The following is a 144,179-nucleotide window of genomic DNA, read 5'->3' on the forward strand; positions in this document are numbered from 1 at the left end:
GCTTAAATAGGGACCTCCACGGCTGCACCATTTGTGCCTTTTGAGTCCCATAGTAATGAGTCACTGCCATCCAAAGCTATGAAAGCCTTTTAGGTCAAAATTTTTTATTTAAATACTGCTACATATTTCCCCTTTTTAAGTTCCCTTAATGGGTTCCCACGTAAGGATCGGTAATTCATAGAATGTTTGGTTAGTAAGAGGAGGGGAAAAAAAACCTATGCTCACAATATATCTATGTGACAAGTGTTCTATATCCTATTTTATTTCACCTGTAAACAGATGTGATGCTTTGGGCTGAAAAGTGAGAACACGGGAATGGTCTTATGTCTGCTGCTAGTCCCTCTTGGAATGGCAGGCGCCGTGGAGTTAGGTGGAGTTAAACCTCTCCATATAACCTCTGACCTTCCCGCCATACTCTGCTTCCTCAGGCCAGCAGGTCTAATGCTGTGGCATTATCCAAGCTACTGGCTCTTTCTACCATGTTTAATTCTGGGGTGGAGGTGGGGGTGGGGCTTGGGGATCAGTATTTAAAAAGAACTCCAGAATGGATTTCAGTTCCAGCATCCTGAATCTTTCAGGGGCTAGACAGATATACTGGCTATCTATTTTGTCTCATTTAATTATAGTTTGCTTTATTTTTGTTGGCACTAGAGGACTTCAAATTCTGGGCACTGAAAAAAAAACCCCTCTAAGAATACTTATAAGTCATGTGACTAGCAGGACTGCCCCATTCACACATATACTACAGTCCCAGTTTTCAGGGACTCATTCATGTGTCTGGGTGTTTAGAACTCTCCATCCCGGGAGCCCTCAGTCATCTGTGTTCAGTGGAGAAGGAATGTGCGGTCTTTCCTCCTTTCCTCTTTCTGTCAGATCTGTATTGGGATTTTTAGGAGTTCCTGATAATTATTCCATAGGGAGAAAAGGACTAAGTCCCGACCCTGCTCTTCCTATCTCTGAGGAATAAAGAATCAGCAGGACACCATCCTACCACCTTTATGCTCCTCGTCGTAGCTACACACTGCTCCACTTTATCTTACGAAAGGCACTTCTATAAGCAGAACGTGGGGGATACTTCTGGCAGTTTTAGAATAAGGTTCTTTTGTTGCTGTTGCTGGAAGTAGGTTTTTAATGACAAAACACAACCGGTAATACAGGCAAAGGACAACGAAATGGAAACTGGCATAAGACAACTGAATATGTAGATTCTTTAAAGGGTTTCTATGTTATCCAGCACAGCCTGGAACTACTTGGCTTGAATGATCCTGCTGAGCCTCCTTTGTGCTAGAACTGTAGGCTTGTATCTTCTTGCCCAGGAAAGACAATTTAAAAAAAAAAAAAAAGACTGTCAGTGTTTGAAATTTTTTCTGTGTAGTTAACATTTACCTCCTTTTGAAATCAGAAGCCAAGATTCAGTGTTCAAGTTATATAGACATGTTGTCTCAAATTATATCAGAATCAAACACTTTGCTAGTTGTGCATGGTGATGATCTATAATCTATAACTTGAAGATTTAGGAAGTGCAGGCAGGAAGATTGTGTGTTCATGACCATCCTCACCTACATAGTGAGTTCACACAAGCCTGAGCTGCATGACACTCTGCCTTCTAGTCTTTGTCCTTGTCTCATCTCTGTCTCTGTCACTCTGTATCTATCTATCTATCTATCTTTCTTTCTTTCTATCTATCTATCTATCTATCTATCTATATATATATATATATATGAAAAAATAATTATTTTATCTATAAAATCCTTTTTCTCCACATAAAGCCAAGATAGTAATTGAGGCAACTGGTAACCCTTTAGTCTTTCAACTGAATTACAATAAGGACATAGTTAGGTAAATTTATAGGAGAAATTGAATTAATGGTATTTGTTTAAATGAGTCCTAAAATAATTCTGCAGCAAAGAGCAAAGGAAAAGCATAAAACCACAAAATGAAATGAGAAGTAAAACTTCTACATCCTGTAATCACCTTTGTTATTGTTACTATGAATAATTATAGTCTCTGGTTTCCCAACCAAGTGTCAGACACTGTGATCAGTGAAGGACTGTTTCTTGGTAGTCAAGTATTCCTTTTCTCTATTGTTGTGTGCTACTTTGTGCTTCTGAAGCACATTTTAGGAATTAGCCAGGAATCCGTAGCAGTTGATGAGTAACAGTGTATAATTCACATTAAATAATTTAACAGTTCACACGAGGAGGAATAACACAGGCGTATGCTCTCTTGCTGTGGTAACCACCATGGCCATAGCACCAAAGCAGCTTGAAGAGGTGAGAGTTTGTCTTGCTCAGTGACAGAACATCACTAAGGGCAGCCAGGGCAGGAACTCAAGGCAAGAGCCTGGAGAAATTCTGCTTGCAGACTTACTTTCTGCTGTTGGCTCTGTTTCTTAACAATTAGACTTTATTATACAATCCAACTATTCTATACAAGAGGGAAAAAGGGTTAAAGGGAAACAAGAGTAAACCTTCCGGTATCTGTTCCAGGGGATGGATCCCCAGGTGACCCTGGCCTGCAAACTGTTTCAAAAGCCACAGCCTCCTTCTCTGTCCTCCGCCAGCATCTCTCTTGGGTGTGCAATGGCCATCCAGGTCAGAATAATCTCTCCCCATTGATGTTCGATTAGAAACACAATAGCTCGGCCAGAGTCTCCACTCCCCCCCAACCCCCCACCATCCCATCACTTCCTGAATTCCAGGCCCAGGATGGCTCCACCCAGTCTATCTTAAGGTCAATCTCAGTGGTGTATCCCTAGTGTTTCCAAGGGGCAAAGCCCGCCAAGACTGCTTTCACTTGGGACAAAAACCTGCAGTTCTTCCATATTCTTCCTCTTGTAGACTAATGTTAGCTAGCATCCTTATATGACCCACAAATACCTGCCTAGGGATGGTGCTGTGCACTTTAGAAGGCTGAGCCTTCTCAATAGATTATTCATCAAGACAATCCTTTATTGATATGCCCACAGAACAATCTGATAAAGACAATTACTCAATTAAAACTCAGTTTTCAATACTCTGCCCAAAGCTCATGAATCATCTCTGGAAAGGGACAAGAAAGTGGTAGTGATAGACAGCCTAGTGCAAGACCGTATTTACACCACTGCCAGTGGTGAAATGGAGTAGAGAAAATAGGAATGGATTTGATCAAAAGACATCAATCATATACATGCATGAAATTCTCAAAGGATTTTTTAAATGACTCCCTTTTTTAGGTGGTGTTGAGAATTAATGCTAGCTACGGTAGTGTGTGTGAAAGGAATATTTGCTTTTTATGGTGGAAACTGAACGTATATTAAACTCTAAAATTATAGGAATTCCTTGATAATAGAAATCTAATTACCACATGGTGGCTCACAGCCATCTGTAATGTGATCTGATGCCCTCTTCTGGTATGCAGGTGTGCATGCAAGCAGAGCATTGTATACATTTTTTAAAAATCTAATTAAAATGCTATTCTAAGTTAAGTTACTTGAGTGTTTAACATTGTTTTTCATTTTAATTCTCATATTTTAGATACTTAGGAGAAAACTAACTTATTATTTTTGCAAATACTTCTAATATTTTTCGTGTGTGTGTGTGTGTGTGTGTGTGTGTGTGTGTGTGTACATGTTTGTATATGTGCATCTATGTGTGAGATTGTGCATGTATGGGGAGGCCAGAGGTTTACTTGATGTCTTCCTAATTTGGCTTTCCATATTATTATTTGTTCATGTGTAAACATGTATATGTATGTGTACACATGTTTATGTGAATATATGCATATATACACAGAGATGTGTGTTTACATGTGTATGCTAGTGTATGGAGGCCACAGATCAATATTGAAAGTCTTTCTCAGTAATTTTCACCCTTTTCAAAAATTTATGTGTACTGGTGTTTTGTCTGCATGTATGTTTGTGGACCACATATGTGGACCTCCGATGTCAATGATGGCACTGGATCACCTGGAATTAGACTTACAGACATGTGGATGCTGGCAATTGAACACCGTTCCTTTGGCAGAGCAGGAAATGCTTTTACCCATTGGGCCATCTCTCCATCTCCCATTCTCCACCTCATTTTTTCAATGCAGAATTTCTCACTGAGCCTGGAACTTATCAACGGGTTAACCTGGCTGGCCAGTAAGCACCAGAGAGCCACTTGGCTTTATTTCTTTTTCATCACCTGGGCTACAGATGTGTGCAAGCATTCCTGCATTTTGTCTTTGTGGTTACTGTGGATCCAAACTCAGATATTCATGCATCTGGGGACAAGCACTTTAATTGCTGAACCATCTCCTCAGCCTATGTTTTGACATTTCAGGCTGTAATTTATATCTGTGTCAAAAGCTATTAAAGGCAGGAGTGATAGCTTGCCTTACAAACATGAAAACCAACACTCAGTCCTCAGAACTCATGCAAAATAAGCCAGGCCTGGTGGTTTAGGCTTGTAATCTTGGTGGCAAGAAGTGGAGCAGAGATAGTTCACTGACCAGCCAGCTGACCTGTACTGAGACTTCCAAGGCCAGTGTGAGAATCTGTCAAAAAAGAAAAAAAAAAAAAGAAAGAAAGAGATAGATAGGTAATAGATAGATAGATGATAGATAGATAGATAGATAGATAGATAGATAGATGATAGACAGATTAGTTTATTCATTGCTCTCACCAACCCACTTTATCTCCAGAATTAGTACATCCGTCTCCAATGTCTATTTTCCCTGGTGAGTACCATAGACCACCTCATTCTTGTTTTTCTACAACCTGCCAGATCAAGCCCAGGTCCAACATCCCTTGTCCAAGCCTAGTCTGACTACCCAACTATACTGCTGCCAAGTTCTAGCCTTCTACCAACATCTGTTTGCTTGCAACTACCCACAAGCCCCTCTGGGTTGCCTGCACAGTCCTGCTGGTCACTCAGACTTTCTATGTACTTCTCGAGAGTCTAACCTGTCTCTTCCAGACACCCTATAGAGAAATGTCCCAGAGAATGCTGGGAGGTTGCTGCTATACTTGCCGTTGAGTCTGATGAATTGCTGGTTCCTGTTTAGCTTTATTGCTAGAATCTTGAAGACAAAAAGTGGAATCACCCCCAAGGAACGGAGTCCAAAAAGGTATATGTCCACTGTCCTTACTAACCTTCTTTCTCTCTCATCTAGGGTAGGTGCGTTGGAAGGCAGATAGAAGCATTTTAAAAAACAAAGAAATAAAATAGATCTAAAAAAAATCAAAGCCCACTCTCTTCTTCCACAGCTGCTCCTTTAACTCAGAACTAACAAAGAAAGTCCACATGCCCAAATCTCATTGTAGGAATGCCAAGAATATGGAAAATGAAGGTAGTATCTTCTCTTCAAAACCTACTACTTCTGGAGAGATGCTTGTCAATGAGAAGTACCTAGATAAACTCCAGGACATGGAAGTTAAAAGAACATCACAAACTTCACCAAAGAATGTGAGGAGTTTAGAGAAGACGCAAACAGCTCAATGAAACCCAGGAGGTAGATCTTAAGGAGAATAAAATGCCTGAGTGATTCCCAAGAAAACACAAACATAAGACTAATGGGAATGATGAAGAGAATTGAAGACTTGAGAATGAATTCAGTCAAGAGAAAGAAGCATTGAAGAGGACTAAAGATGTAATTGAAGAACCCAATAGCTCAACTAGAAAACTCAAAAGAAAGACTTACAAGTAGGATCAATTCAGCAGAAGGCAGAGTATTCAGTCTCAAAGGTAGGCAAACTAGACTAAATAAACAAGGAATGCAACAATTTTAGATAAACAAATAAAAACAAGAAAGGAACACATAGAAAATGTGGAACAGGCAAAGATGAGGCAGAAGAATCTCGAATAATTGGCATGAACCAGATTTTCAATAAGATCACAGAAGAAACACCCCCAAACTATGGAAAGACACACCCATACAGATACAAGAAGTGCACAGAAGAACACCCCAGAAGACAACGCAAAAGGAGGAAATCCCCATAGCACATCATAGTTAAAATACCAAGTATACAAAACAAAGAAAGTGTGTTGAAAGGTGCAATAGGAAAAACACAAGTCACATATAAAGGAAAATCCATCAGAATAAAAGCTGATTTCTTAATGGAAACTTAGGCACAAAAGCCTGGAGTAATGCATTCCAAGTCTGAAAAGATTATGATGACAAGTGTAGAATAATGTGCCTAGCAAAACTATTTACCATAATGGAAGGAGAAAGAAAATTTTTTTCCTCAATATAAACAGCCTATAAATTTTATACTCAACAAATCAAACCTAAAGAAAAGAAAGCATTATTGCCAGACAAAGAGAAGAATAAAGCCAGTATAGAGATTATGGAAAGAAATACTAAGCCATAATTGTTAAGTCACAAAATATCACTAAGAACATGAACAAGAACACAAAAATCAGCAACACAATGACCACACACATTTTTTACCTATTTTTAAAAAATTTAAATAATTTACTCAGATTACATCCTAATTGTTATCCCTTCACTTGTATCTTCCCGTTACCCCTTCCCTCTCTCTTTCACCCTATTCCCCTCCTCTAGACCTGTGACAGAAGGGGACCTCCTCCCCCACTATATGATCACAGTCTATCAGGTCTCATCCAGATAGCCTGCTTCCCCTTCCTCTGAGTGCCACCAGGCTTCCCACACTATTCACATCTAGCCAATGGGCAGCACATTCTCCACAGCTGTGTGGAGAGCAGGGGCTGACTCTGACATGAACATTTCAGTAATAACTTTAAATATCAATTTGAATGGCCTCAATTATCTAGTCAAAAGACATGGTCTTGAAGTAAAATTCACCTATTTGTTGCCTCCAAGAATCTTATTTTAGTTTTAAAGATAGATACCACCTTAAAATCAAATGATGGGCAAAAATACACCATTGAAATTCACCCAGAAATCAAGCAGGTATTGTTGTCCTCATCTCTGAAGAAATAGACTTAAAATTAAAATCAATCAGTAGAACAAAGGAATAACACTCCATTCTAATGAAGGGAACAGTTGACCAAGAATACATAAGTGCACCAAACATTAGTGGGTCCTATTTCATTTTTTAAAAACTGTACTACTGGAATTAAAGACACAGATTAATATCAACCTATTGATATCCCAGTTTCTCCAATAAACATGGCATCTGAACAAAAAAAAAACATAGAAATATCAGAATGAAATGACATTATACATGAAATGATTTAGCAGATACCTACAGATTATTCTACTGAAACATAAAAGAACATATAATCTACTCAATAGCACAAAGAAGCTTTTTCTAAAGTAGACCACATCCTGCGACAGAAAAACAAATCTTTGCAAATTCAAAAAGGGTTTTCTAATTATTTTTTGCATCCTATCTGACCACAGTTCAATGAAACTTAAAATTGACAGCACAAAAACCATCAGTAAATATGAAAACTCATAGAGATGCAATAATTCATTGCTAAAGAATGAATAAATGGCTCAAAGGAAAAAAAATAAGAAAAAAAAACTCTGTGTAACTAAATTAAAATGAAAACACAGCACAAAACAACCTCTGGGGCACAGTGAAAGAAGTCCTGTAAGGAAAATTTATAGCTCTAAGTTCTACCACTAATGAAGACATCAGGAAAACATAGCCCACAGATGTCTACAGGGACTCACAGAGACTGAAACAGCAACCATCAAGGCTGTGTGGATCTGTGCTACATCTTTTACATATATGTTATGGTGTCATCTTGGTATTTTTGTGGGACTTCTAACAGTGGGAGTGGGTACATGGGCATGCACTAGGGTGGGGGTGGGGTATTTCAGACTCTTTCATTTGCTTTTAGGACTCTTTTCCTCCTGCTTAGTTGTCTTTCCCAACCTTGATATGAGGGTTTGTGAATAGTCTTATTGTATATTATTATGCTGTGTTTGGTGGATATCCTAGGAAGCCTGCTCTTTTCTGAAGGGAAATGGAAAAGAAGTAAATCTGAGAGAGGGGAGAAGTGGAAGGGAGAGGACTGAGAGGAGTGAAGGAAGGCAAAGCTGTGACCAGAATGTATTGAAAACAAAAAATAAATTAATTTTTAAAAGTTAGAAAGATGCCAGTGGTGGCAGTACATGGTTTTAATCCCAGCACTTGCTAGCATTCAGGAGGCAGAGGCTGGTGAATCTGAGTTTGAGGCCAGCTTAGTCTACAGACTGAGTTCCAGGACATCCAGGGTTACACAGAGAAACCCTATCTTAGAGGGGAAATCAGAATGAATATAAATAAATGGTTTAATGATGCCATTCAAAAAGATTTTTAAAAAAACATGAACAATCCAAACCCAAACCCTGTAACCTGGTTTACAGCAAGAAATGATAAAAATCAGAGTAGAAATCAATGAAATAGAAACAAAGAAAACAATACAAAGGATCAGTGAATCTAAGAGCTGATTCTTTAAGAAGAAAAACAAAACTGAAAGATCATTGGCCCAGAGGAGCATCTTAATCCCAGGACTGGCTTGGAAAAATTTGTTTGCAAGATATATACTTGACAGAAGATTACTATCTGGAATATATAAAGATCTTGAAAAACAAGTCAAAAACACATAATTTGGTTTATAAGTACATGTACACAGTTTTAATATACTTTTCTCATCAGGCCTGATGGTGCTCCCTCTAAGAGCCAAAGACCACCCAACAAAATGACAATACCAGGCATAAGAAGCCCTCTTTTGAGTTGTTGGCCAGGGCTGTCTAAGAGACTCCAAATCATACAGTCTATTGCTTTGGCTCTTGGTTATTCCCCAAGGGTAGAAGGTAAGTCTCTATTTCTGAAGACATAATGCACTCCCGGAATGGGGTCCAGAAACCCCTGAGCTGGAACTGGCCTGAATGCCCCCTCCCTGAGGACTAGCTTTCATCATATCAGATGGCACAATGCATGTTTCTAAAAGAGAGAAGTAACCAACCATCCTACCCAACTGCCATCCCTATGTATCACAGCATTGACCAGATGACACAATAACCCAAGAGGTGCAGTAGCATCACCCATACCTTGCTGGTAACCAACAGTTCTTTAATTAGACTTAAGACCCATCCAACAAGAAGGAAACCATGCCTGGTTCTGGAAATCTAGCTTGACACTGAGTTCTAGCAAAGTCATGCTTGGAGGAGAATCTACAACCACTAATTTATGAAATCATCATGATTTTTAATCACAGTCTATAATTATAATCACTAGCACAGATAAGTGTAGTCTTCATTATCAAAGAAACTTTTTCTTTGTAACAGGGGGAGACCACTACAGAAAACCACAATCAATCAAAATGTAGAGTTGTGAAGCCAAGACCCAATGAATACATCTAAGAAACACTTCTGCATCTAACGCTCATGGTATATTTTGAAAGAGGGGGCAAAAAGATTGTAAGAGCCAGAGGCTCAGGGATGACACTCATGCATATATGGGAAGTGTTAGGGACTCAGTAGTTTACAGCAAACAAACAAACAAAAAACCATGAGAAAAAATAGACCAAGGATCTAAGAACCACACAGGTTCTGCAGTTCACTAATTAGACAATAGAAGGCTCTCACCACAAACACACACACACACACACACACACACACACACACACACACACACACACACACACACCCCTTTCCTCCTTGTCCTCCTTCGTCTCCTTCTCCTTTTATATCTGATTATTTCCTTCATTTTTGGGAGAAGTGGCAATGCAAGGTGAACAGTTTGGGATTAGTTAATGTGAATAGCATTGCCAGGATCCAGGCCAGAGAATCTCCCCTAGCATCAGGTACCTGGCCCTGTGGCAGCTTAGGGTTTGAAAATAGTGAATTCACTTAGTACAGTCAAAGAAAGAAGGTGTTTGAGGACTAAAATTTTGTATTTGTTGATATGGGAATAAAGTTGTTTCCTATCTCTAGAAATTAGCTGGCAGTGAGACCGGCAGCCTATGTAGAACCCTAAGTGCTCAAATTATAAAAGCTTAATAAATACAGGAAGGGGTTATTACATAAGAAGACCACTTGAAAAGCATGTGAGCCTGGAGCGAGCCTGGGTTCTGCATATTACTAGCTGTGTGGTCTTTCATAAGTGGCTTTCACAACACAAACTCTCAACCCCTTTGTATTCACACCAGCAATCATGTTCCCTATAGCAGTTCATTGTGACATCAAAACAAATTCGTGTTTATGAGCAAATTTTGTAAAGCTTAAGATCATTTGAAATGGACAACGTGCAACATGGAGTTTTGCAATAAAAATACTCATCTCCAATCTGGCTGATTTTTATTCCCACTAGGCAGCAAAGACTCCCGACGGGCAGCTCTGATTAAGTCTCCAGATTTAGTGATCATAACCCAACTTGCATTAAATTGATAACAAGCTATTTCCTCTGGCGGCCATTTGATTTGAACTCTTTATGCCACTGACAATCTCGTAGCTCAGTGTTCTTTATGAAATGCAGTTGAAAGTTTATATATCAGCTGAAACCCTTCTCAGAATAACAGCAGCATCATGGATATCATGATTTAACGATGTTTCAGAAGTGAACCCTGTGGTCACAGTTCACTCTCTGACTTCAAAAGACAAAGGCTACAAAACCACTAAGCAGGCCAAAGGATACAGGAGGCCACTCAGATTGCTGCCTACACTCAGGTTCCTTTTAATCAGAGGTCTCTTTCACCTAAGAGAAAATACAAGTTAAGATTACAATCTAAACAGAAAGCAACGAAAGAAAAGTTGGGCCTCCGTTTTACTGTTTGACGAAGAAAAACAAAACAACATGTCAGTACTCTAGCTCATTATAGTTTTTCTGGGTGAAGCACTTCAAAAAAAAAATAAATAAAGGTTATTGCCCATTGTCGATGGAGAGATGGGATGCCTCGGCACTGTCTCCTAGGAGCATGTATATCTCTGTTAGCGCTTAAGCCAGTAATCATGGGTACAGGCTCATGGGCTCTAAGAGCAGCAAGAATCTTGTCTGTGGAGATGCTAACTAGTTCAGGCTTTGCAGGACTGAAATCTTCATCAGATACATGTGGGCATGGCATCCTCCACAGTAAACAGAATCACATTACTGTGGTTCTCACATAGGAATGAAGTTCTCTTTCTAATTTGGCCTTAGCTATATTATCATTACAAAATCATGAATAAGTGCACTTAGAGATACTGTTATTGAAAATGAGACAACATTCAGAAATTTAGATGCGCCAAGATAGGAAAGATGTCCTCTTCAAGGCTGTCAAATACAAGTAGCCAAAACACTAAGAATGTAACATTTATATAATTCCCGATTGTGTCACAGCTCTTCTTGCCATAGGTAATCTATTGTATATATGTGTAATAATATAAATGTGTATGTACAAAAATGAAACAATTTTAAAAATTAAAAAAAGAAAAACTTTTAAAAAAATGAGACAACCTAGTCTAATGAGTATTCACCAGCAAGCACTATTGCAAGTGTCACTGGGTCATGGTGACTCAAATGGAGAGTTCTGATGTAATGACATCATGAAGCTTTTCATATTTAGTAGAACTGATATTTTGAACTTTGAATCTTGACCTTTTTAATACTTTTCAAAAGATATTTAAAACTGATTATAAAATAGGTTTTGTGCCAGATGATTTTGTTCAACAGAAGTGCAATGCAAATTAGCATTCTCAGACTATGTAAGCTAGTTTAGGCTAAGCTATGACTCTCAGCTATGCTAAAACGCATTTATTTTTTTACTTACAATGTTTTCAACTTACAAGGAAATGCAACTCCATTGTGAGTTCATTAACATCTGTGTGAGATTAGAAATCAAGGACCCTGATTAAGGCCTTAAATGGTCTTTGATCAACAGGGAAATCTAAAGATAGTAAGGTTTCTGGAAAGAATAGGTGTTGAGGAGTAATCAAAAAAACCTTTATTATTTTGCTTGCCTTTTTTCCCCCCATCTTCACAACTTTCTCTTCTTTGAAACTTCAAAGCAAATTCCTTTACCTCATCAGTTTTCTAATAATGACATTATAATTATACCAACATCATCTATGCTTTTCCTTAGAAACTTTGCTAACTAAATAGTAAAATTAGTTGTTGCTTAACTATGCTGAAATAAGTATTCTAACTTCTGTTTATCCATTGCTTCTGTAGGGTTATATACCATAAAATAGTAACACCTCATGACATTCCACCCTAAGCATCCCAGCTTCTGAGGATGGAACTGAAGGGCAACTGACTAGTTAGCTATTTGGGTCTTGGCTTGCTGGCTGGCTTTGGTTGTGACAAAGAGAGTGACATGATGAGTTTACAAGCCTTTAATCCCAGCACTTAGGAGGCAGAGGCAGGCAGATCTCTGTGAGTTTAAGGTTAGGCTGGTCTACAAAGCAAGACCTAAGACAGTCAGGGTTACACACTGACAAACTGTCAGGGTTGTGTGGTGTAAGGGGTGTGTGGGGGTGTGTGGGTTGACAAAGGGGGCAGGGCTGGGCTCTGTTATGTATCTTTTCAGGCTCCTGTAGCTGTATCTTAGCTACAAAAGCAGGATCTCAAGAGGAAAGCACAGCAGGGCAAGTGCCACTCAGCATTACTTGGCTCAGATTCAGCTAACACCTGTAGCCAAATCCAGCTACATGGCCCCAGTTTACTTACTAGTTCTGAGATAAAGACCATGACCAAAAGCAACTTGGTCTGAAAAGGATTTATGTGGCTTATAGGTTACAGTCCATTGCTGAGAGAATACAGGGGAGGAGCTGGAAGCAGAGACCAGAGAGAAATGCTGTTTACTGCCTTGTTCCCCATAGCTTGCTCAGCCTGATATTTTTTATACCACACAGGACTACTTGCCCAAGAGTAGTATCACCCACAATGTACGGTGCCCTTCAACATCAATCATTAATCAATAAAATGTCCATAAGGTGCCTAGAGGCAATCTGATGGAGGTGCTTCTCAATTGAGGTTTCCTCTTCCCAGATAACCTTAGCTTGTGTCACATTGACAAAACCCTAGCCACTGTATATGGTTAGGCCTAAAGTCAAATTGCAGGTCTCTACAGGGGTGAGTGGCAAAGACAATATAGATAGGGATGAAATGGGACAATTGTGAGCAGTCATAAATGATATGATAATGTAAATACTTAAGAAGTGAGTAAAGACTAAGTCATGAAGCATTACACCAGAAGTTGTCATATGTGTAAACTTGGCAAAGATGTAATAACACTATGTCGATTTGCTTTATAGTAATAAATGCCTTTTAATATATGCTGAATTCATCATTTCTCGTCTAAATAAATTTTAATTGTATCTGTATTTGCAATTGTATTCCTTTTTTGGTCTAGGAAGAAATAAAATAGTACTAGGAAATTGAGCACAGCAAAGCAAGGGCTCACCCTGGCCTGTGTTGTACAGCAGTCACGAGGGTTAAGAAAGAGAATCTGACCCTAAAGCATGAAGTTCATGAAATCCGAATCACTGAAAAAGCTGAACAGAACTTGCCAGCCTACTAAGACTTCCTCCTGCCTGATTCCCCTTCTGCAACAGGTTAGAGATGCAGTCTGCAGGGTCAGATGTTTGGGAACATGACCTATGTCCTAGAGCAGATGCTCAGAGTTGAAGCAATGTGTCCATCTCAATTAAAAGCTCGTCCCATTTCTGGCTGACCGGAAAAGTTATTCTCTGCAGAATCTTGCCACGATGCTTGTAGCCTTTGAAACTCTTGATCATATCTGGCATCATCTGACTGCTCACCTCAGGCTAGGCACTGCACTAATTTACATGTATAATTTTAATTGATCTTTAATGCAGGAGGCAGTCATATAGCATTCCGGAAGACTAATTATCATAAGCTGTGCCATAAGAATATTAAGTGCTAGAAGCTGATTTCTGACTCGGGGAGTGCAGCCTCGCCCATGGGCTTATATTTCCTTCTGTGTTTGGAAAAGAAGGAAGTGCTGAAATGTGAGGAGGGTGCCTGGCATCTGAGCGTTTACTGAGGACAGCTTCCTGTGTAAGTGCTAATGTGAAAATGCCCAATTTGTTGGTGAAAATCTGACTGGCTTTTAAGGAATTAACATGTCTACATCCTATGACCATCATCTTGGACATCTCCCCTTCCTGTAGCACTACACATGATCTCATTTGACATAAGGAGCAAGTCTCAAGTACACTAGTGGCTCATTTCCCTTGGACAACTGTTTTGATGAACTGTGTGTGAGCACGTGCACACACAGGGCACATTTTTACTATATATCCCATATGTTCATCTTATAGGGACTACCTGTGGGCCTTGTGGACCACGCCTCCAGGGGAATTGGCATGGAATTAGGAAGAAGGATCCTGTTCAAACCTCAGAAATCTCAAATTTGAGATTTAAAATCTCATCCTGAGGACAGAAGGTGTGGGACAAAGCTCCCTCCCCCCTGTTTCCATGCCTGCCTCAGAAGCACATGACACAATGCCAAGGTGGTACAGGTGGTCCCTCACATGAGCTTGTCACCTGTTACCTTTCCTCATGTAAATAGAGCATCACCAACATCCTAGTCCTAGCCAATGAAACACATTCATCCTCAAAATCCCTTCCCACTGCTCAAGGTTTCTAAGTGCCTGTTCACATGAAATGAAGCACATGTGGGCACCCACTTACTTCACCAAAGATCATCTGAGACTTGTTATTTATTCTGAGCTGTAACACTGAGGAAATAAAGGTCCCACTTCTTCCTGAATAATTCATCAGTGGACGCCTGGACTTGACTGCTGGCCACTGCAGGATCATCGTGGCCACCAGTGAAGCTTATCAGGTCTCTGAGCTTGCCTCAGAGCCCATCTGTAATGGAGAATTGTGAGCTGATCCCCAAATGGCCATTTTATTCACTGAAACCAAGTTGAGCATGCACTGGTGCCTGACTCAGTCTTGGAGCCCGGAGCTCCCTGAACCATGAGCTTCCCCCTAACATTTGGCCTGGTGCTGGCAGCCCAGCTAAAAGGGCTGTGACACTATGCTATTGCAGAGAGGGTCTTTCTTTCCCGGATGCTTATCCGAGAGCTGTAACACCACTTATTGTGGAGAAAATCTTTTCCTGCACCTTTTGCTGGACCAGGAACTCTGTGGCATGGACCTCATTCTGACGCAGAGCCCAGTGATCCTGGGGGAAGCATAACTCAGCATCCTGCGCATCATCCTTTTTTTTCCAGAGACTGATGGCCCTAGGACCTTCTAGTGGAGAAGCTTCCACTTCTAGCTTGGTTCCTCGGGCAACCCTCCCAGAAAACTTGGAATGACAACTACCCACTGTCAAAACAGCTTGCCCCTTGGAACAGTTTCCCATCACTACTGAGAAGTGACCTCTGGACCAGATGAACCTGTGGGTCCTCCCTCAGCCATAGCAGGGTAAGGTACCCCCTGTAACTCCACTACAGATACACTGTGCATGGCTCACACCCACTGAAGCTAACAATTCTTGCTGAGCCGATTTTCAGAAAGGTCTAAATCTGCCATCTCCTTATTTAGTACTTGTGTACACACAAACACAGTTAATGTACTAAATAAGCATAAATGTTGTAAGCGGGCTTCAGAATTATTCAAGAGATGGCTTAGCAGTTTGGATGGCCAAAGTTCAGTTGCCAGCACCATCCTCAGGCAGCTCACAACTGCCTGTAACTCTCATCTCAGGGAATCCAGCATCTTCTTTGAGCCGCCAGGAAGCACCCACCCAAATGTGCATGTGTGTATATATACAGATGCACATACACATAAATAATAAAATAATTTTAAGTATGTGTAATATAACTTCTGTGTTCCCTCATTCACTTAGCAAAATGTTAGAATCGTGGAAAGAAATGATTGTAGTTTTCGTATATTAAGTTAATTGTTAGAAATAATATATACTTTTAATATTGTGCATATCATCTCCTTAGTAGTAGTAAGTTATCGACATATTTGTTTTGCTTCATGTGGTGAGTAACTCCAAACTATGCTGAAGAGACAGCTACATTTGTGAAGAGACTGGCAGGACTGTGATGTGGAACTGTAAGCTGAAATAAAGCATAAGCCATTTCTTTCCCAAGTTGCTTTTGGTCTGGTGTTTTATCTCAGCAATTAGAAACCCTAACTAAGACAGCGGAGAAATATTGATGCCACCAGATACACATGAATGGGAAAATCAGGGCCACCATCACCATAAGCTTGGCCCTGAGGGAGGATTGGCACTGAAGGGGTTAGCAGAGTACTTCTCCCCTCCAGGAGCTCTAAGCAACAGCTTTGCAGATTAGGTCCTCGCCTAATTTAGTTTCTCTAAGTGATTTTCCAAAGCATAAATATCACTCCTTGGTCCCACTCCCATCAGTGGTCTCTATTCACAGATCTCAGTCTTAGTATACCTTTCCATTCTATTACTAGCCCAAAAATAAAAATAAATAAACGTTAAGAAGCCAGTCAATCAAATACAGAAAAGCAGCTGTGTGAAACTGCTTCCTCTAGCCTACCCCATCTTGGTCTGCACGCAAGCTACTACCCACATTTCTCTCTTCTAATCTTCCTTCGAGTCTGGACTCAGATCACATAATCTGCAGAAAGGCTTCATGAAAACAAGCACTTCTCAAGTGACTTTGAGATCTTTTCTCACTACTTTTTATCGTCCATATGAAATTATATGTATCTCTCCCTGTTCCTTGTTCCGGGGAGTTACTCAAGTACCAACCTCAGTGCCCAACACAGAAGGGGAACCAAATACATGTCACTTAGAGCAAGGAGCACCAGATAAAAAAGAGATAGTTAAAGGTTGATATCATCATATTGGGCCATGTGAATACAGCCAGAAGAATCACTGTTATTTGCCATTCTTCATACTTAGTCACCTGTTCTTTAAATGTTGCAGCATAAGGACACAATGTCTCTGATATTTAAAGGTGAAAGAACTGTCCAAAGTCACAGTGAGTCATAGCAAGATACTAATGATTGCCGGAAATGGCATCGCACAGTCCTGTCAAGCCCGCCACCAATTATAATCAACTGTGTCATCTCCAGATATCTCCAGGCTTTTGCTTTTAGTCATTAGCCTAAAACTGAGACTGGGACTCCTTAGTACTGAAACAAATTGTGTGAATGTAATACCTTTTTGGCTGATCTCAAATACAAAACTTAGAATCTCTGTGTGTGTGTGTGTGTGTGTGTGTGTGTGTGTGTGTGTGTGTGTGTGTGTGCATGTGAATGAGTGTTAGAGTGATGTGTTTTCTCATGCAGAGGAAAATGGACAATTATCTTTCCTGATAATGTCAGCAAAAAAGACATTCACCATATTGGATCTAGGGTAGGGTGATACACTGTCATTTTCTACTGCTGTGTAGTAAGCCACGCCCTCCTTGAAAACAAAAATAGGTGTCTCATTAACCTCTTAGACCAAGGAGACATCTATTTGATCCACTGACAGGATGACTTCAAGGCTGGGGCTGAGTCATCTGATGTCCGCTATGCCGCCACCCAAATGGTCTTGCGTAACATCTGCATAACTTGGCTTCCTCATAGAATAGTAGCTAACTTGATGGTGAGTGGAAAAAATAAATGAACCAACCATGTCTTCTTAGGACCGAGACCTCCTCCACCCGAGGGAGTACATGACTGGCACAGCAAACTGGTGTAGGGAGAGTTGTTTTCCTCAGTGGTGTCGCTCCGTATAGTTGTCCACCTCCAGTAAATAACCCTCCATCTGTGCTCATGCGTGCAACACTGATTAAAGTCAGTTCGTCACAAACAAAATAAAGCAAGACAGTGAAGCTCAGGGAGACTTGTGTTAAGAAGTCGTGCAGCAGGAGTGAGATGAGGTGAGAGATGGTAACTGGGTGATTAAAAAAAATTGCAGTACAGACATGTATATAATTTGTCAATGAATAAAAGAATAAAAATAGTAATTTTTAAAACAAACACAGTTTTAGAAGGCTGACATTGTTTCCACTGTGAGAAGTGTCCAGTAGGCTCAGTAGAGAACAACTGGATTTTCATTTTTGTGCTGATTCTCTGTCAGTTGGAATACAGTCCTTTCCTTGACTCACAGGAGGAAAATCCAGCTCTTTCTGAAAATGTATGACTTTTTGATGCTGCATTAAAAGCATGTGGCCAAATGGTAGTTTCTTGGGGGTTATTTTCAAAACAGATCCTGAAACCGTATCAACAATGTCTTGACATCTTTGTTATCCAAATCTACCAAGGTCTCACCATTCTGAACAGATTTTATCCATATACAATTTAAAAAGTCCATGACTTAGTCATGTGGAGAGCACTGATTTAAAAGGGACATGGATCTCCTAAACATTACCACATTTTTCAGATAATACTAACCTCTCATTTGTTAATATTACCACAACTCTTTTAAAATTATTTATCTATTTTACATACTGGTCACAGCTTCCCCTCCCTCTCTTCCCAGTCCCTCCCTGTCACCTCACCTCCCTGCCTTACTGCAGCCCTCTCTCTGTCCTCAGAAAAGGCTTATAAAAAGGGAGGCTATCATGGATATAAAGTTGTAGTGGGCCTAGGTTCATCTTCTTCTATTGTGTCTAGGCAGGGAAGCCTAGCTAGGGGAAAGGGATCCAAAGGTGGGCAACAGTGTCAGATACAGCTCTTGCTCCTGCTGTTAGGAGTCCTACATGAAGATGGATCTGCACCACTGTTGCGTATATGCAAAGGGCCTAGGTCCATCCCGTGGATGCTCTCTGTTTGGTGGTTCAGTCTCTGTGAGCTTCTATGGGCCCAGGTTAGTTGGTTCTGTATCTTTTCTTGTGACATCTTTGACCTCTCTGGCTCAATCCTTCCTCCCGCTCTTCCATAGAATTCCCCAAACTTTGCCTAATGTTTGGCTGTGGGTCTCCGCATCTGTTTCCATAAGTTATTGGGAGAAGTCTCTGAGATGATTGTGCACCTGTCTGGAAGTATAGTAGAATATCATTGCTAGTGTCAGGGGTGGGCTTTCTCTCATGGTATAGCTCTCAAGCTGGGCCAGCCATTGGCTGGTCATTGCCTCAATTTCTGCTCACTCTTTACCCTTAAACATCTTGTTGACAGGAGAAATTTAATATTACCACAACTCTTAATGAAAAGTAGTACAGAACTGGATAGCTGTCAAGCTTTAGCATGTGTGTGTGTGTGTGTGTGTGTGTGTGTGTGTGTGTGTGTGTGTGTTTAGTACAGTATAGAATACTATATTTTGCAGTCTATTTTTTAAACGCTGAAAACATAAAATTGTTTTCTGTGATAAGATGAGCCAACTTCCTTTAGTATCAAAGAAATAAATCTGCCTAATACCTAAGTATAAATAACCATAACTCTTCTGTCATTTCTTTCAAATAAAATTGTTCCATGATACTTGGAGCCACCAGTTAATATTCTGTGTGATGCAACTGAAGGTATATTTAAAGCATGTCTGTAGAATTTCAAATATAATTCTATCTTCATAATGTGTACTGTGACCTATCTTTATCAAATCCATAACCTCTTTCTTCATTAATTGCTGTTATATCCATCTGTGTATATGTACATACATATATATATTTCTAATGTACCCTACTCCTTTATATAGTCAATCGTGTAAACTTCAGAGCTGATCTTTGGTATTGTATAGCCAATTGCTGTGGTCAGTGTTGCTGTTTGATTTGTGCTAATCCCGTGACAGCTTCCCCATCATTGCTGTATCAGAATCAACACAGAGTATCTTGGGAACTGCCAGGGATCCATGTGCAAAACCCAATCATTTATAACGTGAGTTTTCAGATACACTTCTGCTCATTGGCACTGGAGATTTCCTGAGTATAAGCTAATGATAATTTATAAACATTAAGATTTTTCTTTGCTATTGAAGTAATTTACTTTTTGCTTCTGTATAAAATGTTGCCAATGTTCATATTATATATATATATTAAAGTGATAATTACTAGCATACATTTATTATGTTAAGTATATTCACATATTGATTGTTTATTCATCCATTGGAGAACATTTGGTCCAGGTCTAACTTGTTGCTAGTAAAATATCATTCAATATTCATGTGCTATGTTTCATTTGAGCACATGTTCTCAACTTTCCTAGCATAAATACCCAAGGATGGGATTTCTCAGTCATAAGATAATTCAAGGTTTAGAGTTTTTATTGTATTTTATTTATGTATTTGTGTGTGTGTGTGTGTGTGTGTGTGTGTGTGTGTGTGTGTGTGTATGCACATGTGGGTGAAGGGGCATATGTGTGCTATAGCATGTGTGTGGAGGTCAGAAGATAGTTTTGGGGGAGTCAGTTCTCTGCTTCTACCATGTGGGCCATAGGGAACAAACTTCGGTTGTCAGCTTTGGCAGCAAGCACACTCATCCACTGAACCATCTCACAACACTGCCTGTTCAGTGGTTGCTTTGAGTTGATGTGTTAACTCATACATACGTAACATAATTCACCACTTTGGCCCTTTTGGGTATTTGGTTAAATTGCTTCACATGCACTCACATTATTTAGTGCTCATCGTCGCTACCCATCTCCAGAACTTCCATCATGGAAGACGTAGCACCTCCACTCCTACAGCTCCTCTTTCATTTTCCGTCACTGTCAATGTGGTATATTCTAGGGACAGTGTGTCAGAGGAGTCATACAAGCCCAGGAATGGAACTAAGTGGCGCATTTGATTCCCAGTATGAAAGAAAGGCAGGTGGGAATGGCGAATGGGTGGAAGGGAGGTAAACAGGGAGGGTGGGAGGGAGATTGGGAGGGAGGGAAAGAGGGGGAGAGCTGGGAATTCTATAATGTTTGCTCCTTCGCACATGGATCCTTTCATTCAGCATATTTTAAGGTTAATTCACAGCATAAACAGGATTCCATTCTTCCCTAATCTCGGAGAGAAAGACCATCTCTGCAACAGCATGGTGTCACAGCTCTTTTAACTGGGCTGCCAGCATCAGGCCAAATGATACCTGGAAGCTCATGGCTCAGGCATCTCTGGGCTCCCTGCATGCTCTGCTCTGTAGCATGGAGCATATGGATGGTGCACTGTTGCCTGACTCAGTCTTGGAGTCTGCATGCTTGTCTGATGGCTGTAGCACCACTTATTGTGGAGAAAATCTTTTCCTGCACCTTTTGCTGGACCAGATACTCTGTGGCATGAACCTCATTCTGACGCAGAGCCCAGTGATCTTGGGGGAAGCATAACTCAGCATCCTGCACATCATCCTTTTTTGCCCAGAGACTGATGGCTCTCAGACCTTCTAATGGAGAAGCTTACACTTCCTGCTTGGTGCCTGGGCAACCCTCCCAGAAAACTTGGAATGACAACTACCCACTGTCAAAACAACTTGCCCCTTGGAACAGTTTCCCATAACTACTGAGAAGTGACCTCTGGACCAGGTGAACCTGTGGGTCCTCCCTCAGCCATAGCAGGGTAAGGTACCACCTGTAACTCCACTACAGATACGCTGTGCATGGCTCACACCCACTGAAGCCAACAATTCTTGCTGAGCCTATTTTCAGGAAGGTCTAAATCTGCCATCTCCTCATTTAGCACTTGTGAAACACACAAACACTAAATAAGCACACCACATGTGTTTATTTGTTCATTATTGGGCAGTGGGGTTGCTCTTCTCATTTGGTTGTTGTGAATATAATACTACAACTATGGTGTACACAGTCTGTTGGAGCAACTACTTTCATTTCTTTGTGGCATGAACTCAGGAGTAGGATTTGTTTATCACATGATAATCATATAATAGTTCAACAATTTGTTTCTGGAGGAACCATCAGTAAAACAAAACTTGCAGTCCCTCCATGGCCTCTCCAACATTTACTATTTTCTGAAGTATTTTTAAATAGTCACACCAGTGAGTGCAATTCAAACATAATTTTGTTAGACACAGTCAATCTACTTCTCAGAGAGGCTGTGTTGCTCTGTGCATCACCAGAGCTGTGGACCCAATGCATTCTCAGCATCTTCTTCAGCATTCAATGCCATCAATGTTTTTTATTTAACCATTGAGGTACATGTGCAAGGAAGCTATGTGTTTTGATTTTAAATTGCACTGCCCTGATGACTCAGGACATGAAACAGCTTTTCACGTGTATATTTTCCACCTGTCACTCTCCCATCCTCCCTCTTGTTCTAAGATCTCCGGAGTTGTAGTATGTATTTTTTGAATGTTGTACAATTATACATTTAAATTTGATCCCATAATTTCTTTTAAGTTAAATTCTTCAATGCTGTCGGTTCAGCTGGAGAAGTGGTGTTTTGCACCTGGCTCGCCAGCTGTTTCTCTGCCACTGTTGAAAGCTCCTTTTGGCCTTGGATTATTATCTCACATTGGTCAAAATTGGCTGAGCAGTTGTGTGTTTGTTTCTAGATTCTTTCCTCCATAACGCAAGTGGATCTATTTTGATTAGTTGAGGGTCTGACCCTCTCCAAGCACAAAGTGTTTCTCTGGTAGACTAGATTTGGAGTTAGTCTACTAACCAGCTTCTCTCCACCTTCTAGATAATGGCTTTTGTATTTGAGCCACAAATCTCCCCTATGTCTTTAGGTTGTGAGGTACAAGATCCCATGCTGGCCTCACAAAGCCTCCACAGCTCATCCACTTACTTAAAGTAAATCTCTTTGGTAATACATGTCTGGTTCTCTTTTTAGCATAAAAATAAAATTGGTTTGAGTGTTAGTCTTTTGGCACATCATTTAGTATCATTCTAGGTGTGTGTGTGTGTGTGTGTGTGTGTGTGTGTGTGTGTGTGTGTGTGTGATTATTCTGTAGAGAGAAACATTTATTTTTCTCTTTCTGCATTGCATGCTTTTTTGCCATAACCTTACTGCATAGCTAACACAATGCTGTGTTGAATGTGAGGTGTGCTGCTTGTAACCTTAGAAAACTTTCCTTTTTAAGATTTAGTAGTGATGGTTTATAATTTCATCTACTTTTTTCCATTTTATTTCACTCTCTTGTTTTAATGTGTTTCCCTTTGGTGGCACTAAGAGTCTAATGAGGGGCCTTTGCACATATTTGGCAAGGGTTAAGACAATGAGAACAAAATAAAGCTCAGCTCCTCATGAAACTCCACGAGAGGTCATGGCTCAGAGGGAGAGTCAAGCAACCTTCTGGGTCTCCCCAACAGACCTACTTTGGCCCTGTCTCTGACCCTGCAAGAAATATCATCCTGATGAGTAGATGATCAAGGAATGTGGCCTTGAACCATTACTAGAAAGACAAGAAGACGAAGCACAACCATGGTAGATTAACATCACCCACCTGAGAACTACAATCCAGTGTCTTTCCCCAACCAAATGCCTATCTGAAGGCTTCAAGGTTAAGAGTTCCTCCAGTAAAAGGATGGCCACTGTGGTCTGCTTAGTAATAGCACTAAGTCATGAAAACAAAGCTGTAGTTTATATTGGCGTGTTGTATGAGGTAAGGCTATGGCAGTATTATTTTTTTCTTCCAATTAGTTACACTAACTCATAAAATTACTCTTCTTTTGCAGAAAGATACAGGGTGACGCCCCTTTAAAAAGCCAGAAGACAATGTTAGGGCTTTCAGGTTCATGTACGACCTTCCCACTGTGAGGACAACAGCAGACAGAGTCCATCGTAGTTTCTTTTAGTGGCTTGTGAACTGAGCTCCTTCCACACAAGCATATTCTCATTTGCCATTTTTATTAAACCATCATTGTTATCAATTCCAGATTATTGTCTCAAGTATTGTTTCTGTGAAAACGCCCTTTCTATCAGTTGGAAAATCATGTTGTCAGTTCTAATAATGGAACCAATATCAAATATATTTGTGACCTGAAAGAAAACATTTATCTTGTTACGGGAAAGATGCAATTGAGTTCATTTTTTTTTTTCACTTCTGCAGACCAATGAGATGGCTCAACATCAAGGCACTTGCTGAGGAGCCTGAAGTCCTCAGTGTGGTCCCTGAACCCAACATGGTGGAAGGAGAGAGCCGAGTCCCCTCGCTGTTCACATGTGTACTCTTTCCCTATCACAGAAACTAGTAAGTGAAAAGAGAAAACCTTCAACACACATGACTGGGATTTTTCAATTAGGGTGTGAATCCACTCATCACTCTTTAATACTTTAAAGCACTCGTAATTCTCTCTCCTACTATCATGACTTAAAGTCATCGTGACACATAGAAAAGCAAAGGCACTCAGTACCAAAACTGTTCTTATAATTCAGATATAGACATAATTGCACACACCACACAAATAGATTTTAATAAGCATTCTGATACAAACTCTTGCAACAACAATGTTGAGTGATGCTATTAAAGAAGAAGCTGGAGTTCAGAAAGGTTAATTCACAGAAAACAATGACGTTTCTGGCAATTGTTCCAGAGAAGAGAATACAGGAATGTTCACCACAGAGTGAGACTGGTTCCGGGTTTCCAGCCACCCCCAACTCAGCTTGTTGAGACATCATGTTGCAGTGACCAAACCCAAATATTCTTCTTGGAAAGCTCTGCTGTGTGCATCCCTCCCCCTGAGCATCGGCGGCCCCTGTGTACATGGTGTGACACCACCCCTAGGATTACTTTTCATTTGAATGTGCACAAGCTAAATGTCCTATGTCACTGAAGTAAGTGAGAAACTACTGGTTTCTGCAGTGTTGATGGAGAGTGGGTTTTTACCTCTAAGAAGCCCCAGTGCTTCCGAGTGAAGAGACAGGAAACAGACCGTTGTGGCAGAAAGAAAAGAAAACCACCATTTTGAAATATGCAAAACAGCATGCTTTCTAAGAAGTTTGGCTCCCCATAGGAAAAATTCATCACTGGAACCTAATTGTATGCAGGGAGTAGGCCATGGACCAGCTGTTGCCCCTTCACTCCCTCTACCCTTTCCATCTCCCTAAAGAGGGAAGCACATCTCAGCCCCACAGCACAGCATACTGAGAGGCTGACACATAAGCATAAGATCACAGAGCTCACAGCCGTCTCTGTACTTCACTGAACTCACAGCTCAAAGGCTGAAGGCTCTGACTTTTTTTTTTTTTAACAAAAAAAAAAAAAATCTAAGGACATGAAAGGCAGCCAGTGACACCATGAGACTTTCAATATGCTACATCTGCAATCATAGAAGCACCAGGTAGAGGCCAAACTCTGGCTAATTTAACATGAAACAGCTTGTCCAAGACTGCCAGCTTACTTCTTATTCCTTGCTGTATCAAGCTGGTTTTCAGCTAATGCATAGAGGCGTTCTAAAAACTAAGGAGGAACACAGTCTGCAGAGGGAAAGCACCCATCGTAACCAGACTAAGAAATGACACAGGTGCCAGATCGCTGTCTGGTTCTGGGGGAAAGCAGACAGCCTGCAGAGAGAGAGGGTAAGTAAGGAAAGTAGAGAGACAAAAAGAGTGAGAAGATCCGAAGGGCAATCAGCTAGTTTGACAATATGCCTGTCAAAAGTTCTCAAACCAATACTGTGCCCTAAATACCTGGAGGAAACATGAGAAATATATGTAATTAAAATATTATGTCAGAGGCCAGGAGTGGTGGCGCACACCTTTAATCTCAGCACTTGGGAGGCAGAGGGAGGCAGATCTCTGTGAATCTAGGACAGCCAAAACTAAAAGAGAAACCCTGTCTCAAAAACAAAAACAAAAACAAAAACAAAAGCCAACCCCTCCAAAAACAAAACAAAACAAAAACCACCCAGCCAGAAATACAGAAGATAAGAATAAACCCGGCACCATGTAGACATCTCATAATCTCTATGCTGTCGGTCTCTTACTAAACAACTCTCACAGCTGTGTCACCTGTACAATTAGAGTGGGACCTGAAAACCAAGCAGAGGAAAATTAAATTCAAATTGTATTACTTGTAAACCTGTCTCTTTAAGCAAGCCCTTAGGATTCCTTCTCCCCGAGGAAATGGGAGGAGGTAGAAGGGGATGAGAGTAGTGGCTTCTGAAAGAGAAGGGAAAGTGGGGCGATGTCATCCAAGGGTATGAGGGTTCAGTTTCGGATGCTAGAACAGAACGTTGTATTACATGGATTTTGTCGCTCGAAAAGAGAACAGGAGGAAATAGTTCAGAAAACGTGTGAATCGGGGCATTAAGTATATAGCAGAAGGCAGGAATATGCTCGATCTATCAAAAGTTTCAGAGCGCAGAAACCTAACACCTCACAAAATGGCCACCGACTAGGGATGTTTCATGATTTAAGAACATTCCTGTTTGTCTCGGGCCCTTTTCCCTTCTGGTTTATGGCCAAGCATTTTTCTCTTCCTCTTTACTCATGACTCCCGTTCCTCAACATCTCCAACACTCCCCATCCAAAACAGCCAGCTCTTTCCAGTCCCAAACTGTTTTCTTTAACCTGTGTGTTTTATCTGCGTACTTTTCTTTCCTTTTCATAATACAGACTGCAGTTTCAGGTTGAGCATTTATTTTTCTTGAATTCCCAGTGTTGTAACCAAAATAAATGTTATGCGTTACCTTTTAAATCTTCATTAAATGAGGTGTCTATCTTTTTTAAAATTATGCTCCCAGGACAAACGAATTGATGTATTTTAATAGACATTTAAATTAAACATGTAAATTAAGAAAAATTTCCATATTAGCAAAATTTTTTTAAAAATACTTGTTGGATTGGCAAGTGTACTCCATCTATTAATTTTCCACTATTTTAATAAAATGACATTAATATCCTGAACCTATAATGGTCCTCCCAAATTAAACATCTCTAATAATCCAGTCAATAAATGAGCTAATAGTTGTTGAGGGAAAGAATATGTGGAAAAGCATTTGATTTTCTTGGGCATCAGACACTTTCATAGGACAGCCACAACTTTAGATGTTTACTACAAACAGTTTAGGCTTGGCTCTGCACTACTTGGAATTTTTTTAATGTTCAATAATGGAGAAGCTAATAACCACTGACTCACATGTTTTCTGCTATCATGTTTGAAGTAGAAATCATCTTACAGAGATGGCCAACAAGTGCAGTAACCAAAGTCAGTGATTTAGGATTAATTTAATGTTTGGTGTTTAATAAGCCACTGCCATGCAACAGGATAGCAAAGCATAGTCGGGCAGACAGTGCACAACATAGTCCATCCCAAAACACAGAAACCAGCCTCTCTCTCTCTCTCTCTCTCTCTCTCTCTCTCTCTCTCTCTCTCTCTCTCTCTCTCTCTCTCTCTGGTTTGCTAATTTTCCTGTCATATTGGCTTTTCTCCTGCCCCAACACTACACATTATTTCATTTTCTTTTCCATGCATGCTTCTCCAACACACTGACAGTCTGTACTGAGGAACCGGTAGCCTGGGTGGTTTTTATTCCCAGGTCTTAAAGCTTAAACCACAAAGCAACCTAAGTGTTCTTGGCTATTTTTTTTTATCAGCTGAGAAGAATTGAGGTTGGAATCTGAAGGCAGAAGAAACATTTAAACTACGAGGCTATGATTAGGCTTTGAAAATATTAGATGCTGAAGGGGAAAGCACTGTGTTGTGATGATGGCCTCTGAGTCTGTGACATGTGGAAGTTAGAAGACCAAAGAGGTTTGAAGAAAGAAATCTAGATAGATAAGTCTATTGAATATCATCACCCACCTCTTGGAGCAGCCCTGGAACAGGAACGTTTCACAGGGAGAGTTCAGTCATACCCTCCTCGAGATATTACACCATATAAGGAGAGGTCTTTCATTCCACTAGAGTTTAATCTCAAATATTTGTGTATTAAAAACATTTATTGTACATATACTATATTATATTTTGATCCTGTCAGTACATGAGGCCCCTCAAACTATTCTTTATTTCTGTGTGAGGGGAAAGTTGGACAGAGTCAAGACAAGACTCAGAGCAGGAAAAGTGGAGACTGGAGACGTGAGCAGGACAAGGCTTTAGAATGCAAGATTGCTTTAGCCTGTAAAATACTGTTCTGGTTGTGTCTCATTTAGTTTCCATGGTGACCTCATGAAGTAGAGCAGGTATTGACCTCACTTTGCACAGGGACAAACAGAGACTGGAAAAAGAGGTAAGAGCCCTCCCTCCCTGACAGTCACCACAGAAGTGATCACCTAGGCTACAATGAGCTCCAATCCAGGTATTGCTGGGCTGTACCCATGCTGGCTGCATCTCCGTCTTCTCGGACATGCTGACTTTGGTACAGGCTTCCTTTGCAAAAGAATGGGGCATATGTCCACAAATTTTGGGAATTCCTTGTTTTTAATAGCTGAGTAGTATTCCATAGTGTAAATGTACCACAGTTTCTTTATCCATTCTTCTACTGAGGGGCACTTAGGCTGTTTCCATGCTCTGGCTATTATGAATAAGGCTGCTATGAACATGGTTGAGCAAATGTTCTTGCTGTGTACTGTAGCATCTAATGGGGTGCAGAGTGGGTTATGACTTTCACACGAACTCTGGTGCTCCATATTTGACCACGTCCCCTGGATGGGGAGACCTGGTGGCACTCAGAGGAAGGATAGCAGGCTACCAAGAAGAGACTTGATACCCTATGAGCATATACAGGGGGAGGAGGTCCCCTTCAGTCACAGTCATAAGGGAGGGGAGTAAGGGGAAAAGGAGAGGGAGGGAGGAATGGGAGGATACAAGGGATGGGGCAACAATTGAGATGTAATATGAAAAAATTAATAAAATATATTTTAAGAATGGGGCATAACTTCAACAACCATGCTGTGTGATGCTCAACTACTAAATGAATGTTGTAGGAAGAAGATGCATTGTTAACTGTCTCATCCAACTTAGCAATGCATAGAACATCACATCACATTGGCCACACAGATGAAAATTACTAGCCAACGACATTGAATTTTATACAAGATATTTAAAACTACACACTAGAGCAGCTGCTCTTCTAGAAAACCCGGGTTCGATTCCTACGATCCACATAGCAGCTCATAACCATCAATAACTCCAGTTCCAGGGGACTGGGTGCTCCGTGCTGGCCTTTGTGGGTACCCAGACATGCATGTGGTACAGAGGCAAGCATGCAGGTCAACCACCCACACACGTAAAATAAAAACTAATTGAAAGGAAAAAAAACTCCACTTAGTAATCACAAGGGTGGCCCAGTAATTTTTCAAAACTGTAGCTCATATGTATTTTTCAATGGAAAAATGTTTGTCATTATCACTAGTAAGTATGGTTGTTGTAATTGTTTTGGCTTCTTGAGACAAAGTCTCTTGTAGTCCAGGTTGTCCTCAAACTCATTGTGCAGCTGAGGGTGACTTTAAACTCCTGATGCCCCTGCCTCCACCTTTCAAGTGCTCGGCAACATTTTTAATATGAAAGCTCTCTGACTTTTTCGCAAAATAATTTTTCTTTCGCTTACAGTATGCCAACAGGTACTGGTTCTGAAGACACTGTTACAATTAATGTCCACGTCTAAAGCACAGTTCTCGGCAATTTATAGCTAAAGAGGACAAGACGCCACTTGAGATGTCTTCTTCTTCTTCCTCCTCTGCTCTGGCTGTTCACACCACTTGACGTGGATGTTGCTGTCCCCTAACGCTTCTCCTTTGGTCTCTACAGGGTTCTCTCCCCCAGCTACCTTTGCTCTCCTCTGCATCACCGTAGCTCCTGAACCTCTCCGCCTTCGGGCTGGAGAGAGGGTTTCTTTCACTATGCAATAGCAAACCGCAGACACGAAATTTTTTTTGAAGTTTTCGTTCATAAGTGCATAAACAATGGGATTACAGATGGAATTGAAAAATCCAATTATTTGCACTATTGCAAAAACCATCTTGATTGTGACTTCATCATATTCCTTTTCGAAATTACCTGAAATAAAGTAATACTTTAGAATGCTTACTGGTTTTATTTTTTTTTAAACTATAAAATTCTACTGTGTGCATTTAAAAGATTTGCATTTATGCAAATGACTAGTGATATAAAACATTCTTGTGTCTACTTTGAAAAAAGCATCTGGCATCTGAATAAAAGTACTTTTGTAATATGTACTCAATCGCCCATGCATTGCCTGGTGCCTGGTATATACTGTAAGGCTCAAATAATTTCAACTCAAAAATACCAAGCCTCACATCCCCAAAAAGCACAGATACTCTTCAAATATTCTCTTGCATTCCAGAAACAATCCTACTGAGTCCCAGCGAACACATAAAGGGTCACTGCTTCTAGGCATCTGACTGGACTCCTAGGTGCATTTAATTCACAAAGCGCAAGCCTAGAAGGCTCTCAAGGTGTCTCCCCATGCTAGACAGCTTAGGGAGGGGAGGGGCAAGATAGGAGAAACTTGCAGAGCTGGTCTTTATCTTTTGTAATTATCAGTGACTTATCTTAGTCACGCACAGTCTCCTACCACATGATGACTTGGTGTTCTGTAACACACAAAGGCAATGTTCAATATTTGACATTTAGTTATCTAAGTGATCAGCAACCGGTGGGAAATAAATGATTTTCCACGTATTCCAGTGGAAAATGAACTACGAGAGAGAGAGAGGAGAGAGAGAGAGACTCACTGTATTCAATCATCATGTGAACAATGTGGAAAGGTGCCCAGCACACAGCAAAGAGAGCCACCACTGTCACCATCATGATCACGGCTCGCTTCTTCTTCCTAGTCCCACAAAGAAACAGTGCATTGGTTAACTCTGTCCTGGCAAATGTGTTAGGTGGACAGCAGATGCATAACTGGTTAAGCCTACTTAAGCCTTGACAGGAGTTCCTGAGGCTGTCTGTGGGCAGATTGTCAGCTCTCCATCTTTACAACCTTTATACCTCTCACATCCCTGTGATCCACGCTCAGCATGGGTCTGGAACTCTACAAGAATACAGACTTATGGTATGTCTTTCATTTTCCCAATAAGCTAGTGGTCAGAGGCAGAAACTGGGCAAGAGAGAAGTTTAAAACACAGCGGGGGTGGGGTTAATAAATGATGCCCTTTGGATTTAAATCTAGGAGTGTTTTTCAGTGACATGGATTTCATTCACTGGCATGTGCTTAAAGCAGTCCATCTCTCTCTCTTTTTGTTATTTATTTATTTATTTATTTATTTTTAAAATTTTTTATTAATTTATTCTTGTTACATCTCAATGGTTATCCCATCCCTTGTATCCTCCCATTCTTCCCTCCCTCCCATTTTTCCCCTTATTCCCCTATCCTATGACTGTTCTTGAGGGGTATTTCCTCCCCCTGTATATGCTCATAGGGTATCAAGTCTCTTCTTGGTAACCTGCTGTCCTTCCTCTGAGTGCCACCAGGTCTCCCCCTTCAGGGGACATGGTCAAATATGAGGCACCAGAGTATATGTGAAAGTCATACCCCACTCTCCACTCAATTGTGGAGAATGTTCTGCCCATTGGCTAGATCTGGGTAGGGGTTTAAAGTTTACTGCCTGTACTGTCCTTGGCTGGTGCCTTAGTTTGAGCGGGACTCCTGGGCCCAAATCATAATGTTCTACTTGTAGGTTTCTAGGACCCGCTGGATCCTTCTACTTTGCTATTCTCCCATGCTTCTCTCATCTAGAGTCCCAATAGGATGTCCTCCCCTCTGTCCCAGTTTCCTGGTCAGTGAAGGGTTTCGTAAACACCAGTACTTATAAAATCTGGTGAGCCTCAATGGGAGCAGGGGCTGTCTTTGACTCTATTCCCTGACTCTGGATCCCTTCCCCCTAGCTGGGCTGCCTTGCCAGGCCCCAGGGGAAGAGGATGTGCTTAGTTCTGCTGTGACTTGAGGTGCCAGCTTGGGTTGGGTACCCCCTGGGGGACCCCCCCTACTATGAGAAGGAAAGGAGAGAATGTGGGCGTGAGGGTGGGACTGGGAGGAGAGGCGGGAGGGAGCTGGTATCAGGCTGTAAAGAGATTAAATGAAAAAAATATGGTGAGCCTCAAGGATAGAATTAAAACTTTATAATACAGTCAACCACGGATTCAAGCTAATTTTCTTCATTCTTCAAAAACTAGATTTACTTCTGGTCAGATCTACACATTCCCTTGGTGCTTTCAGTTTCAAACACACAGTCTGATAACCCCTTTTTTTCCCCCTGGGGAAGTGGTCTCCTCTGTCCTGGGCCTCCAGTGTATAGTCAGAGGAAAGTTTTCTTTATACAAACTGGGCACTAGAGGTCTCTGCGTACTTGTAGAATTAAGGAAACCCCATCAACTCACCACTAGGCAATGTGCTGCTTGTTTGTCTTAACAGTCACTGGACAAGGATTTGTCACGGGAACTACAAATACACCAGTAAAGTGTGTCTTGAAATTGATGCTAATAAATAATATGAGATGGCACTGCCTTTGAGTTAAAATACAAAGTATCAATTATAGGCATCTAAGATAAGTAGCATTCTGGGGTTTCAAAGGATTTTCATGCCATCTCAGTATTTTGATATTATTCTTAAGTGGTGGGGATGAAGGACAGTTGTCAATGTGAGCCCTTGTACTTGTGGCAAACTCAGGGTCCTCTGAAGCAAAGTTTCCCGCATATTCCTAATGCTAGTGGCAGTGAGGGAGGGGGGACAGGGGCCTTGACTCCACCCCACAGCATCATGGTTTCAAGTGAGGCCAGGATCTCTCGAATAAATTACAAATGATGCTCGGGCCACCGTCCCTTCCAGCACACAACTAAGAAGACATATCTTAAACCCTGGTGAATACCGTCCTAGAAATCTACAAGAAGAACATTATGATAGGCAGATTGGGCCCAGGGGTCCCGCTCAGACTAAGGCACCAGCCAAGGACAGTACAGGCGGTAAACTTTAAACCCCTACCCAGATCTAGCCAATGGGCAGAACATTCTCCACAATTGAGTGGAGAGTGGGGTATGACTTTCACACATACTCTGGTGCCTCATATTTGACCATGTCCCCTGGAGTGGGAGACCTGGTGGCACTCAGAGGAAGGATAGCAGGTTACCAAGAAGAGACTTGATACCCTATGAGCATATACAGGGGGAAGTAATCCCCCTCAGGAACAGTCATAGGGTAGGGGAATAAGGGGAAAATGGGAGGGAGGGAAGAATGGGAGGATACAAGGGATGGGATAACCATTGAGATGTAACAAGAATAAATTAATAAAATTTTTTTAAAGAGAGAGAAAATTAAAAAAAAAAAAAAAAAAAAAAAAAAAAGGAAACAGACCTGGCTATTTTGAACATTTCTTTTCCATGAATAATTCGGAGCACGGAGCCATCCCCAACTCTTTTCTTGATCCAAAGCTCGTAGCCGATTTTCCCATAGAGTACGAGCAGTAGGAAGAGAGGCAGCAGGAAGAGGATGACAAGGATGAAAGTAGTGTAGATCTTCTGATGCACGGGGCTGCTCCACTCCTCCAAGCAGCAGATGTGTTCTTTTTCGTAGAGGAAGTCATACTTAATCTTTACAGTAAGAACAATTCGGTTACAAACCCCAGAAACCAGGACCCACAGGGCAGCGCGCAGCCCAGTGTCATTGTTCCACTGGGACATCTTTAAGAGCTCCCACACAGCTGCTGAGGAATTTCCAAACCTGAATCAGCTTTGATGGTTATCGTTGTTGTAAATTGTAGCTTCTCCCTGGGCCACTGATTTTTACACTTTGTGATTTTAAGTGGAATGTAGGACTGTGTCTGCTGTGTTCACTTTTTACCTTTCTCAACTTTTGTCTCCACTGGACGCACGCTTTCAGTTGGCTGAGAGTACACACAGAAAAAAATAGTGCGCATCGTATGCTAGGCAGTTTAATATGGATTCAGCTGATGCATTTGCTTCCTCACTTTCTGATGAAGTGGACTTGGCAAGCATCAGTCTTCTTCAAAGTAAGAGGAACCTAGCCATATTTCTACCATCATTTCATGTCAGAATCATTAGATTGTAGTGATAATGGGAAGGCAGCTAGTAGCTTTTTGGGTAGGGGAGGGGGCGTTTATAATTTTTACTCATTTATTTCATTGTTATGCGTGCCTCAGCACACATGTAGAGATCAGGGGACAACTTTCAGGAGTTGTTCTCTACCATGTGTTTCTTTTTTCTTTTTTTTTTTGATGATTTTTTTATTAATTTATTCATATTACATCTCAGTTGTTAGCCCATCCCTTGTATCCTCCCATTCCTCCCTCCCTCCCGCTTCCCCCCTACTCCCCTCCCCTATGTCTGTACCATTGATTTCTTAAGAATCAAATTTGGCTTGAGGCCTGGCCCTCCAAGCCATCTCCTAGGGCCAAGGAGATGCCCTCTGAAGTAGACTCTGTGCTGAAGTGAATGAGACACTGCGTTTAAACTATTATAAGGCTACAGATATTTTGATCGTATTTGTTTAATAACTGGCTATTCCAGTGGACTCATGTTCTGAGTTCCAAATTCACTGTTCTCAACAATGATAGGTAGCACCAAATGCTAAGGGGCTCCTTTCAGAGCCAAATCTTATCTCTGGGACAGGAATGAAAACAAGGGACCATACTGAACCTCGGCCACTGTGGAGTTCCAGATGACATACTTCTGCTTAGAGCCCCAGCAAATTCCATCACCAATCTTCCACACCAATTCAAAAGTTAAGATAATTTGAGCTGTGATCAGGTTTTACTGATGAGTACAACTACGATTGATAGCACTTAATGACAAATAAGCTTAATGAAAGCAGATGTGAGAATGGAACTGTCCCTGACTCTGTGTAGGCAGAGCCCACAAGGGTCAGTGACCACCGCGGCCCCGCCTCACTGGCACATTCGAAGGCTCAGTGCTAACCTGAGTCTCCGGATGGGTTCATCTTGTGCCAGAGACAAGCAAAGGCTCCCCAAGCACATCCTATGATGGAGTCGTGGCAACTAGTTTCAGATTCTCGTTGTCATGTTTTTATGGCCATAGGGATCAAACTCCTGGCCTTGCACACATGCAGGACGAGTGCACTACGGATGGATTGTACCCCTAACTTGATTTTGTTATTTCTAAGCAAACATTCCTGTAATCTTCCACTGTTTACAACTGTGGCTGGGGTTGAGCTCCATCTACATTCCCACTTCTCTCACCATCTACTCCACCTCAGCCAGCCATATCCCTCATCCAAGCTAAGCCTTGCTGCTGAGTACAATTCAGATGACTCATGTCACTAAAGCCGCAGTGATCCAGGCATCATAAATCCACTGGGCGGGACCTATGCTTTAACCCTGTCCTGTTCAAGGCAGTCCAGAACTAGGGAAATGTGGTGTTTTGATGAGGACTGGAGTGATGTGAATTCACATTTTTATTCACTGAGGGGAAAAATAAGGACAGTTTTAATTAAATCCTCCCATCTCTATCCCTGAAGATTGTGAGTGAACTTACTCCTGAGAGAGCCCAGATAAAACAGAGAAAGACAGCCATCGTGAGCGGCTGGCTTTGATGCTGCCTGTCATCCGGGAACAGGCTCAGGCTTCCACACTCAATTGCGTTCAGGATGAACACAGTCATGGGGTGCACATTAATATACTTATTTCAAAACTAAACTCTGACTTCTTCCTGACAAGGAACAAATCTAATGTGACTACTGTTTAGCAATGAGCATGGCTTTGCCTATTAGATCAGACAGGCAAATTTTCTACAAATTAAATGATTTATACATGTAGAGTATATGATTAAAGATTTTATTAAAATGATAAATCCATTTTATTTACATGGGCAGGGAATGAGGTCCAGGAGTGAAAACTAGGTTTTTGTCATTTATAAAATACCCTGCTGTCAGGATGGGTAGCACCGACAGAAGGAACCGGCCATGGCAGCTGTTGGAATGAGTAGTGGGCTAGAGACCGGAGGTACATTCAGAATCTCAAAGGTGTTATCAGGAACACCAGGTGGAAAGAATTAGTCCTGGGCCACACCCATGCCACTACCAAAACATCTGCTCAGTCCTCTCTCCTCTCTTTATTGCCCCCTGAGAGAGATGCCAAAGTCTGGGGAGGAAGTAACAAACGCAGGAGCCTATAAACATCTTAAGATAGAGCAAAGCCAAGATTTTAAATTACTCCAATTTTAGTATGTGTGCTGCCAGAGCAAACACCTAGTTTTAAGTGACCGTGGCACTGGCCTGGGCATCTTCTAGAAGAGTGGATGCTGTTCTTTTGAAAGACAGAAGCCACAAGAATTTAATTCTCTATATAACTTGAGGTATTACAGGGCCTGCTCAAAGTTTCATCCATCCATATTTCAGATGACATTCTCATAGGTGGCAACAGAGTAAAGCCACTTTCTGCTCTCACAGAGGCTAGTTCACTAAATATATTAGGGACACACACACACACACACACACACACACACACACACACACACACTATTGGGACACCTTTTATTTTATTTATCCTTGTGTTTTATCTAGCTGGGCTAGCATTCTAACATCAGGATAGCAGCCTCACGCTTAGGCTACTCTCCTAAATGTACTTTCATCTCAGGTATCATTTGGAACCCTAGTTGAAAGATATGGCATGCTCAGGAAAGCTCTATTTAACAAAGTACAAAGGAACACGTTGCTTTATAAATTACAACCCGGGCCTTGTGATGGATGACCTACTGTGTTTGAAGTCCACTGCCTCTATAACACCCACATGCCATGCTATCACACACCTCAGCAGACAGACTAAACTGTCGGGGTCTGCCATCCTAACCTGTCCTTCTGTAGTAAATGCCTACAGGTGTTGGGAGATTCTCACAAAAGCTGTGGGAATTGAAGAAAGAGGGAGAGACTCGAGAGCTGGACATGTTTCTAATTTGTATTTCAGTTTGCCAATGACTATGACAACAGAAATATCAGCCAGCAAGAGGACAGCCTCTTACAATTTTAAGTGACTTAATATAAAAGTCAAAACAGTCACTGAACTCTCAAATGTAACCAGACTGGGATACTCTAGGAAGAAGACATTAAGCTAAGAAAATGGAGAAGGTCACTTTGGAACTTACTTCTTTGTAAATTTAACATTGAAAATTAGCAATGCAATATCCAGTAGACTTAGATAAGAGAAGAAAAATTTTAAACATGAGGTCATATAAATTCACCACAATATTCTCAAAAGAAGGACAAAGGAATATGAGGAAGGATGAGAAAGAATTTCAGGCCTGAGTCTACCTCGAGTCGCTGCACATGCCACATGGGTGATCCTATGACGATGGCCACCAGCCACACCACACCTGCAAAAATGTGACAGTTAGCAAAATGTGACAAAGCTTGGTAACCTATATGCGTGCCTAATTCTCTAACTATCAAGATGTCTGCTCTCCAGTGGCTTTCCTCTTCTCTGCCCGTGAGGGAGAGCAATTATCTGTGGTCATCCTAGAAGTGTGCATGTGAGGGTGGGGGCATGGGCGTGGTAGTAGGTGTGGGAGAGGGTGGAGGCGGGGGTGTATGTGCATGTGCGCCTGTGGATGTGTGTATGCTCCTGTGTATGTGTGTGTGCTCCTGTGTATGTGTGTGTGCGCCTGTGGATGTGTGTGTGCTCCTGTGTATGTGTGTGTGCTCCTGTGTCTGTGTGTATTCTCCTGTGTATGTGTGTGTGCTCCTGTGTATGTGTGTATTCTCCTGTGTATGTGTGTGTGCTCCTGTGTCTGTGTGTATTCTCCTGTGTATGTGTGTGTGCTCCTGTGTCTGTGTGTATTCTCCTGTGTATGTGTGTGTGCTCCTGTGTCTGTGTGTATTCTCCTGTGTATGTGTGTGTGCTCCTGTGTCTGTGTGTATTCTCCTGTGTATGTGTGTGTGCTCCTGTGTCTGTGTGTATTCTCCTGTGTATGTGTGTGTGCACCTGTGTATGTGTGTGTGCTCCTGTGTATGTGTGTATTCTCCTGTGTATGTGTGTGTGCTCCTGTGTATGTGTGTATTCTCCTGTGTATGTGTGTGTGCTCCTGTGTATGTGTGTATTCTCCTGTGTATGTGTGTGTGCTCCTGTGTATGTGTGTATTCTCCTGTGTATGTGTGTGTGCTCCTGTGTATGTGTGTATTCTCCTGTGTATGTGTGTGTGCTCCTGTGTATGTGTGTATTCTCCTGTGTATGTGTGTGTGCTCCTGTGTATGTGCGTGTGCCCTTGTGTATGTGCATGTGCCCCTGTGTATGTGTGTGTGCTCCTGTGTATGTGTGTGTGCTCCTGTGTATGTGTGTGTTCTCCTGTGTCTGTGTGTATTCTCCTGTGTATGTGTGTGTGCTCCTGTGTATGTGCATGTGCACCTGTGTATGTGTGTGTGCCTGTGGATGTGTGTGCTCCTGTGTATGTGCATGTGCACCTGTGTATGTGTGTGTGACCCTAGAGCAGATCACCAGGTCTCCTGATCTAGCACTCTCCATGCTATTATACTGAGATAGCCTCTCACTGAAGCTGGAGCTCACTAGTTTCAGCTACACTGGCCAAGAAACCCCAGCCATGCTCTTGTCTCCCCAGTCCCAGTGCTGTGGGTTACAGACATGTCTGGACATAGCTGTCTTTTTATGTAGGTGTAAGGTATCCAAACTCAGGTCCTCTTAATTGCACAGCAAACACCTTTTCTTACCCACTGAGCCAGCTCCCCAGCTCCCCAGTTCCCCAGCTCCCCAGCTCCCCAGCTCCTCTGCTCCCCAACTCCCCAGCTCCCCTGCTCCCCAGCTCCCCAGCCCCTATGGCTTTTCAGTGTTAAAGACTCTTTTATATGACTGCACTGCCTAGAAGGAAAAAATCCAAATTCTATAGTACAGCTTGACCACATCCTTCCAGCAGAGCATGTCTTCCCACATAGACTCCCACCTACAGGGGAAGGATTATGTGGTTTATTCCCATTCCGGTATCCCAGAAGGCCTTGCCCTGTCCAGTATCCATCTGTGGGATTGTTTCTAGAATAACTCAGAAGTCACCTTCCCTTGAAGGTTGCTATCATTTCCAAATGAACTACTTCTTTAGTGAGTCTGTGCCTACCGCGTCAGGACTCCTATTCATGTCTTCCCAACCTCCCTCAAGTCCTGCAGGGCAACAGTAACCCACTTCCACTTTTTTCTTCAAATGAGAATCTAAGAAAATCCTTAGCCCTTAGTAGGAGCTGATCCATGTTTGTTGGACTAATGTGTATTTGCATTTTGTCTGCATGAATGTCTGCAAACCATGCACATGCCTGAGTCCAAGAGAGGATAGCACATGCCCTTGGACTGGCATTAAAGTCAGGTAAGCCACCATGTGGGTGCTGTGAAGCACAGTCCAATCCTATGAAGAAAAAAAAAATAGCCAGTGCTCTTAACCACTGAAGCATCTCTCCAGTCCTGAAATGAATAACTTTTAAACATATTACAGACCACCTTCTATCATTTCTTCTTCAAGTCTAATATATACATATCATTTTGAAAGATTCGTTTTTATTATTTTCATTTATGTGTACGTGTGTGTGTATCTGTGTGAGTGAATACCTCACGTACCTATTCAGGTCCTTATGGAGGCCAGAAGAGGGTGTCAGATTCCTTGTTGCTAGAGTTACAGGCTGTTGTTATCCATCTGACTTAGAACTAGGAATGGAGACCGGGTCCTCACAAAGAGCACTATGCTCTCTTAATCTATGAGCAATCTCCTCAGCCTCCAAAGCATGTGTCCTTCCATTACTCTTAAAGTTAACATTCAAGAAAATGAGTTTCACTATCGACCTTACATTATTTAGGCCTAGGTGTCATTACACGTTATACTCCCCCCCCCCACAGTATTCAATTCTCACTCCAGCTGTTTTCCTCCTACCCTATTGGAGGGGGTCCCCAGAAATAGGAGGACCCCTTCTGCTTTCATAGGGGATGCTGACCTGGAGTCCTTCAGGTATATAGAATGCAGCTTAATGATGTATCTGGAGCGTGCTTTGCTTTCTTGAGAAAGCTCCAGACTGATTTCCTTAGTGGCTGCACTTTCACATCCCACAACAGTGATGTGCTCCTCATATTTTATCTCATATGTAGAAACAAGAAAACTGTGTGTATGTGAGAAACAGAAACACACACCAAAAAAAAAAAAAAAATGGAAAGAGACAGAAAGAGAGAAAAAGAGTGTGGGGGTGTAGCTATGAAAGGATCTTAACATGATCATTAAATCTTACATGCATTTTCATGCAAATGTCATTACTTAAATTTTTATGACTAGAAAAAAAATGCCACTTGTAACTGTACCATATTTTTTTTATCCTTTCATATGATGATGGGTAGTTGTGCTATTCCTATTTCCTACTTATTGTGAGTGAAAGCAATAATTACGGATGCATGCCTCTGGGGTGTTGACTTAGGACCCTCTGGGTATATAGAATATAGCCAAGTATCACCCATAACTGGTGCCCATGGGAGTTCTATTTACATAGCAGCTAAATTTTTTTTTCTTTTGAGAAAGCTTCACACTGATTTCCCCAGTGGCTGCAGTTTCACACTCCTCAGCAATGATGTGCTCCTTTATCCACAATCTTGTCAGCACTTGTTGCATTTTTTTTCTCTCTTTATGGTGGCCATTCTGAGTGGGGTATAATGGAATCTCATGTCATTTAAATTTTCATTTTCTTCATTGCTAAGGATGGTGAGTGCCTTTTCAAGTATTCATTGGCCATTTGTGTTGCTTCTTTGGGGGAACTATTTATTGAGTTCTTTAGCCCTTTAATTGATTGAATAACTTGTCTAGTGTTTAACATTTGCAGTTCTTTACATGTTTTAGATATCAAAGGTGCTTGCTGTTGATCTGATAACCTGAGTTTGAGCCCCAGAACTCACACAGTAGAAAAAATGGAACTGATTCCTGCAAATGGTCCTCTGACCCCACGTGTTTGTCGTGGCATGCACACACAAGCATGTACATGTATTTGTATGCATGTGTGCATGCGCACATGCACAAGCACACACACACACACAGACACACAAAAATAATGCGATGAAATAAATAAATGTAAGAAAAGTTTAATTAAGTGGCTGTAGCTGTGTAAGTTTTATCTGAGTCTTCCATTGGTCTATCTGCCTGCTTTTCTGCTTGCACTGTGTTGTTTTCCAACCTTGTCTCTGTAATATATTTTGAAGTTAGCTATTGAGCTACCTGTAGCATTGGGGATTTTTGCTCAAGGTTGATTTTACTCTTCCGTGTCTTTTGTGAATGTGAATTCAAAATGTTACTGGGATTTTGATGGAAATTGTGCTGCGGATCGCTTTTGACAATAGAAGCTGCTTTCACAATATTAACTCTGTCAATGAATGAGCATGGGGAGCTGCCCCACGTCTAGTGTCCTCTTCAATTTCTTCCTTCACAGTCCCTAAGTTCTCGTTCTAAAGGCCTTTCACTTCCTTGGTTAAGTTTATTCCAAGATACATTTTTTAAAGCTAGTTTGTGAATGGGGTAGTTCCTTCTGATTTCTTTCTTGCAAAGTTTATTATTTGTGTATAGAGAAGCTACTGGTTTTGTCATCACCTTACTCAGAATCTCAAAATAAAGTTTTCTTGTGCACTAATACATGGCACCATTTACTTACTTAGAAAACAGGTATTAACTAAAACCAGTACAAATAAGCAAAGCATCAGAGCGTTCTTTCCAAATCTCTGGTCCTTTGTGAGTTTGCTGAAATTACTTTAATTATGTGCCATCGGCAATGTAAAAACAGATTAACTACTAAGGGCCATTTCGGTCTATGAATCTCAGCAGTACAAGAGAAGGATACATTTCTGGTTGTTCTTTCTCTTTTTATTTGGTATCATTTAGAAAACAGGGTGTTACTTACAGCCATGACTAGGCCTTACCAGTAGGACAAACACAGATTGACATTACCCACAGAATATCACCATCACTCAATGATCCAAGGCCATTCTAAGGGCTTTTCCATCTTTCTGTGTGTCTTTGGCTCCACACCAATAAACCCACTTGTTCTACTCTGGCTGCATAACACTATCTTATGTCCAATCATTTTTACAATCTAGCAAATTCCAGAGGGATTGAGTCAAACTGGATTAAGCTCATTATCAACCATACTGGGGCCCTGACCTTCCAGATACAGAAACCTTAGGGTAGAATAGCACACATATACACTTCATTACATTACCAGGATGAGGAAGCCTGGATCCTTCTCCCTCGCATAAGCCGGGGATCTAGGCAATTACAGGTAGAAGGTACATGGGCAGTGACTGACAGGATGGTTCATGGTGGAAAAGTGACAGGGAAATGTCAGGAAAGAGTGCAGACCAGCCCACACAAGGAATTTTTAAAAGTTGCTGTTTTCTCTGAATTATTTTAGTTGTAACAGCTTTAACTGCCTGTTACTGTCTTCGCTCTTACAACACTAAGATTCGCCCTGCTTCTCTTCCTTTTTAATAGCATTCCTTCTCCACATATTCCTTACTTTAAACTCTTCCCACACCTATACATTGGTCTGGAATATTAGAAAGTTGTTAATTATTAGAAGCCCAAAGATATTTTAATTATTTTTAGAGAACATATGACATAAGCTTCACAGTAACTAATGAATTCTTCTGCCTAACAATTTGTTCACTCACTTCCAATTGCTTAAAAATGAATTTGGGATTGCAACGACTTCAGGGGTGCTTTCTTGAATTCTCCATTTTGATACCGCGTGCATTTCTGTAACTAAAATAACTCTGCTTATTCCTGTCACATGAACGTTAGTAAAGCTTCTCTCTTTCAGTGTCACATTAGCTGCTCGCTGTACCTCTGGGTATTTAGCTATCACAGATTCAAACAATGATGCACATCGAGTTCTTGTCATCAGTGAACAGCAAATCCCCCCATTCTGCTGGGCTAGGCTTTAGGACACTTCCTTGAATCTGATGTTTATCATGACACACTCCCTGGGGACAGTTATAGTAAGCTAAACATGTAGGATCTTCAAACATTATGAGGATGAAAGAATTTGTCTTTGTCAGACCTCTCTAGGACTCTACTTAGCATCCAAGTACCCAAGGACCTTCTGTGGCAGATACTGAATATCTGACATTTCTCAGGAAAGCAATTTGGTTTTCCAGTTTCTTAAAAACCACATCCCTTGCTCTCTTACAAAATCCACTTGACCTTGTAAGCTTAAAACCCACCTCAGAGGATCAGCCTCCTAGTCTAATGAATGTTACTGTGGCAATGCCCCTGATGTGTTATCATCGACTAGGTGAATGCAATGTTTACAAGCTTAGGGTATAAAGTGAAGAATACTCAAAATGATACATTTTCTAGGTTGAGACAGAAAGGAGCGAACCAGTGAGGTATACTCAAAAGAAAAGACTGGACCTCTCAAGTCACATCCTAATACTTACACATTATGAGAAGTTACTCTTAAAGGAGCATAGATAAGGTTGGTTCTGTAATTCGAAATGGTATTAGCATAGAGTTGGCATACCTGGTGGTCTTACCTAGTGTTACACTTTGAATTTGAAATGTTCATTAAAGATTCTCATGTTAAGGTCTCGGTTGTCAGCTGATAGACTTGAGAAGTGAGGCCTCTAACTCTGAAGGCAGATTAATCCATTGATAAACTTGATTTGAATGGTCTACTAGGAGGCAGGTCTGGATGGAAGGCATAGGTCACTGAGCATATGACTCTGAAAGGCATTCTTGTCCTTAGACCATTGCTTTCTGTTCCTCTGCCTCCTGTCTGTCATGAGGTTAGCCACTCTGCTTTGTCACATGATCTCTATCACATGCTCTGTCTCACCACACAAGGGCCCAGAAACAGCAGAGCCAACAGACCATAGACTGAACCAACCAACAACAGTGAAGCCATTCTTGTTTAAGTTCTTCAACTCAGGTGCTTTGTCACAGTGACACAGAAGGACAAACATACCTAGCATTGTGAACGCCCTTTGGTTGGTGTACTGCCGCTTCATTTTAAAAGGATGGACAAGTCCCTGGTGCCTTTCCACGGCAATGCAGGTCATAGTAAGGATTTCTGTCACAATAGCAGTGCATTGAACAAATGGCACCATCTTGCAAATGAAGGCACCTGTGGCAAGGAAAGAACAAAATATTATAGATAGATAGATAGATAGATAGATAGATAGATAGATAGATAGATAGATAGATACTCTGTCTCTTTTAAATTGGCAGAATTAATCAATTCTGAGCCTCTGCACAAGGCTTCATAATTATAACAGTGTTACAGATACAGAATAATTAAAGAAGTGTGTTTGGGCTTGTGCCTATTTTCTCAGTCTGATTTTGATGTTCAAAATGCCAAACAATTATGCATGCTAAAACAATGTGAGAACAGACCCTTACCTAGCTACTGACAAAAGGCAAGAAGGTGTTCGTGTGAGCAGGTAGAGATGGTGGGACATATCTGCAATTCTAGCACTCAGGAGTTAAACACAGAAGGGAGTTTGAGCCCAGTCTGGGTTACATAATAAAATCTAAGTCAGCCTGGATTACATAGTGAAACCTTGACTCAAAAATAAAATAAAAGACAACAGTTATTCTTGTTCTGGGAAGGGCTAAGTTTGACATGGTCTTATGTTCTGAGCTGCCCTTCCCTGAAGCTGCAGGGTCATCTGTTTCCTTCCCCTTTAACTTCTCTGTGAAGTCATAACAAGGGAACAATTGTCATCCGAGTCTCAAAGTGCAGCTTTTATTTCTTATTTACCTTTGGCTCTCTGATTAAAGCTTTATATAAGTCTTTTTGACTCTTTCCTTTTGGCTGACTGTACCTCCTCTGATGTGGCTGGGCGCCAAGCTGTACTGTAAACACACTTCATTCATTTTGTGTGATATGTTTAAATATTTGAATGTGGTCCAAAACATGTTACTTACCTGCTTTGCCTATACCATTTGAATCGTAAGCCCTATTCTGCCATACCTGCTGTTCTTGGTGTCTGTGATGGCCAATCTTGGTTTTCTACTTGACGAAATATGGAATTAAGGAATAAGAGATTTCTGCTTAATTTGAAGTAGGAAAGTCCACTTCTAGTCAAGTGCTCTTAGGTAAAAAGACACACTTTTATCTCGTCTGCTGGAAACCTACATGAGGACATGGAAGAAGGAGGCTTCTGCTCTTCGCCCACTTTCTTTTTTCTTGAATAAGACACAAGTCCACTCCTTCACTGGCGTTAGAGTCTAATCTTTCCAGCACATGCTGAAAAGCAGCTGAGACATCCAGCCTCATGGACTGAACAACGACTGGGCTCTTGGACTTTCCATTCACAGCCACCCATGGTTGGATCAGCCTGAAAGTCATTCTAATAAATTCCCTTTTGATACGTACAGGGAGTCCTGTTATTCTAGAGCAACATCTCTTAACCTGTATGTTGTGACTCGTTTAGGGTCAAGTGACCCTTTCGCAAGGGTCTCCTAAGACCATCAAAAAGGACAAATATTTACATTCTGATTCATAACAGTAGCAAAATTACAGTTAGGAAGTAGCAATGAAAATAATTTTGTGGTTGGTGTCACCACAGCATGAGGATCTATAGGGTCACAGCATTAGGAAGGTTGAGAACCCCTGCTCTAAAGAACCCTGACTAACACAGCATCTGTCCTTCTTGCCTCTTCCTAATTAATTATTAGTTGTGATCAGAGAACCAGTAAGTCATGGAGGAGACCGGAGAGGTTCTGTAGCTCAAACTCGTGCCACACCTATTCTGCTTCTCTTAATAACACTGGATTCCTGTAGTCGCCTTCTCATTGAGGCCAACCCACATTAACACCAGTATTTTAAAGATTTTTTTTATCATTTTTGAGGATTTCTTACAAATTCTTCTTGTCTCCTTTCACAAACACTCTGCCAAGTTGTTCAAAAACACTTCCAAGGTGCCGTCTGGCTCGCACAAACCCACCTGAGGCCTTTGCCTGACATTGCTTTCTCCTTGAAATGCTCCTTCTAAAATAGCTTCCTCACATGATTCACAGAAATCTCTCAAGCATCATTATGATGATTAATTCTGTGTGTCAGGTTGACTGGAATAATGAATACCTTAAACAGCTGGTAAAGCACTATATTTGAATGTATCTATGCAAGTGTTTTTGAAAGAAATTAGCCTTTTGACATGTGAGCTAAATAGAGCCAGCATCTGCTGAGTTCTTAAATAAAAAGTAAGGCGGAAGAAGGCAGACCTGCTCTCTAAGCATCAGGTAGGTTCCGAGGCCCTCGGGTTTGGACTGGAACTATACCACCAGAGTTCTTGAGCTTCCAGACTACAGAAAGCAGATAATGGGACACCCCAGCCTGAATAAGAGTGTGAGCCTGCCCCTCAAAATTAAAACTCTCTTTTTATTTCTATATCCTATTCATACTGTTTCTCTGGATAACATTGGACTCATCTTCACAATGAGGCCAACCACTTCAACAACAAATATATATATACACATTTGTTTTTGTTGTTGTTGAAAATTTCTTATACTATACTTTAATTATAGTCACTCCATGCCTTTTTCCAGGTCCGTTGTACTCTCTGCATGCCCCAACTTTATGTCCTATTTTTTAAATTAACTCTTTGGGACCAGTTTGTGCTGCCAGTATGTGGTCATCAGCTGGAACATTGTGGACCTACCAGGAACTACACATCTAAAGAGAATTGGATCTCTTTTCCTCAGAAGCCAACAATGGTCCACAGCTCCCCAGTTAGATGTGGGGGAATCTGGAACTCCTCCCTCCATGATGGAATTTTGAGTGCCTTGATATTGTGCAGGTCTTGTGCAGGCAATCACAGCTGCTGTGAGTTCAAGAGTGATGAGGCTCTGCTGTGTCCAAACGTCATCGTATCCGCCCAGTCCTCCCTAACCTCTGGCTCTTACAGTCTTTCTTTCCTCTGTTTTCCAATGATCCCTAAGCCTTCAGGATGGAAGGTGTGATATAAATGTCCCATTTGTGGATGGGCACTTCATTGATACTTATTCTCTTTAGTTTGACCAGTTGTGATTTTCCGTGTTAACCACCATCCAATGTACAAAGAAATTTCTCCGACTCAGAGCTTGACTAATCTATGGGTCAAGATAGGAATTTAGATTGCAGTTTGACAATGTGTCCATTTAGCAGAGCAACAGTAGTAAGATGACCCTGTGAGCTCTCCAACCATGGGTTTCCAGTCAGATTTGAACTCATGAGCACGAAATCCAACAGAGAATAGTTGATTATCTGCATAATATCTGTGCCACTATTGCACCCATGAGCATAAGCTGTCATGCTGGTCATTTACAATGGAGTTTTTAATGAAACTCTGTCCCACTCCAATGCCATCTCTTCTCATTCTTTTAAAAATACTTTGTCATATATCTTTTGATGTTATCTAAACACATAGTAATAGATGAATGATAACATATATTTTTATTGATTTGTTTTATTATTTATTTAAAAACTCTCTACTCATAATAGTTATTTGTTAATTTTATCCACTAATGTATTCCTAATATTTAGAACATCTCAATAAGCGTTCCAATTGAGGACAGTGACTAAAAAGAAGCTCTCAGTGTGCAAAGAGATCCCATTTAATTTGGGAAGGTCTAACTGAAGAATGTGTTTTTTAGTTCCGATCACTTCTAATTTTGCTTTCAGAATCTCAGAACAAACCAGGAAATATTTCCTCAAATCATGTATTTGGCTCCCCACATATTTCTGCCATTCATGTTTTTTTTTCTATTTAACTGAGATTTTTTTTTCACTTGATACCCTTTTCAGAAATGTTGTGGTGGTTTGGATGGAAATGGCCCCCATAGGCTCATATGAAGTGGCACTATTAGGAGGTGTCATTTTGTTTGAGTAGGCCTGGCCTTGGAGGATGAACGTCACTGGGTGTAGGGCTTTGAGGTTTCAGATGCTGAAGCCAGGCCCAGGGCCACTCTCTCTTCCTGCTGCCTGCTGATCTCAATGACCTCTCCAGTACTATCCTTCCCACTAAGACAATAATGGAATAAACCTCAGAATTGTAAGGCAGCCTAAATTAACTTCCTTTCTTTATAAGAGCTGTGGTGGTCATAGTATCTCTTCACAGGAAAAGAAGTCCTAACTAAGATATCTTTAAACTCTCTGGACAATTAAATTCAAGGCAGAGATGGCCATGGCAGAAACTGGGAGACCTTCTTGGGTCTCAAGCCTGGCCACCCTCGTCTTCAGTTGTTACTACCTTACATCAACCTTTTGTGCTAGACGTTCACATTATTGACTTCTGAGGATGCTGAAGTCAAATTGAAACAAATTAGGTCTGCTGAGTGGAAACTTTCATTAATTGACTCCCCTCTGATGGTTAGCGAAGTACAGACCTGTGGAGGTAACTATAGACATCACTCCTTTCCTCATTCTGTTTAGAACTCTAAGCGACAACCTAAAAGCCAACTCTACTCATCTCCTTGTTACAGGGTTCCGAATCCCAGTTCTGCTCTAAATGAAGGTACTTCATCATCCTAGATGCTAGGTTAAACAGCAAGTGCATAAATTAATTGACTCGCAGTGCTCTGAATGTTTCTATGTTTGGCCACCCATTATCATGTTAGTGAATTAACTTATCTCCAAGCCTATTGTGAATGTGATACATGAGTAGAGGACTAAACTTTTAAACCCATTTTTAAGAAAAGTTTGATCAAACTTTTCTCTACTCTTTTGATCCAACTTATTCATTGAAAAACATGTTGAGAGGGTTCAAGGATAAAGGAACAGCCAGAAGATAATTCTTATATTATAAACACATTAATTATCAATATGTTCTAGGAGTAAGTACCCAAATAAATCAGAATATTTGTTGCAGTGCACCTTATAGTAAATACATTCATTTTATCTGTGATACTAAGATTGTGTAACTAACACAATGTCCCGATGTTAAAATGCACTCAGATCTTGACTTACATGACTAGCCACTCTGAGCCTCAATTTCATTATTTAGATATAGATATAGATATAGATATAGATATAGATATAGATATATAGTGTTACAATCAAACTACTAAGTATTTTCAAAAACATGAGCTGCCTACCTCTTCTTAACCTCAACCTTCTTGATATAATTATCCCAAGACTTTAGAACTTTTGCTAATATAGGAGGAGAGGGGAAAAGCTTTGTCACAGGAAGAAAAATCTTTCTGAAGGACAAACAGGAAGGCATGAGAGGAGGCTAGCGGGCCTGGACTTTTGCAGAGAAAACCTAGTTTCCTAGAGCCAGGTGGAGACATGGTAGGCTACCATAGAAAACTCGCAGCTGGACATGAGCTCCAGAAGGAGAGATGTTTCCTGAATTTGTAGAATAAAGCAGAAGCTGTCTGCTGCATTAAGAGTGCACACATGCTGGGTGAGAACAGAGAGTGAGATGAAATAAGACACTGCAGGAAAGAGAAAGGGATTCTTGAACTGAGTGAAAAGAGGTAGAGTATAGAGCAGAGTTCCAAATGTGACCCCTCACTCATCGCTCAAATCTCATGTCCACCTTGTAGGTGTTACCTTTTGCCTGGAGAGGTGCTCGACTCGCATGTACACATGCCTTGAGAATGGATGTGTTTGTATCATTATGCCTATAGTAAAAACAATTGCTTGTTATGTGACCATTACTATGACAGATATTCTTAGGTTTACTTTTCAACTTCTCGTTATTGCTTGAAATAAGACTAGTATTCATACACAGCTGTAAAAAAAAAAAGAAGCATAGAAAACTCTTTTGTGTACTTTACATAGTTTTTTACATTGACAATATCTTACTAAACTTCAGGGCATTACAAGTAAAATCCATTGTTTTGATCAGTTTCCCCTCCCTGTGTGTGTGTGTGTGTGTGTGTGTGTGTGTGTGTGTGTGTGTGTATGCATGTGTATGCAGGTGTTACCTGTGGAGGTTTGTGAATCCATATCTCTGTAGTGAAGACTCTGAACAGTTCCAATACCACAGCATCTTGTCTTAGGTTCTTGTCACAACTATGTTGATGTCCTTCCTACCTTCATCACTATTTATTCTTAATTCCTGGAATTATTCATTTATAGTTCATTATATTCATTAGTTCCTGGAATATTGACTTATATTCTCCTAAACTTGACTCTTACAAAGAAATATCACAGCCAGGCATGGTGGCACATGCCTTTAATCCCAATACTCAGGGAGGCAGAGGTAGATGGATCTGTGTGAAGTCGAGGCCATCCTAGTCTACAAAACTAGTCCAGAACAGACAGACCCATTACACAGAGAAACCCTGTCTCAAAAAACAGAAACAAAACAAAACAAAGTCATATACATAAGTGGAGTCATCAGTAATGACAACGTTCAGGAAATTCCCTAGACTCACAGACACCATTGCATTTTTCAATAGATTACCTTGTTGTTGTTCTTTGTTTGGGTTTTTTCATTACTGATTAGTGTTCCACAGTGTATCTGTGCCACCATTTATGTAACTGTAGTCACTGCAGATCTGGGAAGCTTCCAGGTTTACTACAAATAAGTACAGATTTGGGCTGGAATCCAAGTCTTCACTTATTTAAGATCAATATCCCAAATCCATTTCTAACCTGGTTAATGACTGTGCATTTCATTTTAAGAAAAGCTGCTGCATCTTTTCCCACAGTGTATACATCACTGTGCATTCATTTCTTTGTTTCTTGGTTTATTTTTGAGATTGTATTTTAATTATAACATCTCTTCCTTTTCTTTCTTCCCTCAAACCCTCCCATAAACCCTCTCTGCTCTCCTTCAAATCCATGGCCTTTCTTTTCATCAGTTGTTATTATATGAATATATATATATAGTTATATAAATATACATATTCCCTAATATAACCTGTCGAGTCCTTACAATGTTACTCGTATATCTGTTTTCAGGGCTGTCTATCTGGCACTGGACAACCAATTGGTGTGATCTTCCCTAGGGAGGGCCACCTCTCCTGCTCCATGCTTTACTTAGTTGCCCATAGGTTTTTCTGTCCTGTTGAAGATTTGTCGGCTTCTCCCTGTGCACATTGCATGTTCATTAGTGTTCTATTTAGTTCACATTTGAGTGGTCATGTTGGTGAGATTTTTATAGATGTAGCTTCTGATATAACTGCGTACATAATATCATAGCAAACTCTCCAAGCCTCTGGCTCTTATACTCTTTTCACTTCCACAGTGTTCTGTGAGACTAAGGTGTGGGAGTATTTTAGATGTTTCCATTGGCATTGGGCTCCACAACACTGTGTATTGATTGGTTGTTTGTGTGTCAGGGTGGTGGAGAGCCAATCCCTGACACTATTAATGATACTATGCTATCCTTGCAGACATAATCCCAGCATAACTGTCTTCTGAGAGGCTTCATCCAGCAACTGCTAGAAACAGATGCAGAGACCCACAGGCAAACAATGGGCCAAGTTCAGAGAGTCCTGTGGAAGAGTGGAAGGACTGAGAGACAAGGAGGCATCAAGATCTACAGAGTAAAGCAACCTGAGGCCATAGGGGCTCACAAAGACTGAAACTAAGCAAAAGGTATGCATAAGCTGGACCTAGACAAGTTACACATATGTAGCAGATGTGCAGCCTGGTCAGTATGCGGGTTCCTTATCAATGTGAGTGGGGGCTGTCTTTGACTCTGTTACTTGCCTTTGGATCCCTTGCACCTAACTGCAATGCCTTGCCTGGCCTCAGTGGAAAAGGATGCACTTAGTCCTGCTGTGACTTGATGTGCCATGGTGAGTTGGTACCCATTGCAGGGACCTCACCTTCTCTAAGGAGGAAGGGAAGGGAAGCAGGGAAAGGGGGTGTGAGAGTAGGACTAGGAAGAGAGGAGGGAGGGGTCTGCAAATAGGCTGTAAAGTGATTAAATAAATAAATTAATGAAAAAAATTAAAAATCCCAAGAAATGGACACACACACACACACACACACACACACACACACACACACACACAAAATTAGAAACCAAAATAGAGAAACAAAAGACAAGTAAAGTTAAAGAAAAAAGTCTCTAACAAAGCATTGTAAGACAAAATATTTTAAAACATGCTGTTGAGTTTATTTCTGTCACTTATTGCTGGTCATGAGGCCTGCCCTTAAGTGTAGTTTATATTCCCAGTGAGCCTCAATTGGAAAAAACTAGTTTTCCTTTACAAGTGGTAAAGTTTTTGGGTTAGAAATGGAGGCATGTGTTTACATCCCCTCTCAGCACTGAGGCTCTGTGCTGTCTAGTTTTATGTCAACTTGACACAAGCTGAAGTCATCTGTAAGAAGGGAATCTCAGTTAAGAAAATGCCTTCATAAGATCTGGTTGTAGACAAGCCTGTAAGTCATTCATTTTTCTAATTAGTAGTTGATGGGGTAGGGCCTAATCCACTATAGGTGGTGCCATCCCTGGGCTGGTGGTTCTGGATTCTATAAGAAAGCAGACTGGGCAAGCCGTGAGGTGCAAGCCAGTAAGCAGCACCCCTCCATGCCTCTGCATCTGCTCCTGCCTCTAGTTTCCAGCTCTGTTTAGGTTCCTATCCTGACTTCCTGTGATGATGAGCATTGCGATAGAAATGTAAGACAAACCCAAGTTATTTTTGGCCATGGTGTTTCATTGCAGCAATAGAAACCCCCAGCCAGACCCATTCTGGCTTAGAAGTGTGCAGGCCCCATGTGCGTTCCCCTCTGTGAATTCATGTGTGTGCCATTCCTGTTGTGTCTGGAAGGCATTGTTGTCTTGCGGCCTTCCATTCCTATTGGCTTTTTACAATCTTTGTGCTTCCCTTTGACAGAGATCCCTGAGTCCTGAGAGGGAGGCACTGATGAAAATGTTCCACTTAGGGCTGAGTGTCCCAAGGTCTCTCCCTCTCTGCACCTTGTCCAGTTGTGGGTCTCTGTATTAGTTCTTATCCACTGCAGAAAAAATTTATCTGATGTTGGCTAAGCAAGACACTAATCTATGGCTATACAGAATGTTATCAGGAATTTTATTTCTTGGTACATTAGCAGAACAACAGGTATTGGTTTTTAACTAGGTCTATGACCTAGGTAGTCAGGCATGGGTTCCACGTCAAACAGTGGGCTTTAAATTCTATCAAATCCTTTTGTCTGTTGAAGAACATTAGGTTCTTCTGATTTCCTGCTATTGTAAACAGAGCGCCAATAACCATGGTTGAGCAAACATCTGGAATAAGATGTCAAGTCCTTTGGCGCATGCCAAGAAGTGATGTAGCTGGTGAATGTAAATAAGGTAGAAAAGGCCGATTATTAGATTCCAATTTGTTGGTTCATTTAGTGATTTACTGACAGCACTGCCTGTGCTGCTTATTTGCTAGTCATGACTTCACTTGCTGCTTGAAACAGAAAGACCTGGAGAAATGGCTGCAACGTTGCGTCATTGCCCTTAGCAACCTACTGATCGCCATGTGTGCTTCTGTCACATGGAAGATTGATTTCTAGCTTCTTGAGGATTTTCCATACTGACTTCCAGAGGAGCTGCACCAGTTTGCATCCCCGCTGTCAGTGAGTGTGTTTCTTATATCCTACTCTTGTTTTCCTGTTTTTAACAAGTCTTTTTCAAGTACCTTCTGAAAACTGAACAAAGTAAGCTATTTGAAAATAGCTATTGGGATGGCATAGTTAATATTGCCTTCTATAAAGGAGCATGCGGAGGCCATGGCTTTACTGCCTTTGGCATGGACTGCCAGTGCTAATGTGTAAACCTTGTCACTCTGTTTTTTGTTTCTCTATAAATATCCTAGTGTACTACCAGGAAGCCTTTATCAATTTCTTTACTATTATAATTCTGAACTAAAAGCATGCCAAAGAATATTTCTTTTCTGTTTAATTTGGGGTTGTTTGTTTGCTTTCTCCTTCTTCTTGGTGCTGGTGTTCCTTTTTAATCTGGAAATTAATTTTCTGCACATTTTCATGGCTTTCCTGTTGATCATATCCTTCTATGTCTAAAGAATAAATTCCTTTATATGGAAATTTTGCCTTTTTCTTACAATTCTTTTCTTTGTGAATACTTTCAGCAGCTGCACTTTAACTATTAATCACCTTCTCTTGCTCTTAAAAGTCTTCCAAGGGGAGATTGCTTCTGATTTACAAAGTCACTATATTCTTAAAGCAAGTAATAGCATGTCACCTTAGCAAACTGTCTCTGAAAGTGCGACAGTCTATATGAAAGTGTGTTCTGACCTCTTAAAATGTCATATTCCTTACAGATTACACCGAGTGTCACCAAGACACAGGAAGACTACCATTTCATATGTAACATTTTAAAAATAGTTCCCTGTATAAACTGACAACATGACCACTCCATGGTATGGCTAAAGGGGAATTTTTTTATTGTCAATATGAGAGAGAGAGAGAGAGAGAGAGAGAGAGAGAGAGAGAGAGAGAGAGAGAGAGAGAGAGAGAGAGACAGAGACAGAGAGAGAGACAGAGAGAGACAGAGACAGAGAGAGACAGAGAGACAGAGAGAGAGACAGAGAGACAGAGAGAGACAGAGACAGAGAGACAGAGAGGCAGAGATGTCCAGAAGACTGGACATGACCAGGGCAATCTGTGGAAGAGGAGAGAATAGCAGAGCATAGAGAATAAATAAAACATAGTGAGAGAAGCAGGAACTGAGCAAGAGATAGATAGATAGATAGATAGATAGATAGATAGATAGATAGATAGATAGACAGACAGACAGACAGACAGACAGACAGACAGATAATATCAAGCATGGCAGGCTTATAAGAAGAATGAGTAGCTGGAGAGTAGGAAGCCTAAGGGCTGGAGAGAGTTTAGGATAGAGGAGCAGGTGAGAAAGGTTAGGATACTAGTCTGGACTTTCAAATTTGTAACAAGTATTTGTAATGCTGAGGGAGTATGGCCCCAAGCATGGGCTTTGATAATGCTGATAGACCCCACAGGTAGCCATCTGTTCCTTCAGTCTTGATGAAGACCCTTAGGTGGATTTTCAGGAGAAGCCGCTACCATTTCAGGCTGCAAAAGTAAGGTGCTGCACTTCATTTTAGTCTCACTTTCATGCTTATATAAAATTTGCATTGTGTTACAAGAAAAATGAAGCAATTGTGAACCACCAAGCTCAGGGACAGGTTTTCCACTCCTGCCATGTAGGCTTCAAGTGATGTCCATTGGTTTGATGCATTGCAGGTCATCACTGTGCCTAACTTTTGCAGACTGATGTTCTAAACAAAGTTGAATATCTAGTTTCCCAGCATGACATTGAACTATTCTTTGGCATCTTTTCTGGCTCCTTTAGAGCCAGTCTTTTTACTAAGTATCAATTGCAGAGAACATCTCACACTGAGTCAAATGAGGTAGCACATCCTCCTGTATCATTAACCCAAGCACAGATCTCCCTTTGAGAGCATCAGGCATGTTTTCCAAAGCAATTACTTGTGATCTTGATGTTCTTCCAACTTCATTTGGAAAATGGCTTGAGAATATTCATATATATATAATTTTATTTAGAATGTTTTATTAAGTTTGAGGGCACCTTTTTCTTTTTTTACTTATTGTATATGTGGATGTGTGTATGGAAGTTATAGGACAATTGAGGAAAACCATTCTTTCCTTCCACTCTGTGGGCCTCCAGGGATCCAACTCAGGTCACCGAACTTGACAGAGAGAGCCTTTATGTGCTGAGCCATTTTGCTGTCCCCATTTTTTCTTATATACTCATCAAGACTGGGTGACACATTCATCTCAGAAGACAACAAGAATCCGTGGGAAAAAATATCAAGTGACGAGACATCTATTAAAATATCTCATTAAAGTAAAATTGCAAATTAATGTTTGCTTCTAAATTCCCTTTCAAAACAAACAAATGAAGCCTCTTCCTTCAGGCTTCATTTGTCCGTCTTGCTCTCCTTTACTCTGAAATTGTCTTTCTATGTTCCACAATCCCTGGTTGTCCTCATTAGACAGCAGAATCGGAAACCTGAGGAGAACGGTTCCATGGATTAACATGTAAAGGGCAGCTCCAGTGAAAGGTCTGGAAGCCCTTCCGTACCTTGGCTTCATTCAACCAAATGAATATGCTCAGAAAAACTCACATTGTATGAACTTGGGAGAAATGAGTACTAGATTCATGACCCATAACAGATCACTACAAATCTTGACTCAGCACACTGAGGTCCCCACATTGTCTTTTTGGATCCTGCTCTCCAGGCTCAGACAAGCCTGTACCACTCATGCATCTAAGAGTGGAGCAAGGAAGTGTCTCTCTGTGCCTGCTTGCTTGAGAAGCCAGTTAGTTCTACACGGATGGACCCACCATGACGACGTCACAGATTCCAGAGCTGGAGGTTTTCAGCTAGTGGGCCTGCAGTATTCTGACTTTCTCCTCAAGTGCTCCATTATAAGAAATGTCTCTGTGCCAAAAGACCAATTCACCAGAATAAAACTATCTATAATAGTAGCCTCTAATTTTTAAATTTAATAACTAAAAATGCTATTTAAAAAATAACTGAATTAGCCTTCTAGTTCCCATTAATGACCAGAAATTACACCATTCAAATAATGGACTAAAATGAGTCCCTGTTAAACATTAGGACAATAATACAAAAATTAGAAATAATGGTTTCATTATGTTCAGAATGTTAAAGTTGCCCATTGTGCAATAATGGGTGGGAATTAGTTTTCTCTCTCTCTCTCTCTCTCTCTCTCTCTCTCTCTCTCTCTCTCTCTCTCTCTCTCTCTCTCTCTCTCATACTGGGAAATGAACAGAAATGCTCAGAGTAAGCATTAGAAAGAATTTGTTGAGTCAACAAAATGTAGTATAATGTGACCAACAGAAATGCCCTTAAGGTACAGGAATATATAGGGATTTTATGCAGCTCATTACGTGCCCTTACTAAACGTAGAACTCTCTGTCTTGCAGAGAACGTCTGGCTGATGGGAACTGCAGTACTGTTATTTTGGGCTAGTGCTAGCCCTGGAGAACAGCCATTTCCTGGCCACCTCAGAGTCAGAACTAACATATTGTGACTAATAGAGAAAAAAAAGCCTTTAACTTAACAGACCACTTGCTTCCACCCATCCAAATGCTAAAAATGTGGTCTTGGACTTAGAGCGAATGCTCCCCCCATCTTGATTGTGTCCGTCACTCTGATGTCTACACCGATACATTTTAAATTTGCCTTTATTGACTTCATCCTATAAAACTTTAAAACTTCATGAAACTAATTTCACATTGGAACATGAAACTGGGGATAACCTAAATCTTTGTCCCTGGGCCATGGTGACTCAAAATGGGTCCAGATTAAACTATCTCTTCTTCTCTGTAAGATGGGATCTGTGGTTTGGGGGTTGACAGAATTAATGTTGAAAGTAGAAGAAAGACTAAGTAAATTAAAATGCTAATGAGTCAGATTTCTTCCTATGCACAAGATATTTATTTTCCCCAGTGTAAATGCAGCAGGATCTCCCTCATCCCCTCTAGAGATGTGACTTTGAGTAAATTGAACATTTACTACAACAGACAGAAAGTCCTCTGTGACAGAAATAGTTAAGTGTTAGGCCTCAGACTCAAAAGGGCAGTCCCACTGACTGTTTCAAGATGCCAGCCTGGCTCCGCTCTTGCAGACACAGTTTTGGGTGAAGACAGAGAAGCCTACACTCAATATTCCCCCAGGAACCCATGAAATGGGCTTCTGTCTGCCAGGAAGAGCTACTCCCCTCATCTCTCCTACCTCACATAAACAGGGCATCTGGTTATATATACAAGCTCCACACTAACCTCCAGGCTCCTTCCATCTCTGTGGATGAGCACCTCTAACGTATCAAAGGCTCACACTAGCCTGCAAGCTCTGCTCCTTTCCCACTATGCCAGGTCCCAGGCTGATGCAGCTCCCACTTCCTCCCCCAACCTGTTCGCTTCAAAACTGGCAAGGCTGTCGGATGCAGATAGCCAAAACACTAAGAATGTCACATGTTTTGCGGTTCTTCTTGCTGTATGTAGTTTTATTTTATTTATGTGTAATAATGTAAGTGTATATGTAAAAAAAGAAACATAACTTCTAAAAATGCTTTTAAAAACTGGCAAGTCTTTCCCCTGTTTCACTCCTCTTCCTGTCCCCAAATGGTAACCATGGCAGCTCTGGACGTTCTGGTTATTCTATTTCTACCACACAAGAGATAGCCATGCTGTGGTTCCTTGTTTACAATAAACCTTTTCTTTCCATGATCACATGTAATAGTCCCGGTCTGCAGTTTCTCTGCTCTCTGGCTTTCAGTAAGAAAGTTCTTTATTTACCAGACCCAGCAAACTCCACACCACACGAATGACTGCTTTGGGTTTATACAGAGAGAATTCCCACCTCTTTAATCAGAGGAAACCTAACTCACATGAGGCCTTAAGCAAATCATGAGGGTAGGAGCCTAATCTGTTTGAATTAAAGAGATCGTTAATTCAATCTTTAACTCAACATCAAATGTGCTATTTGGCCATTGTGAATGATAGCATTGGATGGCTGTCTTCTATTGTCTTCTTTATTAATGATTTATGTACATAATTTAAATACGTTCAAGACCTATGGGTGTTTAATTTATCATTCAATTTAAGCCTTCCTAAAGTAGCCAGCATACTCAGTAAAATGAAATTCCTCTGTAATATCTAACATCACACTTTCAGAGTTTTAGCTCCATGTTAAGGAGTGATTTTTCTCTGCAAGAATGCTGAATGATGGTCATTTCTGGATTCTTTTCTAAATTCCTAATAAGAAGTAGTATTATTTTTAAAGTAGAATTAAATTGGGGACACTATTCATTTAAATTATAGGAAAGAAAGACAAAATCTGTTTTTATTTATGTTCCCTTTTTAACATATACATTTATATTATTACACATGAGTAAAATAAACTACATACAACAGGAAGAACCACGAGACAACCAGGCATTATATAAATCTTACATTCATAGTGATTTGGCTATTTGTATTTGGCAAACTTGAAGTAAACATCTTTCCTAACTTGTTGGGTCTAAATTTCTGAATGGAGATTAATGTCTATCATATCTCATCTCTATTAATGAGGAAGAGGCTTCCTTAAGATTCAAAATAAATTAATTTAAACTCCACAGAGTCTTCTTTACCCAATGGTTATATCCATCAGCATTGTTAGACTGCTATAAAGAGACACTATAAAGTATATGAAGCAGAGGTCTCCGGGCATTCCTGGATAGAAAAATATCCAACTGAGCTTTGGATGTCTGATGTGCAACAAATGTCTACACAGAACAGGCTAGGCAGAACTAGTACCTCAGGTGTCATATGTGACAGATAATGACATCTAACTACAGTGAGCATCCCAAGTTTGCACTGTTCTTCTGTCTCATTCTCCTCCTCTTCTGGCTCTTTCATTGGAGATACATGGGCATACAGAGAGACATAGTTTACCCTCATTACCAACTGGAAAGTAAAAAAACTTTTTCACCTGAAATGACAAAAAGGAAGCAGTTTCCATGAAAAATATACATTCCCAAAATGCACACCTCTCTGCATTAAAAAATAGGAAGCCACACTGCCTGTGTCTGTGCGCACGCCTCACCTTTTGATGCTTCTGTTTTCACTTGGCCTCTCACACATGTCAAAGAGGTGAGCATGTAGCTTCCCACTGGGTTGTCTGAATGCTCCCTTTGCTCAGTTAATGTGATTGTAGCATGTGTCCATGGCTTCTATGTAGTTGTTTTCATTCCCAAAACTAGTGCCTAAAAACACCGAGTAACAAAATCTGTGGCCACCTCAACTTTTACACTTTTTAAACGTTACTGTACACAAAAGTTAATGTGTGTACTTATGTGAGTATGTATGAGAGATGATTTGGAGACTTGTGCCTCTTTTTTTGTTTGTTTGTTTGTTTGTTTGTTTTTCCCCTTCTTTCATTTTGTAAAAGAAATCAGCCACCATGGAGGAATTTAACAGTTAATTGTAAAATTAGGCACAACAAACAAAAAACAAAAAAAACCCTTGAAAAACCCTGAAAGGTTAATTACCTGCGACTGGACTGAGAAGCCCTGCACAGGAAAGCTGACCGACAACATGAACCCACTAGTACCTGTCACTTCCAGATGCCAGGACCTGACCTGCAGGTGGACTCTGCCATCCCGTATCTTCCTTCTTCTCAGCCCTATAACGCTTCAATATCCCGTGCCACTGGGCTTTCGTTTCCATGGAGCCTGTAGCCCTTCATCTCTTCTGAGTTAAGAACAATGTTGCTCCTGGAGACGCCTGACTATTTCTTTTGTTTCTACTTTGCCTCCATCAATGCTGATCTGACATCTGGGGCTAAAACACGGCAAGGGTTTAGGAGTTCCTCATCCCAGCCTCTCTCATTGGGCGACCTTTCCTCTCTCCCTTCATCCATCTCACCTCTTTTCTGAGACCCATACCCCTGAAAGCATGACCACTCCCAGAGCTTACTAGGGCTTTCTTCAAGCCTCTGGGTTTTGGGGTGCATGTAAACTCAATTTCTTTTTTTTCTCTCTCTCACTCATCTTCCATCTCTCACAGAAAACAAGTGACCTAGGGCCCATTTTTCCAATATAGCACTCAAAACAAGAGGTCTGTGTTGCCATGTTCCTCAAAACAAATTCACTAAACACTGAGAAACAAATCTGGAGAGCTGGTTTGATGACAGCCTTGGTATTTGTGGCCACTACTGTTTCTGTTGTGGGCTAAAAACAGCAAGCCATCTTTGAAAAAACTGAACGCAGTGTCAGCTTTAAAAATACTGGCCTCCCCATGGCTGCCTGAGCTGCAGTACCAATGAATAGTGATATTGAACAGCAGTGTCCAAACATACCTTGAAGTTTCAGAAAATTTCCCTTTTCTTTAAACTTTTTCGTAGTCAAAACAGACAACAAAAAAAATAAAATAATATAGTTACAAACTTGAAAAATTAGATACTTATGTAATAAAAATTCACATTATGAAAGTGATATGTTCTAAATTTCAAGGACATGGTAGGCTCTGTGGAATCTTTCACCGGCTAAGCTTCCAAACTATATATGACTTTCTGCCAGCAGGACTGGGCTATCATTTTCTGTTTGGAGGTTGAATGTCTTTCCAGGCATGGCTTGCTGTACAGTCCTGATTTGAGATAATGAGTGCTAAGTCTGCCGTGTTTTGAATGGTAGGAGGGACGTTCCATTTCTTCCTAGCGAGGAAGTACTGGTAGAGCTGACCACTCGCTACCCACTGGCACCCACTACTCACATGAGTGAAGGGCCAATCTGGTGTGGTACACTGAACTGTAATTTAGATGCACAAATGAGCATTGTTTTCATCAAGATGAAATGGATGACGGTATACACGCTCATCCCCACTTTTATAAGCAGCACAGCACTGGCATGTTCCTAAAGCTTAAACGGTTACTGGGCCACTCAGACCTCTCCCCTGGATTTAACCCGTCTCCATGTTGCTTACTGGTTCAATTTGCAGCCAGGATGAGAACTGTCTCTGTTGAGTTTCTTGAATTTTTTTTCTGTCTTATTTCATTTACTTCCTCTTCTTTGTTTTTTTATTTTTTATTTTTTTATAATTTAATTAATTTATTCAGATTACAACTCAATTGTTATCCCATCACTTAGTTATCCTCCCATTCCTCCCTCCCTCTTTCACCCTATTCCCCTCCCCTAGGTCTATGACCGAAGGGGCCCTCCTCCCCCACTATATGGTCATAGGTTATTAAGTCTCATCTTGGTAGCCTGTTTATTCTTTTTCTGAGTGCTACCAGGCCTCCCCACCAAGGGGATGTGGTCAAATATGGGGCAGCAGAGTTCATGTCCGACTCAGTCCCCCCTTTCCACACAACTGTGGAGAATGTCCTGCTCATTGGCTAGATCTGTATAGGGGTTCGATGTTTACTGCTTGTATTGTCCCTGGTTGGTGCAGTAGTTTGAGCCGAATCCCTGGGCCAAGATCAATCCATCATAATTTTCCTCTTGTAGGTTTCTAGGACCCTCTGGATTCTTCTATTTCCCCATCTCCTATATTTCTCTCACCTAGAGTCCCAATAGGATGTCCTCACATCTATCCCAGTCTCCTGGTAAGTGAAGACTTTCATGGGACATGCCTTTTGGGCTAGTGTCCAATTATAAGTGAGTATATACCATGTGAGTCTTTCTGCTTCTGGTTCCATCCATTTGTCAACAAATTTCTGGATTTCCTTGTTTTTAATAGCTGAGTAGTACTCCATAGTGTAAATGTGCCACAGTTTCTTTATCCATTCTTCAACTGAGGGACATTTAGGCTGCTTCCAGTTTCTGGTGAATATGAATAAGGGTGATGTGAACATGGTTGAACATATGTCCTTGTTGTGTGCTGGAGCATCTTCTGGGTATATTCCAAGGAGTGGAATAGCTGGGTCTTGAGGAAGCCCTATTCCCAGTTTTCTGAGAAAGCACCAGATAGATTTCCAAAGTGGCTGTACAAGTTTGCATTCCCACCAGCAATGAAGGAATGTTCCTCTTTCTTCACATCCTCGCCAACATGTGGTGTCACTTGAGTTTTTGATCTTAGCCATTCTGACGGGTGTAAGATGGAATCTCAGTGTCGTTTTGATTTGTATTTCTCTGATGACTAAAGACGTTGAGCATTTCTTTAAGTGTTTCTCAGTCATTTGATATTCCTCTGTTGAGAATTCTCTGTTTACTTCCTCTTCTTTAATGGAAGGACATATTGTGGGCATCCTGTTTTGCCCCTGGACCATCTCTGCCAGCATCTTCTTGAGAAGTTTGGGTTCTGGGAGCAGCCAGAACTGTCTGCTCCTGTGAAACTGCAGAATAGTTAGCTCTGTCCTTTAAAGATGCCAGACTATCAGAGGCAGCCTTAAAATTAGATTCTCACTAGTGTGCTTAGAAGATACAAGAGAAGGCCTCTTGGGCTTTGCTGGCACAGGCAGGCTACTGGACACACTTCCTGTTAGGATGCTATGCATATGCATCACTTTCCCCCTCCCTTTCCCATTGTGACTAGGATTTGCTCCTTTTTGTGGATTTTCACTCTCCTTCTATCCTCCAATCTAATCCCCATGTGCTGTGGCCTCCACAGACTCCCAGGCAACCAAGCAGATCATCTCCCACAGCCTTCCTCCCTCCCCAGACCTTTGTCTCACCAGCCAACACACAAGCCACACTTTCCCTGAAAACCCAAATGGACCTAACAGATACTTATAGAACATATCACACAAACACAAAACAATGTACTTTCTTCACAGCACCTCATGGAACCTTCTTCAAAATTGTCCACCTACTTGGAAACAAAGGAAGTCTCAGTAGATACCAGAAAATTGAAATAACACCCTGCATCCTAGCTGAAGACCACTGGTTAAAAAACTGGATATCAACAACAGAAACAACCGAACAACTCTCTACTGAATGCAAAACAATGGGTCGAGGAAGAAATAAGAGACTATTGCCTGCCTTTGGATCTCTTTCCCCTAGCTAGGCGACATTGTCTATCCTCAATGGAAGAATGTGTCTTAGTCCTGCTGCAACAGAGTGGTACCCATGGATGGGGCCTCCCCTTCTCTGAGGAGAAAAGGAGCAGGGGAATAAGAGAAAGAGAGGAGTCTGGGAGGAAATGAGGGAGGGGGCTTTAATCAGGATGTAAAGTGAGTAAATTAATTAATGGGAAAAATATTTTAGAATTGAGTGAAAATGAAAACACAACATACCCAAACTTATGGGACACAATGAAGGCCATGCTAAAAGGCAAATTTATAGCACTAAGTGCCTTCATTTTTAAAAAGAAATTGGAGAGCACAATAGCACAAGCCTATAATCCCAGCACTTGGGGAGGCAAAGACAGATAGATCTCTATGAGTCAAATTGGACGGCTACATTGAGAAGAATGTGAATAGACTCATACTTATCATCTTGTACAAAACTCAATCCCAATGGATCAAAGACCTCACGATAAAGCCAGATATACTGAATATGATAGAATAAAAAGTGGGGGAAATCTTTGAACACATTAGCACAAGAAAGCCTTTATGAACAGAATACCATTAGCACAGGTACTAAGATTAACAATTTACAAAAGACCTCATGAAACTGAAAAGCTTCTGTGCAGCAGCGAACACCATCATTCTGACAAAGCAGTAGACTACTAAATGGGAAACAATTTTACCTATTACACATCCAAGAGAGGGCTAATATCTAAAATATATAAGGAACTAAAAGAAAACTGGACATTAAAAAGATAAGTAACCCAACTTAAAAATGTAGTACAGATCTAAAGACAGTACTAAGTGCCTAAGAAGTGCTTAGAGCATCCTTACTCAGGGAAACACAAACCAAAAGTGCTTTTCTATTTCATCTTACACCAGTCAGAATGACCAAAATCAATAAAACAAATGACAGCTCATGGTGGCGAGGATGTGGAGTAAAGGGGACCCTGTATAAACTTGTACAGTCATTATGGAAATCGGTATGGTGGTTCCCAGAAAGACCAGAATTGCTCTACCTTGATCTCCTGTTGTATCACTCTTGGAGGCATACCCAAAAGACTTTACTTCCTACTTCAGAGACACTTACCTAATCATGCTCAGTACTGGTCTCTTCATAATAAACTAAAATTGGAAACAGTCTACGTATTCATCAGCAGATATACAAATAAAGAAATTGTGGTGCATTCACACAATGAAATATTACTCAGCTGTTAAAACAAATAAAATCAGAGAATTTGCATGTAAATCAATAAAGCTAGAAAAAAAATCATTCTGAGTGCAGTAAGACAAACCCCAAAAGACAAATGTAGTATCTATTAGTTTATATTTGGATGTCAGCTGATAAGTCATTGATAAGCAGGCTACAATTCATATAATCAGAGAGGTTAGGTAATGGACTGTGTGTGTGTGTGCGTGTGCGTGTGCGTGTGCGTGTGCGTGTGCGTGTGCGTGTGTGTGTGTGTGTGTGTGTGTGTGTGTGTGTTGGATCACCCTAGAAAAAAGAAATAATATAAATACTTTTGAATGAATGGGGGGAGGAGACTGGAATGGAAGGATTAAACAGGAACAGGTAGATTAAAAAGGACAAATACAGGAAATGACAGCTAAAATGAAGGGCCAATTGAGAGCTTATACAGCCCTAACATACAGACATTTTCTAAAACACATATATTTATGAAAGTGATCTAAACTGAATTGCAAAGTAACAGAGAGGATGGAGCCGAAACTATACCTCTTTTATCACCAAATGAAGCCTCCCAGTTCTGGGAGTGAGTTACATGTAATCAAGTAGTTGGCCAAAAGGGCCCCATTGCCAAGACTATAGGTTGGTCTCTACTGATGGTTAGACCCTATTGATGAAGACAACACCTGCACAAGTGACGGAACATGGAGAAGTTGAGCTGATGCTTGCCTAGAGCCTTCACTCCTAATGACTAGTTTCCATGGCATTGGAAGGGCCTCTGCATGCTACCAAAGGAGAAAGGTAAACGTCAAACTGAGATAGAAACACTATTCTATACTGGTGACCTGCCTACAAAATGCATGAGTGTCCTACTATGACACAAAGCTTGTGGGACTAAGAAACCAATATCTATTTGATTTAAGGCTCACTCTTATGGAATAGAACCCATACCCAACACTGCCCAGGCCCCAAGAACCTGAGACTAGATAGGTGAAGGACCTAGGAGAAAACCAAATATTACTGTTCTGTTAAAAGAACAAGTTACTCCTAATCACTTTATGCTGTATTCATAGATAAGTGTGTTGTTCAGCCATCATCAGAGATGCTTCCTTTTCTAATAAATAGAAACAGAGACATGGGGAACTTGAAACCCTCATCCTAAGTGGAATATCTCCATCGATTTCTTCCCCTCACATCTCAGAGGACTCTGGAAGATGAGGCAGAAAAACTGTAAGCACAAGAAATGATTGAAAACACCAAGCAAACAAGGCCACGTAAATACATCAGGACCAATACACATACAACCTCACAGAGCCTGTGTTGCCATGCGCAGGACCTGCACGGGTTTGCTTCAGATGAGATCCCAGCACTGAGAGGAAAGGTGGACACAAGCCCACATCGTTAACCCAGGAGCTATCTCCAATTAATAACCACTCACCAATTAGAAATTGTTTTTCTCCAACAAAATCTTACTGGTGCATCCCCATTTCTGCTTCTTCAACCTGGACTAGAGGGAGGAGAGCTTAGCCGTGGTGAGTGTGCATTGCAGAGTCTCAGGTGGCAGTGAATGCAAACTTCTAGGGAGACAGCTTTAATGTCTGGGGAGGAGACCAGAGTATTTATGCAGTGGGTTTATGCCATGGAGACGTGTCCAGGGTCTCCGAGGCAAGGGTTGTATACCTGTGCACAATTGGTCAGGTCATGGGTGTTGGAAGACACGTCATCTGCATACTCAGGGCCTGTCCAGGGAGGAGGGGAGATAGCTTGATAACTGTCAAGGTAATAAACTCTTAATAGGGTCGATAGTGGGGCAGCCAACTTCATGGTGTCAGGTTGGGAGAGAGGAGGAAGCCAAGTCCTGTATCTGAGGTATCTGGAGTTGAAGTTCTCCTTGACTCTTCCTCTTTAATCCTAGGCCATTAAGGCCCCACAAACTGGGTTTTGTAGTGTCTCACTATACAAACCAGGCCCCCTACCCAATAGCTGATGGCCAACACAAAATAAACTCAATGGTAATTTTGGAGGTTGTCTCATAAGATTTATGGGTTTTTTTTTCATTTTTTTCTTACCCCATAGGGCTTTCACTTATACATTATGATTTCCAGTTTTGTGGTTTTAGGGGAGGTATGTGTGTGCCAATGTGTGTATCTCTATTTCTCTAGGTGTTTCTTGTGCTTTTTCTTTGGCTCTTTGCTTTACTGTTTGTTTGTTTGTTTTGCCCTATCCAGGTTTGTTTGCCTTTATTTTATCTATTTTTATTTTCATTATTATTGTTATTTTAGATGTCTGTTTTCTAATGAGACCAAAAAAGGGGACATGGAGTTTGCACTGTTTAATCAGCTGCCTATAGGTAGGTACAAATTGAGACTCAAGTGCTGGTCCTAGGCAGGTGAAGCGGCAGCATGTGCTGCCTCTACTGTTAGAGTTGATGTCCATGCCTGGGATGTTAGGAACCTGAGACCAACACTCTTGTAGCTAAAAGTCTACGTTGCAGCTAGTAATAACGCTTGGTGTTGCAGCTTACCTGCATGTCTAGCTGTTGTGGATTCCTAGGCTCTTGATAACCACCTATGTCACAGATTTCAGCCAGCTGACTGAGAGAGACCCTTGACCTGCAGACTTGACAGTTTTCTTGAACCCCCCCCCCCTTGTGACCAGGCCTGTGGATTCTCTTCTCCAGTACTTTGTGGTTTTTACTTCCTCTAGACTCAGCTCTATGCCCTCGTGTCTCTCTACTCCTGCTGCTATCCTTCCCCTCCAGAGCCTGCTCCTGATCTTCTCTGGCTGCTGACTCTTTTTCTGCCCGCACAACCAAAAATTAAGCAAGAAAATACCAATTGGGGGAAGCCTTTTGTTGGACCTTATTATTTCAACACCCAGAAAGACAGCACACAAGCATGCCTGCTCGCTGTTCCTCGCAGCTAATATTCTGAAGCAAGTATTTTAGCAAAAGAATAAACATCTAAAATATCGTGCTAAGAACATAGATTGTTTATATAAAAACATCATTCACTGGAATCATAAAACATATTAAGCTAAAAATTTTACATTGGATATACATTTTACCAAGGATTTTTTTCTAAAACAAATTCTAAAAAGAAAATTTATTTCTGTTAAAAATAAATATATTAATTACATGTAATGACACAGCTCATTGTGATGTTTTTGTTCCTGTATACAGTGTATTTTGACATGTTCACCACCCTAGACATATTAACCTCTCTCATCTACTTTCCATTCCTTTCCTCTCCCCAACAACAACCTCTTCTATTTTCACAGGGTTTTATTTGTTTCTGAGATTTTTTTTGTTTCTTTTGGATTATTTATAGATGTAGAGGAATTTTAATCCGGCAACATAGCTGCTCTAGCAAGGGATTACATTTAAGGATCTTCTAGGTCTATGTGACCTGGCTAAAATACAGGTACAACCCTTAGTACACACCTTTAATCCCAAACAATGAAAGTAATATTAGTTTATAGAAGGAGGCAGCCAGTTTTAAAAGTGATGTGCAATTGAAGGACATACAAAGTGATGGATCAGAGAAAGATTTGACAGAATGAGAAAGAGACAAGATATGCTCAACTCTCAGGAGAACAGCACAGGAAAGGGAGGCTACCTAAGAGTAGAGCGGGGAGAGAAAAGGGGGAGACGTAGCAGCAGCTGTAGTATGTGTGGCAGCTTTGCTAGGACAGTTTCACATAGAAAGGTTGCAGAGAAAAAGAGCCAAAGATTAAGAAGGAGCCAGAAGCTTAGAACATATTGCCAGAGATAATTTAAGGCCAAGCAGAGAAAATCAGTCAGAAGATGAGAGGGAATCCCTATTAAATCACTTAGTTTGGAGAGGAGCCTTGGCCAGGACAGCTCAGTTGAACCATCTGGCAAGAGTTCGGAAAGAGCTAGAAAAGAAGAGCTTATTCAGCAGTAAGCCTCAGAGGCTGAAACACTCTAGGCCTAGGTTGGCAGATGGAGGCAGGAAGCTGAAGCCTTCAAGGTTCAGGTTACAGAAGATTAGGTTCTACGGAGGCCAAAAGCTTCTAGGCCTAAACCTAGGCATAACTAGAACAGAAGAAGAAATGCTGTGGCCTCAGCCTGAGCATGTATTCGTACAGCATGGGTATGGTTCTCATACCATCCCCTCCTCTGAGGAAATAAAGACAAGATTTACATCTGGCCCCCAACATTTACAATAGGAACATGAATTTTTATTTTCAGGAGTATAGGCAGCTTCAAGGTAGTGAAGCCACTGAAGAAAATGTCTCTTCCTCTGCCAGCAACCAGTAGCTGCCTACTGATGCTCAGGGAGGGTGGTTCTTATGAGCCCATCATCCTCCATGGCAAGATCTTGATGGGCCCAATCTGGAGCAGGACTTAGAAATTCAAGAGTCAATTTGCGTCCAGAAGACAGCATTCCACAGCACTCTACCACTTCACCCAGCTCTTACATTTATTCTATTCTCTCTTCCATGGTCTCTCACCATGGCTACGTATTCAACGATCACTTATGTTCAGCACCGCGACAAGTTATGAATCTCTTCAAATATCACTCCCCACTGCAATAAAAAGCTTCTCCAACCAACGCTGGCAGCAGTCCTAATCTATGAACAAAAAAAGTAACTACTTAGGAGGCAACTTGATAGATATATCATGCACATTGTACAAATCAGCAGCAATGGCTTCCACACTAGGGTCTGTGAACTCTTAGCTGTGGGATTTTGGCCAGGTTTGTAGGACCATACATGAAATCTTTCCTTTGGAGCAGCCTCCCATCCAATTAGAAAGTGGTTTGTTACCCTCTAAGGGTTGTCACTATTGTTGAGTGGACCTATCATGCCTGACTGCTTAGCAGTGTAGTGTGCAGGGACCACAGCTGCGAAAGACTGCTGATGACAGTTATCCTACATAGGACTTATGGGCACTATGGAGACTAAACAGATAAAATAAAAATTCCAGCTCAGTTCCAGTTTGGCCTCTCCCTGTTCTGCAAACAGAGTGTGTGGTATCTTCAGCAATGAAATCTTACCGCCCAGTTCTGGTAAATCAACAACAGGGTCAGTTGCCTGTAATGTTTGTAGGGCTTCAGGAACATCATTTAATGTTTATCAGTAGTATCCATGCTTTGTGGGGTGTTTGTTTGTTTGTTTGTTTTTTGCTTCATTATTTTCCTTTTAAGCACAACTGACATACTATATAATTAAAATCTCTCACTGTATTTCTTTTTGTCAATTTCACCATTTGGTTCTTTCTTGAAAGACTATGCTTTTATGTTTGGCACATTCATCAGCATGTTTATTTATAGCCCAATGGAACCCACACCTAAATTCAAATGTTAAAGATAGCTATATTACAAGCCCAAAGTGCCTTGATATACTGATAGCATGAGAGGGAACCTGTGGCATTATTAGAGAGCTGTGCATGTACACCCAACAGCTCCAGAACCACGTCCTCAGTTCTCAAATCTACGTCAGAGTCTGTCTTATATTTCAGTGGCCTTTACTATCACCCTGGCTTCCATTGATCCCGTGGTAGAACATATCTTGATATTGTAGGCAGTAATCTCAGCACTGGTTATTACAGTCTGCTGAATAATGTGTGGTCTCTGTGGTTTGATGTCTTGGGTAATGCCATCTTGTCTTACAGATTCTGTTGAATGGAGACCCACTGACTCTCAGCTCCTCAGACATACTTGTAGCACCCTTAGACCAAGCAGGGTGAGATTTTTAATCCCTGGATAGGCAATGTCTGTTCTTAGAGGCCTGGAGAAATTATAGAACATGGATCTTCAGCCTTCAGGATTAAGGGACCAAAGTCTCAAAAGGGAAACTGAGGCATGATAAAAAAAACTAGGCAAAGTTACAGGTACATGGGTAGAAAATGAGCCCCTCATTCCAGAGTCTGTTAAAACAGCTGAGGATCAAGAATTTCAGCACAATTAACAATATTTTCTGTAAAATCTGCCTTATAGAAGCAGGAGATAATTAACACTACTAAAATTAAAAGGAATTATGCTTAAATATTAAAATTGAATGCCCTTCTCCTCCTTTTCCAACCAAGAACCTCCAATTTTCTTGGCATTTCACATTAAGTCCTCTGTGCAACCTTTATGATCCATGGTTTTAATATCACATTATAGTCTTGACTATGACACCTCCAAAGCCACGCGTTAATATCAGTATTGAAAGGGGGGAAAGAGATGAAGTGGTGTCCTTCAGAGACCCTTTGAGCAGCATACTCCTCAAAGCCCACAATTAACAACTGTTAAGTAAGGTAGCTGCCCTTGAGAAGCCCACACACATGCTCTTGGGGACATCCTGTATTTTTCCCAAGAGCCTCTCTTTCTCTTTAGACCCCTATGCTTAACTTGTTGTTAAACTTTACTTCCAGTAAATTGTAAATCTGTGTCATATCAATTCTTCCTGAAATTCCTTTTTGTCCTCAAGTGAAGATGAAGGCTTAACTGAGTGGATGTCGCTAAAGGAACTCCTGCAAGCTGCTGGCAGCAGTTCTGGGCTGTAGCTCCTGCTACACCACAACTGACATGTTTAATTTGCTACAGTCAGCTGTATCTGCTAACTCCCTTTAGGAGTTTGATTATGACCATGGTATATGGTACAAATGGGAGTGCTTGCCAGATTTACATCACTCTAACAGATGCCTCAGATAATTAACAGATAAAGAAAAAGGTTAGTTTTGACTCATTTTGAAGCTCCCAGTCCATGAAGAATTGCCCGTTTGATTTTTGGGGCAAGGCAGCCCATCATGGTGGGAATATATTGTAGAATAAATCTATTTGACCTCATGCCTGGAAATGAACTATAGAGCAAGAAAGAGCTGAACTCTCATTATCCCCTTATAAGTCATGGTTCAATGGTTCAAGGCTCCCCGCCAGCTCGCACCTCAGAAAGTTTCTAATATCTCCCAATAGTGACACCTTGAGGACCAAGCCTTTAACACAGAGTTTTGGGGAGTATTCAAGGTTCAAATTATAGCAAATATGTAGCAATATGTATTTGTAGTTAAAAGTTAACATACCTATGCTTTTTGATGTTATCTGCTTTATTGTACTTCAGGGTTTTTTTTAATGGCTAATGCTCACCAAAACACTTGCTAACACATTGCTAGATTATAACTCCTAGCTGCAACTCTAAATTCCTTGATTCAAATTAGAGTTGCCCCTATCAAACTTTCTTCAAAAGAATGGACTCTGACAGTATCACTTGGACGCAAATCTGAGCACCTGCATGAAGGCCATAGAAGGGAGAAAAGCATCTGCCTCTCTATTTATAATTATGAGAAATGGTAATTCTCCAAAGGGGGAAAAAACAAGCTGTAATTTGTTCCCTCTGAACCTCATGTTTAAGTTCATGAAGTAGTGAGGAGGTGGGACAAATCTGACTGTAGTACGTAGAAGTGGGACATCCCAAGGTGCTGGCAATTCCATAAGCCATCAGAGTGAAGCCTTCATGACTGAACAGTGGTAGCTTGAGAGAAAGAAAGATCACAGAACATATACTTGTGTGCATGCACACACATGCACACACACACACACACACACACACACACACACACACAAACAAACAAACAAAACAAAAACAAAAACAACCAATCCCTGACTTTTGTGATGTCAAATCAAACCTCATCTGGAGAATTTACCAGGAATAGCACCATTACCAAATATAGGTCCTTGAGCCTCCAGAGTAGTGAGTCAAATAAAACACTTCTTGTTATAAAACACCACTGAGACACAGGCATTTAATTGTAGCAATGAAAAATGAAGAAATATACCATAATAAAGAGTTTCATAATGACTACATTTTTCTGTGAGGATGTTTTACCTATTGTTAGGGTTTAAATGTGAAAAAGTTCTCCAGACTCATATGTCTGATCATTTGGTTTGCATTGTTGAGAAGGTTGTGGACTCTGCGGGATTTAGGGCCTAACCGGTAGACAAAGCTTATGAGGGATATGCCTGAAGGTTATAGGCCATCCCATGAGCTCTCTGCTTCATGACATGCATACATGTGAACAGGCTACCCCACATACTCCAAGCACCATAGACCAAAGCACCAACCACCATCTTCACCTAAGATTATAGAACAAAACTGAACCCAAACTAACCTTTTCTCCATTCATTTGCTTATTTGTCACAGTAATCTGAAAGCCAACTAATACACTCACTTAATTTTTATCACCCAAATGTCAGTCAGGCATCAAAGGTCAAACAGACAGACATTAAATGTATTAAATGTTACACCAACCCTTGGCATCATGAAGTGTAACAGCAGATATTAAATGCAAAAAAAAAGTGTGAGTTACTTCAGTAACCATGCTTTGGGGCAAGTAGTGCTGAAGCAGATTTATTAAGACACACTGATTTGCCAAGAGGAATCACCTAGTGGTTGCCTGTACATTGGAAAAAATAAGCTATCTCAAAGTCTTCGGAAGCAAAGTGAAACATGTGCTCTAAAATTCAACCATGCATACTCGTCATGATGTCTGAGGTTGTGTTTCTAGCAATGTTCTAGATGAAAACAGCACCAAAGTTCTAGACCCCTGAAACTGACTTCATATTACATATAAGGAAAAACATACAGTTTACTGGAGACGTCTTACTTGCTCCTAGGAAGCATCTTGTAAGCCCAAGTGTTTTTGTAGCCAAAGGAACTAGGCCACCAATTAGCACTGAGACCTCTTGACCCACCCCTGTTCTGAGACAGAGGAGATCAAATGATTTCATCAAAAGGCAACTTCTTTTTCCCTAGTGTCTTTTCTCCTTTGACTCCCATTTCAAACACATGCTCCCCTTTCAGGTTACTTGATGAGGATAAAGCAAATGCAGGTCTTCTGAGGGAAGAGTGGAAAGAGGAATGCAGCTGTGTAGTACAAACTCTCCCTCCTGGGCCCCAGCAGTCCTCCTGCCTTAACCTGCAGAGCAGCTCCGCACATTCTGCACTGGGAACAATAAATCCACCTTAGAGAAGTAATAATACTTGACATGAGGGACTGTTATGTCTATTCTAAGACCACAGCGCTCGTTTTAAGGGAAATAGAGTTTAGCCATGACCCAGGAACACAGATGTGGGCTACTCCAAATCCTATGTGCCAACATGAAATCAGTTTCCTGAAGTTTTTATAGTTTTACAGAACAAAGAAAGTCATACATACATTGGGGCAGGTTTAAAATCCATTGACAAGTACACCAGAGAGGCAGTCACAGCAACATTGGGGAAGCTTTTCCATGGCACAGCATGCTATCTGAGTTGGGGGAAGTCATCTGTTAAATTAATAGATTCAAAATGGTTTTAATCTATTAGTCACAAGACATTAGTTCAGACACTGCAGTGGACAAGGAGAGGCTGGGTATACCAGTGAGGAATTTTTAGTTAATTAGATCATTAGAGGTAGGAAGATCCCCCTTCAATGTGGGCCACACCTTTTCCTGGAAGCCTACCTAAAATCCGTGGGAGAGGGAAGCGTTTGCTTTTTGCCTGCTTGCCCTCATTCTTACTGGTAAATCACATATCCTGCTCTCAAGATATTCCTTCACTAGTGTTAGAGCCAAAGTCTTTGGGATTCCAATACGTTATGGACTGAACAACTCTTGGATTCTTGGACACCCCATTGGGAGACAGCCATTGTTGGAGTATGTGAGCCACAGCCTATAAGCCATTCTATTAAATATGATAGACACAGAAACACACACACACACACACACACACACAGGTTTATTTCATTCTATCTGTCTGTTCTCCTCTAGAAAACCCTGACTGATACAGCTATCAAAGAAGATTGGTTTGCATTGACTTACACAAATGGGGCAGAACATTCCAGCAATGGCCATCTCAATGCTTCCAAGCCAGGAATTGAGACACACCACGGAAGTCCTGATTTGACACTGAAAGCCTGGAGGCTCTGCAGAGAGTTGCTGCATATGTGCTGAAGGGTCAAAGGCACGGTCTGACCTCAGGAGGGAGCAGCAGGGACAGCCAGAGTCAGTCAGAACAGAGAAGGCTTACACCGCCCTCTCACTTATTGCTTATGCATCTGGGCAGTTTGTCCACTTTGGGGATCCCTGTTTGGATTCAGGAAAGGCCTGGTCTCTGCCCTGCATGTCAATCCTTGGGAAATACCTCCACAGACACAGAGACTTGATGTAAAGCTTGGTCCCAGCAAATTGAAAACTCAGTTCACCCATCACAGATTCATCTTTCTTGACAACAAAGAAGAGATGAAGTCATAAGGATATAGATAAAAACCATGGGTAAGAATGGCACCTAAAGGATTTGAGAAAATAGTCATAAAGACAAATAAAGTGTATTAATGCGTGTGGTAGCTAATCTTTATGCTAATTGCCTGGATTAAGAAGTGCCTAGGAGATTATCAAGGCACACTCTGGTGATCTTTGAGAGCCTTCCTAGAGAAGATTATTTCAAAGGCTACGTGGGACCTGATGTGGCCAGTACCATTGCATAAACTGGGGGGGAATAGAACTGCCTGCCACAGTACAGGCGCTCCCTTTCTCTGCATTCTAGCCAGCATGAAGCCAGCTGAGCTGCTCTGAGCTGCTCTGATGTTCTTTCTCGAAGCTAGGCTGATAGCTTGAAAATAATGAAGCAAAGCCATCTTCCCCTTTAAGCTGTTTCCTGTGGGTATTTGCTCACAGCAATATCAATGTCTAACAGCTAGTTTCCTTCTGTCTGCCTCCCTCCATCCTTACCTCCAGTAAAAGCTTGATGGTGATTTCCTTCTGCTGGTGATTTAATTAACCAGATGGGTAGAGTTAGTGGTGGCTGATGTGAGGAAAGCAGGAAGGGATATTTGAATGAATGAAACTGGGGGCAGAGAGGTCAAGAATAAAGAGAAGGATAAAGGGGAAAATGGGGGGGAGGAGCTTGTACTACAGCGGAGGAGAGAAATCAGATGTCAAGGAAGTCCAAAGGATGACCTGGTGAGCTTGTTTATTCAAATAGGATGGGAAGCAGATCTAGCAGTAAGGGGGCGGGGCTTGAGGTCCTCAGGCCCCAGTCAGGGTACCAGCTCTGTGCTGCTATTACCGGCCTGAAAAGACACAGGAACCCTTGAAAAGTGAAGCTGTGAGGTAGCACTGAGTGTGGCAAGAAGCCTCGAATATATTCAAGTAAGAAAAAGAGGTTTTAAGGTTTTTGGTGAGCTACTAATTAAAGTCCCTGTAAAATTCCTCTCAGTAAATAATTAAAACAGTAAAATGCATTTACATAGAGTTGTTCATTGAACCACATTTAGTTGAATTTTGCACTGTACTTTAGCAAATTCTTGAGGGGAAGGATTTACTCACCCTTCCATGAATAGAGAGGAAAGCAGAAGCTAGGAGATTCAACAAGGCAGAATAAATCAAAAGGGTAGAAATTGGTGATAAAAATAATCAACTTTAATAAGTAGTCCTTTGTTTGCTGTAGAGAAGGGGCAAAAGCCTCGTTCAGGGCTGAGCCTGGAGATGGTGAATTCCTTTTGCTGAGCTTCACGGAGCTGCTGCTCCTAGTCTACTTCAGTTACCATGACAGCTGCCTACCTTTTGCCTTACGTTGAAAAGGCATTAGCCTCCTTCATTACTGCTACAAAATAAGCCATCCTATAACATCAATTACTTGAAGTAAATTGAATCTTTGGTCCTTGCATCTAAATAGAGCCTGTACAAGATACAGAAAAAGTAGGTGCAATTTCATAAGCCATCGCAGAAATAGATACTGACCCCACCCCACCCCCCCACCCTAAGCTTCAAACACGACTACAATGGAAGATGATCTTGACTAATTCATTCACACAAGGGTTTAGAATCTGTGCTAAGAACTGTTCAACAGGCTGTGTTAGGTTAAACAGACCTGCTTCTTATATCTTAGGTGGTGGGATGAAAACTAGACCAGCAAAAGATCACAAAGTCATATGGTTACCCAGATGTGTCATTTTCTCAATGCAAAAAATATATATTTAATTCAAATTTTTAATGTGTTCACTAAATCAACCAGCTACTCTTGACAACACATTACACCTTGTAATATAAATTTAACTGAATGTATATCTTTCTTGGAGTTTCATTTTATCTCGTTAAATACAGATTGAATTTTTTTAAACATTGGCCTTTCCTAATGTTTAAGGCTTTGTTACTTTACCATTAAGAAAGTCTGAGACTCCTCTCATGTTTCTTCCTCAGAACCTGCTGGGGAAGTCACTGCTTGAATCAGGCTCATATTGATTCTCTTACTAGCTTTCAATGTAATAGAATACTTGCTATTAAAATAAATTCTTCATCATTTCTAGATGTTGCCATAAAGAAACATCTAAAAACTGAGCCTGTACTATCGTCTACTTAACAGCACCGAGGCACCTCTGTGCCTGAGTTGACACAGGGCTCTATGAACACATGTGCAAATGCTGGGATTCCTGGCTGAGCAGAGCCAAGGGAAGTTAATTAACAGAAAGAGGTTTGCTTTTTTTTTTTAATAAAATATTTATAAGAATACGAAATTGTTTTCTTTTTTAGAACCTCACTGTGAGGGCAGAACTCTTATAGACAGTGTTGAAGCAGGTGATGGGGCACGATTCACTGAGGTGGGAGAACTTTCTAGTACAACCACTATGGTAAAGACCTCACACTGAAGCAGGTTAACTCCTGGCATCAGCACTTCCTCCCTGAGTGCATACAGATCATTCACTGTAAGACAGAGGAATAGGAGGCTACACATCCCACCTTCTGTTCCATAGATTCAGCTGCCTTTCTCAGGAAGAGGGAGGCCACTCAGATCTCTGAATCTGCAGCAGAGATATGACTTGCTGTGTCACAGGATGACACCGTGCCACTCCTCATCCCAGGAGGCAAGACACTGTGAATGCCTGTTCCCTGCTCTGCTTAAAGGAGCCCCATGAGAAGAACTATAGAGTCTCCTGATGAAGGAAAGCCCTGGGCCAGAGAGGGTTTGTCCCTTCCTTGAGACATCTAAATTAAGAAATGCCCAATATGTCATTAGTTGAATGCAGTCTCAAGAGTGATTCCAGAGAGAACAGTGAAAGAACCCTTCATTTGGTCCCCGATGAAAGTGCTGCCCCTCAGAATGTAAGCAATGGTTTCTCTAAATCACCCTACTTCTGAGTGGCACAGAATAAGGCAGTACACTTGAGTGCCCCCTTTCTCGTCTCTGAAATGAAGATTATGTGCCTAGTGCATGGTAAGCTCTCTGTCAAAGACAGCAGACCTTACTCTCCTTTCCAAGCCAAAAATTAGACAGCAAGAACACTCACAGAAACAATAACAATGTACGTTCATAATAAAATGAAATGTAGTATGTGTTATGAAGTTGTGAGAAAGGGGAGGTGGGCAATGCGGTCATAGGTGACTTGGTAAAAACTTTCTTCATTTAAAAGCAAGGTCTCTTTATGCTCATCTGGTGTGCCAGTATTATCCTGGGAAGTCACTTGAGCCTTGCCGATTTCATCAAAGCAGTCTGAACCCCAACAAAGGCTTCATAGCCCTACCCCATTACCCATTCCTAGAGATCTGTTTCTGCCTCTGCAGTATGTGAAAACAGTACTATTCTCTACTTTCTAGGTAAAAAGGACCAGTATGGATCCTCATATTTCTACAGTAGAAGACATGATTGTTATATAACTATTCAATACGTTAACAAATTATCTTTAAATGTCATTCTGTAGGTCTCTGAGGTTTTTGAAGACCTTATTGAACTATTTTACCTCATAAATCTATAGAATCATATCTATCTGTTAGACCTCGAATATATATTCTTGTGATAAAATTAGACTAGCTTTTGACATGAGCATGATTTGCATCGATACATAAAATTTGATACCACTGAATTAAAAAATAACCTTATTTGTGAGTAACAAGTAGGGCCTTGACATGAGGAGTAGAGTCAATAATCTACCTTTTGTTCTATTCTCCCTCTATATTTCTATATCTCCCTTTCTTTCTTTTCAGCTCCTATCTCCTTACCTATAAAAGAAAGATAAAGGAAAAGAGATACGTTCCTGAGTCAAACCTAGTTTCCTCTCTGTAAAAGACCAATAATACTTATAACCAACTCCCAACGAAAATAAGCATTTGTAGACCAAGAGAGTAAACAGATAGTTAAATAAGGTCTTCAAAAACCTCAGAGACCTACAGAATATTGCATTTAAAGATGTTTTTATTATTCTAAAGATTATTTGACAACAAGACAAGTTAACTCCTAGCAACACCCAGCCTGCCTCAAAGAAGAAGACGAGCATCAAAGAACTTCCTAATGGTGTTGGCCTCAAATGTGGCAAACAAGCCACTGGGAAAAATGTCCTCATTTCCACCACAGACAGAATTCTGCCTAAAAATGGGCAAGTTTAGATGCAGGCTGAGTCGATGGCCAAACTCTGCCAAGATAGGGTAAGCAAGTCCTCAATAGTTCCTGCCTCGCAAATATTTCTGTGAGAGATATTGGTCCAGAAGGCTGAAGATGATGCTCCAACATTATAGAGAGTGTTGGGCCACTGTTCTGGCAGTAAACTGTCTCAGTCATTTTTTCATTTTGGAAGCTGCTAGCCTGAACTCTGGGTATACTCAAGTATTTAAGTTTTATCCCTTCTCAAATCTCTGATGGGTTTGAAGATCAGATAGTTTAGTCTTTCAATTAAGCTTAGTAGTTTAGGGGTTAAGATGTTTTTAGATCAAGATAGATGTTTTAAGTTAATAGCGATGAGATATGATGGATCTTAATCTCCATTCAGAAATTTAGACCCAACAAGCTAGGAAAGATATTTACTTAAAGTTTGCCAGATACAAATAGCCATATAACTATGAATGCAACAGTTATGTAATTCCTGATTGTCTTGTGGTTCTTCCTGCTGTATGTAGTCTATTTTACCCATGTGTGATAGTATAAATGTATATGTCAAAAACATAATAAAAAGGAGAAAAATTATCTGTAAATTGATAGAATTAGACCTGCTTTGTACAAATAGAGAATGTGTATATTTAAGATGTTATAGCATAGTGACAGTTTTTAAACTTCTTGTTACTTTACTTTTTTAGGTTTATTTTCATTTTTGACGTGTATAGGTCTTTTGCTTGCATTTTTGTGCAAATGCATTCGCATTCGTGCAGTACTGAGGAAAGTCAAAAGAGGGTGTTGACTCCCTTAGAACCAGAGTTACCCCAATGTCTGCTGGCAATTGATCTGGGTTATTCTGGAAACCAGTGGTCTTAACTACAGAGCCATTTCTTCAGCCCCTTTGGTGGTGTTGTTCTTTGTTTGTTTGTTTGTTTGTTTGTTTGAGACAGTGTGTCAAGCATCCCAGACTGACCTAGAACACTCAGTGTTGCTGAGAATGACCCTGGCCTTTGAATCCTTCTTTCACACCTCCAAAGTGCTGCAATCATGGCATGTACCCCTGTACCCCACTTATATGGTGCTGTGGTGTAATCTAGGGCCTAATAAGCATTCTGGAAAAAGGTTCTACCAACTGAGCTACATTTTCTCCCCCAGTTATTAATGATTTTTCTTTGATAAAAATACATTCTACACACAAATACACCAAATACTTAAAAAGCAACACTTTGAATTTGTACCAATTACAGTCTCCTTTCGGTGAGGTCTTGATAAGTGCTCAGCCCTTTTATTCTCACATCAGCCCTTCTGAGTGTTTTGCAAGGGTACAGGTGAAGAAACTGTATTAAAGTGTGTGTGTGTGTGTGTGTGTGTGTGTGTGTGTGTGTGTGTGTGTGTACCCCAATGTCAAACATTGTGTTTGTCAAGTTATATCATTAGCTGATTCTAAATGCATTTAAGTTTCACAAGGAATTTTTAAAAATATTCATATCTTTTCAGGCTATAATGAAGATTTTTTTTCCCTCTCTTGGTTCCTTCCTTATTTTTTTAGACAACATCTCACCCAATAACTGGGGATGGTCCCGAATTTGCATTAATCTTGCTGCCTCCATCACCCACGTACCTGAATTGTAAGCATGAACCACCATACCTGGCTTTGAAAGAGATAGGTGAAAAATAAAAATAACCTTTTTAAGACTTGTTATATTTTTAATGATGTGTCTGTGTACCGAGTGTGTGCAGGTACTAGAGTTCCAGGTCATTGTGAGCTGCCTGACATGGTTGCTTGGAACCCACTTCCTGTCCTCTGTAGGAAAAACAAGTGAGCCTAACCCCTGAACAATCTCTCCATTTCCAAGGTGTAAATATTACATGCATGTTAATGTCAAGCTAGAAACCCTAAGAACTGGATACATATTAATATTTTTTGCTAAAATTCAGCAAGTTGTACAACCTAGAACTTTGCCATATAATTCTACTGCTTCTTCTAACACTACAGGGACAGCATCGGGCATTTCTTTATAACTCTTCTCTGCATTGTCCTCTAATGGGGCTGAGCTAAGGCCAGGCATGTATGGTGCCTGGCCTTGTATAGTAAATACAGCAATTAATAAATCGGAGAACAGAATTGGCAACCAAGGCTGTAGGATTCCACTAGACACATTTGTTTTTCTACCCTACACTGCCTTTGTCTTTCTCCCAGGCGAAGCACAGACTCACTGTCTTTCCAGACTTCCATTATATGAATGACTTAAAGTCTAATGGGTACATATATAAATTTCTTAGAAACTCAGTCATAGGAAGAATGAGTGAGGTCTGTTTTAATTTGAGTTTTGTGAAATCACATAAAACAGTAAGCTTTTACCTGTGTACTTCAGTACTAGTCACTGGAAAACTGCAGTTTTCAGATGCGAACAGAAGCGAGCTTAGCTTCTGCTGAATCTTTCTCAGCACCAGAGGCTGAGAGAAAACTCTATCCTCTGACCTACGATGATGCCGCAGCAAGAACTGGCAGTCAGAAAAACTAACAGCGTGGGAGTTGGTCCACCACAGAGAACATAAACACAAAAGGGGGTGGCAGAGAGTGATGTCCATCCCAGGTGGGTTCATCTTGATCTCAAAAAGCCTACTTTAGGACTTTAGCTATGGAGAAGAACATAAAAGAAACCAAAGGCAGCAGATGTCTGTCTGAAGATCTTAGAGACCCCGTCAATTGAATTCAGCCCCCACAGATGCTTATGAGAAACGGTATGAAACACATTGGACAGCCCTGCTCATTCTTCTCCTCCAGAAAAACTTCTCTTCCAGCAGCCAAGCATTTCCCCAGCAGGCTTACAGCTAATGGGGTCACAAGTGTCTCTGCTGCGGCTGGTAGCTCAGCTTGCCACACTTGTCATACATGTAGTCATTAAAGGTGATCAACCCACATCCTTGAAACCATATGACTCCACCCAGACTCAGGGAGTTTACTACCCACACAGAAAGACTAAGCAAGATCTACATGGTACTAGAAATTTGTGGCCCCAGTCCCAGAAAAAGACAGGAAACCTGAAGGTCAAATTGACCAGTAGCACAGTCAATGATTCACTCTGCTGGAGGAGAGCACTCAGGGCCGGGTATTAAAGGCCATAATAGTTCAGCCTGTGTTGAGGTGACAAGTTCTAAGACCAACTGAAACCAAAGTCAGGAGATGGTTGGAAATATTTTCCCATGAGAAAGGGGTAAGAAACTATCCTGAGTAGTGAGGTATCTCTAGGAATCCTGTAAACTCAGGTTGCATGCTGAAGCCTACATAGTCTGGGTGAAGACTGTTAAATCGCCCAGTGTGCCATAGCAGAGATCCCCTGCCTAATCTACTTATTTCCCCCAAGTCATTCAGTTAGGAGTGAGTCAAGCCCTCCCCCACAAGCTCTCCTCCAGCTTGTAACCACCACAGGGCACAAGGTAATGTCTGAAAAGGGAGTTCCATAGTTTGGGCCACACATTAAGGGTACAAGGAAAATTTTCAGGCTTTGTCATTACTGTTTTGGCCTCTAGTGTAACTCTAACTACAATTGACAGAAGCAGAAAGGCTCTCCCGAATAAAAACCTCTGGCTGCTACTGCTACCCTTTCATCTCTCAGGAAAACTTAGTGTACCAAACTGATGCTAGCAAAGAGCAGCCAGAGGCTTACCACATAGCCCAACTCCTCACTTCACCTCAAGAATAACTCCTGCTGATGTCCTTTATTTTTTGTACTTTTCTTTTTAAAAGACTGTTTTCAACAGCTGCCATCATTCCTGTTAATATATTTCAAAAGAAAACCCACAGCAGTCCTGATTTTACAACAGTTTCACCATGTGTAAATTTCTAAAGTATCATAGAAAAGCGGAACTTATAACAAACATAACTGATGGTTTATAATCCCTAACTGAGTAATAAGGCTGGAGGAGTGCCAGGCTATCATTCTGAAAAGGTATTACAAATTAATACCATTTTCTAAAAACTAGCCTGATACAATAAGCATGGTGCACACTCTTTCTTTTCCTCTCTCCTGTCTTCCTCCCTTTTAGTCAAAGCCCATTACATATCTCATATAAAGTCACATGCATAACTCTGCTTATTAACAGAAGATGCAGGTGCTGTTCTAATGACGTCTGAGAGACATCCCCCTGCATCATCCACCTACAACACTCCCTGTGGCAGCAAGTAAAACAGACTGGAAACCTTTGATGTGGGGTGTGCTAATTACAATGAGGTCATGTTCTCTAGAAAGGAGATTATTAATTATTCTCCTCTGTATGTCTTGAATTTCAACCCATTTCTATAAGCACATATGTGTGTGTGCTCATGTGTATGCTTGCACAGGCACTGAGGTGTATATGGCATGTGGTGTGAATATATTATGTATGTGTGGTATGTGTACACATGTGTATACAAGAGTATGCTCACCTGTGTGTGGATGTGTGGGGGCCAGAGGTTGATCCTAAGTCATCTTGAAAGGCCCCCCAAAAAGGTTAAGGCTTCAATAAAGATATACCAGACTGCATGTAATGCAACTGCCATCAGTCTTTGCTGGATTCCTTTTACGTATTACCCTCTACATTTTGTAAGCATTTTTAAATTCTATTCCCCAAATATATTAAATACAAAACCTAGCTGGTACATGTGGCCCGGACTGCACTATTCATCATTTCTTTAGTTTAACCTTGTTGGTACTATAGGCATTCCCGCTGTCTCCACGGTTCTCAGCCTTAGCTCTTGTCATAATGCTTCCTGGTCACTGGAACGTTGAAAGCATAACAGGAGTATTCACACTCGCACCGGTGAATTCCATACCTGTATGGGCAGGAATTGGGTATCTATACCTTGGAAAACTCAAAGGGTTCCTAGTGTTGTTAAGATTAAGGACCATTCCTTCTTTCCCTATGAGCACCTTTCAAAAGGAAGCCATCTGTGATGTACACTCTAGAGCTTGCCACCATCACTTGGGATATCTTTGGAACCTCTTCTTTTTTTGAAACTGCTTGTAGCTAATTTTCCATCCACCATTAGAAAAATTACTGTCACTGTCCACACAAGCCTGTGGGAGGAGTCACTGAGTTCTGTGTGTTCAAAAGACTGCCCTGTCCTCACTGCACCCATGGTGCAAGAAATGGGCACAGGTCACTGCAGGCTTCTTCCAAACACTCCTGTCTCTGCTTATTAATGGCAGATTCTGGAATTGGAACTGATTTTCCACTTCCTTCTGGAAGACCTTCAGAACAGTCCCACTGTGCCTTAAGCTTTTATGTCCCTTAGTTACATCTCTCTCCTGGAGCCACCCTTGTCCCCAGTCTCAACCCATCAGGATCAACCCAACAGGCTGAGTCCTGTTCCTTGCCATCCAACACCATGCTGGAACCCTGAACTCCACTAATCGCCTCACATCTCCCATCTCTTCCCTCAACGCTCCCTTCCCCTTCTTGATGTTCCACAAAAACACTGTTTCCTCACACCTATAGCACACCTGAAAAAAATGCTGAATACCTGTGTGATTCAGAGTGCAGTGATTAGAGTTGAGACTGGGCAGAAGCGCGAGATTAAGATGAGGGCATTCGGATGCTGAGAGGATGCCTAGAGGATGTGCTATGGTAAAAGCATCCGCTGGCAGATCAGGTGTGAGACCACTCCTTCAAGGAATAATTAGCACGGAGCTTAGAGTCTGCCAGAAGTGAGACCTGACAGTAACCTCTACACAGAAAGGAATCATGAAAGAAGCGATTGCGCACTGCTTCCGTGCTCGTGCATCAAGACGGGACTGTTAAAAGTAAAAAGAGTATAGAAATGCAAAGGGAGTAAAAGGAACATAGGAGTTAATGAGGACTAGAGAAAGGTGCTCGGGAGAATTGGTCGGAGCAAGATCCATTATTCTGAACTTAGCTAGAAACAAAACACATTTGGTCAGTGAAGCAAGCGAGGGGGATGCTTAACACACCATAAAGAAAGATAAGCCCCTCAGGAACAGTCATAGGGGAGGGGAATAAGGGGAAAATGGGAGGGAGGGAAGAATGGGAGGATACAAGGGATGGGATAACCATTGAGATGTAACAAGAATAAATTAATAAAGGAGAAAAAAATGAAAAAAAAAAGAAAGATAAAAGGTGAAGGAAGAAAGAGCTAGTGTGAAGAGTCTGGAAAAAAGGACGTGCAGCCCTGGCATCTGGCTACACAGACCCAAAGGAAAGCAGATAGAACCCCATCTCAGTCCACCCCCATGCTACAAGCTGTGGAAGGTATGCTAAGGCAGAGAAGCCCCACTCCTGCCAGCCCTGAGAATTCCTAGGGTACAATGACTGAGCCAAAGGAATATGGTTTGAGAAAAAGCATTGCCCACCAGCTCAGCTCCTGCCAAACACTGAATGTAACTGCTGCAAGTCAGGGGCGTCTCCTAAGGAATGAGATTCAGGCAAATCAACTCGTTTTTAACGGACACACTGACTCACACAGCAATAGAAGCAGCACAACGTCTTTGCTCAGGGGTAGGATGGAAGAGGCTGGCTGCTGTTTTCATTTGCTTGGCTCTTTGTTTTGCAGGCGTAATTTGTAGCTGTTGATTTCCGTGGTGTAAATAATCCCACTAGGGATAATTTTAGGCCCATTACAAGACATCCTGACACAATCCCTGCGTAGAGCTGTTCAGCACCACCAGCTTCAGAAGTCAGCGCAAGCTGGATCTGAGTTGAGAGCTATGGTCCGGACTTGGGCTCACACAAGCAGTTTCTAAGAGCCCTTCAGGAGAGTCTCTATGTAGGCAGGTCTGACAAGAGCTGCTTACAGCAGTGCACACTAAGCTTCCAGTCACACAAACATCAGCTGAGGATCTTGGTAAACTGCTCGCTCAGCAGGCGCTTCGGTCCCTAGGAAGGGAGATGTGCTACTTAGTTCTTTGTCACCTTGACACAAGCTAAAGTTGTTTGGGAGGAAGAAACCTTGATTATGAGCTGGCTTCCATCAGATTGCCTGCAGGCGAGTCAGCAGGGCATTTTCATGATTAATGACTGCTGTGAGGGCTCACTCTTGGAGGGGGGTCAGTGTCACTCCTGGGAATATGATTTTAGGTGGTCTAAGCAAGCCTATCTTGAGTTCTTGTCCTGCCTCCCCTTTATGGTGGCTTGAGATCCAGATGTGTGAGACAAACTGATTCCTCTCCAAGTTGCTTTTGGTTTTATCCCAGCCATGGAAAGGAAATTAGGACTGGAGAGACATGAGCTTCAGGGAATGGCAGCCATTCACAGACTAGTGCTGTCAAAGTCGTTAGAAGAGAAATGTTTAGAAAATGCATGAACTTAGAGCTCATAAGTTATATATGACAAGGCTAAACAAGTGCTTTATTTTACTCAAATGCATTTTACTCCTTAAGTCTGAGTTAGATGCTGGTATCATTAAAAACAAAAACTGTGTTCATAGCTTCTCTTGGGAAATGAGAGGGGAAGAGAAATGGAAATAGTGATTACACTACAAAACGTGACAGTCCCACCCACAGCTCTGGAGGAGGCTGTTTGCCCTTCTAGGAGGCAGCTTCCATCCTGTCACTGCCTGTCCCACCTTATCCCTGGTGCCATTTGAGGGATATTTATATTTTACACTTTTACATAACATTCTCCTCCTCACTTACAATAGCCTTCTTCTCCTATTTCCTATGATTTCCCACATATCAGCTGTGTATTCCTGAAACACCTTACACAGTGTTCTTAAAACATCAGACCTTTCTCTCCCCAGACTCTGAACTGACCATGCTCCTACAGCACAGCCCTTCCTCCTCTGTGGAAAATAACCCAAATCGTTCTTCAAGAGCCAGCTCAAACAACATAGCCTCGGAAAGCCTTCCCAATTTTCCCATGCTCCAAGAGCAGACTGGATCTTCTTCTAAATATTAAATACTGTCTTGAGCTATTCGGGGTATATTCTATTCTCTGAGGCCCCACAAGGATATGGCTAAGCATTATTTGCTTTTACGATCTCAATGAAAAAGCAGTTTGCCACATAGCAGATGCTTAATCATCTTATCAAATTAATAAATTAAGAATTATGTTTTCAAACTATGGCACCAGCCAAGGACAATATGTGCAGTAAGCTTCGAACCCCTACCCAGATCTAGCCAATGGACAGACAGGACATTCTCCACCGTTGAGTGGAGAGTGGGGTCTGACTTTCACACGAACTCTGGTACTCCATATTTGACCATGTCCCCTGGATGAGGGAGGCCTGGTGGCACTCAGAGGAAGGATAGGAGCCTACCAAGAAGAGACTTGATACCCTATGAGCATATACAGGGGGAGGAGGTCCCCCTCAGTCACAGTCATAGGGGACGGGAGTAGGGCGAAAATGAGAGGGAGGGAGGAATGGGAGGATACAAGGGATGGGATAACAATTGAGATGTAATATGAATAAATTAATACAATATATTTAAAAACAATAAAAAAGAAATATGTTTTACCTCTCATTTGCTTGGATTGTCTTTTGCCAATTTACCAAATGAATTTTGCAATGCTATCCTAATCTATATGCAAGTTACTTCTCTCCCATATCCTTTTACAGCCCCTCTGTAGACTTTTCTTCTGTTTCGTTTTGTTGTTGGTCATTCAATATATGGAATATTATTCATTCCATAAGTCCTGACCTAGATAAATAAGGACAGGCCACCTATCATTGAACACTTCTTAATACCATCTACTTCCATGACATGGCATGTTTCTGGTTTTTGAGACAGTTTCACACTGCTACCAGAAACATGAAATCCTCCTGCCTCTCCACCTCCCTTGGACAGCGATTAGAGATATGTGCTACAATACTTGGGACAATCACCATTTCCAAACCACACTTTATTTTTACACCATAAAATACGATATAGTATTTTACCATATAAAATATAAGAATGGCATATGATCCTTGCTTAATAGTTGGAGGCTAAATAAATGAATAAATATGTAGTTGGGAGCTAGGGTGACATATCTCCCCAGAGAGAATGCCCAGGTTACCCAACACCTCTTAGAGAAGACCTATGGCCTTTCTGAGCATCATCCCTCAGCAGAGGATCTGCCTCACTCTACTTGCAAACTTCTCCCAATTTTAATATGTTATTTAAAAACTGGGACCCAGACATGCTCAGTTAGCTTGTGTTAGAGCCAAAGTAGTAAACCTGGTCTTTTCATAGCCAGCAAAGATCCTCACTGCTTGTGCTCACTGTCACAATGATGATATAACCACCTAATAGAAAAATATATATTTCTAAATATGTGTATGAACATGGAAAGTAGTGACTCTTCGACTTCTCCTCAAAAAGCAAGGTCTATTTGATAACCCAGAATTCTCCCATTGAGTTGACAGAATTAGCTTTAATGGGTTAACTCTAGATGCCCAAATGCAGTTATTTCATCAGAGAGAGAATACAAAAAGCTTCTAATTTATAATCAGTTTACAATGACCTATACCCTGGATCACTTTCAAATCAATGCTATGCACTCAACATCTTATGCTTTTCAGAAAATCCATCATGGATGAAATGACAGTCAGCAATTTAGTATCCTTATTTCCAACAATTAATGCAACTCAAGTTTATAAAAAAAAAAAAACGATGTTGAAAGTATTCACTGGTAATCCCCCCAGTGGTAGGTAAGGTGAGATTTAAAAAAAAAAAAAAAGCCTCCACATATTTAAAGAAATTAGCCTAGGGGTAGAAACAGCAGAGTGAGAAGGCATAATGATGTATTTCTCATACATTACAATCACTTTCTAAGAATCTCAGCACACCCACAGGATACAGCACTCAAGAAGGCAAGAGTAGAACTAATGCTTCCTGTCCAAGGTGCCCTGGAAGAGATGACTGCTGAAGGGCCTCCAGGAACCCAGTGCCCTACTGTTCCTCTATTCCACCCACTTGTGACTCTAGTTTTTGTCATTTCTTTGCCATTCCTACCTCATGTTCTAATGAAGGGCAATTTCACCTGTGAAGAGTGAACATGTTTACTAAACCAAGACATTTTTTTCTGCAATATGTATTTGCTGTGAAAGGTGTCAAGCCCGTGTATTAGCTAATACATGCAAACACCTGTCTGTGAACCACATAAGCAACTGGGAAGGAAGCCTGGAAGTTGAGGGAAAAGAGAGAACAACTTACCTTTCCGATTTTTTTTTTATTATTTGAAAGATTATTTTAATTTTTTTTAATGGTTTATTTTAAAGTTTGTGGGAGAAACCTGGTAGTTATGGAAAGGAGCTGAAATGAGTGAGGAATCACCACTTCCCTGGACTGTACTTAAATCTTACCGCACCCAATATATCTACGGGGCAAGGACGGATGCTGGACCCACGCAGAAGTGGCAAAGAAAAAAAAAAAAACAAACAAAGAAACAAACGCGCCCTCAGCAAGTAGGTACTGCGGAGAAGTTCCAAGAATTCAGGAGGTCTCTTCATGGAGAAACAAAAGGCGACCAAAAAGGAGACTGGGAGAGGCAGGGACCTCCTTACCGCCCAGCCAGGTGTCTGAGACGTTCTGGAGCATGGTGACCGGAATGCAGAAGAAGACGATGAGCAAGTCGCTGAGCGCCAGAGAGCAGATGAAGATATTGGTGACCGTGCGCATGGCCTTGCTACGGGTCACCACATAGACCACCAGGGCATTGCCGAAGAGCGCCAGGGCGAAGATGAGCAGGCCTGCGAGCAGGAGGGCCAGCCTGGCGCGCGCCGGCAGCTGCGGGGTGAGCACCAGCGGCCGCAGCCCATAGCGCGCGATGAACTGCGCGCGTGTCAGGTTGTGCAGCTGCAGCAGCGCCGAAAGCTGCTCCGCGGTCAAGTTCCACGGCATGCCGGGCTCCGGAGCTGCCGCTTCCGCGCGTGGGGCTGCCCGAGGCCAGAGAGACGCCGGAGAGAAGCCGCACCAGTGGGAGCCGCAAGAGAGAAGCTAGCAGTGGCCAAAGCAAAGTCAGAGCCGCCAGCCAAACTGTTTGCAGTTCTGAGAAAGTTCCCAGCCAGGCGCTGCGATCCTCAGAAATCTCGCAGCCCCAAGTGAGGCTCAATGTCCAGTTTTCTGGACCCTTGTGGAACTGAACCCCGCCCCTCCGCACACTCCACAGCCCCTGGAGGGCCGCCTCACCCAACATTCAGCATTCAGCATCCGGTCTCGCTAGGAGCCACCCAGAGCTCTATTGCCCCAGCCCAGGCTATTGATGCTAAAACAAAAACTGCTGTCGAGGTTATAAAAAGCCTTTTGGTTCTCCTCTTGTGAAATCATGTATGGACCATAACTACCCATAGCAAAGTGGGCTTTACGCATTTTTCGTATTGAGATAATAATTACAGAAGAGAAGCTGTAGTCATAATAAGAGGGGCTCACCCACACTCAGCTTTCTCTGTTGTGTTTTAATTGTGTATACTACAATACAAAGCCAGACATTTGACATAGATAAACGTGTGTGTGTGTGTGTGTGTGTGTGTGTGTGTGTGTGTGTGTGTGTGTAACAAACGGGGGAGGGTGTTGAGATGGAGAGGGAAGAGACAGGCGCACAAGCAGGCAGGCAGGCAAAAGGGCAGATGGGCAGATGGGCAGGTGGGCAGATGGGCGACAGACACTGGCTTTGTCCTGGTTGCAGGATCAGATTCCTGGAACCGGCACCTGAGTCAAGATACAAAACTTTATCACCATCCAGATCTCACTCTGGGACTTCTTTGTGGTCACACTCTTCCCTCCGTCACCTCTAACTTCTAGCCATCTCTGCAAGAATGTAGTATCAACAGAATCTCATAACGCATACTGTGTGTGTGTGTGAAAGAGAGAGAGAGAGAGAGAGAGAGAGAGAGAGAGAGAGAGAGAGAGAGAGAGAGACAGAGACAGAGAGAGAGAGAGAGAGAGACAGAGAGAGAGAGAGAGAGAGAGACTTCGATCTCCTTCCCCTTGACCCAATCTGTCGTGAGGTTTATTGCAGACATGGACCAGTTTATTTATCCATTTACTCACTGTAAAACAGTTGGGTTTCTCTGGCTTTAGCCTGTTACTGATGAAACTGTTATGAAGAATACAAACTGGTTTTGTATGGATATAGTTTGCACGTCTATTATGGAAAACACTAAGAAGTTTGTCTAGTCTGTGATGTCATGGTCCTGGCTTGTTTGTTTGTTTGTATCAGCTCAACACAAGGTAGAGGTATTAGAGAAAAGGAAACCACAGTTTAAAAAAAAAGTGCTTCCATCAGCTGGCCTACAGGCAAGCCCCAAAAGTATTGTCTTGATTACTGACTGGTGATGGAGGTCCCAGCTCACTGTGTACACAGGGTCACCACAGGTAGGTGGTTCTGGAGGGTATAAACAATCAGACTGAGCAAGCCAGTAAGCAGTACCATACTCTGCCCTTGTATCAGTTCCTGCCCTCAGCTCCTGCCTTGAGTTCCTGCCCTGACTTCCCTCAGTGACGGAGTGTGAGCTGAGAGTTGTAAACTGATGTATACCCCTTTCTCTTCAAGTTGCCTTTGGTCACAATTTCTGGGAGCAATCACGTACGGGACTGGCAAAAAGCAAACAAGTAAGCAGCCTGCTCAGTTTTACATGGCTTACGAATGGGTATTAGCTCTGGTTTAGGCAAAGCCCCAAAGATTTTGCCTCAGGTCTGCTTATTGTCGCTATACTGCCTTCCTATCCCTGTTCCGTGTGCCTGGCATAATGCAGTTGAGCATGGATAGACCCTCACTGCCTATAGTGTAATATTCCTCCACAGGTGCTACTCTCTCTGTTGGGCAGACTTCCTACAGATGACTTTAAAATTCCTGTCAGTGGTTTCTGAATTGATTCGGGTAATTTAAAAACCCTCCTGCAATACAGCAAAAACTGTTAGGAGCTCTATGACCCTCCCTGTGAATTACACCAAGCAGAAAACTAAGACTGAAAAAAATTAATAATCAAAGAAATACTAGGTTTAGTCCAAGGATGAGGTCCAGGTGTACACTACGATAAGAAAGACCATATGACTATAGAAACAAAAAAATGCATATCTATACAAAACAGACACCTATTCCTTAGAAAAGCCTTGACATAAAAATCCTCTTGCTTTGAACATATACATTTGAAATAAGAAAAAGATAAACCTTCTACTTTTAACTCATAATGAGCATATAGATAAAACCACTGCCTTAAACTTATAATAAACAAAAGTGTCTAGTTAGATATAGTCCTAATGAAAGGGCTTAAAAATCAATAGTCCTACTATCACTTCCTTTTAATGTAATGCTGTATCTATTTTTGAATGAGAAATTTTTCATAGCTATTATTAAAAACCCAGAACAGAAATAATGGTTGATTTTTTTTCATTCACCATCCATAAAACATGTGTCTCTCTGTCTGATTGTCTAAGTCTTTATGTATGCTTATGAATGATCTGTGGGATGATCTATGTTTGTGTGCATGTATGGTTTTCTCTTTCCTTCTTTTCACTGCAACCAGCGGCCCCAAATAGCAAGGCTACCAGCCTGAGAGTTTACAAGAGAGAGATTCTGAGAGAAGTTAAGAGCACTGGCTGTTCTTCCAAAGGTCCTGAGTTCAATTCCCAGCAACTTCATGATGGTTCACAGCCATCTGTAATGAGATCTGGTGCCCTCTTCTGGCCGCCATGGACACCAAAAAATAATTCTAAAATCATTTAGGAAATGGCCCCAGAGTTAGGAAGGGATACAACATATTGTGCATTGAAAAGCTAGATCTAGTTCCAAAGCTTTTCAGTAAGAGGCGGGTGTCTGGGACTGGCCTTCTAGTGCCCACCCTCACACAGAGCCTTCAGACAGTATGCTTGCTCATTCAAAAGCTAAGGAACCAGAGCTCCCAGCTGCCACTGCTGACTAGAGAACCAAGTGTACCAATTTGAGCCAAGGGTACAAATCTCATTTCTTTTTATGACCTTTAAGCTTTCTCCAAATATAACTCTTGAATATTTCTTCTACAGTGATTTAGAATGACCTGTTATTGTAGTAATTTTATCTTCACCTGTTAAAAAAATTCAAGATCTGTAAGAGGAAATGGAAAAAAATCTATTGACCCCCAATTCTTCTTATTTCTACTGTTCTACTGTTCCCTATTGTTATGCCAGGATTTCCTACTGAATAAGCCCTTTCCTTTTAAAATTCACACACATACACACACACACACACACACACACACACACACACACACACACACCACATACATGCACACACAAACACATGTGAATATACACACATGCACACAGAATGTATACATACATTCCCACACAAATACGAACACACACATGAAGTGGAAGTTTCTGGTTTCTTTGAAGACTCAGTTGTGTCACATGGTGTTTTGCTGGGAGCTGTCCTGTGATAGAATGTGTGGTGTTTGAAAGGAGTAAACAGAAACCCCGTCGACACTGGGACAGCGCACTTTGCATTGATACACTGCTGTGCCCTGCAACTCTTTGCTGGTCTTTGTTGGGGTTCGCTGGTCTTCACTTCCCAGACAGAAATGTTCCAGAGAACTTTTCATGGGACTCAGGTTGCTGGCCGCTTCTGCTGACTTGTTCTGATTCGGCCTCACCTCGCTGTTTCTGCTGGATTGAGCCACCACTATGGGTTCCTGTTTCTGTTTGGTGTTGGCTATTGGACTAGACTGCTGCTATCCTGACAACACATGGCAGAATTGGCCCAAGGAACTACATCTAAACAGGTGCATAACCCCTTTCTCCTTCCTCTGGTCCATGGATTAAAAGTGAGGTTAAAGTGCTTAAGAACCCTAAATAAAGTAGGTTTTGAAAAATCTAAGCCTACACACATGTGTTGTAGAAAAAGATATCAGACGTTCAAGAGATTCTTTCCCAACCCTTTCCTAAATAATCAACACAGAAACCTTTTAAAATTATAAAGGCACAGTAATTGGGCAGGTATCACCCCTTTATGCTATTTTGCTATTTTCCAGCTACACACCCTAAGTTATCATAATGATTTCTTCCTGGTTCACTTCTGTTTCATCAGTCTGTCCTCATGGTCCTTGCTGCCCCATGGCGACTTCCTTCTCTCTGGCTTCCTCTCTTCCTGCTATATCTTCTGCCTCTTCTCGCTTCTTCTCCCAGCCTTGGTGTCCTTCCAAGACCGCAAGCCCAGGAAACTAAGCCTAATCTACCTCTCTTCTGCCCAGTCACTGGCTTCAGCATCTTCATTAACTTTGATTTAGGTAAAGCAAAACTCACACAACAAAGACAGGTGTATGTGAGAATATGCTTGTCAGGGAGGCAACCAGATCTTGAGGACCTAGTAGTTAACAATTAAATACATTAACAGCAACTCATGATATACACACACACACACACACACACACACAGAGAGAGAGAGAGAGAGAGAGAGAGAGAGAGAGAGAGAGAGAGAGGTCATAGGACAACTTTCAGGAGTCTATTCTCTCCTTGTTCAACTGCCTTGTAGAATCTGGAGATTAAATCTTCCAGATGAGCCATGCTGTCAGCCCTAGATAATTACTTTTTTAATTATTATTTTCTTTGTGTTTAAGAGACATTCTTCTGCTATGTTAAGAATGCTAAAATAGGAGACCAAAGGAGAAGGGAGAAGAAGGAGGTTGCGCCATCATGGGTTAGGTGGAGGAGAAGCACATGGCTGGCATGGATGGAGATTTGGCCCAGATGAAGAATATTAGCAAATAAAGAGTTGGAAAATGAAAACGGCAGTTCTGATGGCTTGCCTTGTGCTCACAGCTCACTGTGTACCAGTAGCAAGATTCCCTGGCAGGGTTATCCTCTGCTATCCAAACTGGAAGCCATGCCAGAGGTTGTATGAACTCTTAAAAATCTGTAGGAAACTACCAAGGTCCCACCATTTCCCCCCACAACAGAAACTGGCCTTTCTTTGACTGGGAGTCCTCCTGCTCCTGTCACCCCCAGTAGTTAGGGTTGGGGGGCGGGCAGGGGGATCGCTGCCCAGACAAACTTCTTTTCCTCTGCAGTGTCTTCACCACAGTCAGACTACATGCCCAGCTTACGGCTCATGCACCACAATCTCTTCTTCCTGTATATGCTCCAATAAAAAGCTTACATGAAAGAAAAAAAAAGAATGCTGAAATCAAAATACCTTCATTTCTCTTTACTAAGGAATGCCCCAATTTCCATGTTTGTTTCTGAAGGACATTTTCTGTAGATATGTCTGGGTTGGAAATTTTTTTTCCAGCATTTGAAAAAAGACTTTCTCTCTTTATTCTGTTTTCTGCAGTTTCTAAGGAGAAATCTATTGTTACTTAGATTATTTTTCCTGCAGTCATTTTTACTGTTATTTTAAGACTTTATTGTCTTTGTCCTTCAGAATTTTGTAGGTGTTACCAGACTTGGGATGATAGCCTGTGCCCCAACAAACCAGGTTCATCCACCTGTCCTAGATAAGACAATTATCCAAATAATAGGGAAAAGCAGAAAAAGATTTATTTAGTGGGATCCAGTTTGGAAGAAGGAAAATATATACTATACTCAGAGTCCTGACTTGATGTTCAAGACAGAATAGTGCCTACATAAGTGGCCTCTAGTCCATGCATGCTGTTGCCCACCGCTGATAGTTTGGTCTCTTGTGAAAGGTGGTCATTGAGTTGTCAGTCTCTGGATAGGCCAGGATTTGGGTTTTCTTTTCTCCCAGCATGGGATTCCTGGGGGAAATCTCAGTTTCCTGAAATCCATTGTTTCTGTAATCTCACAGCCACACTGAGGGACGCAAGTGTCTCTGTAAAATATCTCCATCCCTGGCTGTGCAAGTTACAGATGTGTGTCTTCATGTTGACTCTTGTTTTTTGCTTTTTTGTTTGTTTGTTTGGTTGGTTGGTTGGTTGGTTGGTTTGTTTTGTTTTGTTGGCTTTTTGGCTGTCCTGGACTCACTTTGTAGAGCAGGCTGGCCTTGAACTCACAGCAATCTACCTGCCTTCTCTTCGTGTTGACTCTTTAGGTTATCTTATTTGAGGTATCCCTGAGCCTATTGAATCCAGAACACCCCATCTTTTACTATATCTGCGGTATTTTAGCCTTTATTTCTACATATTCTTTAATTTTTTTTTAGATTTATAGATTTTTATGTGTATGAATGTTTTGCCTACGTGTGTGTATGTGAACCATTTATGTACCTAGTGCCTATGGAGGTCAGAAGAGGGAGTAGGATGCCCTGACACTGACGTTAGAGCTGACTATGAGCCACCACGTGGGTGCTGGCAAACCAAACCCTGGTCCTCTGCAAGAGCAAAGAGTTTTCTTAACTGCTGAACTGTCTCTCCAGCCCCCCACATTCCTTTTTTAAGCTCTGCTCTCTATCTCCTCCCCTTCTGGAATTTGATTGCTAGAGGGAGGGCCACAGTTTCTTTCTCATTTCTTACCTTCTCGAAGGAAATAATTCAGTTGAGAGACAAACAAAATAAACAGAAGTTCATTCACCAACATTGTAATATGCTTCAGACAGCTGAGCCAGGATGGGCAACAGTGAGTACTCTCAGATGGCAATTGCTAAAAGAGGGTTTTTTTTAAAGGAACATTGATGCAATAGCTTATTCATGGGAGTACCCTCCTCCCATCATGGGCTAGTTCTCCCCTTTCAGAGTTCTTTTACCCAAGATCTCACTTGAAAAGCTCACAAGGAGGATCAGTACTCACAATGCAAATGAAATTCTAAATAAAGCTGAGCAACAGGTATGGTAGCACTCTCCTCTGAGTCCAGCACAGGGGCAGAAGCTGGTAGATCTCAGTATGAGGCCAGCCTGGTCTACAAAGTGAGTTCCAGGACAGCCAAGACTAGCTACAAAGAAAAACTTTGCCTCAAAAAAATCAAAATAAATAAATACATAAATAAAGCAAGTTAGTTTTTCTGAGTATGCAAAGCCTTTGTTAGTGTGCATGTGTGCTAACCTGAGGAAACTCCCTTAGCACTTGAGTTAGATGTGGTGAAGAGGACTTAACTCCAGCTAATTTTCTCACAAGGGGGCGTGCTGGCCATGAGGAAACACTGCGGCAAAGATGAAACTTCTGTTTCCTTGGTTTCACGGGTAGAGATAGTCCTTTGCCTACATAGTCTCACAGGCATAAATGTCAAATCATATTATTCCCAGTGGTATTTAAGGCACCATCCACCTTTGGAAGTGTGGGGTCCAATTTCTATCTGTTGTTTCATAAAACTCAATTTTCAATGTCTATTAAAAATGTTTACAGTTGTATTAGGACAAACCTTGGTCATTGATATACACTGCTTCTACACACTAGTTCCTCATTTGTGAAAGAGCCCCAAAGCAGAAAGAAGTTCCTATTTCAACTTTAGAGGAAATGTTCACCAGCCTCTAAGCCCATCAGTATGGCATATTGGTTACATATCCATAGCAATATTCATAGCTCATTGAGTAAGTACAGATGTGTCCTAAGAATCTAAATGAAGACAAAACCATAAATGCTTCATACAAAAAGCAGAGTATGTGTGAGCCTAGGAGGGAGGCCGTACGAGTAAGAAAAGGGATCTTCACTTCCCATAGAATTTGTTCTCTGTTCTGAATTCTGACCAGCATGACAAGAATTGGTGATAAAACTGTGGCTTGCCAGCTGATAGGATATTATCAGGCTTGGAGGGCATGGGGGATGGGACCCTCCTTCATAATCAAGGACTGACACAGCAGGATCTAATTATTAGTCAGTGTAATGGGGCCTTAATGCTTTCTGGTCCTAGGGGGCAAAATGTGACATCTTGGACTGCCTGGAACATCACTGGTAGGAAAACAAACAAAAGCAAAAAGCAACAGCAACAATGAAAAAAAAAAGACCAACTATGTGATTCCAGAAGCCTCAGGCCTTACAGGATGTCTACCAGGAAGCTTTCTCGAAAGTTACCCTCCTGTAGGAGTAAGCCAAATAGGCCTGTCAATCAACTAGACAAAGTCCCTCAGAAAAGGCTGCTCAGACGAAAGAATGAAGAAATTTCAGAATTTTCTTATCTGTATCTAGAACACAGACTAGCACAGTGTTCCTTTGGGCAGTATCCAGTGTCACTGAGCTGTGCTCGGCACTGCCTCGCAGTAGACTCTGCTTACTGTTGCACCTATAACTCTGTTCCTTGTATGTTCTTCATGAAAAGTGAACGAGTAAGGAGCAGATGCTCCATGAAGAGTGGACGAGCAAGGAGCCGAGAGGAGTGCAGAATGAGACCCCAGCAAGACCCGTTAGAGCCTCAGCCCTGTTCTGGCCGTAGTTTTTCTGTATTGATCATGCTATAGACTCCCTTTCTTTGGGTTGAGCCCATGGAGCTTTCTGTCCCTTTATGCTTCTAATACTCTTTGGGTATGCACTTGTAGACTTGGCTATGAGATCTATCAATTTTTTTGGCTTCATGTGCCTCAGACTTGCCTCAGGTCATTCTGATGGATTTCAGCTCCACTCACACTTCTGTCTCCTGATACCTCCATGCCAACCCAGAACAAGTGCCCTCTTCCAGCAGGGAGGCTACACTCACGAAATGGTTACTGAGTGGCTCTGGATCCTGAAAGGGAACAGATGTTCCCCTGTGGCCATTAGCCAAGACGTGCAAGTGTTATTTTGGGTTTTGAAGACATGACTCCTCCGCGTGTCTCCATAGTTTAACTGGAAAAACTCACACTATGTCTCAGCAAGGCGAGCACACTTTATACATGTATTGGCAAAGAAATTGAGCTGGGCATCCACCAGCCAATACATTTCTGAAATCAGACAAGGTGTCCAATACCCTTTCCAAACTCCCAAATAAAAGGGGTGTACCACAACACTTTGCTGAGTTTACTTGCAGAACTTGGCTCTCACAAGCCAAGGTAAGTTCACAATCGGGCAAAGTACACTTCATGTGGATCCCAGGCTGTACTTGTAGAAGCTGGCTCCTGCCAGTCAAGAACATTCCAGAATCATGCACAGTTTATTATATATGATTCCCAGACTTCCAGGTAACAGGACACCCAATCATTCATTTCTTTCTAGTTTTTAAATTTTAGTTACTTTAATTTTATGTGAAGTAGTGTTTTGTCTGTATTTATGTCTGTGCGAAGGTGTTGTATCCCCTGGAATTATAGTTACAGACAGTTCATGAGCTACCATGTGGGTGCTAGTAATTGAACCCAGAACCCCTGGAAGAGAAGGCGATGCTCTTAACCACTGAGTTATCTCTTCAGCTCCCATTTGTATTTTTTATAAGACTCAGGCATGCCTTCTCCATGGGCACCTTAGTCTTCCTTTCTCTCCTAGATTGCGTTCTCTCTCTTTTGATAGCCATTGGTTTGCCATTCATAAGTATCCTCCATGATTAGGAAAAAATTGAAACTTAAAAAAAACTGGTAAACTAAGCGGAGAAGTTGATATTTTATCTCATTTGTTAGTTACTGAACAAATGATATCAAGTAAGATAAAAAGTCCCTGATGCATACAGAAAATGCTGCCACGTAATGCTGGTTATGTCTCAGAGAAAACATGGTAAACTGGAGTTTAATGTGATTCTGTAGCTCGATGGAAAAAAACAAAACATGGTCAGACCTGCCCCATGTGTAGGTTTCTTCCAGCTTTAAACTCAAATCACACCAAAAATTTTGTAAAGAGAAGGCAGAAAGAAACCAACAAATCAAGTATTAGAAACAGATTAAACAATTATATCTTATATAGATGCATTTCTGGTTTAAAAAATTGTTTTTTCTTTGCCATAAAATATACTTTACATGGTAAAATATAGTTTTGTTCTACAAGTTAAGGGGTACTTCAAAATGGAAATAGAGATTAAGACAAAGTCACAAGGTCAAAATATGTTTTTTTTAAAGTTTGTGTCCCATGTCTTTAATCCCAGCCCTCAGGCAGATCTCTGTGAGTTTGAAGCCAGTTTGGTCTACAAAACAAGTTCCAGGATAGCCAGGGCTGTTACACAGAGAAAATGTGTTCAAAAGCAAAGCAAAACAAAACAAAAAGTTATGAAAGATGATACAAATACAAAGTTGGTATGGATTGGTATAAGTCTGCAATTAAAAATTCCTCATATCAGTATGGGAACATTTGATTCAATATAACAAAATTACTTACAATATTTTTCCAAAATATCAATCCAGTTTTACTAACATTTGCAAAAGCAAACCAAACAAACAAAAAATCCTTAATGTATATTTTTAAAAAAACCTCATTGATTTTGTATTGATGTTACTTTTTTTAACTGAGTTTGAAGGGCTTTTAAGTACCAGAAATCTTAGTCTTAACAGAGTTCAGACATAGTTTTAAAAATATTTGCAGGTTGAGAGATGGCGCAGCAATTAAGAGTGCTTGCAGAGGACCTGGGTTCATTTTCCAGCACCCACAATTTCTCACAGCTTTCTGCAACTCCAGTACAAGGGCAAACTCCTCTGGCATCTTTGGACACTAGGCATGCATACAGTACACATAGATACATGCAGGCAAAACACTCATACATAGAAAATAAAAATAAAGGGCCGGGCGTGGTGGCGCACGCCTTTAATCCCAGCACTTGGGAGGCAGAGGCAGGCGGATCGCTGTGAGTTCGAGGCCAGCCTGGTCTAGAAAGCGAGTCCAGGACAGCCAAGGCTACACAGAGAGACCCTGTCTCGAAAAACCAAAAAAAAAAAAAAAAAAAAAAAAAAAAGAAAAGAAAAATAAATATTTTCCTTGAAAAAGCCACTTGTTTTTGTCCGAGCTCTCTCTCTCTCTCTCTCTCTCTCTCTCTCTCTCTCTCTCTCTCTCTCTCTCTCTCTCTCTCTCTCTCTCTCTCTCTCAGATACTGTTCCAGTGCCTGTCTCCCTGCATGCCTGCATGCCTGCCTACCTGCCTGCCTACCTGCTGCGATGCTCCTTGACATAATGGTCATGGACTCTAATTAACCTTCTGAAACTGTATGTGCAAATATATTCTTCCTTCTATAATTTGCTTTGGTCATGGTATCTGCACCACAACTAGAAAGTAACGATGACAGAATCTAAGTACTATGCTAGCTATTACAGCAATTTTAAAAGTAATTAATAGACTTCTACAGCATCTAGCAATACTTGTGGTGGCTTAGCAGCAATCATAAAAAGGCCCGACTCAGAATCTTAGCCTAACCAGTTCTTCACATTGTAAGCTTCAGCCTATTTAAATAAAATCTTACAAGGTCTTGTACCATAAAGTAACCCTAAGAACTAAGAACTAAAAACATGATTACTTTAGCTGTTTTTCTTTAAACTGCTGAAGCTATTCAGGCTAGACTTCACATTAGCATTCCTCCATTTTGTCCCCAAAGATCTCATCAAAGTGATAATGGACCTTCTTTGATTTCCCGGATCGGATAACTCAGGCTACAGCTAAATCTCTGAAAATTAGATATTATCTTCATTCCTTCTGGAGATCTCAGTCCTCCTGAGAGATGAAATCTGCTAATCAGGTCTAAGCTTATCCATTATGTGTGAAATGTTCAAAGAACTAGTAAAAGATGAGAAAATATATGATATTTATCTACTTGAAAAACATGCATTGGCCACATGTGGCTTGAAAATATTCACCAATTGTCACTATTGTAGGAAAGGAAAATATCTATATGTGGTAACTGGTAAATTCAGGTATATAAAAATAATTTCAGCAAAAATTTCTAAAAGAGTCTTCAAATCTTTGAATATTAGTCATATTATCATATAAAAAGGTATATTGCCTATACCTTTAGGCTTGCATCTTACATTATAAATTGAAGTTTATTCTAATTGTTTTGCCTTTACTCATTGGTTTTTGAAATCTTTGCAGGCAGCAACCAGTCTTGCATCATTAAGGAATCAGTTTGCATCTTCTATTGGCTATGGCCAGTGATCTTTCATTCTTTCAAACACACTTTAGACTGAAATATGGAAAAGAAAGTTTCATGCATGACTTCTGTACTGCATGAGCTGAATAATGGATAAAACCTTGCCATCTTAGTCACACTAACAATCCCTGCTATTGAGCATACATTGTGTAATGTTAGAGGAAGCATGGGGTTGCTTAACTCGAATCGTAGGTGGAAACCAGTGTGCTCACTGCGACATACACCCTCAGAGTCCTTTAAGCTATTCTGGCAGCGCATGCTTCCTGTCTGAGGTGTTCTGCCTGTTAATGGAACTGAAATATTTCTAAGGAATGTTCACTAAGCTGAAGGCAAAGATTGTTTTGCTAACAACCTTACAGTTTATGAAATCTAGACAACCTGGGTAAACGACGCTCAGCCAAAGAACTCATCTCACCTTAGAGTCCACAGTGGCTTTCATTTGGCTCTCAGCCTAATACCTCTTGAGGTGCTTTATGGATGTTCTTTTATAAACACAGGACTGTTTCCAAATGTAGGCAATCCATCTTTAAGCCAATTTGCCTCTCGATTCATTGGATTCCAACAGGCTGTCAAAATCTATACTGACAGAGACTGCCTAACTCACCTGATAAGCATGAACATTCTTTTTCTACAGAGAGGACAGCTGCTAATTAGAATTTATGGGAAGGCCCTCAGGAACAAGAAATAACTCTTCTGTTACTTCCATCATTTCCAGAAGCCATTAAGGTCCCAGGACTTATGGGCTGGATACATCAATCCTGTGTTAAGACTTAGAAGGGATGTACTCTAGAAAAATACCCCACAAACCTTTGGGGAAGTGAATGTATAAATAACCGCAAAATACATGTTCAAAGGAACAATTAAATAAAGTTTTGTTTTGCTTTGCTTTAGGTTTGTTTGTTTGTTAGAGACAGATTTCTCTGTGTAGCCCTAGTTGTCCTGGACTCACTTTGTAGACCAGACTGGACTTGAACTCATAGAGACTCACCCACCTCTGCCACCAGAGTGCTGGGATTAAAGGCATGTGCCATCACAGTAGGCTAAATAAATGTTTAATGTTTGTTCTTCCCTCATTAAAAAGCTATGCTTTATATTCTGTATCTGGTTATGGCCAGCCTTTCATTTTTGCCTTTTTATGCTCAATATAAATGTTCTTTATGTTTATGGATTAAATACAATGCCCTAAACACTAAAAAAGTTGATTATTGCATTGTGACTTCCCAACCACTTCCAGGACTTTGGATATTCATGGTGGTTAATTCTTCTTGAAGGAGGAACCTGACATCAATTGAAATAGCACATCAATTAAGCCAAAAATAGCTCCTCCCCCTTCTCATATATGGTGTTATGCCTGCACATGTGTGTACCACTTGTGTGCCTGGTGCCTGAGGAGGCCAAAAGATGTTATCAGATTTTGGGGAACTTGAGTTACAGATAGTTGTAAGCTGCTATGTGGGTGTTGCGCTTTCAACCCAGGACCTCCAAAAGAACAGCTAGTACTCCTAACTTCTGTTTTGTTGCTGTTGTTGTTTGTTTGTTTGTTTTTTCAATGGTAAACTTTGGTTACAGTTGATTCACCTTTAGATGATCGTGTGAAAATCTACCTCTATATATGTTTTCCCCTGATTATCCTCTGAATGGACCTTGAACCATTCTAAAAGTGTCAGTTTTGCCCAATGACCATATCCTAAATGATATTATGGTCTCAACTCTTGAAAGATGATTGCAAGGTTCCTGGTTATATAATAGGAGCTTTAAGGACACTGGGGATAGGTCCCTCCTTCGTATTTAATGTACTGTAAAACAAAGGACTGGAATGGTAGGACTCTAAATATTGCTCAAGAAATGGGAAGAGATGTGGCCTCCTAAATTGCCTAGAAGTTCGTTAGGAAGTAACTACTAAACATGCTTCCAGGAGTCCAAAACCTACATTTTAACAGGGAGCTTATTGATAAAGAACAGTCCTTACTATTACCTCCTGCTGTAAGATTTGTTCCAAATGATCCTGTTGATCACATGGGATAGGACAAAGTCCCTCACAAAAAGATCTAGAAAATGTCAAGCTGGTACTAAAGTGGTCTACAATGTAGATAATTTCAATGGTCTCATTATTTATGTCCACTCTCATTCCTTGACAGATGGCTTCATTTAGTATATAATAAGCTACCTATCTTCTACATTATATTCTGTGTGTCTCATGTGAAATCTTTCAGTGAAAATCACATGTACTGGGAAGTCGAGGGGGAGATCCCAATGACAAAATGAGACTGACAGAGTCCAAGAAGGTATGGATGTCAATTTTGAATATAAGGCAAGGTGGATCACACCACACATTTTCAGATAGGAATTTGCAGCTTCAAGAAGCCAAACTGGTGGTGGCAGAAAAGAATAAGTGATCTCTTGGTTGCAATTTCCACAATGGACATTGTCAAATGAGGGCTGAGGGACACTGACATTTAAACTGCTGATAGCAGAGTAGCAGAATATCACAAAGAAAAAAAAAAGAAGACATAATATCCACTGACATTTTAATAGTCTATTGAATCAACATTTTTACTTCTGCTACAGAACAAATATTTGTTTCATTCTAAAATAGTAATACTCACAAACATATACACACAAACAAATTTAAAAATATATTGAAATGATGACTTCAGGAGAGTACAAAATAATTTGTATGTGTGAGTGAAAGTGCCTCCAGGAGAGAGGGGGGGACTTTAATTGTATATAGTATTTCATCTCACCACCACCAAGATGACTGGAGGCAGTTTGTGCTTAAAGATAATTGTATTTAAATACTGGATGAAGTCTTAGGACTGAAAAATGGGTTTGTTAAGTTGGAGGATACAAAAGCTATTAAAAAATCAGCTGCATATCTGTTTATTGCCAATGAACAATCTGAACAGAAAAGCAATTCCTTGCACAATGACACCAGGAAGGGTAAAATACTAAAGAATATATTTTACCAAGGACACAGTGATTTGTACAGATAACTACAAATTTTTGTTGAAAGTCGTTAAAGAGACAAGTGAAAAGATACCTTGTGATCACATATTAGATTTACTATAGTCAACAAATCAAAATAGGACTTGTGTGTGGTTAAAAGTGTCCTACCCCCACACCACTATGATGCCGTTAGTAAAACTATAGCCATAATGCAGAACAGACTCTAGGCTTTTGTAAGAAATAACTGAAAACCAAGGAAAAGCCAGATAACCTGTCCACAAAGGAATACATAAGAGAGGGTGCAAACCATATCCATCTGCATTACCCAGCTCAGGTTGAGGTCAAATGAAGTGCCCCTTTCCCCTGCACACAAGCAGAACAGCAGTGATTGAAGAACAATTGACAGGCTGTTCTGTGGACTACAAAATTCCATCATCTGTGTTTCCCAGGTGAGAGGAGATCCCACAATGAGAGAAACAACTGGGTCTAACCTCAGGTCACCTGGTTAATCTCAGGAAAAGTCTTTGGGTTCCCCTGAGTTTCTGCCAGAGCTCAGTCTCAGTCTCTGGCCACCTGCATCCCATGAGTGGATACCTTCCAACCTCAGGCCTCCTAGGATTCAAGGAAACAGCCTCAGCTCAGCTGTCACTCCAAAGCACAACCAGACCTCTGAGCTCACAAGTTCTCCAAAATGGCCATGCCCAGTGAGCACAGTGTATGAGCAGAGTATCTGGGAAGCTGGAGCTCATTAATCTTGGAAGAAGAAAGCCAATAGTGGGGCATCTAACTCTCGAAGTTCAACTGGTCAGAGGAGAGACCACAGGCTTCTAAGGAGACCAGTTGGCCCTGAGGATCATACATCTGAGGATAATTGAAGGGAATTCCTTGAGAACTACCCACCCAAGACCATATTTACCAATCTGAGGAGAGATCCTGCAGGAACTTCCAACTTCCTTCCCAGGGCTCTTTTGGCACCAGCCCACAGAACTCCAGCAGGTACCAGGAACTACCATCCAACTCCAAAGGCAACAAGATGTCTAAAGTCCATAGACTGTAATCAACAAAAGCCAGAGCAATGTGGCATCTCCAAAACTCAGTTATCTAATGGCAAACAGCCCTGGATACCATGACACAATTGAAACTCAAGAAAATTATATTAAAGCTATGCTACTGAAGATTATAACAGCCTTTAAAGAAGAAACCCTTAAAGAGATACAGGAAGATATAGTAAAATAGATTGAGGGCTTAAGAGAAGAAATGAAAAAAAAATCACTCAAAGCAATACAGAATAGTAAAAACAGATGAAGAAAATTAATTAAACAGTTCAAGATCTGAAAAGAGAAATAGAAACAATAAATAAAAGTCAAACTGAGGAAATGCTGGAGATGGAGAACTTAGGGAAGAAAACAAGAACTAGAGAGATAAGTATCAGCAACAGAATACAAAGAGATGGAGAAAAGGATCTCAGGTAGAGAATATACAATTGAAGAATTGATGAATCCATCAAAGAAAATGATAAACCTAAAAAAAAAAATCCCTGACACAAAACATCCAAGAAGTCAAGGACAGCATGAAAAGATGAAACCTAAAAATAATAGGAACTGAAGAAAGAGAAGATTCCTGGTTCCAAGGCCTAGAAAATATTTTCAACAAAATCATAGAAGAAAAATTTGACAATCTAAAAAAACAAAACAAAACAAAAAACAAAAACAAAAACAAAAAACAGAGATGCTTATGAGCATACAAGAGGCCTACAGAACACCAAATAGATTAGAACCAAAAAGAAAGTCCTCCCACCACATACTAGTCATAACACTCAATGTATAAAGCAAAGAAAAATATTAAAAGCTGCAAGAGAAAAAGGCCAAGTAACATATAATGACAAACCTATGAGAATTGCTTATGACTTCTCAACAAAGACCATAAAAGGCAGAAAGGCCTAGGCAGATGTCTTACAAACCTTAAGAGACCACAGATGCCAATCCAGACTACTATACACAGCAAAACTTTCAGTAACCATAGATAGAGAAAACAAGATATTCCATGACATAACCAAGTTTAAACAATATTTATGCACAAACACAGCCCCATAAAAGATACTAGAAGGAAAACTCCTACCCAAGAAGGTTAATTATACCCTTAAAACACAGAATATAAATGACTTCACTACAGCAAAACCAAAAGACTACAAGCACGCAAACATACTACCACAACCAACATTTAAAAAAAGAAATAAATAGACAAATAGTTACTGATCATTAATATTTCTCAACATAAATGGACTCAATTCTCCAATAAAAAAAAACAGATACTAACAGAATGGATACGTAACCAGGACCCATCATTCTGTTGCATAAAGAAACACACCTCAGCAGTAAAGATAGACATTTCCTAAGAGTAAACGGCTGAAAAGTGATTTTCCAAAGAAACAGACCCAATAAGCAAGTTAGAGTAGTCATTCTAATATCTAATAAAAATAGACTTTCGCCTATAATTAATCAATAGAATTGAGGCAGGCACTTCATACTCATCAATGAAAAGGTCATTAAAATGTCATCTCAATTCTGAACAACTATGCCTCAAACACAACGGTACCCATATTTGTAAAATAAACATTAATAAAGCTTAAACCACACATTGATAGTGGGAGACTTCAACACCCCACTCTTGCCAAATGACAGGTCAACAAAACCGAAACTAAACAGAAAAATATTGACACTAACAGATGTCACGAATCAAATGACACATGCACAACTTTTCACCCAAACATTAAAAAAAAATGTACCTTCTTATCAGCACCCCACAGAACCTTGTCCAAAATTGACCATATAGTCAGTCACAGAGCAAGCCTCAATGGATACAAAAAGATTGAAATTATCCTTTGTATTTTATGACTAAGGACTAATGCTGGACCTCAAAAACAACAGAAATAACAAAAATCATACACATGCCTGGAAACTGAACAATTCTCTACACAACAACAACTAGGTCAGGGAAGAAAATAAAGAAAGAAATTGAACACTTCCTAAAAGCCAATGAAAATGAAGCCACAACATATACAAACCTATGGGACACAATGAAATGAGTGTTAAAAGGAAAGTTCATAGCACTAAGTGCCTTCATTAAGAAATTGGAGACATACAAGCAACTTAACAGCACATCTAAAAACCTTAGTGGGGGCGGGGGGAGAAACAGATACACCCAAGAGGCGTAGAAGATTGGGAATAATCAAACACAGGCCTGAAATCAGTAAATTAGAAACAAAGAGAAGAACTCAAAGAATCAACAAAACCAAGAACTTGTTCAAGAAAATCAACAAGATAGACAAACCCTTAGCCAAAATAACTAAAAGGCAGAGAGACACTATCTAAATCTACAAAATTAGAGGTGCCAAGATATGATAGATATTGATTTACATTCGTAATTTTAGACTCACTAAGATAGGAAAGATGTTTTCTTCAAGGCTGCCAAATACCAATAGCCAAAACCACTAAAAATGTAACATTTATATAATTCTGGATTGCTTAATGGTTCTTCTTGTTGTATATAGCTTATTGTATATGTGTAATAATATAAATGTGTATGTAAAAAAGAAAAGAGAAGACTCCCAAAATATGTAAAAAATAAAAGTAAAAAGGATAGACATAACAATAAACATTGAGGAAATCCAAAGAATAATGAGGTCCTGCTTCAAAAGCCTATATGCCACAAAATTTGAAAATCTAAATGAAATGGACAATTTTCTTAATAGATTCCACTTACCAAAGTTGAATCAAGAGTAGGCAAATAAATTAAATAGTTCTATATCCCATAAAGAAATAAAAGCAGTCATTAAAAGTCTTCCAACCAAAAGAGTCCAGGGCCAGATGGCTTCAGCCCAGAATTCTACCAGACCCTCAAAAAAGAGTTATATTCTTCAAACTATTCCACAAAATAGACATGGACAGAATATTACCAAACTCATTCTATGAGGCCACAGTCACCTTGATACCTAAACCACACAAAGACCCAGCAAGAAAGAGAATTTCAGACCAATTTCCCTTATGAATATTGACATAAAAATACTCACACATCAAATAGAAGAACACATCAAAAATATCATTCACTATAACCAAGTAGGCTTCATCCCAGTCATGCAGGGGTGGATCAATATACAGAAGTCTATCAATATACTCCATGATATGATATAAAAACTGAAAGGAAAAAAATACATGATCATCTCGTTAGATGCTGAAAAAATTTTTGACAAAATCCAACACCCCTGCATGTTAAAAGTCTTGGAGAGATCAGGGACACAAGGCACATACCTAAACATAGTAAAGGCAATATACAGCAAGTCTATAGCCAACATCAAACTAAATGGAGAGAAACTTAAAATAATTCCACTGAAATCAGTGAAAACACAAAGCTGTCCACTCTCTCAGTATCTATTCAATATAGTAGTTGAAGTCCTAACTAGAGCAATAAGACAACTAGAGAATATCAAGGGGATGCAACTAGGAATGGAAGAAGTCAAAGTATCACTATTCACAAATGATATGATAGTATACATAAGTGATCCCAAATATTCTATGAGGGAATTTCTACAGCTGATAAACACTTTCAGCAAATTGGCTGGATACAAAATCAACTCAAAACAAAACAACAACAAAACAGTAGCCCTCATTTATACAAATGACAAACAGGCTGAGAAAGAAATTAGGAAAACAACATCCTTCAAATTAGCCACAAATAATATAAAGTATCTTGGTGTAGCTCTAACCAAGCAAGTGAAAAACTAGTGTTAAAAAAAAAAAAAAAACTTCAAGTTCCCAAAGAAAGAAATTGAAGATATTGGAAGATGGAAAGATCTCCCGTGGTCATGGATAGGTAGGATTAAAATAGTAAAAATGGCCATCTTACCAAAAACAATCTATAGATTCAATGCAATTACCATCATAATTCTTTACAGACCTTGAAAGAACAATTCTCAACTTCATATGTAAAAACAAAACACTCAGAATAGCTACAACAATCCTATATAATAACAGATCTTCTGGGGGTATCTCCATTCATGATCTCAAGCTGTACTATAGAGCAACAGTAATAAAAACTGCATATCGCAGAGCAGGTCCGTAGTTCGAAAGATGAGGTCCTCAATGCATTCTGAGGAGAATGATTGTGTTTCAGAGCTACACAGAAATGTTCACCCCCGAGAGTGGCCTGATTGGGAAGAAACACTTAGCGCAATGTATTAGAAATACCCAAGCCAAGATCATCCAAGATGGCTTCAATTGTACACTGTGTCTGATTCACAGAACAGCAATGACTGCACAGCCACCAAAGGACCATACTTAGAGCTCCAAAACACAGTGCTGGTGTTTTCCGGAAAGAAGGAAATCCTATCATGTAGTCCATCCATGCCCTCCCGCCGCAGGACCATGGAACCACAATCAAACGAGCTGCCAGGGACCCAGAGTGCCACAGCTGCTGCCACTGCTGCTTTTTGGCTTGGGGCCCGGGGCTAAGGAGATGGTGGTCGAGGAGGGGGTGCTATTCAAGCTGAGCCTGAACAAGGACTGCACCGCCCACACCACAGGACTCACGGACCTCCACTCACCGGCTGGGGGTGGGGGGCATGCCCAATGCCGAGAGCTGGATCATACAGAGGTGGATACTAGGGGCAGCACCAAGGCCGGGGCCCATGGTGGATGGAGAACATGATGGAACCAGAGACTCAGTAGGTGCAAATCAATAGAGCCACAATTTCCCTGGAACAAGAAACTGAGCCGGGCCAACATCAATGGTTTCTGCAAGCTACTCAATGAAGACTTTGAGCGGCCTCCACTTGCCACCTGCTTGATGGCCCACAAGATCCAGTACCCACAGGAGTAGGAGACCATCCAGGCCTCGATGGCCAGCAACAACCTAGCGAATCGAACAGGAGCAGGAGAGCTGATCCTGAGGCCATGGAATCAGGAGAGCCGACCCTGAGGACACAAGAACAGGAGAGCTGGCCCCAAGGACGCAGGAGCAGGTGAGCCAGCCCTGGGGACAGCGGAGCCTGAGAGGTGGCCTTGCTTTGAGCTCACAGAAGCTGGAGAGCCAGCCCTGACTGAGCCAGCCCTGCAAGATGACACTGGAGTGGTAGAGTGGGCCCTGCCCTGAAGACACAGGAGTGGGTGAGTCAGCCCTGCCCTGATGACATGGGAGCAGGTGAGCTGGCCCTGCCTTGAGGGCATGGCAATGGGTGAGCCAGCCCTTCCCTCATGACATGGGAGCAGGAGAGTGGGTCCTGACCTGAGGACATGGGAGTGGGTGAGCTGGCCCTGCCCTGATGAAATGGGAGCAGGAGAGCAGGCCTTGCCATGATGACACTGTAGCAAGAGACTGGGCCCTGCCCTGAGGACAACGGAGTGGGCCCTGATCCACAGCTCTGAGTGGACCTCACCCCAACATCTGCCCCATGTATGACTTGTTGGAACACGTGAAGTGGCCGGACCTGCAGATTCAAAGATTAAGAATGTCTTTGACACACAGCAACAATGGGATATCCGACAGTAGTCCCAGTGAGGATCCAGTAACGATAGTGTAGGCCTCAAATCAGACCCATGACTTGTAGCAATGAACATTTAAAAGTAAACATATATGGACAAAATGCTATACTATGTGATACACTACACCTTCTGTGACAAGATTTTTGGTTTGTCTGTTTGTTTTATTTTACTGGGGGAGGTGAGGGATTTTGGTGCATGGCATGTAAATCATAGACATTCAATAAAAGTAACAATTTTTTAAAAACTGCATAGTACTGGCAAAGAAATAGGCTGGTTGATCAATGTAACCAAATTGAAGACCCAGAAATACACCCACACATCTACAGACACTTGATCTTTGACAAAGAAGCCAAAACCATAAATGGAAAAAAGATAGCATCTTCAACAAATGGTGCTAGTCTAACTGGATGTCTACATGTAGAAAATATGCAAATAGATCCATATTTATGACCCTGCACAAAATTCAAGTCCAAGGACCTTAACATAAAGCCAGAAATACTAAATCTATTAGAAGAGCCTTGAACTCATTGGCCTAGAAGACAACTTTTGAACAGAATACCAATAGCTCAGCTCTAAGTTCAGCAATTAACAAATGGTACCTCATGAAACTAAAAAGCTTCTGTAAAACAAAGGACATATCAGTAAAGCCAAAGGACAGCCTACAGTCTGGGAAAAGATCTTCACCAACCCTACATCTGACAGAGGGCTAATATCCAACATATATAAAGAACTCAAGAAATTAAATGCCAACAAACCAAATGATCCAATTAAAAATTGGGGTGCATAGCTAAACACAGAATTCTTAATAGAAGAATATCAAATGACCAAGACACACTTAAAGAAATGCCCAATGTCCTTAGATATTGGGGAAATGCAAATCAAAATTACTTTGTGATATCATCTTTTTTCTTTTCTTCTTTTTAAATATTTTATTAATTTATTCATATTACATTTAAATTGTTAGCCCATCCTTTGTATCCTCCCATTCCTCCCTCCCTTCTGCTTTCCCCCTACTCCCCTCCCCTATGTCTGTGACTGAGGGGGACCTCATCCCCCTGTATATGCTCATAGGGTACCAAGTCTCTTCTTGGTATCCTGCTATCCTTCCTCTGAGTGCCACCAGGCTTCCCCATCCAGAGGATGTGGTCAAAAATGGGGCACCAGAGTTCGTGTGAAAGTCAGACCCCGCTCTCCACTCAACGGTGGAGAATGTCCTATCCATTGGATAGATCTGGGTACGGGCTCGAAGTTTACTGCCTATATTGCAATACCATCTTATACCTCTTAGAATGGCTAACATCAAAAACTCAAGTGACAGCACACACTGGTGAGGATACTCTATTGTTGCCCTGTGTCGTGGAGATCCTATAGTTTTGCATCTGTAGAATTGACCCCTTCATGCACTCCAGCAGGTCCTTGATGGGGGAGATGTTGAGGCTGGCCAATTCCAAGCCCTGGATCTGGGCCCAAGAAATATCTGAGCTGATCAGCCCACTGGCTCTCTCATTCTCACACCCTCAGGGTGGCTCACCAGCAACCCCCACTACCAGGGCCATTTCTCCTCTGCTGCCCAGGTGAGGTGCAAGACCTGCTCTCCTGAGTGCTGCAACTGGTGAGGGGCATGGCCAGTTATTCCATTCTCATAACTCTGGGGACAGCTCTTCTATCTGCCATAAATGGCAAGGGATAAGTAAGAGGAGGAGAGTGTCTCTCCCTCCTCCAATATATCACCCAGTAGACAAGAGGCAGGGCTGGTTATCCCAACATTTACATCCTAGGAGCCAGCTCACCCATGTCCCTGCAAATCCAGGGCCAGCTCTACCATTCTGCCCAAGCCAGGTTCAGGGCCTGCTCTCCTGAATTTTATCACAGGTGAGGGTCAGGGACAACTTTCCCACTTTGATGACCCCAGTGCCAGCTCTCCTTGGTGGCAAGGAGTGTCAAGGAGTGAGAGGGTCATCTCTTCCTTGCTCATGTCACCACATAACAGACAAATTGAGGGGCCAAGTCTCCCAAGCTTATACTCTCAGGGCTGGCTCAGCAACACACACCCCAACACACATACACACTATCAAAATCAGCTCTACTGTGCTTCTCAGGTGAGGTACAGGGCCTGCTTTCCCAAGTGGGACAGCAGATGAGAGGCAGGGCCAAGTCTTCTGCCTGCTGCTGGTGATCTCTGCCTCACTAGAACATAGCAGATAATAGGTAGGGCTGGCTATCCCACACTCACACCCTCAGGGCCAGCTCACCTGAAACCCCAACTTTCAGGGCCAGTTCTGCTCTGCTGCTGAGGTTCAGTGCAAGGCCTGATCTCCTGAGGGGTGCAGCTTGAGAAGAGAAGAGACAGCTCGGCTCTCATGACCCCAGGACCAATTCTCCCACCTGCCACAGGTGGGAGAACAGTATCTCTCTGTCCATGCCATTGCATGGAGGAGTCTCCCACGCTCACATCCTTGGGGACCACCTGACCCACAACTCATCTTCCAAGTTTTTATTCTCTAGTACATGTGACCGTTTGTTTACCTCCTGAGGCTAACAGAGCCCCTCCTTTCTACCCAGTGGAAGTTTTGGTTTGGAGGGGGTATTACAAATTGAGGGAACACATCATAGGATGGGCTTACAAGTTCTGGTGAAGAATTGAAACCAGAGGGAAATATAAAGAAACAGTGCAGACCTCAATATATGAAAACAGAAGCGACAAACTGGTATGCCAGAAGAAACCAACTCTTTTCTAGCTCTGAACTCTGGAAGAAATTTACATTGTTAGTCTTGGTATGAGAAACTGTGAGGTACATAACAGAAGTGAACATGTGACACAGGTCATTTCTAAAAGTAAACATGCTGTGTGGTGAGCTGGTTGCCTAATCCACTCATAGTTCTCAAAAAATATTTCTGTGGAGAGCCAGAATAACATGAAGTAGGCGCAATATTACTTCCGTGTCTTAATGAACAAAAACCTGACAAAAAGCAATTTAAAGGAGGAAGAGTTTCTTTAGGAGAAGATTCAGTTTATCATGGTAGTGGGAACCTAAGGTAGATGGTCAGCTGCATACAGTTGGGAAGCAGAGTACACAGGAAATGAGACCAGGCTATAAACTTCCAAGCCTCATAGATTCCTAGGAGATTCCGTTGTTCTAGGTTTCTACCTTGTCCCAGAGACACTCCCCACCAATCTAGTTGTCTCTCCCAGTCATCTTTCCCTCTGTCCTCCTCCACCTCATGCCCCCAGTTCCCATCCCCACACCCTTGCCCTAAAACCTTTAAGGTTTGTTGTTGTTTGTTTGCTTTTGGAAACAGGGATTCTCTGTGTAGCCCTGGCTGTCCTGGAACTCACTCTGTAGACCAGACTGGCCTTGAACTCAGCTTGTCTCTGCCTCTCAAGTACTGGGATTAAAGGCATGAGCTACCACCACCCTTGCTAAGACTCCTAGTAATGGGGAATATGGAGCCTGAACATACCATGTACTGTAACCAAACAAGTCGTCCAATGGAAAGATTAGAACACCAACCCAACCACAAAACCTTCAACCCACAATTTGTCCTGCCTACAAGATATGCATGGGTAAAGGATAGAGAAGAATTTGAGGGAAGGGTCAACCAATGACTGGCTGGTCTTGAGACCCATGCCATGAGAATGAGCCTACCCTGACAGTACTAATGATATTCTGCTATACTTGCAGATCAGAGCTTAGCATAACTGTCATCAGAGAGGCTTCACCCAACAAGTGATGGAAATTGATGCAGAGACCTACCTTAAAGACAAGCCTTAGATGGGGCCTGGGGAATCCTGTGGAAAGGGATAGGAAGGATTGAAGGAGCCAGAGGGGTCAAGGACACCAAAAGAAAACCTACAAAATCAACTGTGACCATAGGCGCTCATAGAGACTGAAACGCCAACCAGAAACTATGAATGGGATGGATCTAGGTCCTTTGCACGAACTCTAACAATTGTAAAGCTGGGTCTTTGGGTAGGATTCCTAAAGTGGAAGCAGGGGCTGACTCTGAGTATACTACCTGACTTTGGATCCCTTTCCCCTAACTGGGCTGCCTTGTCTAGCCTCCATAGGAGATGATGCACCTAGTCTTAGTGCAACTTGATATGCCAAGGCTGGTTGCTATCCATGGGAGGCCTCTCTTTTTTCTATGAGAAGAGAAGGATGGGAGGAGAAGGAAATAAATAGGGACTGGGAGGAGAGGAGGGAGAGGAAGCTGCTATCAGGATGTAAAGTAAATAATTAAAAAAAAAAAAAACTTCCGGGCCTATCTCTAATGACTCACTTCCTCCAGTAAGCCTCTACCTCTTAAAAGTTGCATAACCTTCTAAAGCATTGCCACCCAGCTGACGATGTAAGTATTCAAACACCTGAGACTGTATGGGATATTTCACATTCAACACACCACAGGCATGCTGCCTTCTGATCATTTGACACAATTAGAGAAAACTTAGAAAACAGGTAACCATCCACATCTCATAAACTACCAGCACTGAATATAAATTGTCTTTGCCAGGTTTTGACACAAAATTGTGAAGCAAAAGCGATATGTGGGATAAATGGCATAAGTTCTGCTGGTGATTAAAAGGAAATCCTTGGATTCTGGACAAGATATGTCTAGCAGTGAATAGATTTGTTATAGAATTGAAGGGTTAAGCTGGGTTGGCCTACTGTATAAGTAAACGTGAATCTACATGAAGATGGAAATTGATTGTGAAACTATAAAGCATAAGGAAAACCTATACACCACAATTGAAGAGCTATCTCTGAAAACCCTCTGGAAATAAGAAGTCCAGGAAAACTAGATGTGTGAAGAACCAAGTGAAATTTCCCCCAGAAATATTTCTCTCCTGTCCTTCCTCCCTCTCTCTCTCTCCCTCCTCCCCCACTCTATTAGCGTACACAACACCTTCCAATACCATGAAACTTAGCCAGTAAGGATGAGACTTCTAGGCCAGTAGCAGCTTGATTTATCCATGCTGTTTTACTCAAGTACGTGTTATCTTCAGCAAGAGAAGTTTACTGTCGACTTCTGCAGGGAAATCAGGAGCATTGACAGTGGCTTCTAGTATTTGGAGATCGGTGGGGGGTTCTTGGCCAATAAGTCTAAAAGGAGTAAGGAATTCCTGAGCCTGGACCTTTTCTTTGTTAGTGTCTCTGGTATCTAGAAGAAACATTATTGCTTCACTATTGAATAATTCTATTTTTAATATTTTGAATCTTTATAGATAAATTTTAGGAAGCTTCTTCATTAGTAGGTTTCCATACTTTTTTGAAAAGTCTCCATACAGAAGGCATAAGGTTCCTGCTCTCACAGATATACTCTAGAGAAAAAGAGATGTTAAATACACAGAGTTAGCTCTTCAATGAAAGAGATTTATAATCTGTTTTCTATCCAGAAGACTGGAAATAGATAAATGTAATAGCCTAGTGGCCAGTGCTATCTGTAGGACCAGGCATCGCCTTAATTACCCAGAATTGTATATGTATCCCAGACTTTTTGCCTCTAGATCTTTATCTTAAGCATTGTTTATCACCCAATGTAATGCCTATTTATGGGATCTATCCTAAGTACAAGTAGAGCAGAGCCTAGACAACCCTTCTGCTCACTGTAGGGCCAAACTAGCTCTGATCCCAAGACTTTGATGTCTATTTAGGTCATTCTTCCTAGAGCTGTATCCTGAGGACTGTTTCTCATTCAATAGAATCCATCTATATAAGAGAGGTCATATTGAGTGGTCCCTCCCTCAGGGACCCCAAACACCCAAAAAATGAGGGTTTGCTTGACTAGTCCAAAATTCCATGACAGGCTTTCGGTTTTCTATCAATTCCTGGGAAAACCACAACTTATGGACAATTCACAGGTAGCTCATGGGAAGCTAACCAGCTGATAGGACAAAATGACCAGATACCATGTTTTTATTACTCCATGGTCTTGGTAAAGAACACAGCTGGCCCTATACAATCAAGTTAAAGGCCAGCTCCTGAATAAGAGCAAAGCCTCAAAGACTCAAAGAGTCCCCAGTAACCAAACAAGCAGCCTATCCTAAATCCCCTCATACACTCTGACTCTCTTCTGACCAATCAAAGTTTGTCACATCTCTTTCTGACTGTCTATAAATTGATCCTGCCTGCTCGTTTTGGGGCCACCCTCTAGAGGAGAGAGGTGATCCCAGTATGCTTTTGGAGTCGTTCTTCAGCAGATCACCTGGACCCTAACGTCATATATTTTATAAAGAGTTTCAATGTAAACACATCTCAAACTTTGTTGTACAAATGGGATTGAGTTATCATCAGGAAACATTTTGCCAGAATTGTGCTGTGCTTAAATATGCCTAAAATAAACTGTCTGGCATCATATTCTCAAAGTCTGACCCAACACTGGCTACCGAGTTGTGTGGTTTGGGTTTCCTTTTTGCCTAATGTCACACACATCTTCAGTTCTATTTATCCTTCCCAGTTTTCATCTTCTCAGCTCTCCCCTCCCCTCACTTACCACAATGTATGCCTCTCTTTTAACACCTTACACCAGTGCATTTCATCTCGCCTCCTGCTAACGACCCTCCCCATGGAATATTAGTAATTTCTTGTGCTCTATGTGTACTCCCAAAATATGGCACATGGAGTGTTAGGAATAAAAGGATATAGTGGATAATTCTTGGTAGCAGAGCCTTTTTCACATTCCTGTGAAATCAGGAAGCCTGAATGTTGCTAAGCTCAAGATTGCTATGCCTAAAGGCCATTAGGATCATTCATTCGATCAATGTCCAATCTCTCAAGCTGCATTTGGATTTAATTTAGAATGCGCCAGATGTGACTCTAGTCCTTGGCCGCAGCCTGAAGAATGAATACCGGTTAGAAAATGACCTTTTCCAAAGTCACAAGAAGGGGGGGGGGGTGTCACATAGTAAAGTGAATAATGAGACTGAATGGAAGGCTCATCAGCTATCCTGGAGAGGATGGGGAATGCGGTGACCTGTGATATCGGTGCTCTAAGAGTTACTGTATGCCTACACTTTTGCTCTAAATCTAATAGAAGAGAAAGTGGAGGAATAGCCTTAAATACATTGATACAGGAGACAGTTTCCTCAAAAGAACACCAACAGCCCGGGCACTAATATCAACAATTAATAAATGGGACCTCCTGAAACTGAAAATCTTCTGTAAGGCAAAGGTCATCATCAATAGGACAAAAGGTCAGCCTAAAGGATGGGAAAAGTTCCTCACCAACCTTACATCTGACAGAGGGTCAATATCCAAGATACACCAAGAAATTAAATACCAACAAACCAATAACCCAATCAAATATGGGGCTTGGAGCTAAATAGAGAATTCTCAACAGAGGAATCTCAAATGGCTGAGATGCACTTAAAGAAATGTTCAATGTCCTTACTCAACAGGGAAATGCAAATCAAAAAGATTCATATTCCATCAGAGTGGACAAGATCAAAAGCTCAAGTGCAGCATGAGCAAGGGGAATACCACTCCATTGCTGATGGAAGTACAAACTTGTACAACTACTCTGGATAACAATCTGGCACTTTCTCAGAAAATTGGGAGTAGTTCTACCTCAAGAGCCAGCTATACCATTACTGGGCATATACCCAAAAGATGCTCCACCACGCCACAAGGATACTTGTTCAACTTTGTTCGTAGCAGCTTTATTCATAACAGCCAGAAACTGGAAACAACCTAGATGTCCCTCAACTGAAGAATGGATAAAGAAACTGTGGTATGTTTACGCAATGGAATACTTACTACTCGGCGATTAAAAACAAAGACATGATGTAATTTGCAGGCAAATGGATAGAACTAGAAAAGGTCATCCTCAGTGAAGTAACCCGGACCCAGAAAGACATACATGGTACATAAAATATAGAATAACCATGCTACAACCCAGAGAACCAAAGAAGCTGAGTAACAGGAATGCTTGAATCTCACTGAGAAATGGAAATATCTGAAGTATATGGAGGGAGGGAGCAGGGAGGGAGAGGGCAAGGGAAGGGAAATGGGCGTGAGGATCAGGTGAAATCAGTGAAGTAGGGAGAGCTCTAGGAGAGAGAATGGAAATAGGTGGGGCAGAAATTTTCTAGGATGGAGAGGGGAGGGGGAAGCTTCCAGGACTTTATGGGGGTGACCCTAACTGACACTCCTAGCAGCGGGGAATATGGAACCTGAAGTGGCCACCTCCTATAGCCAGGTGGGACTTCCAGTGAAGGGAGGGGGACACCAACCCACCCATAGAACTTTCAGCCAACCTACAAGAAGTGTAGGGATAAAGATGGAGCAGAGATTGAGGGAATGACCAACCAATGACTGGCCCAACTTGGGACCCACTCTATGGGAGAGAGCCAACCCCTGACACTATTAATGATGCTCTGCTATGCTTTAGGACAGATGCCTAGCATAACTGTCTTCTGAGAGGCTTCATCCAGCAGTTGATGGAAACAGATGCAAAGACTCAGAAGCAAACAATAGGCCAGGCTCTTATGGAAGAGCAGGAGGAAGTTTAGAGGGAGACTGAGGAGTCAAAGACATCACCACAAAACCTAAAGAATAAACTAGCTTGGGCCCGTGAGGGATCACAGAGGCTTACAACTAAAAAAGAACAGGCATGGGCTGGATTTAGGCCCCCTACATATGTGTAGCAGTTGTGCAGCTTATTCTTCATATGGGTCCCCTAACAATTGGAGTGGGAGTGGGAGGGTTGTCTCCTTCTGTTGCCAGCCTTTGGATCCCTTTCCCCTACTTAGGTTGCCCTGTCTGGCCTCAGTGGGAAAGAATGTTCTTAGTCCTTCCCAGATTTGATGTGCCAGGGTGGGTTGTTACCCATGGGGGTCAGACTCCCCTTCACTGAGGAGAAGGGCAGGGTCGGGGGAGGGAGTGTGAGGGTGGGATTGGGAGGAGAGGAAGGATGGTGATAGAATTAGGCTGTAAAGTGATTAAATTAATAATTTGAAAAATAGAAAAGGACCATTACATTGACTTAAGGCTATGTCATACATATTCTTGACTATGAAGGTTAAGTGTAAACAAAATGGAAACAGATCTTAAAACTGAAATGTAAAGTATAACAATGAAACAAGTTAACAGACCATTTAAGACTAGTCTAAAAGACAAGCAATAATCAAGTATGACATAGTGTACTGTAGCTTTACACGGAGTAACTCTTCTGTGTGGCTCACAGATCATTGATTCTAGGCATCACAGCATGACTCTGCTGGCATCAATTCAGCTGTAGCTCAGTCACATCAAATGAGGTCCTCAGAGGGTACCTCACATCAGGAAGCCAGTCAGTCACTTGAAAGTCACTGTGAATATAGATTCAGTCCCCACACTTAGTTGCGCCGACTTCACAATAGTGAGAAAGCAAGGCCCATTTAGATGAATATTTTAAGTTCCCAGGCTAGCAACATGTGGTGCTGTCTTCCCTGGAGCTCAGGCCATGTGCAAGCCAAGGCTCTTCATCAGCTTCATAAGCTAGAGAATTAACAACCCTTTCCCTACATTGTGCTGCACTGATAACCAGTGACATGTAGCAGGTGTGTTAAATGCAATGTTGTAAATTTACAGTGTGTTTATATGGGTATAGCTTCTTCTTAAATTGAAGAGTACTATAGATCTCAAGTAGAAAGGGCAGTCAGAGGTGCCTAGTCTAAAGCTAAAAGAGCTTCTTTTCATTTCACACATCAGGTTTTTGAAAAGCCTTTTCTCAGTGTCTCAAGGCCCAGTGGTCAAGGAAACAACAGGAAGCTTATGAAAAACATTGGGAAGGTAACATTTAATTAGTGTGTGATTTTAAAATGCTAGTAGTGTAAAAGAGATTTCCTTGGAAGGAATTTATAATTTCTATGACCCTGAGATTGCAGGTGAGAAGTAAAGAGGTTTATTCACAGAGCAGAAACATTTACAAGTAGCATTAGGCCAAGGCCAAGCAGGTTCTAATCAGAGCTGGCTTGCTGCAGATGGCTTCTCGCACTGAGAAACAAACCTTGGATGCAAATGTTCCAGGTGTGCCTGCTGTCACCATAACCACAACTACACTGCTGGAGATACTAGATCAGAGGGACAATAATAGGGCTTCACAGCCAAACTGATGGAAAAAAAATCATGACCATCACTTGGTGCCACAAGAACCAAGCTAATTTGTGTACCTTATTTTTGGCAGCTCTAACATAGAGATCCCAATAGCATCAGAGAGACACAAAGAGGATTGGAATGTTCATAAAGAGTAGATAATATTGAAATAATATGACAACAAGAAATTGTTTCGTGATACATAGCAGGAACATGGTCATCATTCATTGTTATTATTATAAATGTTGTTAAATTATATTTTCACTTAACAATCTCTTTGTGTTAAATATTTTTCAATTTCAGCTATTATATTAGAATCACCTAGGAAATGTGGAATCTGATTCCCACCCTCTGAGATATTAACCTACTCAATTTGGACATCGGGTTCCCCCTGATGGCTCATGGGTAACCAAGTTTGAGAATCACTTATGCAAATGATGATTCCTTTGATTTTAGTAATAAAAAGGTATTGTTGATTAAACAGGCAGTTCCATAATGAAGTCAGAGATGAGTTTAATCTGTTCACTAATGACACCTAAACAAACTTCAGATATACCACCAATTGGGAGGAATCAACTTTGTGGCTTCAACTTAGGATGTAATAGAATTGAATCCATAATGCTTGTTTGACAGATTCTCATCCTGTGGGAATAACCACAAAACTGTGTAAACTAACAAATAATGGCCAATGCATTGGAGGAAGGGATTAGTTGAATTGATATAGTGTCAAGGAAACCAGAGAGAGGTAAGTCTGCTCTATTCAGAATGGTGTGTATATTCATCCAAAGATTGTAGTAATAAGCTGTTATTATTCCTCTGGGTTGGCTTATCATGAGGACACCACTACCTGCTGATATTCCTAAAACAGCCGAGCCTACAAACTATTGGCTTAACTGGAAATTCTTCCCCACTACCGTTTCTGAGGCACTCCTACAAAAATAGTTAGTAATGCTACATTTTCCAGAAATGCTAAATGTCATGAAACAAAAAGTCTATCTATAATCTGGAGTCTAAATAGTGAATAGTTCTATTGGCTGGGAGAAGGAAAAATGCTTTGCCCATTATCACAGCTGAATCTGATACCAGAGAGACAGATAGCCAGGAAACAGATTGTTCCATGTCAACCCCAACACCTGCACACACTGAGTTTAGCAAGGCTCATATCCAGAGTTGTTGCTGTGTTTTGGATAGAAACAACCTTTCTGTCAAGAAATTGTATGTTGCTTAAAGGTCAATTGTGGGACAAGGAGCAGGATGATTTCTCTCATTTGTTTTCATAAGGCTGAAGTGGGGAGCAAACACTGCGTTCACTAGGCGCAAGGGAAAATAATTTGGTCATCCTCATTATAGGGCTGTACCAAGGGTCTTGTTCACACAGAGGACATTAAAGTGCTTTTCTGGAATGTTGTTCACAATTTAAACAAATCTAGGCTTTCAAATCACTTAATATTTTTCACTATAGAATACTTTTCCATTTTTAACTTAATTTTCAGGCTAGTCCACAGAGTAGTGGGTTTTAGCATGGCATCATTATGCCCATTAAAACTGCTTTGAGATACCATACCACTCCAATCGAAATGGCTATCATCAAAAACAAACAAACAAACAACAACAAAACAAAGACAACAAATGCTTATGAAGATGTGGTCAAAAGAAATCTATGGTCTCTGTGAGTATGAATGTAATCTGTTGCATCTTCTATGAAAATCAGTACAGAAGTTCCTATTAAAAAAGAACAAATGAAAGAAAGAAAGAAAGAAAGAAAGAAAGAAAGAAAGAAAGAAGAGAAGAGAAGAGAAGAGAAGAGAAGAGAACATCACTATCTCCGACCTATACTACTCTTGAGTATACCCACAAGATAATATACCACACACCTGCACATCCACATAAAACAAGAAGTAGAACCAGCCTAGATAGTCATCGGACAAATGGACATTGAAAATCACATGTGCATGCACGCACATGCGCACACACACACATGTGGGTGTGCACATGTACATATATATACATATATTAATTTCATATATATATTTTAAGAGTAAGTAAAGAAAAATAAAATCATAGCATTTGTAGGAAAATGAGTAGAATTGAAGATCACCATGTGAAGTGAAAGGAGCTGGGTTCAGAAGGACAAATAACACATGTTTTTAAATTTGTGCAACCTAGATTTAAGATTGGGAATAAGTATGCATGTATGTACAAGTACATGCTGTATGTATGTATGTATGTTGTTGTTGTTGTTGTTGTTGTTGTTGTTGTTGTTGTTCGAGACAGGCTTTCTCTGTGTAGCCTTGGCTGTTATAGACTCTCTTTGTAGACCAGGCTGGCCTTGAACTCACAGCAATCTGCCTGCCTCTGCCTCCCCAAGTGCTGGGATTAAAGGCATGCACTACCATGCCTGGTGTGTGTGTGTGTGTGTGTGTGTGTGTGTGTGTGTGTGTGTGTGTGTGTGTGTTGCAATTAGAAAGGAGATTGTGCAAGAGGGGCGAAAGGATTTTTAAGGCAAGTGGAGAATGAAGAGCAATGGAGCGCACGTGATCAGAGATGCTTTTTAAATATTCCTCACAGCGTCTCCAATTCAGCATTCCCTCTGACCTTGTCATGTACAGAACCTGAGGCACAGACATTCTCTTTGATGACCAGTCTCCCAGCTGTGCATTCTGAGGGGAAGAAAATACGATAAGCAGTACTTTCTTTGGAGAGCTCCCCCACTGGGAACACTTCTGCCCAGATGGGAACCATGTTAGGAAAAGCCAATCAGGAAATTTTCTGAGTGACAATGATGCTATTAAAGAAGATGAGGCTGTCATTTGCATGGTGCTTTCTTATATTAGGAAACAGAGTTTAAATCAAGTCCATTAGTGTTCTAAACTGAAATAGTGTGTGAGAGTCAAATGGTAGCTAGTGTTTTTATCCATTCAATGGGCAGCTGGATTGCTACATTACTCATTTGTCTTTTCAGTGCAATGCTCAGGGATTTTTTTTTTCAGTCTAAGGAGAAATATACAGGCAGAGCATGAAACTGAAGAAATGAGTACATCTTAGGATTTTGACGGTTTGATAATGTCAGGGCAGAGATGGTTCTTTGAATTTGAGTCTTGGCCAGCCAGTGCCCACTATCAAGAAAAATAAATGTTGGTTGGAGCTATAGAATATCAGTGTTTTAAGGGTTTTTATGTCATGGATATGATTAGACATATTCATTAGCATCTACAGCTTAGAATCTAGTGTACATGGATACCCCCAACCAATTACATACACCCTGAGGCTAAAATAGCCTGCTAGTTACAAGCCTTGATTCTCATGGACTCTGAAGTCCAGGACACCGTCTAACGAAGGTGTACTCGTTAGATGCTGTTGACACTCTCTCTTAGGAAGTGGCTGAGCATTTAGGGGCATGGATGTCCTGAGAGCCTCAGATATACCTGCCTAGTGAACAGCAAAGCACTGCACAGGTACCCAGTGCTCTGGGTGACAGAAGCAACTGACACCTTCTTATTTGCATCTTTAAGTTTTCATCTGTTTTAATGTGACAATATCCCGTGACCATCCAAGTCAACACAGGAGCCAGGATTTCTACTGGTCTTTGCAGAAGAGTGCTCAGCTAGCAGTCCCCCACCAGTCATATGAAGTTTTCTCTCTCTTTGCTATTTTCTTTAAATCTAGAACTTCAAGGTATGTTTGTATTAAAGTAGATACTTAGAAAATCAAGCTCATATTAACAAATTTAAAACCTCCAAAATTTACTTTTTTTCATTTAAAAATATTTAGGAGCCTGTTTTGGGTGAGGGATTGTTGTTGTTGTTATTGTTGTTGTTGTTGGGCTTTTTGTTTGGTTTGGTTTGAGGTAGAACTGTAAATGAATGCATTAGGCAGCTCTGAAGATGTCAGTTCCAAACAGTCTACTGCCAATTTCTGAGTTTATGCCAAATGGGCAAATCTTGTGTACTCAGCCTGCACAGAGGTTACACTCTTTACTCAGCTTCATGAGTGTAATTAAAGTCCACGGCTCAACAAGGACAGTGTTCAGCATAGCCCGTGACCGTTTTCTGACCCTTAGTAAGAACTGTTGGCTTGGCTACCTCTGGAAATCCCACAGGCGCATGCTGCTCTTTACTATTTTTGTATTATGCTCATCACCCTGACCTCTAAGTCCAAAATAAATTATCACCACTGTATTAGCAAGTACTCATTCCTCCTTAGATAATTGTGTTTATTCATATAGACCAAAATAATACCAAGAAAACCATTTGCATAGGGCATGTTTCTGTGCCAACTTTATACTGTGGTTAACTTTTTACAAGGCAGCTAATATCAAAAACAAATATTTACAATTAGACTGAAATAGTATGGACTTAGTTTCTTGGGCTTATGCACTTAAACATGTTGAAATATATACCCAGCAACATAGGCTATGAGGTAACATCTTGATTATCAAAGGGCGCTTTGAAATACAATGTTAAAATACATTCCTCAGAGCTAGAGAGATTGCTCAGAATCCCTCAGGTGGCTCAGTAGTGCTTAGGGGTAGTTCTTTCTTGTCTGCCTATGAAGAGTCCAGACATGCATGTGCTATACACCATACATGAAGGCAAAACACCCACACACATAAAATCATATGTGTGCATATTTCATATTCACCATTTATCAGTAGTTTAATTTCAATATATTCTGAACCACAACCCCTACAGACTATTTTGATTGATATGTATTTATATGTATATATAATTTATGATGTAAAATGTAATATTTTGGTGCATATATTTATTGGACATGCTCAACTAATAATTAGCATATCAACCAAGGTTACACTTTCATTACTTCTTCATGGAGGCTATATTCAAATTCTCGGTTTTGGATTTAGAACTATTTTGTAAGGAAGTACCTGGGTATTCTCTACACTCAAATGCATGGTCTTTTTTTATAGTGCAAAGTCCAGTCTTGCTGTGGAATTGGCAGGGTATTTCATCTCTTGGGTCACTTTGTCCTTCACAAAAATGGGAATTATGATGGTATCCACTTCATACATATTCAGTTCTTTCAAATACCCAGTATAACTTTATTTTAAATTAAAGTTTTCTCTTTTATGAGTGTATCTTTTGTTTTGTTCTCTTATAAAGAAATGTATCATTGAATTTAGGTCTCATTTGGATAATCCTGGAGAATATGATCTAAGAAATTTGAACCCAATTAAGCCATCATTTTACAAATAAGGTCATATTCATGGGTCCCAGGTGCTGAGATAAGGAAGGGCATACATCTTTTAACGGTCAGCATTCAACCCACAGCACAACCATATGGGCTCTACTTCCAATACACTAAAATCCTATCATTTTCCAGCATCTTTACCGTCCCTAGTCCAGGCCAAATCACCACGGTCTCTTGTCTACACTTTTGCAGCCGCTTAGGGTGTGTGGTGTGGGTGCTGTTTCTGTTTCTCTGTGGTCAGTTCTTCCTACATGGCAACTGAGGTTGTCTTTAAAAGTGTAAGTGGGGTTGTCTCTCTACCCTGCTAAACCTGTTAAATGCTTTTCTTCCAACTTGAAGCCCAAAGGCCCCAGCCAAGGCTTAAGCATCTCAGAACCCTTGCTTCTCAGTGCTGTAGTATGTGGGAAGATAGAGATGCGTTTGCAGGTGTGCAGGGGTGGGGGTGGGGGGTAGAGGGGGTGGGGTGGGAGGAGGGATGACAGGGTCTTTCAGTCACTACGGCAGAGTCCTCATGAATGGATCAACGCTCTCTCACTAGAATGGCTTAGCCATTTCTTGTGTCTGGCCTTTCTTCTTCTTCTTCTTCTCATGCTTGTTTGACCTTGTTTTCTACCAGGAGTTAAAGGATACTAGGTAACCGTGAGAAGCTGGACAGATGCTGGTGCCATGGTCTTGAAGGTCTAGAGTTCAGAACTTTGAAACAAAAGAAATCCTGTCCTCCTGTAAATTACGCAGTCCCAGATAATCTGTTACAGCAACAGGTGAGACAGCCATCCTTTCCCATCACTAAGTGTCCTCCATAAGTCACTTGGGTGAAGGCCCCAGCTGTGTTTTCTTTTTCTTCTCTTTTCCTTGTGACCTACAGCAGACATTTAACATTTTTAGGTCCTTCAAAAAACATGTTTGATGAAATGAGTAAAAGAATGCTTCTTCAAAGGTCAAAGAGACAAAAAAGACTTGAGGATGGTGATGGAAGTGTGCTAAATTGAAGCCCATTTTTCTTTATGTTACTATTAATTTAATTTTGAAGTTGAAAAAAAATAGTTTCTCCCTTCCTTCTGTTTTTTTTTTTTTTTTTTTTTTTTTTTTTTTTTGGCAAGTAAATCAATTACCTTCAATATTTGGTGTTGACCTTCTTGAAAGTAAAAGAAAAATGAGGTAAATATTTCAAACCAGAGGACTATTTGTTACCCTAGCTACCTGAATATTTCATAAATGTTTGTAGAAGCTTAAATACTTTAGTAATGACAATTTTTTATTGCTTTACAAAGACTTTCTTAAAAGAATGGATATGTATGCACAGCATGTTCTTGCACCTCAATGGTTTCCTCTCACCCGGTATTGGAGTATGGCAAAAACAATCTCCTTTCTTTCAAGCAAATAGAAGTTAACGTTTTTTATTCCAACCTAGACCATCAACCTCAAGGTTATAAAAGCGTCCTTTAATCACTTAAGAACTAGTTAGCATGGGGGTATAAGAATCTAGTGTGAAACCTGACATTTAAAGCTTCATTTTGACCTGATCACGGCCATGAGTCTGCAACAGGACAGAAGGAATCTCAATACAGATGAATTATCCCTGGCTGCCTTTTTGTTTTGCTTTGATGTGTCTGCACTAGATAAATAGAAAAGCATTCAGCGCTAAGGTGAGCCTGGCAAATCAGTGTTTGTACTGCTGGCCACACAAGAGTGGGTACTTTGGAAGGGAAACTACAGGCTCCTAGTTTTTTTTTTTTTTTTTTGTGGTCTCTCCAGCCCCTAATGATAAGTTTAAAGCTGTGTAAGCAATTGTTACACTGATGCTACAAGTTGGAGATTTCAATATTCAGACAGCCCAAACCCACCATTTCTACTTTCTCCATTTTAGAAAGCAATCTTTCCTACTGGGACATTTAAGCAGCAGCCAGAGGTGCATTACGTCCAGGAAGCTTTGGTCCAGAGCTCAGTTTCCCACCTGAATTTCAGTTTCAATGGACACTGGGTTCAAAAGATTGAATCAAGGAGGGCAGAAATAACAAAATAACAAAACCCCTGCCCAGTACGAACAAACTGAAAGGCAATTAGAATCAAATCAAGTAGCAAGTAACAGGAATCACTGAGCAGAGAGATGGATGCACAGAGCTGGGCAAAACCAAGGGTTCTGCTTTGAGGCAAATATGACTCCCAGAGACACGTGTGTAGACTGTATGGATGTTATTTCTTATGATAAATAATAATGGAAGATTCTGACCTTTGAATATAGAATTTAAAAAACATACATGTTCATTTGGCTTAAGAAAAGATGGAGCCTTTTCTGGAAAATTTACAGGGCGTGGGAGGTGATAGTCTTCCTGACCTTTGACTCTTACAGTCTTTCTGCCTCTCTTCCACAATGTGCCTCAAACTGTTTCCTTTCCCATTTCACGGCTATTTGTTCAGAAACATGCTTATAAAGTTTCTGATGGTCATCTTGTTATTGATTTATAATGTTATAGAATTGTGGATGGAGAAGATACTTGAAAATAATTTCAGACTTATGAAAAGAGTAGGTTTGCAAACCAGGTCTATACTCCAAGAACTTGGGGAAGCAGAGGCAGGTGGGTATCACTGAGTTCAAAACCAGCCTGATCTACAAAGTGAGTCTAGAATAGCCAAGGCTACATAGAGAAACCCTGTCTCAAAACAATCAATGAAACAAACAAAAAACTCAGACTAGGCTTGTAGCCTAACATAGTTACAAAGCCACGGAGGGTAGGAGTAAGTGTTAGTGTTCTATTTTGAGGACTGAATCTAGCCAACAATACAAGGTACACTTAAAAATGCTATCAGGAAAGTATCAGAATGTTCTCCATAAAGAAATGGCTAATGTTTGAGGAGGTAACCAGCTAAATGCACACATTTCATCGTTGTACACCGTATACTGATAGTAAAATGATCCTCTTTACCCCATGGATATGTAGCATCACTGTATGTCAGCTAAAAATTTTAAAAAATTTGATAAATGAAGCTCATTTCTAAAAGATTTATTAACAAAGGTTCCAGTATGTTCCCCATGTACTAAAAATAATTAGAAAGCAAGTGATCAGAAAATAAACAGCACTTTCTTCTGCTTAGTGGGAAATTTTTAATTGCTCTGATTATATAATCTCTGAAGTTCTTACACAGGGAATTTAGAATTGATTAAAAATCATTATTGAATCATTACTCAAATGTCTGAGAATTCTGAGATACAAAATTAAAATAAGACCAAAGGCCAGTTTTGTATTTGTAGGGATAATTAATTTATGTTGGATGTAGAGAAAAAAGAAATAACTAGCAAATTATTAACTTTATTTTTATGTACTTTGACTAAAAATATTAATAAATTTTTCATATTCAATTTTTTCTTCATTATTGGTCTAGCTCGTTTTCCCATTTCATTATGATTTAATCTTCTTGAGTGTATAGACTAGAAGTTGTCCTTTTTCTTTCTTTCTTTTTATCTTTCTTTCTATCCAATGTACAGATTAAAGATGTGAAAAATCTGGCTGAGGATGTAACCAGGTCAGTAAAACTCTTGCCTTGCCAGCTTTGGGTCTTAAATTTGATCTCCCGGAATTAACATGAACATACCAGGGAGTCAGCCTACCTCAAAGAAGGTGATGAGTATCAAAGAACCTCCTTATGGAGATGGCTTCAAATGTGGCAAACCAGCCACTGGGCAAAGTGTCTTTTCTAACACAGACATAATTCTGCCTCACTAGGGGATAGTCTTGAATCAGATTTGTGGCCTCAGATAAGCCTTCACTCCAGATGGCACCACGAATCCTAGTATTCACCATAAACATAGGCAAGTTGTTTTAAACTTCCCATGAAGCCAAGAGATAATGGGGCTAACTAGAAATGTCTAAATTAAGCATGAGCCTTAATGTCTAAATATACTAACTGTTCTGTTATAATTCCTTATACCTTATCTTTTTGTGGCATCATATGCTGTCATTTAAATTGTACTCTGTTTCTTAGAATAAAAAACAGATAAAAGTATTTTCCTGAACTCATTATGAACTAAGAGACAGATGGAAAATGTGTTGGTCAGTCCTAATTGAAAAATTATATATATTCTTGCAAGTTTTAGACCCTGCAGTCTTGTCAACCTTTGTCACTTGGAACTTACTGTGAACTTATGTAATGGATACATAGATAAGAAATGTTTAGCTTTAAAACATGTAACCTGTTTTATTTTATAATTCATCTGTTTTGTGATTAATTGTCTTATTTTAACTATGAAGTAATTCCTATGTCTCAGAAGTATAAGTAGGGTGACCAATGATAAATGGCATTGAAATTGGGAAACTTCATCCAGTTGAAGTTAAAATGCCTAACTTCATCCACCTTTCCTCTTGAATGTGTGTGTGTGTGTGTGTGTGTGTGTGTGTGTGTGTGTGTGTGTGTGTGTGTGTGTGTATGAGTGGTTTGTTTTCTACGTCTCCCTTATCTCATATTTCCCTGTAGATTTGCAGACTCAGGGCTCCGCTCTCAGACAAGCAGGAACACCTTAGCTTACTGGAGATCTCCACAAAGAGGCCTAACTACAGATCAAAGAGCCTCCTTTCACAACCCCCTGCAGTTTTTGGCTAGAAACCACATTTACAGCCCTGGCTGTAGGAGAATTATGGTCAGTTTAAGTTTTCCTCCTTGGCCACAGTACAGCAAGTCTCTAGAGAAGGAGCCCTGGGCTCCCTTTCTTCTTTCTTCTTTCAATCCTGATCAGCTGCCTGAGCCATCAGCTCTGGCTACCCAAGAGATGAAGTGAACTGGAGAGGAATCTGCATCCAGCACTAGAGATCCCTGGACCCTGGGCCTTCCCACAGCCCTAAACAGGCATTAGCAGAGTTTATAATTGTTCTTTCAAGATCTGTAAAGAAGTGTGTTCGTATTGTGATGAGCATTGCATTGAATCTGGAGATTGATTTTGGTAAGATGGCCTAAAAATGGACAAGCTTGGATGCAGGCAGAGTCGACAGCCAAACTCTGCCAAGGCAGGATAAGCAAGTCCTAAATAGTTTCTGCCACACAAATATATCTGTCAGATATATTGGGCCAGAAGGCTGAAAATGGTGCTCCAACATTATAGAGAATTTTGGGTGACTGTTCAGGAAGCAGACTGTCTCTGTCATCTTCCCATTCGGGAAGCTGCCAACCTGCACTTCCGGTATACTCGGGTAATTTTATCCCTTCTCAAATCTCTGATGGGGTTGAAGACCAGATAGTTTAGTTTTACAATTAAGCTTAGTTGTTTAGGGGTTAAGATGTTTTAGGTCTAGACAGATGTTTTAGGTTGATAATAATGAGATATGATAGATATTGATTTACATTTCAGAATTTTAGACTCACCAAGATAGGAAAGATGTTTTCTTCAAGGCTGCCAAATACAAACAGCCAAAACACTATGAATGTAACATTTATATAATCCCTGATTATTTTGTAGTTCTTCTTGCTATGTGTAGTTTATTGTGTATATGTGTAGCAATATAAATGTATATGTAAAAACATTTAATAAAAATAGAAAAAGAATAAAAGGAAATACCCAGGTGTTGTAGCACACTTGTAACCCCAGTGCTGGGAAGAGATAAAGAAAGGCCAGTCTCAGGGTCTAGATGGCCAGTAAGCCTAAGCTCCTTGACAGAGTCTATGCAGATGAGACACTGTGTCTGAAAACATCAGTGTAGGGGAGTGTGCTGTGGAGATGGTTCAGCAGTCAAAAGCAGCGGTGCTCTTCCAGAGGACCAGAGTTCAGGTCCCAGCACCCACATCAGATGGCTCACAATAGTCTATAAATCTAGCTTCAGAGTATCTAATGCCCTCTTCTGCCCCCCATGGGCACCAACACATATGTGGTAGATACCCATATAGACATAGAAACGTACACATAAATTTTTTTTAATTTTCCAAAGGCATGTTCCATAAATCATTTTACATATTTACATAAATAAATACAATGCATTTCTGCAAAATACTAGTAAAAGCCTGAAAAGTTTAGGCAGTCATGTCAGTGAAAGTGAAATTTCGTGTGTATAGATCTTGACATTAGTAGGAGCCACATCCTCAAAGCAAACTCCTTGATCTTCTTCTGGCTCTTCACAAGTTTCCTGCCCTGTTTTTTGTGCTATTACTTGCATCTTGGGTAAGGCAAGCATTTTGTAGCTGTACCCACTGACACTTGGCTCCACAACTCTGCTTTTATATTGCTTACGGTTTTCACGACCCCTGTGTGTTGCAGAACAACGTTTCCTTGATGAAGGAGAGGACTACAATTATCTGTAGACTTCAGGACAAATATTTATAGTGACGTACACATAAATTAAAACTTAAAAATACAAGTCAAAGTGAATGACACCTAAGGAATGATATTCAAGGTCATCATATGGAATGATTTTAAATCAATAAAAGTGAAAATATTTTACTAAAGCTATTTGTGTATGTTTAGCTTGCTTTTCTTCTGAATTATATATTCTAGTTGTGTTTTCTAGTGATTTCATATGGCTCCTCTCTCCCCATCATCCCTGAGGATACATTTAGACCATGCTTCATAAAAAAATCAGTATTAATATCCTGATGGTGGTGGTATACACCTTTAATCCCAGCACTCAGGAGACAGAGGCAAGTGGATCTCTAAGTTTGAGGTCAGCCTCAAAAACTACAGAGTGAGTTCCAGGAGAAGCAAGACTACACAGAGAAACCCTGCCTTGAAAAACCAAAGATGATATAATAATAATAATAATAATAATAATAATAATAATAATAATAATAATAATTTTAACTGTTTTACTTCTTGGCAATGTCATACATGTAGTTAGTGAGTGCTCTTCTTCTGCTCCTTTAATTCTTCTTCCCAGCAAAGACTGGAAGACTTAATATTATCAGAATTGCTTTCCCACTAAAATCAATCTACAGAGTAAATGCAATCTCTATCAAACTTCTAATATCATTCATCATGGAAATAAGAAAAAGAAAAATCTTTAGATTCATATGGAAGCACAAAAGACCAAGAATTGACAAAAAATTCCTCAGGAAAAATACTTCCAGATATTCAAAGGATAATACCTAGATACATAATTAACTTAAATAACATCAAGAAAACAAAATAGTCTCTCAAAGAAACTAAGCAGAGTTCTCAAGAGCAAAATTTTAAATAGCTATTGACATATCTTAAACTGTTCAACAGGGATGGAAGGGTGGCTCCGCAGTTAAGAGCCTCTTCACTGCTGGCTAATGTTTCTAGTGACCAAATGTGCTATTTAGACTTCTGAGGAAGAAAATCATCAACGGTCTTATCCATCCTTGAGCCTTGTGAGTTATAATGCCAACCTTCCAGCAAAGGTGTGCCTACCAGCACAATAGGAGAATGACTATTGCTGTGGCAAACAACTACCTTTAAAACCTGCGTTCAAAGCCAGGCATGGTGGTACACACCTTTAATCCCAGCACTTGGGAGGCAGAGGCAGGTGGATCGCTGTGAGTTTCAGGCCAGCCTGGTCTACAAAGCAAGTCCAGGACAGCCAAGGCTACACAAAGAAACCATGTCTTGAAAAAAAAACTTGGGTTCAAGACCCACATCACAGGATAGAATTCACGCCTGGTACTGGAAACCTTGTCAAAAACCTATAGCTGGAATGCGTAGAGAATTCTCTAATGTTGTTTTTCTAAATGAACACACTGTCCACTGTCAAGCTTCCTTCTGTATATTTATGTTCATGTCTTTAGGTTAGTGAGGTTTTCAATCTTAGTCATAAGATTGAAACTTATGGGTGTAAACACTCATAACTGATCCAAGTATAGAAAATAAACAGATGTTGGGAGTTTAATCCCTAAATAGAACCTCCATATCACCCTCCCCTGTGGCTCAGAGAAAAATCACTGAGGAGCGGACTAAAGGAATGTGGGAGCCAGAAGCTGTGAAGGAATGCTGTCTTCTGGGCATGAGCTCATGGAAACTGTGGCTACCTGCACAAGACTTGTCCATCACTACTCCTTCATGGATGCAGGATGGCCTCAAAAGGTCCCATGTCTCTCTGAAGAACTATTACAAGTAAGTAGCTGCTATAGAAGACAGAGTAATTTTCTTAAATGGTGTAGTCATTACTACTCCTGTAAATAACTCCACACCTATGCTCCGTGAAGCAATCCTAGTTGCTACCTAAACATAGTAGGTCATGAAAAAAACCAACCAACCAAACCACAACAAAAACAACAGCAACAGAAAATGAAAATAGGAAGAGTTCCTTGTGAAGAAAAAAGGATTCATCAGGGGCGAGAGAGGTTAAAGAGGAGTGTGCATAATTGTTAATAAAAAATACTAAAAAGCAATATTTGCACTGGTAAAATGGCTCAGCAGCTCCTTGGGACCCATATAGGTGAAAGGAGAGAACTGAGCCCTGTAAGTTGCCTTTGACTCCCATGCATGCGCATGCACACATTCTTCTCACAAGAGATCAATAAACGTAATTAAATATTTAAGGCTCTATGCATTTGGTAGCAATAACAATAATAAAAGCCAAGAATAGCAGTGCAAAAGAATGTGATGGATTTGCAAGGAAGTAATGAATTTGATAATTTCCCTAAAATCAGAAGGCAAGGATTCCTCCAGGCCTGGCGGGATTCAAACACTGTACAGGACATCAGCTGGGAATTGGGGGAATTCAAACACTGTACAGGGCATCAGCTGGGAATTGTGGCCAGGCCATTCTGCTCTCACTGTGCATAGAGGAGTGCTTGATTGGGGTTGGGGAGATACACTGAAAACCTGTACAACAAGAAAATCAACTTGTCAATATTGTAAAGACTTTTGCGCAAAGGTGGCCCTCTAGGGAAAGAGGAAGCAATTTAGTTCCGAGTGTCAAGTAGCTCACTTAGTTCTTTGTGCGAGCCTTACAAGGCAGTACTGGAAACACTAACATCCCCACATCAGGATATCTGAAAGAAACTAACATCATTTTAGGCCCTTCCGCTGCCAGTGAGGGAGGGAAAGCTCTGTCCAGTCCAGCTCTGAATCACTCTCATTATTTTGTTAATAATTATTATTATTTTGATTGTTACTTTAGTGTAATATTCTTTTATTTTTGAGATTATGATTTAACTTCATTTCTTCCTTTCCTTTCCCTCATTTAAACCCTCCTATATGTCCGTCCCACTATCCTTCAAATTCATGGCCTAATTTATTCTAGTAATTGTTACTGTGGACACATACATCTATGTTCCTAAATATAACCTGATCATTCATATAATGCTATGTGTATATATGTTTTTCAGGGCTGACTGGCACTGGCCAACCAGCTCATGTGCTCTTTCCTGGGGAGAGCTGCCTCTCCTGTCCCCAGCTTTTCCCAGTTGCCTGCATTTCATTGTGTAGGGCTGAGGCCTCTTGGGCTTTTCCCCATGCACTTTGCCATGATCTTTGGTGTCCTCCTTCCTTGTTCAGCTCATATTTAGGTAACATTGTTGGTGAGACTTTATGGGTGTAGCATCTGACATCACAGTCTCACGTCAAACTTCCTGATCCTTATAACTTTCCTCTCCCTATTCCATGTCTCCTGAGCCTTAGGTGTGGAAGTGTTTGTAGCTGTAGCCAGTGTGACTGGGTTCCATAATTCTGGTTGTGGTCTTCCGTAGCGGTCCCCAACTGTTGCAAAGAGAAGTTTCTTTGATGAGAGGTGAGGACTATACTTGTTTGTGGCTATGGGGCAGATGCTTATAAGTAGATATTACAGGTTATCCATGCTTACTTATTAGTGGTTGTAACTACTCCTCTATATTCACTAGCACTGAGTCTGAATCGTTTATCATTGTGAATGAGACAGCCCCCTCTGACTCAACACATCACAGACCTCTCTGTGGACTCTCTTCCCAACTCCAATCTAAGCAACAGGTTACAGGCTTCTGTGCTTACGACAACTTGCATAAGGTTTTGTATATGTAAACTCACGTTTGCCAGATTTGGCATTATGGCCCTCCAATGTTTAACTGTAAATATCACAAAAGAAAGAGGACAACACCCAGTTTTTTATTCTGTCTTAACAAGAAAGGGGGTCCTGACATGAATGTCAACAGCCAAAATGAAAATACGGAGTCACTTGATCCATTGCACTTCTCACAGTGCACAATTACATAAGTATTTTGAAAATTATGAGGGAACTATTTTCCTTCATTTCTCAGGAGACTAACTCAGAGTTATTTGCAAATGTTTAATCTCAGCAATAATTATAGTAGATTTAAGTGGGTATTATCAATTGCCTTTTCAAATTAGTGGAAGAGGAAATTTTTTCCATGCCAGTAAAAGTCTTTAAAATCTTCAATTTCAATTTCAACATTCTGTGCCAGAAAGCTAAAAGAGAAATTTAGAAGAGAATAAGAATAGTGACTCAGCCGGATGTGGTGGCGCATGCCTGTAATCCCAGCACTCGGGATGCAGAGGCAGGTGAATCGCTGTGAGTTCGAGGCCAGTCTGGTCTACAAAGTGAGTCCAGGACAGCCAAGGCTAACACAGAGAAACCCTGTCTCGAAAAACAAAACAAAACAAAACAAAAAGAATAGTGACTCTAAGATGCATATAAAATGAAAACACCAAAAACTTTGTCTGACTCATTAATTCATTAAGGAATCAACCAGTATTGAAATACATTCAAAGAAAGAGTCAAAGAATTTTCATTTATATGGAGTAAAAGAGTGGTGAAATAAACAATATTGGTTTTTCTATCATACAGAATTTGTTCAAATGGCTATAGCAAAAATGTATTTCTAGTGTTATTATCTGTCTATAATCTACACAATAATGAAAAAATTGAAAATCATTAAGATGTGAAGAGTCTCTGATGGAATCCAACATTCTTCTGGGCGTTTAGTACCCCACTAGAAAGTAGTTTATTATGTACTTAGTGTTTCCTTTACACAAGACACTTTATAATTGCTGCAAAATCCACATTCTAAAGTAATTCCTTAAAGCTAAGAACAATTCCATTAAGGAGAACATACAATTTAGGTTTAACAATGATGTCTTGTTGCTTGGTTTCCTTAAGCAGCTGAATATATAATGAATAATTAGAAAACATTTGTGCATAGTATTTGTGTAAAAGACTAATTAGGTGCTATTGTGCCAACAGCTGTTATCAAAGCTCAAAGGAACATGTGAGGCCCTGGTGTAATGAGCTCACAGCAGCTGTGGTTACCTGCACAAGACCAAGATCAACCCCTCAACCCCGCCCAGATGGAGGGGCTTAGGGGGCTCCTCACCTCCTTAAGATGCTTTTTTCATTTTTATTATGTTTCTTTTTTAACATATACATTATTATTATACATGAATAAAATAAACTACATACAGCAGGAAGAACCATGAGATGACCAGGAATTATATAAATGTTACATTCATAAGTGATTTGGCTATTTGTATTTGGCAAACTTGAAGCAAACATCTTTCCTATCTTGTTGGGTCTAAATTTCTGAATGAAAATCAATATCTCTCATATCTCACCTCTATTAACTTAGAACATCTATCTTGATCTAAAAACATCTTCCTTGAGATACTTTTAAGGCAGATTATGGCCACCATGAGTGGAAAATAATTTTCTCCAGTGGTATAGGCCCTGGTAAGTTGCACATGCTCCAACAAATAGCCTGCTACCTTATTTGTGCAAACAACCCTAAGTAAATCCAGTGTCACAAAAACAAAAGACACACAGACAAGATGAGGACTAGTTGAGAAGAGGCAGAAGTTCAGCAGGAATGGGAGGGGTGGGAGATGTCACAATACAATGTCTACATGTTATGTGACAAGACTTTTTCTGGGGAGATACAACAGACACACATCTACTCAGCCTGGATGACCGACCAAAGTATGGATACAACTACAGTTTAACTTGGTAGAGCAATGAGTTTACTGGAGTGACTTACAGGAATATGGATGATGGATTACTTATAGGAGCAGACATGAGTCAAAAACAGCTGCATCGCCTGTGCCCATCCCAGCACAGCTGATGCTCACTGGAGCACACTGGACAACCTGCAAGAAGCTCAGCATGATGGAGAGTGCCCTTTCCAAGTGACTCAGTTGTTCTAAACCTTTTCCACATAGCTTCACTGGTCTGGGCTTTTTCCAGGCATCTTGCCAGGTCCTAACATCCCTTTTGCATCATGGCTTGTCTGAGGAACTCTCCGAAATTTTTTTTTTCTGTTTGCGTAGTCTTGCAGAAGGAGAGACCTAGTGAATCTGGACAGTGCCAGGGACTTCCTGGAGCTATTTTGAGTTGATTACTTTCTTTCTGAAGGAGCTTCCTTACAGGATAGAATGTTTCCATCTCAGAGGAAACTGCTACACAACAAAACATGTATGAAATTGTCAAATTTTTACAGAACAAAAAGAAAAGTATTGATGAGAGAAAGGGGAGGGGGTGGCAAGGAGCCTGAAAGCAGGACTGAACTTAAAACCCTCAGCTTGGGTTCAGGTTACAGGGCTGGACAAAGGAAAACAAGGCTCCAAATCCACACTTACGCCTTACATCTACAACAATGACACGGTTTAAGAGAAGACAGTAAACAGAGTATATCAGTGTTTCCCGAAGAAGGATTGGAGTTCATCTGCCTCTGAGGATGGATGAGATGATGTGTGAGACCATGGACATACAAAGCCTGAAAACACTGGTTCTTCACACTGAATCTATTCTTTCCAAGACTCTAAAATTTCAGTTCCTTACAGCGGAGGACTGGATTCATGTTAGTATATATTGATGATTGTGGTGCTTTGAATTAAAGTGTCCCTTATAGTCTCGTGTTTTCCCTATGTAGTCCCCAATTGGCAGACCTGCTCAGGAGGGATTAGAAGATGTAGCACTGTTGGAGAAGATGTGCCAATGCACCCTTCTCAGTACACTTTTCTCTGCCATCTAGTCATAAGCCAGGTGACTCTCACCTGACTCTGCCACCATGTCTTTGCTCTGTCTTCATGGACGCTGCCCTTATGAAACACTAAGCCCATGGAGGCTCTTTGTTTTATAAATGCCTTGGTCATGGTGTTTGTCAAATCAACAGAAATGTAACTAAGACAACTGACTATCTTCCTAACATTTGCTAGCTTTTCTTTTTCACCACAATAACACACCAACCCAAGACTCAGTCTTTGCCTGGTAGCATGAAAGCAACTTGTTGAGCTAGACTTTGAAGATGCTGCTTTATTTTGAGGTATTTGTAGCCAGTTAGATTCCATTTAGAAAGCAATGTTATATTTTTGATGATGTTACATTTCCATTATTTAATCTGAGTCCAAATATTGAGTCTGTTAAAATATTCACATGTATTGAGGCAGGAGCTGGCTTGCCATAGGTAGTGTCGGAAAAGATCGCATGATGAAAGATACATGTCTTTCCCGAGTGGGCTTTCACTCAGTATTTACCTGTTGTTGGAGTCAGAACAGGGACCACCCCTGTCCCTGTCACCTGTACAGCTGAGTTGGTTACTAATCCCCGATCTTCTGCCCAAACCCTTTTCCAGTACCTTTGCTTCTAATCCGCTTCCCCCTTTGCAGGTCAGCCCATCATTCAGCACAATCTCCCAGTGATCTTGTCACCTCTCTGTGTGTAGTATCGTGACTCCCTCAGAAGCAAACCTCTTCTGAGCATTGCTCCCTTTTCTTGTCACACCCTTGCAATCTGTGCCCCAATCACATTGTTCTTTCAGAAATATGAGTTCTGTTGGTTCTGAGGTTATTCTCACTAGGAATCATTCTCCTGACTCCAAAATCCATCTATAGGCCCATCTGCTTTAAAAATAACTTATGTGTATCCTTTCCTCCTCCAGAAATTTCACTACTTTCCCTTAACATGCATCTTCCTCACTGCTGTCTACCCTCCTACTTCACACTGTTCTTTCAGAGATAGCAAGGATTGCAGCTTATTTATTGGGCTAGAGCCTGCATATGGGATACACCCATAAATACCTCAACAGTGTTTAAAAGAACACAGGAATGGTCTTCCTTTCTCATTATTGTTTTCTTTGGCCAAACTCAAAACTCCTGAAGGAAGGAAGGAAAGAAGGAAGGAAGGGAAGAATGGAAGAAGGAGGGAGGGAGGGAGGGATGGAGGGAGGAGGAATTGTGGTTGAGACTCCTGTATTCGGTCTCAAAGAATTAGACAATTATAACAAGCTGTGACAGGAACAAATGACATGCCCTCAAGGGTGAGATAGCTAGCATAAAATTCATGGTGAGAGGAACACAGAGCAAGAAATCTGAGGAAAGCAGCAATAGGAGACACACCTAGAGTCTCAGCACTGCCGTATAGTAGGGAGACAAAGCAAAGGAGCCAACACAGCTTTGGGAAGCAGTACTGCTGCAGCAAGGCCAGTCCAACTCTTACAGACACTTGGCTCAAGGAAGTGGCTCTGAGATTGAGAACAGGACCCAAGCAACTCTACATGGGCTAGCTCAGAAGAGATGGCAGGATATTTACATAGGGCTAGTTAAAAAGAAACTTGGGATGTTTGGAAGGAGGATTTGGAAAAAAAAGAAAATATTTTCAAAGAAATTGAGACTCAAATTAGAAAACAGTATACCAATTAACATTACTCTGCCTTATATCTTGATGACACAGGGTCTTTGTAGGCTTTGAACTTTTTCAAACCTACTTTATTTGGGGTTCTTTAATGCTTACACCTCCCTTCCAATCTACCTATCCCTTCCAATCTACCCAAAAGAGGTTAATAGGACCAGTTATTAACTCAGTTCCCTAGAGCAATTCCACTGGCATAGTCGGCAGGGTTCCAATAGGCCAGTTAAACAGTAAACTAACAATTCAGCGAAGGTGACTGTAACTGCAGCTGCTGGAACCGGGAGTAGCTGCTGGAGCCCAAAGCCTAGAAGCATTCACTGTAGTGGCTCTTTCTAGGAGCACTGTGAAGTAGAGTGATGAACAGCCAAGACAAAAAAAGCTTGCCTCTTGTTTGGGACGTGTGTGTGTGTGTGTGTGTGTGTGTGTGTGTGTGTGTGTGTGTGTGTGTGTGTGTGTTTCCTCTCAGAGTCCATACTAGGATGTTTATCAGTTGGCAAAGACCATGCCTCCGCAAGAGGCTGTGCCTTATTCAGTGGACAAACATCACCTTTTCTCTCATAAGTCTGTTTTCAGTGAAAGAACACTGCACACCCTCACACAAGTCGGTTTCATATTGCACATTTGGGATCAAAACAAAAAACATGTTTAGATCCACTAAGGTCCTACACTGCCCCTGTCTTTATTATTATTATCTCTAAAAAGGTTTATTTGGCTTACATTTCCATGTCACAGTTTGTCTTAGCTACAGTTTCTGTTGCTGTGAATAGATATCATGATCACAGAAGCTTTTGTTGTTGTTGTTGTTGTTGTTGTTGTTCACTTTATATCCCTATTATCGCCCCCTCCCTCATCACCTCCTGTTCCTTCCTCATACCCTCTCCCTCCCTCCACTAGTCCTCAGAAAGGGGAGCACTCCTCCTCTAATGTCTGACCTCAGCCTATCAAGTCTCATCTGAACTGTCTGTATCCTCTTCCTCTGTGGCCTGGGAATGCTGCCCCACCAGGGGGAAGTGATCAATGTGTGGGGGCCAGAGTCCATGTCAGAAGTAGTCCCTATTCCTCATATTATGGGACCCACAAGGAGACAGTTCTGCCTGTCTACTACATCTGAGTAGAAGGTCTAGGTCCTCCCCATTCATGGTCCTTGGTTGGTACACCAGTCTCTGCAACACCCCACTCCTCCACCCCAGTTTCTTGGCTCCATTGGTGTCCTTGTAGAGTTCCTGACCACTCCAGGCCCTTCTATTCCCCAACTCTTCCATAAGACTCCCTGCGCTCCATCTTGAAGTTTGGCTGTGAGTCTCAGCATCTGCTTGGATCTCCTGCTGGGTGGAGTCTTTCAGAAGACCTCTGTGATAGGCTCCCTTTCTGTTCCTTCTCTTCAGCTGCTTCTGGTGTCTACTCTATTTATCTTTCTGAATGAGAATTTATCATTCTCCCTAGGGTCCTCCTCACAGCAACTCTCATAAAGAAAAATGTTGAACTGGGGCTGGCTTATAGATCAGATGCTTAGCCCATTGTTACGATGAGAAACATGGTGGCATTCAGACAGACATGGTGCTGGAGAAATTCTACATCTTAGTCACTAGGCAGCAGGAAGAAAGAGAGGTACTGGGCTCTGTGTGATCCTTAGAAACCTCAAAACCTACTGTCAGGGATACACTTCCTCCAACAAGGCCACACTTCCTAGTTGTGCTGCCCCCTACCAGTCTAAGGGGTCATTTTCATTCAAAGTACCATACAGTTCATCATTGAAGGAAGTCAGAATAGGAACTCAAACAGGGCAGGAACCTGGAGGCAGGAGTTGATGCAGAGGCCATGGAGGGTGCTGCTTACTGGCTTGCGCCTCATGGCTTGCTCTGCCTGCTTCCTTATAGAATCCAGGATTGCTATCCTTGGGTGGCCCCACCCACAATGGGCTCAGAAGTTACATTTATCTCTACATGAGCTGACACTGCTTCTGGTATTTCTTTCATACATCAAAACAGTGTGCAGTGGAATACCTAGTACCATCAAGCTGGTCTACAACCTATGGCATTGAGGTAATGGCAAACAAATATCCAAGCACTCAGTGAACAAAGGCAAGACTAGATATCCACATCAAAAACTACTACCAATGGCTGAAGTCTAGATGCCTAGATACTAGCCCCCCCAAAAAAACATGAGTTGACTCAAGCCAAAATCCCAGCATATAGATAATGGGGAAGTGTTCACAACGTCTCTTTGAGGAGTGGTTTGCATTTGATAGCTGCTAGGAAAGGAAAAATCAGTTTTCTTAGTGGTGTGGCCTCTGAGCAGGCTCCATACTCAAGAGTAGTTTGGCAATATAAATTGTACTCAATTTTTATTCTTTTTAAAGAAAAGAAAATTTGAAGTAGAGTAAGTAGATAAAGACCAATCTGGGAGTAGTCTGGGAGAGAATATGATCAAAATACAGCATTTGAAACAAACAATTAATGATAACTCTTTTTTTTAAGAGGACCAGTGGGATGGAGAGATTGTTCAGCCATTAGGAACATTTGCTATTTTTGCATAGGATCCAGATTCAGTCCCTAGCACCCATGTGGCAGTTCACAACCATGCGCAAATCCAGTTTCAGGTGCTCCACGGCCCTCTTGTGGCTCATCAGGGCCTGTACAGGCTTGAGGTACATATATGATGTTCACAGGTATGTGTAGACAAGTGCTCGTACACACAAGATTTGCACACACACACACACACACAGAGAGAGAGAGAGAGAGAGAGAGAGAGAGAGAGAGAGAGAGAGAGAGAGAAACATTTGCACATTTTATTATCCTTGCTTTTTCACTTACTCATTTATTTGTGTGTATATTGCAGTGTATGCATGCCTTCAAGGTATGTATAGGTCAGCATACAGCTGACTTCTGGGAGTCCATTCTTTTTTTTTTCCTAAAGTTGTTCCCTTTTTTTTAATTGAAAAATAAAATCATTCATATTACATCTCAATTGCTATCCCATCCCGTGCATCCTCCTTTCCTCCCTTCCTCCCACTTTCACCCCATTCCCCTTCCCTATGACTGTGACTGAGGGGGACCTCCTCCACTTGAATATGATGCTAGGGTATCAAGTTTCTTCTTGGTAGTCTGCTATCCTTCCTCCAAGTGCCATCGGGCCTCCCCATCAAGGGGACATGGCCAAATAAAGGGCACCAGAGTTTGTGTGGAAGTCAGTCCCCAGTCTCCACTTAACTGTGGAGAACATTCTGTCCCTTGGCTAGGTCTGGGTAAAAGTTTGATGATGACTGCACATATTGTCTTTAGTTGGTGCCATAGATCGAGCAGAACCCCTGGGCCCAGAAATGCCCATCATAGTGTTCTTGCAGGTTTCTAGGACCCTCTGGATCCATCTATTTCCCTATCTCCTATATTTTTCTCACCTTAGGGTGTTCTCACCACTATCCCATTTTCCTGGTAAGTGAAGACTTTCA

General features: G+C 41.1%; 1 protein-coding gene across 1 annotated transcript; it reads right to left on the reverse strand.

The window, feature by feature from the left end:
• Positions 1-28,309: 28,309 nt before the first annotated feature.
• Positions 28,310-89,665, reverse strand: LOC311599850 (pyroglutamylated RF-amide peptide receptor-like). Its single transcript, XM_084785905.1, has 6 exons — positions 89,097-89,665; positions 43,589-43,747; positions 36,920-36,981; positions 32,993-33,228; positions 30,375-30,472; positions 28,310-29,676 (listed from the first exon to the last, which is right to left on the reverse strand). Exons 1-6 carry the CDS (start codon positions 89,431-89,433, stop codon positions 29,309-29,311), a joined length of 1,260 nt encoding a protein of 419 aa, XP_084642031.1. The 5' UTR covers positions 89,434-89,665; the 3' UTR covers positions 28,310-29,308.
• Between the last annotated feature and the right edge of the window lie 54,514 nt (positions 89,666-144,179).

Source organism: Acomys minous (genome assembly GCF_964271855.1).
Source record: "Acomys minous genome assembly, chromosome: 6".
Classification (NCBI taxonomy): Eukaryota; Metazoa; Chordata; class Mammalia; order Rodentia; family Muridae; genus Acomys; species Acomys minous.

Bases quoted from the DNA above. Each gene is read 5' to 3' on its own strand.
- LOC311599850 (XM_084785905.1), bottom strand. From the start codon at position 89,433: ATGCCGTGGAACTTGACCGCGGAGCAGCTTTCGGCGCTGCTGCAGCTG. The intron at 30,473-32,992 runs GTCTGTTTCCTT...TTGTGGGACTAG, and splicing joins GAAATGTTCAAAATAGCCAG to GAAGAAGAAGCGAGCCGTGA. The intron at 29,677-30,374 runs GTGAGTCTCTCT...ACTTTATTTCAG, and splicing joins TCACATGATGATTGAATACA to GTAATTTCGAAAAGGAATAT.